General features: G+C 43.8%; 1 protein-coding gene, 1 long non-coding RNA gene and 1 gene segment (V, D, J or C); 2 read left to right on the top strand and 1 right to left on the bottom strand.

Annotated features, from left to right (window-relative positions):
- The first annotated feature begins 2,782 nt into the window (after nt 1-2,782).
- LOC137315169 (histone H1-like) lies at nt 2,783-5,550 on the top strand. Its single transcript, XM_067980050.1, has 3 exons — nt 2,783-2,965; nt 3,113-3,402; nt 5,397-5,550. Exons 1-3 carry the CDS (start codon nt 2,783-2,785, stop codon nt 5,548-5,550), a joined length of 627 nt encoding a protein of 208 aa, XP_067836151.1.
- A 22,823-nt stretch (nt 5,551-28,373) lies between these two features.
- Nucleotides 28,374-126,577, bottom strand: LOC137315219 (uncharacterized). 7 transcript variants are annotated; one of them, XR_010961357.1, is made up of 5 exons: nt 113,747-113,833; nt 113,302-113,432; nt 111,529-111,667; nt 37,788-37,950; nt 29,357-30,779 (listed from the first exon to the last, which is right to left on the bottom strand). It is a non-coding gene; the product is annotated as an uncharacterized lncRNA (long non-coding RNA). The 7 variants fall into 7 exon arrangements; XR_010961356.1 differs by lacking the exons at nt 29,357-30,779; nt 37,788-37,950 and adding an exon at nt 28,374-28,537; XR_010961361.1 differs by lacking the exons at nt 29,357-30,779; nt 37,788-37,950 and adding an exon at nt 28,374-28,537 and having other exon boundaries at nt 111,534-111,667.
- LOC137315166 (Ig heavy chain C region-like) lies at nt 76,665-97,035 on the top strand. The segment is given in 8 exon segments: nt 76,665-76,788; nt 76,930-77,228; nt 78,525-78,572; nt 87,959-88,268; nt 89,821-90,123; nt 90,200-90,517; nt 94,901-95,221; nt 96,349-97,035. Coding segments are annotated over 8 exon segments (2,025 nt in total).
- Nucleotides 126,578-144,179: the final 17,602 nt, after the last annotated feature.

The following is a 144,179-nucleotide window of genomic DNA, read 5'->3' as shown; positions in this document are numbered from 1 at the left end:
TGTCTCCTTCACACTTCTCGCCTGATGCCTGCAATAGATGCTCTTTGTATAACTCCCCACATCCTTACTGTCCGGCTCTGTTTCCACTCTTCACTGTCCAATAACAATAAACAGGGGGAGACTGGAACTAAACCAGGACCATTCACTCCTGGTTTGGGGAGAGAAAGCAGCAATGATTTTAATAGCAGCTTCTTCCCATTCTCTCTCCCTTCCCCTGGACACACCCTGTCCACACACAGCCCGAGAATGACCTCTCCCTCCCCCCCCCTCTCACTCCATGTTCCGGGACCAGTTCCTGATCCACTCCGCCTCTTACAAACATCCCCCGGACTCCCCCTGCCCTTCCCCCGGACTCAATGCCGATCTCTGAGCCCATCTGCGGACACGGTCCCGGAGCGATGATCTGCTGTAACGAGGCTGCTCTTTGCTCCCTTCCCCCGGGGGCCGTGATCTCTCCATTCCCGCCTGTTTTAAACCATCTTCTTCCGCTCACTGAGGGAATGGCGCCCACAGGCCGGGCTGGGGGAGGGCAGCGCGCATGCGCTCTTCTGCTCACCACCAACCAGCGCTGGGGGCGGGGCTGAGTCACGCATGCGCAGATATCTGGTTTAATTCCCAATCCAGAAATCGATGGAAACTTTCCCCAATTGGAATTTTTCCGAGTCTGAGCAAAGGAAGTTGGTCTGGGGGAAAGGTCAGAGGGAATGGGGTCCACAGGCAGTGCAGGAACAGGCACCAGAATGGGGAACAGATGGGAGTCCACCAGTGCCTAACGCTGGAATCCAGACTGACTTTCCAATCTCCAACTATGAAACTAGATGTTTCCATCCCTGCTGTTTCTCTCGGGATCTTTTGATGGGAAAGAGTCTTTCAGAGATAAAGTGGGAGGCTGTGGAATGAGCCAATGGGTTATGTTCATTCTTGGCCCCTTCACTGATAAAGTAACGCCTGATCCCGAAACTGGAGGGAGGATTTCTCAAACCAATCCTGGAGAAACATGGGAGGAAAGTGGGAGTCGGTGTATTTGCTGAGACTGTGCAGGATGAACATCTGACAGCAACAGTCCCAGTTTATTTCAATTGGAGTGAAACTCTCGGTCACTGAGATTAATACTGAACGGCCCTCTGCTGCAAGATTACAGAGGGTACAACGTGCAAGAGAGCGTTAAATGTGTGACACAGTCCCTGAGAGTGGGATTAATAATGTGTCGCTCTCTGGAATAAGATCAGTTAGAGATGAGACTGTATCTTCGATCACTCCACCTTGGAATAGCAATTGGAATGGAATAGTTCCCTATTTATTACTGCATGAAAACCGCTCATAACAGCTCAGTTTTTCTGTCCCTCATCTACTGTATATGGAGTTGGGATACTGTTATTGAGCATGATACAGACACACTGATGGGAAGTGTGAGACTGATACTGTGTCTGTCTGTATCTCTGTCTCTCAAGCGCTGTACATGAAGGTGGGGTAATGTTTACTGAGCGTGAAACGGACACACTGATGGGGAGTGTGAGACTGATACTGTGTCTGTCTGACTGTTTCTCTGTCTTTCCTTTTTTGTTCCGGTCCGTCTCTCTCTCTCTCCAGTTCTGCACATGAATGGGGGATACTGTTACTGAGCGTAATATAGACACACTGATAGAAAGTGAAAGAGTGATTCTGTGTCTGTGTGCTGTTGGTGAGACGATTACTGTCCCTTCTACTATATATGAGCCGGTCTGATGGTGCATTTATCACTCTGCAGTCCTGTAAGGATAGGTGGAGGGTAACAGCCTGTAACTGTCTGACTCCGGACTGTCTGTGAGTGTTGAATTTATTCAGTAACTAGCCGTCTCTGGGTGTGCAGAATGGGATGGATAGGACACCAGTTACTATTGTCTGTCAGTCAGTTTTGCAGGAGAAGGAAACACAGAGAGACTGGAGGAGCCCAGAGCGGATAATTTGAATTTTCAACTTAACCAAACATATTTCTGTGTGCGAACAATATAATTTTGTAAAACCAGACATGGATTATCACAGTCACAGCTGTGATTGGCTCCTGCTCCTGAATCTGGGGACCAGAGACTGTGAGGAGCGCCGGCCTCATAGTGTTTCACAGTTACTGAGCTGGGAAATTACAACTAACCCCCGAAAATCCGCAGCACAGGCCGAGCGGGGAAGAAAGCCTGTCCCGGGAATTGTCAATCTTGCGAACAGTTTGTCCTGTGAATGTACAGATATGAACATTGTGTCAGAGAGAGTTTGTTAAAGGGGCGGGCGGGTTAGATTAATGTCACTGTGTTTGTGTGTCCGGCCTCATCGCCGGATGTCCGAGTCCCTTTTGAGTAAAATTTTTAAAAATCCCTGTCAAAGGATCGCCCTCCTCCCCTGCCGAGACCCGAAGTGAAAATTTAAGGTACGGTTTTAGTTCAATTCAAGATTTCAGACGAAAAACAGAGATCATGTCAGCGATCAGGTGAGAGAGCGCGATCAGTGCAGCAATGAAACGGGTTTAAATCGAAACTGGTGCTTTTAATTCCGGTGAAAGTTTTTGGACAGCAAACATTCCGGTGTTAGAGATGGGAAGGGGCTCGTCTGGGACTCTGGAGTGCCCGATTTTAATTAGAATCGGGGAGTTTAAGAGGAGAGAGAAACACAGAGAGGCTGGAGGGGCCGGGAGCTGACAGCAGGGTGTCTCCGCCCCGTCCGCTCTGTGCCTTTAAGTTGCTCTGTGCCGCCGCCTCTCGTTTCATTTCTGACCCAGCTCTGACTGTCAGAGATTTTCTCCAGCGTCCAGGACATGACAGAAACTGCAGCCGCCGAAACGGCAGCTCCCGCCGCCGCCGCTCAAACCAATGCTCCGAAGAAGAAGAAGGCGGTTCTCCGACCCAAGACAGCCGGTCCCAGTTTGGGAGAACAGATCCTCAAGATTGTGGCGGATTGCAAGGATCGCAAGGGGATATCCCTGGCCGCGATAAAGAAGGTTCTGGCTACCAAAGGCCTGGATGTGGAGAAGCACCGGTCCCAGATCAAATTAAGTATCAAGAGAAATGTGGAAAAAGGCTCCCTGGTGCAGATCAAGGGCACGGGCGCCTCGGGCTCCTTCAGAGTCGCTAAGAAGGAAACCCAGGCAAAAGTGGGAAAGAAGGTGAAGAAACAAGGAACCAAGAAATCTCCCGGAAAGAAACCAGCGGTCAAAAAAACAGGCGTCAAGAAATTAGCGGCCAAGAAACCAGCGGTCAAGAAACCAGCGGTCAAGAAATCGACCACAAAGAAGGCGGCGAAATCCCCAATTAAGAAGAAAGCGGCGGCTAAGAAGCCCAAGACCCCCAAGACAGTAAAGGCGAAGAAGGTGCAAAAACCGAGGGCCAAGCCCAAGCAGAAGTCAGCAAAGCCTCAGAAAGCAGCGGGCAAAAAGAAGTAAAAAATCAAGTTCAACTTGTGACCATCTGAACCCAACGGCTCTTCTCAGAGCCACCCACGTCTCTCAGAAAAGAGCTGATCCCGGAATCAGATGATTCCTGTCCCGGGGCCGGGCTCAGGTTTCAGATAGAAATCATTTACAATAATCCCAGGGTCCTGGTGACTCGCTGACATTCGCTACACCCGCCCCACTCCCACTGTCTGATATAAAATAATTGTAAACAATTTTACAACACCAAGTTATAGTCCAGCAATTTTATTTTAAATTCACAAGCTTTCGGAGATTTTCTCCTTCCTCAGGCAAATGTTTGGTGATACCCTGGATGTTATCACGAAGCACTTTGCGGTGCCGCTTGGCGCCACCTTTGCCCAGTCCTTTGCCTCCTTTACCTCTGCCAGACATGATAATTCTTCACTGAAATCGCTGTGAATGAAAAGCGAACTTGTGCTGGTTCCGTTTTTATGCAGGCTGCCCCGACCTGACTGAAACATGTACAGAGTGAAAGAGGGAGGGGAGGAGACAGAGTGGGATATTAAACAGAGAGGGGAGGAGACAGAATGGGATATTAAACAGAGAGGGGAGGAGACAGAGTGAGATATTAAACAGAGAGGGGAGGAGAGAGAGTGAGATATTAAACAGAGAGGGGAGGAGACAGAGTGAGACATTAAACAGGGAGGGGAGAAACATTTGCCTGAGGAAGGAGAAAATCTCCGAAAGCTTGTGAATTTAAAATAAAATTGCTGGACTATAACTTGGTGTTGTAAAATTGTTTACAATTGTCAACCCCAGTCCATCACCGGCATCTCCACATCATGATATAAAATAGGGAGAATGGGATATCCGGGCCGGGCCTCACTGGAACTGGGGCGTGTTCACCTTCTCTCCCAGTTCATTTTTTTCTCACAGATTCAGGGCAAGAATCCGTGACAGAGTAAAACTGGCGGAGATCCGTCGCAATCACAATTCAAACCGCAACACATGAGATTCTCCAAATCAGCTGGAATAAAATGTTTATGAACTGCTGAACCCGTCTGGGAGGGGATGTGTGGGGAGATAGAATCGGGTCTGGGACTGAAATGGAAGGAGGCGGGTTGACTCGTTATAGAAGGGACTGTATTCAGGCAGGAATATTACTGACTGTTAATTGTAACGGGGCTTATTTAAAAGCTCCGGGTTTCTGGGAATTCTTAAATATGAAGGCGGAGTCTGTAAGGGTTTGTGCGGAGCGCTGTGTTTCGGTTCAGTTATCGATAAACGGTTTGAAATTGGCCGTTGGAGAAAGCTGGAGGTGGAGCTGGAAGATCAGAGACCGCACTGTCCGTCACTCTGACTCTCTCCTCCCCTCCGTTTAATATCTCACTCTGTCTCCTCCCCTCTCTGTTTAATGTCTCACTCTGTCTCCTCCCCTCTCTGTTTAATATCTCACTCTATCTCCTCCCCTCTCTGTTTAATGTCTCACTCTCTCTCCTCCCCTCTCTGTTTAATATCTCACTCTGTCTCCTCCCCTCTCTGTTTAATATCCCATTCTGTCTCCTCCCCTCTCTGTTTAATATCTCACTCTGTCTCCTCCCCTCTCTGTTTAATATCTCACTCTGTCTCCTCCCCTCCCTGTTTAATGTCTCACTCTGTCTCCTCCCCTCTCTGTTTAATATCTCACTCTGTCTCCTCCCCTCTCTGTTTAATATCTCACTCTGTCTCCTCCCCTCCCTGTTTAATGTCTCACTCTGTCTCCTCCCCTCTCTGTTTAATATCTCACTCTCTCTCCTCCCCTCTCTGTTTAATATCTCACTCTGTCTCCTCCCCTCTCTGTTTAATATCCCATTCTGTCTCCTCCCCTCTCTGTTTAATATCCCACTCTGTCTCCTCCCCTCTCTGTTTAATATCCCATTCTGTCTCCTCCCCTCCCTCTTTCACTCTGTACATGTTTCAGTCAGGTCGGGGCAGGCTGCATAAAAACGGAACCAGCACAAGTTCGCTTTTCATTCAACAGCGATTTCAGTGAAGAATTATCATGTCTGGCAGAGGTAAAGGAGGCAAAGGACTGGGCAAAGGTGGCGCCAAGCGGCACCGCAAAGTTCTTCGTGATAACATCCAGGGTATCACCAAACCAGCCATCCGCCGCCTGGCTCGCCGTGGCGGTGTGAAGCGGATCTCGGGTCTGATCTACGAGGAAACCCGCGGTGTACTGAAGGTTTTCCTGGAGAATGTGATCAGGGACGCGGTCACCTACACTGAACACGCCAAGCGCAAGACGGTCACTGCCATGGATGTGGTGTACGCTCTGAAACGGCAGGGCCGCACCCTCTATGGATTCGGCGGCTGAACGACTCGACACTTTCCAACCAAACACAGAACAAAGGCTCTTCTCAGAGCCGCCCACCGCCTCACAGAGAGAGCAGTGACCTGGGAAGGGGGGAGAAGGAAGATCTCGGGCCGGGAAGGAGTTTCCGATAATCTATTAATGTGGGGATATTTCTCCAGCACTCGTTACAGGGAGATCTGAAAAACGACCGCGGTTCTCGGCCATCCCGAGAGAAGGAGCGGAGTTCCGGGTTTCACGGTATAAATGAACAGGCGGGGATGCAGAGTCTTTCCCCAGACATTACATTCTCCGCTCAGAGTAAAATCCCGCCTCACTCCCTCTCCCGCTGTGTCCTCTCTGCTCGGTGTTCATTCCCTGCCCTCATTCAATTATCAGTTCAATGTGAAGTTTCTGTGTGAGGAGCGGTTCACCGGGTCGGAACTGGCGGGATTTTTGAATTTGAAGCTGGACTTTGTCCCGTTCCGGAAAGCAATGAGCGGGGCTTTATTCCCGCCCGTTTACAGACAGTTGTAAACAATTTTACAACACCAAGTTATAGTCCAGCAATTTTATTTTAAATTCACAAGCTTTCGGAGGCTTCCTCCTTCGTTCCACATCGTTCACCTGAGGAAGGAGGTAGCCTCCGAAAGCTTGTGAATTTAAAATAAAATTGCTGGACTATAACTTGGTGTTGTAAAATTGTTTACAATTGTCAACCCCAGTCCATCACCGGCATCTCCACATCATGTTTACAGACAGGTCAGAGAATGAACCGGAATGTGAACCAGCCTGAGATTTGAGCTGAGGAGTGGGAAATAATGGAGATTATAAAGAGAGAGATTCTTACATTGCTGGAGGGAAATGAGATTTTCTTCAAACTGTTATTTGATGCTCTGAAATTGGCGGGCTTTTTGAAATTGATGATTAATTTCACCTCAGCCAATTGGGTCACAAGAACTCCCGCCCTTTCGTTCTGACTGTCAGAGCTCGGTTCAAACCTGCCAATCACAGTCCCGGGGCGGTCCCTCCCTGTCTGGGTGGTGGGTCTGCAGCCAATCACAGACCATGGACAGTCCCTCCCTGTCTGGGTGGTGGGTCTGCAGCCAATCACAGACCATGGACAGTCCCTCACTGTCTGGGTGGTGGGTCTGCAGCCAATCACAGTCCCGGGGCGGTCCCTCACAGACACTTTAAAATGTGGCCCCAGAGCGGACTCGCTATTAACAGTTTCTGTGTCTCAGGTTGTGTTGAGATCTGTTCAGAAAATGGCCAGGACCAAACAGACAGCGCGTAAATCGACCGGCGGGAAAGCTCCTCGCAAACAGCTGGCTACCAAAGCGGCCCGTAAGAGCGCTCCAGCCACGGGCGGAGTGAAGAAGCCTCATCGCTACAGACCCGGCACTGTGGCCCTGAGGGAGATCCGCCGCTACCAGAAATCCACCGAGCTGCTGATCCGCAAACTGCCCTTCCAGCGCCTGGTGCGAGAGATCGCTCAGGACTTCAAGACAGACCTGCGCTTCCAGAGCTCGGCCGTCATGGCCCTGCAGGAGGCCAGCGAGGCTTACCTGGTGGGGCTGTTTGAGGACACCAACCTGTGCGCCATCCACGCCAAGCGAGTCACCATCATGCCCAAAGACATCCAGCTGGCCCGCCGCATCCGCGGGGAGCGCGCTTAAACCCGACCCGGCTTCAGCACCAAGTGCAACAAAGGCTCTTTTCAGAGCCACCAAATCAACAAAGGAAAGAGCGGTGATCTCCTGGGTTGAAATCGCAGGGCCGTGCAGTTCACAGAAACACTCGAATATCGGAGTCAGGGGTTTAAAAGTTCGAGCCTCACTCCAACACTTTACTGGACATTTGAGTCCAGCACTGAAGGACAGGTGCAATCGGACGGGATGTGAAACCCATGATGGACGTTTCAGTCTATTGTCTCCCTGCAGCGATAGAGGAAGAGGCTGTTTCAATGTAACTCGCAGTAATCGATCCAAAGGCAAAGTGTGTCTTGCTCTCTCTGCGCTAGAATCAGGAACAGTGTAAAACATTAGTGTTACATTCACTGACACTCGTAACTGATACAGGAAAAGTCTGACAGGGACAGAATCAATCCCTCAATCACATCCAATAACACGGGCAAATTTCACTCACATTCTTGATTCAGTAATCGCTGACACATTATAATCAACACATCAGTCAGCTTCTGTTGTACAAATCTGGGTAAAATAATACAGACCGAGCAAGTGTTGTCGGAGGATGAGACTGTAAATAATATAGGGTGGAACACAACAGAATGTATCTTGATACATCCCTGATATTTCTGCATCCCTCCCGCCCAGTTTAATGACAATTCTGATATTTTGTCTCATTCACCACACAAACTGCAAATTTCAATCTATTGGAGATTAGCGACATCTGCTGTCCGGAAGCGAAAACTTCAACAGACCGATATGGATCATTTGTATTTAACAAGTTATTGTTAGTTCTCCAATCGGAATCAAGTCCTTATTAAATTGATTCCTGACTCTCTTCAGAAAGTAACCAGCCCTTTCATAGAGACAGTGGGTGGCTCTGAAAAGAGCCTTTGGGTTATCAGTTTAAGTCTTGGCCGCTTTACTTGCTCTTGGTGCTCACATGGCTGGTTTTCTTCGGTAGCAGCACGGCCTGGATATTAGGCAGCACCCCGCCCTGAGCGATGGTCACCCGTCCCAGGAGCTTGTTGAGCTCCTCGTCGTTGCGGATGGCCAGCTGCAGGTGTCTGGGGATGATGCGGGTCTTCTTGTTGTCCCGGGCCGCGTTGCCGGCCAGCTCGAGGATTTCAGCCGTCAGATACTCGAGCACAGCAGCCAGATAGACCGGGGCTCCGGCACCCACACGTTCAGCGTAGTTGCCCTTTCGCAGGTGCCTGTGAACACGGCCCACGGGGAACTGCAGTCCGGCCCGGGATGAGCGAGACTTGGCCTTGGCCCGAGCTTTACCGCCGGTTTTTCCTCTTCCAGACATTTCCACAATCTCACAAACACTTTCACAAAGAATGAAGAAATCCTCCCGAACTCGCCCTTCTTCTACCTTCTGGAGGAGTACAGTGGGGGCACTTGTGATTGGTCCACCTGCTCTCAATCTCATTGGCCTGTTTATTGAACCAATCAGAGAGCTGCTTTATTCACCAATCAATAGCCGGCAATGAGAAAAGGGCGGAAAATCCCGAACTGAACCGTTTTTGAAATTTGAAAAGCCCGCCAATATATTTCCAACACAAGAAGCGGATTTAGTAAATAATGTCGCGTACAGACAAAGATTGAAAAATCTCGCTCCTTTTACTCTGTTATTCCACATTTCCCGTCGCAACTTCCAGAATGTTTTCCAATCCGATTAAAATCCGGCTTCATTCACCGTTCGCTTTCAATCGGGCGGGAATAAAGTCCCATTTTGTAACGGGACAGATTCCAGCTCAATCTTTGTAAAAGTAACAAACCCCAGATTGTGGATTGATCCCTGTTCACAGGAGCTGCTGCGGGATCGAAACCGGAGCCGAGACTCCTGGTGTAAGAAGTGGAACAGTGAGAGAGCCTTTAGACTATTCTGTACTCGGTGTGAGCACCCTTTCGGGATTGCTGCATTACAAAGGATTGCGGTTCTGAAAGTGTGATTACCGAATAATGAACAAACAAAAGTGAAATGGAGAAAGAAATGACTGAATCTGATCCCCCGCCTTAAAACGGCTCTGACTGGGCAGATGCGGGGGAAGGGGCGGAATATGAGCGGGAATGAGAGGATCAGGGACACGTTTTTGGTTATTGGGACGAAATAAAAAAGCGACACATTATAGCGGGCAGTGAATACGAGAATCTTCCAGATTTCAAGAGAAATTACAAAAGCACAAGAACATAGGATCAGGAGTAGGCCATTCAGCCCCTCTTTCCTGCTCCGCCATTTGATAAGATCACGGCTGATCTGTGATCTAACTCCATATAACCGCCAATGGCCAGTGTCCCTTAATACTCTTGGTGCCAAAAACCTATCTATCTCAGATATAAATTGAGCAATTGAGCTAGTAACAATTGCCGTTATAGAGACAGCTAGTACCAAACTATCTACAGTAAAATGATTCCATACAGAGGTGTCGGTACAGCGTCTTCAGAGAGACTGTGGGTGGCTCGTAAAAGAGCCTTTGTGTTTAATTTTTTTCAGTTGTTTGTGGAGCTTTACTTGGAGCTGGTGTATTTGGTCACCGCCTTTGTCCCTTCTGACACGGCGTGCTTGGCCAGTTCCCCGGGCAGCAGCAGGCGCACGGCGGTCTGGATCTCCCGGGAGTTGATGGTCGCCCGCTTGTTGTAATGGGCCAGGCGGGAAGCCTCACCCGCGACGCGCTCGAAAATATCGCTCACAAAGGAGTTCATGATGCCCATGGCCTTGGAGGAGATGCCGGTGTCCGGGTGAACCTGCTTCATCACTTTGTAGATGTAGATGGAGTAACTCTCCTTCCTCGACTTTCTCCGCTTCTTGCCGCCTTTGCCTGGTGCTTTACTCAAGGTTTTCTTGGCGCCCTTCTTGGGAGCTGCTTTCTTGTCCTCCGGCATTTCCAAACTCAATTTCAGACCCAGAAATGACCCAATCCGCTCCGAGCTCGGATTAAATAGACAGTCCCACAGACCTATGGTAATGAGGGATGGGGGAGGGCAATGATTGTGATTGGGTCATTGGGAGTGAGGTCACAATAATTATTAACTGTAACTCACTGATTGGTTTCTTCAAATATCCAATGAGATTCAGTATCTGCCACCAATCACAAACACGCTCACACCGCACACTGTCCGCTTTCAGCAATTTGTTCCGAACTGTTGCAGTTCGGCTTCCGGCCTGTAGATGTCCCCAAACCCCGGGACATTGAAGTTTGAAGATGAGAGAGGGACAGAACAGAAACTCATTCTTCACATTATATTGCACGGGTGGGATTGAGAAAAACTGGGAATGGAGACGAGCTGCAAGTACATTTTGTTAGACCAAACATTAGTTGTAATGCTGTGTTAAATTCTTGTAATTGATTTTGGGGTATATTCAATACTGAGGAAGACTGCGGCAAAATAAACTTGCAGAAGGCTGTGCAAATGGCCATTGAATCTCAATATAGAAAGGTTTGCGATGCTGCATTTCGTTAGGGGGAATAAGGAGGCCACATACTGCTTGGAAAATAACAGTCTAAATGGGCAGAAGAACAATGTAACTCGTGTCCTGAGAAATCAGAGAGAAATACTGTGCAATGTACAGTGAAATATGATCGAGCAAATTGACAACTATTGAATGAGTGAAGCAAAAACTTTATTATTAATCAATTATCTTCATTTTTCACTATTAAAAAGTGCAAAAATACGAGAGTGAAAATTACAGACAGAAACCTTTCTCACGTTGCACATTTTCCTGTTTCTGTCACCATGACAGATAATGTGAATTTGTTCCACTCTTTTACAGTTCTCGCTTACGTCCAGTAGAGGTCAGTCTCTGGTACTGTATATGAGAGTGGGGTTTATTCTGTATCTGTCTATCTCTGGCACTGTTTATGAGAGTGGGGTTTATTCTGTATCTGTCTATCTCTGGCACTGTATATGAGAGTGGGGTTTATTCTGTATCTGTCTATCTCTGGTACTCTATATGAGAGTGGGGTTTATTCTGTATCTGTCTATCTCTGGTACTGTATATGAGAGTGGGTTTATTCTGTATCTGTCTATCTCTGGTACTGTATATGAGAGTGGGGTTTATTCTGTATCTGTCAGTCTCTGTCACTGTATATGAGAGTGGGGTTTATTCTGTATCTGTCTATCTCTGTCACTGTATATGAGAGTGGGGTTTATTCTGTATCTGTCTATCTCTGGCACTGTAGATGAGAGTGGGGTTTATTCTGTATCTGTCTATCTCTGGCACTGTATATGAGAGTGGGGTTTATTCTGTATCTGTCTATCTCTGGCACTGTAAATGAGAGTGGGGTTTATTCTGTATCTGTCTATCTCTGGCACTGTATATGAGAGGGACTGTGTATGTGGGGGATACATTCTGTATCTGCCATTCTCTGCTACTTTATCTCAGTGTGGGATTCATTCTGTAATTCAGTCTCTGAGACAATGTGCAAGTCTGGATTCATTCTATATTCTTATTTCAGTTCACAGTATCGTATTTGAAACTGTATCTTTACCACTTCAAAATATATACAGTTCTTCCTGGAGTATTTAATTTATTTATATGGATGCACTTTTCGATTTTCTTTAATCCATGTGTGTGATAATGTAACTTTCAATCTGTTGATGGTGAAATTACTGGACTGGTATGTAATGTGTCGTTCAGTCTGCAATAATGGGATTAATTCTGTATCTGAGTCTAATACTGTATGAGATTTTTGGACTGGTGAGTAACATATAGCTCAGTCTGTGCTACTGGAATTGGTACTGTATCTTTCAGTCTAATATTGTGTGAGATTGTTGGAGTGTTATATACTGTTTAGCTCAGGCGGTGCTATTAGAATTTAAACTCTATCTTCCAGTCTGATCATTTATTTGATTTTGGACTCGTATGTAATGTGTAGCTCCGTCTGTACCAATGGTATTGATAATGTTTATCTCAGTATAACAAAAGTATTTATATATATAGAATATGTCGCTCAGTCTGCACCAATGGAATTGGTGCTGTATCTTTCAATGTGACCCTATGAGATTTTTGGACTGGTATTTAATGTGTAGCTCAGTCTGCAGTAATGTAACTGTAAGATTCATTCTGTATCTGTCAGTCTCTGGTGCTATATGTGAGTGTGGGATTAATTCTGTATCTGTCAGTCTCTGGTAATGTCTGTGAACATGGGGTATATTCTGCATCTGTCAGTCTCAGGGGTACTATATGTAAGTGATGGATTCAATGTGTATCTCTCAGTCTCTGGTACTGTTTGTGAGTGCGAGATTCATTCTGTATCTGTCAGTCTCTGGTACTTAATGTGAGTGTGGGATTCATTCTATATCTGCCATTATCTGCTACTTTATCTCAGTGAGGGATTCATTGTGTAATTCAGTCTCTGAGACAATGTGCAAGTCTGAATTCATTTCATATTCTTATTTCAGTTGAAAGTATCTTATTTGAAACTGTATCTTTAATACTTTTAAATATATACAGTTCTTTGTCGATTATTAAAATTGTTAATATGGATAAACTTTTCGATTTTCTTTCATCAAACAATGTGTGTTACATCTTAATCCCTGAACTCTATTGTGAATGATAATGTACCTTTCAATCTGTTCACGGTGAAATTACTGGACTGGTATGTAATGTATCGTTCAGTCTGCAATAATGGGATGAATTCTCGATCTGAGTCTAACACTGTATGAGATGTTTGGACTGGTATGTAATATGTAGCCTGTCCTGCACTAAAGGAATTGATACTGTATCTATCAGTCTGATACTGTAAGAGATTTTTGGACTGGAATGTAATGTGTAGCTCAGTCTTCAATAGTGGAAGTGATACTGAATCTTTCAATCTGATACTGTATGAGATTTTCGGACTGTTGAGCAACATATAGGTCAGTCTGTGCTAATGGATTTGATTTTGTATCTTTGAATCTGATACGGTATGAGATTGTTGGACTGCCCGATATTATGTGTGGCTAAGTCTGCACTCATGGAATCGATCCTGTACCTTTCAGTCTAACATTTGATCGTATTTTCAGTCTGGTATGTAATGTACAGCTCAGGCGGTGCAAATAGAATTGAAATTGTATCTTCCAGTCTGATAATTTATGAGGTTTTTGGAACAGTGTGTAATGTGTAGCTCAGTCTGTACCATTGGTATTGATAATGTTTATTTCAGTATCATACTCTGAGTATTTACCAATATATCTAATATGTAGCTCAGTCTGCTCGAATGGACTATATCGTGTATTTTTCAATCTGACACAATGAGATCTTTGGACTGGTATGTAAAGTGTAACTCAGTCTGCAGTAATGGGACTGTGAGATTCATTCTGTATCTGTCAGTTTCCGGTACTGTATGTGAGTGTGGGATTCATTCTGTATCTTTCAGTCTCTGGTACTGTGTGTGAGTTTGGGATTCATTCTGTATCTGTCAGTCTCTGGTACTGTTTTTGAGTGTGGGATTCATTCTGTATCTGTCAGTCTCTGGTACTGTGTGTGAGTGTGGGATTCATTCTGTATCGTTCAGTCTCTGGTACTGTCTGTGAGTGTGGGATTCATTCTGTATCTGTCTGTCTCTGGAAATGTGTGTGAGTGTGGGATTCATTCTGTATCTGTCAGTTTCTGGTACTGCGTGTATGTGGTATTCATACGTTATCTGTCAGTCTGTCGTACTGTGTGTGAGCGTGAGATTCATTCTGTATCTGTCAGTCCCTGATATTGTGTGTGGGTGTGGGCTTCATTCTGTATCTGTCAGTCTCAGGTATTGTGTGTTGGTGAGACGTTCATTCTGTATCTATCAATTTCTGATGCTGTATGTGAGTGATATAAATTCTGTATCTGACAGTCTGTGCTACAGTGTGTGAGTGTGGGATTCATTTTGAATCTGTCAGTCACTGGTACATTGTATGTGTTTTGGATTCATTCTGTATGTCAGTCTCTGGCAGTCCATCGAAGTGTGAGATTCATTCTTTATCTTTATCTAATTTTTATCTCGGTTTACAGCAGGGCATTCAAAACTGTATCTTTAATGCCTTAATGTATGAATATTTTTTCCCGGTCATTAATTGGTAGATAATGATACATTTTAAAATGTAAAGCCATTGGATATAATCAGATAATGTGGGCATCTATTTTTGGACTTCCATTAAATCCATATCGATGGGAACTCAATTGTGAATTTGTGCATCTTCCAAACTGATATGGTGACATTTTTGAACTTGTATATAATGTGGAGCTCAGTCTGCATGAATAAAACACTGTATATTTCAGTCTGAATCTGTATCAGTTTTTTTGTAGTTGTTCATAATGTGTCGCTCAGCCTGCACTAATGGAATTGATACTGTATCGTTCATTCTGACACTGAGATTTTTGGCCTGGTACCTAATGTGTAACTAAGCCTGCATTAATGGAATTGAAACGGTATCTTTCAATCTGCAACTGTGAGATTTTTGCTCTGGTACGTAAGTTGTAACTCAGCCTGCACTAATGTAGGTGACTGTGAGATTCACTTTGTATCTCTCAGTCTCTGGTACTGTGTGTGAGTGTGGGATACATTCTGTATCTGTCAGTCTCTGGTACTGTGTGTGAGTGTGGGATTCATTCTGTATCTGTCAGCCTCTGGTATTGTGTGTGAGTGTGGGATTCATTCTGTATCTGTCAGTCTCTTGTACTGTGTGTGAGTGTGGGATTCATTCTGTATCTGTCAGTCCCTGGTACTGTGTGCGAGTGTGGGATTCATTCTGTATCTGTCAGTGTCTGGTACTGTATGTGAGTGTGGGATTCATTCTGTATCTGTCAATCTCTGGTACTGTGTGTGAGTGTGGGATTCATTCTGTATCTGTCAGTCTCTGGTACTGTGTGTGAGTGTGGGATTCATTCTGTATCTGTCAGTCTCTGGTACTGTATGTGAGTTTGGGATTCCTTCTGCTTCTGTCAGTCTTTGGTACGTTATGTGAGTGTAAGATTCATTGTGTATCTGTAGATATTTATTCTCTCAGATTACACTATTGTGTTCAATACTTTAGCTTTAATACCTTAATGTTTAAATAGTTTTTCTCATTATTTAATTGGTGAATATGGATACACTTAAGTATTTGATGCTTTGATGATTTGTGTGATTTTGGACAACCAGACTATATGTCTGTGAGTAATATTGTGAATGATAATGTATCTTTCACACTGATATGGTGATATTTTTGAATTGGTACAGAATGTGAAGATCAGTCTGCACAAAAGGAATTGATGCTAAAACTTTAAATTTTATTTTATTAGATTTTTGGACTCCTGTGGAATGTGTATCTCAGTCTGTGCTAATAGAATTGATACTGTATCTTTAAATCTCACACTATGAGTATAAACTGGTATCTAATTTGTTTCTCAGGTTACACTGTCACAGCATTTCTCAATCTGATACTGTCCATGAGTTTTGGACTTGCAATTTGTATCTCATGATCCACTATTCGAATGGATACTGCATGTATTAAACTCACGTGTGTGTGAGAGTTCTGGGCCAGTATTCAATTGTAATCTCGGGGTATCTGGTATTTAATTCACGGATAATGTTGCCCTTTTGTGAAATTGACAATCTGAAAGTGTGACTTTGGACTGGGATTTTTGGATCTTCCTGTCAGCGGGACTGATTTCGGGGGAAATGGAAAAAGCGTCTGCCTCACCTGCTCTGTTTGACTGTTGGATTGAAAATGTGTCTCTGGAACCTGGGATCAGTGTGGGACTGACTACCTCTTCTGTCTGAGACTGTGGACCTGATGACCTGTCTGTGTCTCTGTGCTCTGTGAGTGATAATATACCTACTGTGTGTGAGGAGCTGGCTGCACTCTTCCTTTGCCTCGGGTGGAGGAAACTTCACATTCATTCTGGATCCTTCAAGGGTTTGCCTGTAGAAAGAAACGTATCTCTTGTAACTCAAGAACAGGTGAGGTAGAAAATACAAAAGTGATCAGTTTAATATCTCTGTCAATAATTATCTTGAATACCTACAAATGAAAACCAGTGATACAAACAGAATCAGTGTCTGACTCCACTGCAGTACTGTAGCACTCAGCTTCTGAATACCAGGTGTTTTGCGCGATTTTAAAACAATTTAGTGATATCCAGACACAACCCAACCCCTGCACTGATCCATGAATGGGACTACCCGATGGGGCAGGGACCTTTGTACAGGTCAGGTTTCTAATCCCCTCTCCCATGGGACTAACCGTTCAACTGAAAGCAAACAGCCGCTGTTTAAAATGTCTCCTTCACACTTCTCGCCTGATGCCTGCAATAGATGCTCTTTGTATAACTCCCCACATCCTTACTGTCCGGTTCTGTTTCCACTCTTCACTGTCCAATAACAATAAACAGGGGGAGACTGGAATTAAACCAGGACCATTCACTCCTGGTTTGGGGAGAGAAAGCAGCAATGAATTTAATAGCAGCTTCTTCCCATTCTCTCTCCCTTCTCCTGGACACACCCTGTCCACACACAGCCCGAGAATGACCTCTCCCTTCCGCCCCCCCTCTCACTCCATGTTCCGGGACCAGTTCCTGATCCACTCCGCCTCTTACAAACATCCCCCGGACTCCCCCTGCCCTTCCCCCGGACTCAATGCCGATCTCTGAGCCCATCTGCGGACACGGTCCCGGAGCGATGAGCTGCTGTAACGAGGCTGCTCTTTGCTCCCTTCCCCCGGGGGCCGTGATCTCTCCATTCCCGCCTGTTTTAAACCATCTTCTTCCGCTCACTGAGGGAATGGCGCCCACAGGCCGGCCTGGGGGAGGGCAGCGCGCATGCGCTCTTTTGCTCACCACCAACCAGCGCTGGGGGCGGGGCTGAGTCACGCATGCGCAGATATCTGGTTTAATTCCCAATCCAGAAATCGATGGAAACTTTTCCCCAATTAGAATTTTTCTGAGTCTGAGCAAAGGAAGTGGGTCTGGGGGAAAGGTCAGAGGGAATGGGGTCCACAGGCAGTGCAGGAACAGGCACCAGAATGGGGAACAGATGGGAGTCCACCAGTGCCTAACGCTGGAATCCAGACTGACTTTCCAATCTCCAACTATGAAACTAGATGTTTCCATCCCTGCTGTTTCTCTCGGGATCTTTTGATGGGAAAGATTCTTTCAGAGATAAAGTGCGAGGCTGTAGAATGAGCCAATGGGTTCTGTTCATTCTTGGCCCCTTCACTGATAAAGTAACGCCTGACCCCGAAACTGGAGGGAGGATTTCTCAAACCAATCCTGGGGAAACATGGGAGGAAAGTGGGAGTCGGTGTATTTGCTGGGACTGTGCTTGTCTGTATCTCTCTCTAGAGCTGTACATGAAGATGGGTTAATGTTTACTGAGCATGATACAGACACACTGATGGGAAGTGTGAGACTGATACTATGTCTGTCTGACTGTGTCTCTGTCTGTCCGTTTATCTGCCTTTTGTATCTCTCTCTCACTCTCTAGTTCTGCACATGAATGCGGGATACTGTTACTGAGCATAATATAGACACACTGATAGAAAGTGAAAGAGTGATTCTGGGTCTGTGTACTGTTGGTGAGACGATTACTGTCCCTTCTACTATATATGAGCCGATCTGACGGTGCATTTATCCGTCTCCAGTCCTGTAAGGATAGGTGGAGGGTAAAAGCATGTAACTGTCTGACTCCGGACTGTCTGTGAGTGTTGAATTTATTGAGTAACTCGCCGTCTCTTGGTGTGGAGAATGGGATGGATAGGACACCAGTTACTATTGTCTGTCAGTCAGTTTAGCAGGAGAAGGAAACACAGAGAGACTGTAGGAGCCCAGAGCGGATAATTTGAATTTTCAACTTCACCAAACAAATTTCTGTGTGCGAACAATATAATAATGTCAACCCAGACATGGATTATCACAGTCACAGCTGTGATTGGCTCCTGCTCCTGAATCTGGAGACCAGACACTGTGAGGAGCGCCGGCCAGTTACTGAGATGGTGAACGACAACGAACCCCCGAGAATCCGCAGCACAGGCCGAGCGGGGAGGAAAGCCCATCCCGGGAATTGTCAATCTGGCGAACAGTTTGTCCTGTGAATGGACAGATGTGAACATTGTGTCAGAGAGAGTGTGTTAAAGGGGCGGGCGGGTTAGAGTAATGTCACTGGTTTGTGTGTCCGGCGTCATCGCCGGATGTCCGAGTCCCTTTTGAGTAAAATTTATAAGAATCCCTGTCCCCCAAGTCAAAATTTAAAAGAATCCATGACCCCCAAGCCAGTAAACGCGAAGGCGATGAAGGTGCAAAAACCGAGGGCTGTTCGTTGAGCCAACCAGAGAGCTGCTTTATTCACCAATCAACAGCCAGCAATGAGAAAAGGGCGGAAAATCCCGAACTGAACCGTTTTTGAAATTTGAAAAGCCCGCCAATATATTTCCAACACAAGAAGCGGATTTAGTAAGTAATGTCGCGTACAGACAAAGATTGAAAATCTCTCTCCTTTTACTCTGTTATTCCACATTTCCCGTCACAACTTCCAGAATCTTTTCCAATCCGGTTAAAATCCGCCTTCATTCACCGTTCGCTTTCAATCGGGCGGGAATAAAGTCCCATTTTGTAACGGGACAGATTCCAGCTCAATCTTTGTAAAAGTAACAAACCCCAGATTGTGGATTGATCCCTGTTCACAGGAGCTGCTGCGGGATCGAAACCGGAGCCGAGACTCCTGGTGTAAGAAGTGGAACAGTGAGAGAGCCTTTAGACTATTCTGTACTCGGTGTGAACACCCTTTCGGGATTGCTGCTTTACAAAGGATTGCGGTTCTGAAAGTGAGATTCCCGAATAATGAACAAACAAAGGTGGAAAGGAGAAAGAAATGACTGAAGTCTAATCCCCCGCCTTAAAACGGCTCTGACGGGGCAGATGCGGGGGAAGGGGTGGAATATGAGCGGGAATGAGAGGACCAGGGACCCCTTGTTGCTTATTGGGACTAAATAAAAAAGCGACACACAGATTATAGCGGACAGTGAATACGAGAATCTTCCAGATTTCAAGAGAAATTACAAAAGCGCAAGATCACAGGAACAGGAGTAGGCCATTCAGCCCCTCATTCCTGCTCCGCCATTTGATAAGATAATGGCTGATCTGTGATCTAACTCCATATACCTGCCTTTGTCCCATATCCCTTAATATCTTTGGTATCTATCTCAGATTTAAATTGAGCAATTGAGCTAGTATCAATTGCCGTTATAGAGACAGTTAGTATCAAACTATCTCCAGTAAAATGATTCCATACAGAGGTGTCGGTACAGCGTCTTCAGAGAGACTGTGGGTGGCTCTTAAAAGAGCCTTTGTGTTTAATTTTTTTCAGTTGTTTGTGGAGTTTTACTTGGAGCTGGTGTATTTTGTCACCGCCTTTGTCCCTTCCGACACGGCGTGCTTGGCCAGTTCCCCGGGCAGCAGCAGGCGCACGGCGGTTTGGATCTCCCGGGAGCTGATGGTCGCCCGCTTGTTGTAATGGGCCAGGCGGGAAGCCTCACCCGCGACGCGCTCGAAAATATCGCTCACAAAGGAGTTCATGATGCCCATTGCCTTGGAGGAGATGCCGGTGTCCGGGTGAACCTGCTTCATCACTTTGTAGATGTAGATGGAGTAACTCTCCTTCCTCGACTTTCTCCGCTTCTTGCCGCCTTTGCCTGGTGCTTTACTCAAGGTTTTCTTGGCGCCCTTCTTGGGAGCTGCTTTCTTGTCCTCCGGCATTTCCAAACTCAATTTCAGACCCAGAAATGACCCAATCCGCTCCGAGCTCGGATTAAATAGACAGTCCCACAGACCTATGGTAATGAGGGATGGGGGAGGGCAATGATTGTGATTGGGTCATTGGGAGTGAGGTCACAATAATTATTAACTGTAACTCTCTGATTGGTTTCCTCCAACATCCAATCAGATTCAGTATCTGCCACCAATCACAAACACGCTCACACCGCACACTGTCCGCTTTCAGCAATTTGTTCCGAACTGTTGCAGTTCTGCTTCCGGCCAGTAGATCTCCCCAAACCCCGGGACAGTGAAGTTTGAAGATGAGAGAGGGACAGAACAGAAACTAATTCTTCACATTATATTGCACGGGTGGGATTGAGAAAAACTGGGAATGGAGACGAGCTGCAAGTACATTTTGTTGGACCAAACATGAGTTGTAATGCTGTGTTAAGTTCTTGCAATTAATTTTGGAGTATTTTCTATACTGAGGAAGACTTCGACAAAATACAAGAAGACTTTAATAAGGTGTTGAAAGGCGGTGTAAATGGCCATTGAATTTCCATGTAGAAAGGTGTGAGGTGGTGCAATTTGCTAGGGGGAGTAAGGAGGCGACATACTGCTCGGAAAATAATAGTCTAAATGGAGTAAAAGAGCAAAGGGATTTTAGGGGTACAGATTGACAAATTAAAAGTAGCAGCACAGGATGATAAGGCCATAAAAAGCAAACAAAGCACTGGGGTTTATTTCCAGAGGAATAGAATTGAAAAGCAAATAAGTTATTTTGAACTGAAATTTAAACTGTCGAACCTTCTGTCAAACTGTTTATATTATATTTTCGGTTTCGAGATGTTTTTCTATTGCATCATTGAGTAAAAGATTCCATGATTATTCCTCCCACCGACCTTCAGTTAACTGGTTTATAGTTCCCTGGACTTGTTCGATCTCCTGTTTTAAAATATAAGAATCACATTAACTCTCATCCAGTCCTCTGGCACTATTCCTTTTTGTGATGATGTTTTTCTATATATGTAACAGTGCCTCTGCTATCTCTTCCTTTGCTTCATTTAATATGCACGGGTGCAATCTATCTGGACCAGTTTAACCACCTTTTCTAACTTAAATGTCTTGATATCCTTCTTGACCTCTTCCTCGAAAATCATGTTCACCCTGTTAATCTCCCGGGTAAATACTGAGGCAAAGTAATAATTCAATGTTTCTGCCATTTCGCTGACGTTTTTCATGTGCATCCCTTAGTGGCCCTCATGATATTCTGATTTTCCTTTTTTTATTTTTGTGTCTGTGGAATAATTTACTATTTCTTTTTATATTCTATGATAATTTGATTTCGTGGTTCCTGTTTGATTCCCTAATTGTTTTTGTGATTTCTTCCTAACCTCTTCCGATGCTCTTTTGCCATCCTCTTATTTAATATCAATGAATGAGAAATCCCACCAGCTTGTTGTGTCTGTTCAGGGGCTGATGTTTGGGAACTATTTATTGTCTATGATTAAAGTGCCAGAAACCCAAAGGGAGCAATTCAATCCGAAACTCCAAAGAAACACTGTATTTCTCCCTCCTGGTGAAATAAGGCGCTATAATGGTGAGTATAGCTGCCTTCCAAGAAATTAATTCCAAACAGGTTTCAATCCCAGCACGCTGAATTCAGAAACACCAAGACTGGAACCGAATTTGATGATGTTCAGAGGGATAGTGTTTCCAAAACACAAACGGGTCTAATTAATATAAAAATACATTTAAAATTCATTTATTTCGCCCATAATGTTGAATTTAACTCTGTTCCTTTGTATTATTATTTGTACGGTAGATACGGGACACAATTGCCCGGATTCAGTGAAATTAATTGATTTTCTGAAGTTTTTCCCTCTCCTGATTCCCGTTCCTTATTTAAATTATGTCGGATTAACCTTTCTGATCTGTAGAAGGGTCACAGTCCTGAACCGTTAACCCGAGCCTCCCTTCTCCACAGATGCTGCCGGACCTGCTGAGTCTTTCCAGCATTTTCGGTTTTATTTTTTTAATATTTTATCACTTTCACTTTTGACGGTCGCCGTTGAAACTTTGCGCTCAGTTTTTATTTGTGTTTCAGTTCGGTTTATTTGAATTAATATAAATCGTGTCCTGAGAAATCAGACAGAAATATTGTGCAATGTAGAATGAAATATAATGGGGCAACTTTCGAATGAGCAAAACAGAAACTTTATTGAGAATCAATTGTCTAATTTTTCACTGACAAAATATGAAAAAATGAAAGTAGAAATTACACAGAGAAACTATTTCCTCACATTGCACATTGTCCTGAATCGAGAACAACGACAGATAATGTGAATTTATTCCACTTCTTTACAGTTCTCACTTATGGCCAGTAGATGTCAGACTGTATGTGAGTGCGGCATTAATTCCCTGTCTGTCAGTCTTTGGCACTGTGTGTGAGTGTGATATTCATTCTGTATCCACCAGTCTCCAGTACAGTCTGTGAGTGTGGGATTCATTTTTTTAATTCGTTCACGGGATGTGGCGTCGCTGGCGAGGACAGCATTTATTGCCCATCCCTAATTGCCCTCGAGAAGGTGGTGGTGAGCCGCCTTCTTGAACCGCTGCAGTCCGTGTGGTGACGGTTCTCCCACAGTGCTGTTCGGAAGGGAGTTCCAGGATTTTGACCCAGCGACGATGAAGGGACGGCGATATATTTCCAAGTCGGGATGGTGTGTGACTTGGAGGGGAACGTGCAGGTGGTGTTGTTCCCATGTGCCTGGTGCTCTTGTCCTTCCAGGTGGTAGAGGTTGCGGGTTTCGGAGGTGCTGTCGAAGAAGCCTTGGCGAGTTGCTGCAGTGCATCCTGTGGATGGTCCACACTGCAGCCACAGTGCGCCGGTGGTGAAGGGAGTGAATGTTTAGGGTGGTGGATGGGGTGCCAATCAAGCGGGCTGCTTTATCTTGGATGTTGTCGAGCTTATTGAGTGTTGTTGGAGCTGCACTCATCCAGGCAAGTGGAGAGTATTCCATCACAATCCTGACTTGTGCCTTGTAGATGGTGGAAAGGCTTTGGGGAGTCAGGAGGTGAGTCACTCGCCGCAGAATACCGAGCCTCTGACCTGCTCTCGGAGCCACAGTATTTATATGGCTGGTCCAGTTAAGTTTCTGGTCAATGGTGACCCCCAGGATGTTGATGGTGGGGGATTAGGCGATGGTAATGCCGTTGAATGTCAAGGGGAGGTGGTTAGACTCTCTCTTGTTGGAGATGGTCATTGCCTGGCACTTATCTGGCGCGAATGTTAGTTGCCACTTATGAGCCCAAGCCTGGATGTTGTCCAGGTCTTGCTGCATGCGGGCTCGGACTGCTTCATTATTTGAGGGGTTGCGAATGGAACTGAACACTGTGCAATCATCAGCGAACATCCCCATTTCTGAACTTATGATGGAGGGAAGGTCATTGATGAAGCAGCTGAAGATGGTTGGGCCTAGGACACTGCCCTGAGGAACTCCTGCAGCAATGTCCTGGGGCTGAGATGGTTGGCCTCCAACAACCACTACCATCTTCCTTTGTGCTAGGTATGACTCCAGCCACTGGAGAGTTTTCCCCCTGATTTCCATTGACTTCAATTTTACTCGGGCTCCTTGGTGCCACACTCGGTCAAATGCTGCCTTGATGTCAAGGGCAGTGACTCTCACCTCACCTCTGGAATTCAGCTCTTTTGTCCATGTTTGGACCAAGGCTGTAATGAGGTCTGGAGCCGAGTGGTGCTGGCAGAACCCAAACTGAGCATCGGTGAGAAGGTTATTGGTGAGTAAGTGCCGCTTGATGGCACTGTCGATGACACCTTCCATCACTTTGCTGATGATTGAGAGTAGACTGATGGGGCGGTAATTGGCCGGATTCGATTTGTCCTGCTTTTTGTGGACAGGACATACCTGGGCAATTTTCCACTTTGTCGGGTAGATGCCAGTGTTGTAGCTGTATTGGAACAGCTTGGCTAGAGGCGCAGCTAGTTCTGGAGCATAAGTCTTCAGCACTACAGCTGGGATGTTGTCAGGGCCCATAGCCTTTGCTCTATCCAGTGCACTCAGCCGTTTCTTGATATCACGTGGAGTGAATCGAATTGGCCGAAGACTGGCTTCCGTGATGGTGGGGATATCGGGAGGAGGCCGAGATGGATCATCCACTCGGCACTTCTGGCTAAATATGGTTGCAAACGCTTCAGCCTTGTCTTTTGCACTCACGTGCTGGACTTCGCCATCATTGAGGATGGGGATGTTTGCAGAGCCTCCTCCTCCCGTTAGTTGTTTAATTGTCCACCACCATTCACGACTGGATGTGGCAGGACTGCAGAGCTTTGATCTGATCCGTTGGTTGTGGAATCGCTTAGCTCTGTCTATAGCATGTTGCTTCCGCTGTTTAGCATGCATGTCGTCATGTGTTGTAGCTTCACCAGGTTGGCACCTCGTTTTTAGGTGCGCCTGGTGCTGCTCCTGGCAGGGTCTTCTACACTCCTCATTGAACCAGGGTTGAAGCCCTGGCTTGTTGGTAATGGTTGAATGAGGCATATGCAGGGCCATGAGGTTGCAGGTTGTGATAGAATACAGTTCTGCTGCTGCTGATGGCCCACCGGGCCTCATGGATGCCTAGTTTTGAGCTGCTGGATCTGTTCTGAATCTATCCCATTTAGCACGGTGGTAGTGCCACACAACACGTTGGATGGTGTCCTCAGTGCGAAGACAGGAATTCGTCTCCGACTGTGCGATGGTCACGCCTACCAATACCGTCATAGACAGATGCATCTACGACCGGTAGATTGGTGAGGACGAGGTCAAGTCGGTTTTAGCCTCGTGTTGGTTCACTCACCACCTGCCGCAGGTCCAGTCTGGCAGCTAAGTCCTTCAGGGCTTGGCCAGCTCGGTCAGTCGTGGACATTCAAGGCGATTGGGTTTGGTTTGCCTTTTCCATGCCCTGTGCTTAGTGGCTCCTTGCCGGGTGGTACGTCCGGATTTTTGCTTATTGTGACTTTGTGTAGCGAGATTGTACAACTGAGTGTCTTGCTAGGCCACTTCAGAGGATGATTAAGAGTAGTTTCATGGTAGTTTCAGAGCCATCATTACTGATACTCGATGTATTTTAATTCTAGATTTAATTTAACTAATTAAATTTAAATTCCCCAGCTGTTACGATGAGATTTGAACTCATGATTCCGGATTATTAATCCATTAATATAACCACCCTGCTACCGTATTCTTAATTTGAATGAAGAGGTCACGGGTCGGTTTGCTGTAGATGTGGAGATGGGGCAATGTGGGCAATGGAGGGATGTAAGCGAATTTTAAATTTGAGTGTTAATGAACTTGGAAACAGTGAAGGTTAGTGAGATCAAGCAGGACTTGGTGGTGGTTAGATGGTGGAGGTTGTGTGGCCGGCCAGGAGTGCATTGGATGAATGGAGCCTGGAGGGAGAGAGACATTGATGAGGGATCGGTGGCAATGGGACGAGGGAGGAATGGAGGCGGCTGAGGGAATCACAGGGTCTTTGTGATGGAGGTTAAATCAGGTCCTGAGCTCAGCTCCGTGTTCCTTGGCGACAATTTTACTGGAGCCGTAAACCAATGTAAAATAAAAATTTAAACATTTGCAGTAAAATAGCGAAGAGAGGAATGTCAATGGGGAACGTTCAGTGTCCGTCCCCAAATATCACCCACATTAATTTCTAGCGTGCAATCCGCAACCTGCCCTTTAACACGTTCAGTGTCCGTCCCCTGATATCACCCACAGTCATTTCTAGGGTGCAATCCGCAACCTGCCCTTTAACACGTTCAGTGTCCGTCCCCTAATATCACCACAGTCATTTCTAGGGTGCAATCCTCAACCTGCCCTTCAACACGTTCCGTGTCCGTCCCCTAATATCACCCACAGTCATTTCGAGGCAGCAATCCTCAACCTGCCCTTCAACACGTTCCGTGTCCGTCCCATAATATCACCTACAGTCATTTCTACGCAGCAATCCTCAACTTGCCCTTTAACACGTTCAGTGTCTGTCCCCTGATATCACCCACACTCATTTCTAGACTGCAATCCTCAATCTGCCCTTTAACACGTTCAGTGTCCGTCCCCTGATATCACCCACACTCATTTCTAGACTGCAATCCTCAATCTGCCCTTTAACACGTTCAGTGTCCGTCCCCAAATATCACCCACAGTCATTTCAAGGCTGCAATCCTCAACCTGCCCTTTAACACGTTCAGTGTCCGTCCCCTGATATCACCCACAGTCATTTCTAGGGTGCAATCCTCAAACTGCCCTTTTACACGTTCAGTGTCTGTCCCCTGATATCACCAACAGTCATTTCCAGACTGCAATCCTCAAACTGCCCTTTAACACGTTCAGTGTCTGTCCCCTGATATCACCCACAGTCATTTCGAGGCTGCATTCCTCAATCTGCCCTTTAACACGTTCAGTGTCTGTCCCCTGATATCACCGACAGTCATTTCTAGGCTGCAATCCTCAACCTGCCCTTTAACACGTTCAGTGTCCGTCCCCTGATATCACCCACAGATATTTCTAGGCTGCAATCCTCAACCTGCCCTTTAACACGTTCAGTTTCCTTCCCCTAATATCACCCACAGTCATTACTTGGGTGCAATCCTCAACCTGCCCTTTAACACGTTCAGTGTCTGTCCCCTGATATCACCCACAGTCATTTCGAGGCTGCATTCCTCAATCTGCCCTTTAACACGTTCAGTGTCTGTCCCCTGATATCACCGACAGTCATTTCTAGGCTGCAATCCTCAACCTGCCCTTTAACACGTTCAGTGTCCGTGCCCTGATATCACCCACAGATATTTCTAGGCTGCAATCCTCAACCTGCCCTTTAACACGTTCAGTTTCCTTCCCCTAATATCACCCACAGTCATTACTTGGGTGCAATCCTCAACCTGCCCTTTAACACGTTCAGTGTCTGTCCCCTGATATCACCCACAGTCATTTCTAGGCTGCAATCCTCAACCTGCCCTTTAACACGTTCGGTGTCCTTCCCCTAATATCACCCACAGTCATTACTTGGTTGCAATCCTCAAACTGCCCTTTAACACGTTCAGTGCCTGTCCCCTGATATCACCCACGGTAATTTCTACGCTGCAATCCTCAACCTGCCCTTTAACTGTCCTCGTATCAGAGACTCAAATTCATATTTTGACTGGGAATCTTCAGGTACAGACTGAAACGGGTCTGTTTATGTCCCTGGATTCAGTGCGCACTGCAGAAAAATCTCTATAAATTATAAATGAATCGCCAGGAGTGAACATAGTCAATACAATTAGAGGAAAACTGTAATTGAAGCCGCTCATTATTGTTGGATCAGTCCTGTGTGATTACAGCTGTTAACTTTATTCCTGAGAGAGGTCTGATTAATTTAATGTCCTGAACTTTGAGATGTTTGTGTTATATCCACCACATTATTACATCGGAGTCAAAGCTGCTTCTGCAATGTGTTTGTTCAATAGACTGTAAATGATGGCAGTCATCAGAGTATAACCTTGTCATTGGAGAATTAATCCCTGTTTATATCAGGGCTTGTTGGAATGGATCAGCTCAGATTGCCCGCCCGAGTTGTGGTGTCCAGACCAACAGAAGTCAGTGCTTCTCACAGAAATGGGATATCCAGTAATCCAACAGATAGAACGCATTTATTATCCTCTTCTTGCAGCCTTCGGAGTTCCGGGTAAGCCGTTTACCTCAGCTGTTAATGGTGTAAATTGATGACTCTGCTGCTGTACTTAGCAATTTATTTTCTCCCTGCATGTTTTACACAGTCGCCTGTACTGTTCTATCTACTGAATGAAGGAATGTGTTAATTCTCTGCACTTTCAGTAGTGTAGGAGTGTCATTATATCTGTATTGACCTTTGTATGTCCAGCCGTGGCGAAGTTACTGGATAATTGTCTGTACTGAATGTTGTGTAATGGTATGTCCATAGATTCTAAACGTTCGGTCTTGTAATAGTTACATTATATCCTTAGTGACCTTTGTGTATCCAACCCTACCATTGTGACTGGGTTATTCTCCACTGAATGTATTGGAATCAGGTGTCTGGGCAAAGAGCTGGTATCAGACCATCAGAAGTTGTTAACAGTTTAATGCTGTGGAACTAACCTGTCCTGGAATATTTTTTCATTACTATATTTTCAGTGATTGATTATGAGACAGCTCAGCGTCTCAGTGTTACATGGAGGCAGTGCAATATCCTCCCTCCCCAATAATATGCTTCAGTTAAACTGGGATTACATTGTATTTATTGGTTATCACTGTTATGAAGTATTATTTCATTATGTGTGCATCTGACGCCGCTTCAGATGTCTGGTTACTGAACTGAGTTTTCTGCTGACACTTTCACATCTCCTCCTCCGCTTCACTGTGGATAAATTCACGGACTGTCACTGGACTTCACTGTAAAATGAAAAGTTTTGAGGTTATGTTGTATCAGTTTGCACTGTATCACTTGGAATCAAGAGCCCTTCTTTTTATCTGTAGATTATAAGTATGATGTTGGCATTTTGTTAATTGAACAATCCCACCATCTAACACTTTACTTTATAATTACAGGAGAAGGAATCTCAATTATTGTGAAATCTGTCTGGAAGAGGCATTTGAATCTGTCTTTTCCATGATTTGTAGATGAAGCGAACAGTGTAGGTGAACAGGTGGAGACTTGAATGATCTGTCGGAACATTAAACTGTTCAACAGAGGCATCACTATTTAACAAACTGACACTGAGAATAGGATCGGTGCAACAAGTGGACGGTGAGCAGAATGCAAGGGCAGGATGATAGGATTTAATCGGATATGAAAATGAAGTTGAGAAGGAGAGTAGAGTGAGTGATAGAGAGGGCGACTGAGAGGGAAAGCGAGTGGCTGTGGTGTGAATAATTTATCAGAATGAACTGTTGAAACTTCTAGTACATTTAAACATAGAGAGTGTAACTTGAAGGTGTTATTATGATGTTGTCAGTTTGGGCGAGTTTTGATTCTCGGACTCGCTCCTCATGTTTATATCACTGTCAGGTCCTCACTCCGTTTTCGTGAATGTTCCTTGTTTCCCAACAAATCTGTGAACATAATTAAAATTTACTTAAAGAATAGAATCTGTAATTTCGTCATCGCATTGGATTATTCGGATACTGCAGTTTTGAAGCTCGGAAGGATTCAATAAAAAACAAGGTCGATTTAATTAATACTTTTAAATTTAATTTTAATTGAATGTACAAAGTAATGTTAATTTACACATTTTTTTACCCAACACATGTTCCCTGACACCAATAACCACAGAAATGAACTGTTAACTCTCCGAGTTGGATTGTGTTATTGGGACTTAAAGATTAGATTTCCTCCAACGCTCTGCTGCAGTCTCTCCATGTGAATCCCAGCCTCTCCTCTCACTGCAATTGAATCATCTGTCTCCTCATCAGTTGCTTCAGTTGATCAACATTCCCAAACCATCTGCTCCTGACTCCCCTCCAGCTCCGACATGTTATTTTCCTTATCTGCTTCCCAATCTCACTCACTGGCTCGGTCTCCAGCTGCCTTTCCCGTTTACTGCCAGTCCCTATCGGCTGTCTTAACGCAGAGCAACAAACCAGCCGCATATCTTCCTGTCCCCTCATCTTCCCGACATTCGCTCCATTTCCCGTCCGTCTAGAGGCCAAATCCGGCTTTAATGCGCTCTATTCCTACTCGGTAAAACCCCTTCTTCCTTCACCACCGACACTGCGCCCTCACTCGGCCCTTCCAGTGGACACGGTGCTCACTTTGTTCACTTTCTGTATCGATTTCCCAATTCATTTCTCTGCCCGGAAACGCTGCCCAATTCAATGAACCAGTTTCCACCGTTCGATGCAGCAAGAAAGCGGGAAATTTCACCCCAGATCCTCCCAAACTGCTGCTTTGGCTCCAAGTCTGATCAGTAATTTCCCCGCTTTCTTTTCTCTCTCTCTTACAGTTAACTTGGTGGCGATTGCGATTCTGTCCCGAGGAAAGTGCGGTCTCTCCAAATGTATCAGTCGCTATCTGTTGGCAATGGCAGTGGCCGATCTCCTGGTCGTTACAGCTGGTGTGATATTGAGGTGGATTGGTCCGATTTATTTCCGAGGTTCATTCCTGTTCATTACTCCCGTGTGTAGTTTTATTATTTTCTTGAGTTATGCAACCGGGGTTGTTTCTGTTTGGTTAACAGTCGCTTTCACCTTTGATCGATTTGTGGCCATTTGTTATGAGAAGCTGAAAATTAAATATTGCACTGAGAAAACGGCGGCTGTGGTTCTGGGAACAGTGAGTGTGCTGGGCTGTTTAGAGAGTCTCCCCTGGTACTTTACATATGAACCTGGAATTATAATGCATAATGTTCCCCGGGGTTGCATGCTTAAACTGAGCTACCTTACTTCCCCTGCATGGGCCGCATTTGACATGTTTCACCTCACTTTAACTCCTTTCCTTCCGTTCTGTCTGATTTTGCTGCTCAATGCTCTGACGGTCAGACGTATTTTAATCTCCAGTCGAGTCCGCAGCCGGAGCAATGGAGAGAATCACAAGGATCCAGAGATGGAGAACCGAAAGAAATCGATCATTTTGCTCTTCAGTATATCGGGCAGTTTTATTGTGTTATGGTTGCCACGGGTTGCATTTTACATTCATCTGCGAGTAACAGACATTCGGTATTATTACTCCTACACTGACCCTGTTTATATCACAGAACACACATCAGTTATGCTGCAGCTTCTCAGTTCCTGCACAAACACGTGTATTTATGTCCTGACCCAGACTAAATTCAGAGAGGAGCTGAAGAACGCGGTAAAATACCCACTCAATCTAATTGTTAAATTAGTGAGATCACAGAAAGAGCTGAAGGGTTTCAAGCAGGAGAACTGAATCCCATTTCATACTCCATCCTCAACACTTCCCAGGGGACGGAAAGTACATTTTAAATTAGCAGCACAGAGCCATGAAATGATCTTAAATCGGATTCTGATGTTATATTTTATTGATTATCTGATACATTGAGGCAGGATTTGCTTTGCAGACAACATTTGAATTGTTGATCAAAATGGCGGCATTAAACAGCTCAAATGTACTTATCCTAAATGACCGCCCTGCAAAATGGGCAAATCTGGCAATCAAAGTAGCTGCGGTGGGCCTGATCGGAATCGGTGCACTCCACGTAAGTGGTGATATAGAGAGACAGAGAGAGGGAGAGGGAGAAAGTGAGAGAGGCAGATATACAGAGGGAAAGAGAGAAACAGAGAGAGAGAGAGACGGATCGAGACACAGAGAGACAGGGGGAGAGAGAGACAGGGAGTGACAGGGAGAAAGCGAGAGAGACTCGAGAGACTGAGGGATCGCGAGACAGAAAGAGAGACAGTTGCAGAGGCATAGAGAGAAAGAGAGTGATAGATAGAGAGAGAGACGGGGGTAGAGGGAGAGACGGAGATAGAGAGGGAGAGGCAGAGAGACAGAGGGACAGAGAGTGAAAAAAGAGAGAGACACACATACAGAGAGAAAGAAAGACAGAGTGAAACAAGAAGAGAAAACAGGACCGATATTATAAAATTATAATTTGACGCTTTTTTTTTGGTTTACTGCACATGAACACACCATAACCAAAAAAAAAGAGAAAACAGGGAAAACGAAAGCCAGACTGAGAGGGAGAGAGAGAAAGACCAAGAAACAGAGAGATAGTGGGAGCGGTGGCAGAGAAAGAGCTAAGCCGAGAGAGTAAAACAGAGCATGAGAAGGAGAGAGAGAGAACCAGAGCGTTGGGTATGGAGACCACTAGTGAAATGGTCAGTTGCAGGTGCCGTATAATGCTTCAAAATATAATCATTTTATAATCCCCCTATATATAATTCCCTCTCTATAATTATGGGTTTAAATTTATCCCGACCAACATTTCTCACCTGACTTATGGGAATGAACTTTCTTGATCTCCGGCCGTCGAACATTCCTCCCGTAGTGATCACATAAATGGAATCATGGAATCTTACAGCGCAGAAGGAGGCCATTTGGCCCATCGTGCCGTTGCCGGCTCTTTGAAAGACATATCCAATTAGTCCCACACCCCTACTCTATTCCCATATCCCTGCAATTTTCTCCCATTCGAGTATGTATCCAATTCCCTTTTTAAATTTACTATTGAACCTGCTTCCACCACCCTTTCAAGCAGTTCTTTCCAGATCCTAACAACTCGCTGCGTAGAATAAAGCCTCCTCATCTCCCCTTGGTTTTTTTGCCTATTATCTTAAATCTGTGAAAATTGATAACCGCCTCTCGGACCAATGGAAACAGTTTCTCCCTATTTATTCCATCAAAATCCCTCAGAATATTGAACAGCTCCATTAAATCTCTCCCTAACGTTCCCTGCTCTGCGGAGAACAATCCCAGCGTCTCCACTTTCTCCACATAAAAGCAGTTCCTCATGCCTAGTACCATTCTTGTATGTATCTCCTGCAGCCCCTTGAAGAACCTGACGTCTTTCCTAAAGTGTGGTGCCCAGAATGAGGCATATCGGGTGATTGATGAAGATTTAGCATAAATTCCTTGTTTTTATACTCTATGTCTCTATTTAGAAAGCCAATGCTTTTTAATGAGACTTATCAATCTGTCCTGCCGCCTTCAAAGTTGTGTGTACCTAAACCTTTAGTATTCTGTACCTACAAAACTTTTAAAATTGTACCATTTGTTTTATATTGCCTCTCCCCATTCTTCCTACCAAAATGCGTCACTTCACACTTCTCTGCATTAAATTTAATCGGCCAAATGTCTGCCCATTTCACCAGTCTGTCCATGTTCTCCTGAATTCTGTTTCAATTATCATGTAATTGAATTGTATAGAACTACCCCTGTAGGATATTCACTGCTGCTTCTGGAGTGTGTGTGTGTGTGTGTGTGTGTGTGTGTGTGTGCCTGTGTGTGTGTGTGTGTGTGTGTGTGTGTGTGTGTGTGTGTGTATGAGAGAGAGAGAGCGGAAGAGAAAGAAAGGAAGAGAGGGAGGCATGGAAAGGAGGAGAAACAGTTACACAAGGGGACATAATAAAACAGGCAGGCAGAAAGTGAATGTGAGAGAATGGGAGAGTCAAAGTCAGAAACAGATATAGAGATGGAGGGAGAGAGAATAGGGAAGAGAGAGACAGAAAGGAAGAGAATGAAAATGCATAATAATAATCAGTGACTAAGGAGGAGAAAGGTAAAGACAGAAAAAAAAACATGAGAGACCACTAGAAAGACATAAAGACAGAGAGAGATATTGCCGGAGAAACAAACAACGATAGTCAGAAATAAACACAGAAAGGAAAAAGCATGAAGTGAAGAAACAGAGGGAAGGCAGCACGTGGGCCAGAGAAAAGAAGTGATATGGAGAGAGACAAAAATTAAAATAGAAAGACACGGAGAGAGAACACAACGACAAAAGAAATATAATGATCAAAATACAAAGAAAATTAAGACAGATTCACATAAAAGGCGGGGGCGGGGGGCAGTCTGTGTGAGTGAGATCGAATCAAAGAGGGGCAGAGATGGAGAAAAATAAGGAGATTTATTAAGACAAGAGAGAAAAATAAAGGAAGAAAAAAAGCGGAGATATATAATATATATATATATATGTGTGTCAGAGAGAGAGAGAACGCACTCATGAATGGAACCAGGGAAAGATACACTGACGAGGAATTACAACGTGCTAGAATCGGAGAGATAAATAGACAGAAGAAATCAATTCAAAATAACCAGAGACTGATAGAGAGGCAGAGGAGGAGAGGGTCAGACATGAAGTAAGACAATAAGAGAGAGAAAGAAAGAGGACTAGAAAGCAAGGAGAAAATAGAAAACAGAAGAGAGGAGGAGAAATACGACAATTCAAACCGAGATTGAAAGAAATGGAATGAAATACAGAACCAGATGAAAAGAAGAGATCGGGAAGTCAACTCGCAACAGAAAGAAATAAGTAGACAGAAACAGAGCTGGAGAGAGTGGGACATAAACAGAATGAAATAAAGACGGATGAGAAAAGGGAGAAGGAAGAACGAGGTAGAGAAAAGAAAAACGGAAAAGTAGATACACAGAGAGAAACAAAGAGCGAGATAGACAGAGGGAATAAAAAGAGAGAGAAGGATACGGAGAGAGAGGTGGAAAGATAAAAAGACGGATGAAGTCAGAGAGAGGGAGAGACAACGAGGGAAAGGGGCAGGGAATCTGATGTGAAAAAGAGACAGAGAAGGCAAAGAGAGAAGATAGGCAGCGTCATGCAGACAGAGAGAGAGGCGCATAGAAAGAAGCCAAGAATAACAGGAAGAAAAAGATAGAGATAGAAACAGCACCAGAGAGACAGAAATTAAAGTAGAAATGTAAAAAACAAGATTGAAAAACACACAGGAGATAAACAGGGATAAACGATATACACAAAAGACAGACACGTAGAAACATGAACAAAGATATAACGTGACAGCAAGGTAGAGGCAGAAACCATTAAATCGCCAAATAAACTGTATGATCAGCCTGGAGTGTGAGGGTGCTGACTAGCAGAACAGCAACAGGTGAAGGAGGCCAGACAGTTCATGTCTGTTCTGGGGTTACATTTTTGTGGATTTAATTTTGACAGTTCGAAAGGTGATACCTGGAGGCTGCACAATAAAATCACTCAGTCTTATTTCCCTGACCCTGACCATTATTTTCTGTGGGAGATTCGCAGCTGCTGTGTGAGGCAAACATTCTTCCGATAAACGAAAGCCTGATATTAAATCGGCTTCAGCACGTCTGAAGGTAAAGGACTTTTAAAAGGTGGAAGGACTGTTAATCGGATTGTTAATGACACATTGTAAAAGAAGATCACACAGCGGAGGATAGATCACCATGTCAACAAGAACGATTCCAGGGGGGGGGGGGGGGGGGCTAGAGGTCGTTAGAACACCTGCGGACTTAATTTCGTTAAGTTGTGGACATTGAGAGAAAACAAATTTGGTGTCAATCAATCGTGGGTTGCATTTGTAAGAACGTATTGTTGTCAAGTCATCGTCCCAGAGGCGTGGTTCTGTATTCAAACGGATTTTATAAGCTGCACAGAAGTTGAGTGGGGAGAGACACAGATCCACCACGACTGTCCCATCCTCACATTTCGCTTCCTGGCAGCACCACCTCAGCTGAACTGTTCATTATACTCACTAACACACAGCTTGGTGCCTCCATGCAGGTTTACAGATTGCCTGTGAAGCAGGTGACCTGACTACATGAGAAATGCACGCTACACAACTACCGTTTCAATCAAAAAATATCTGCAACCTTCCCAGCAAGCTTGAGCCAACCATGAGCATATCACTTTCGTTATGGGGTTAGTTTAAGGCGCACATTTGATTTCCAAACGGTTATGGATTTGGGGGTTTCAGGATGTGTTTTTTTATTGTTGCTAAAGCAATTCTAAATCGGTCTTAAACCCAAGATGTTGATAAATTCTAATGTCATGTTTACTAGTGTATTACTAACAATAATAAATGATTGTTTTCTTCATAAAGCCAAGGTTTATGCCTGAAGTTTCTTTCGGCAACATAGCTCATTAAGTTAAATGTAAAATTGAACCTTTTGCAAATTGAAGTCTAAAATCATTTTGCACCTTTTTTTATACCTACATTTGTACCATGTGAAACTCCCCCAATAAGTTATTGGATTCTGTAATAAATCACAATGTACTCTTAACCCTTCTACAGATTTGCTAAACTAGACAGGACCCCGCAGCACTCTCCTGCTCTGTTACTTTACAAATATTGTTATTGTTTCAGCTTAAAGAAAAATATGAACTTTGGAGAAATAAACTAAATCCCAGATCAGAGCTATATTTAGATTGAGTCCAACTTTAATCTGATTTATTCAATAAAAGCTACAACGACATTCTTTACATAAAATGAGTAATTTGACCTTTCCTCTGAATGACTGGTCTCTCCTTCTCCGTAAGCATTATGTTCAAATAACCAAATGTTAATTGTACATTTTCTTTGCAGAAATTCACCCTTTCTTGTTTAATTCCCTCACTGCACGACTGCACTTATGTTTAACAGCAACTAGTTCCAGTCTCACTCAGTTTGTATCTTTAACTATAGTGGAACTGTGATTTAACAGGAGCAGCAAATGAACCTTCTCCGTGTCTCTCAACACAACAAGCATCCGCCTTGTCCCTCAGTTAGGTGGCCGCTTTACCCATCAGTAAGACGGCTGCCTCACTGGCGGCCATTTTGTTTCATATCCAGTGCGGCTATTTTGTTTAAACTTCATGATAACACTTTTTTTAACATGGCCACTTGTCCCTCAATAAATTGCTTCCGTGCAGCCGGCCATGTTGTTTCCAGTTCAGGGCAGTGAAGCTGTTGTTCACAATATCATCGTCGGTACGGCACAGGAGGAGGTCATTCGGTCCATTATGCCTGTGCTGGCTCCTTTAATGGACAATCCAATTAGTCCAGTTTCGTCCTCCTCCTCTGCTCTTTCCCCACAGTCCGAATGGGGGCTTGTTGTAGTACTGGTTTTAATGTTTAAATACAGGTTATTTTTGTCTATCAAGATCATTTCCCAATCTTTCACACTTTAGAACCATCTGCCTTATAAACTGGGATTTGTTTCTGTGTAACTGAATGTTAGTGAGAGACTGAGCCTGAAACTAAGTGAGGGATCTTGCTGTGGATTTGATTTAAAAAAAAATATTCATTGTTTTGGCACCTCTGAATGTCTAGAATTTGTTTTAACACGTTGGCTAATTGGAAAAAGCCACAAATTGGAAGTTGACCACAAACTACAGGCGTTTTATTCCCTGCTCCACGAACAGAAGGGAAAACGAACACAGGGACCGTTTGGATTCTGCAGCAAACGCTAACAAGGACAGACAGACAGACCGGCACGTTTAAGGGGGAGTTTGTGAGTGCGTGGCAAAGCAGGAGAAAAAAACCTGCAAACTTCAATTGCAGAGAGAAGCAACATGTGCTCTTCAGTCTGTACTGAGTGTCTTTCTCTTTCTCCCCAGTCCCAACTTTTCTCTCTCCTCTTTAGATTCTCTGCTTTCTAAATGGGGATTTCGTTTGTCAATGGTGTTTGCTGAGAGATTGCCTGTGTAACGGAATGAGTGCGTGAGTGAGTGAGTGTGAGTTCGATCTGGGCTCTTGCTGTGCCTTTTTAATCCCTTGCTTTGATTTTAATCAATTCCTTTCTCTCATTCTAACTCTCTTCAGAGGAATTTTTTGTGTAAATGCTGTAACATGAAGACGTGGAAAGAGAAAATTTGGGAGGACGAATCTTTAGACAAGAGGCTTTCTCTCCACCGGAGGTTGCTCTCAATGGGGCTCACGTGCGCTTTATCTGGTTAACTGTGCGATCACTGGGAGCACTTTGGGATCACTGGGTCACTGTGGGATCATTTTTTGTTCATCGTGGGATCACTGTGGGCATCGTCGCACCACAGGGACACTGTGGGATCACTGGGACAATATGGGGTCGGTGGGACACTGTGGGATCACTGGGAGCTTCCAATGTTTCCGATGTTACTATTTTTTTTCAACTGAGGATTCCCCTCCACTGTTGTTGACAGGTCCCTCGACCGTGTCTGTCCCATTTCCTGCATTCTGCCCTCACCTCTTCCCCTCCCTCCCAGAAGCACTATAGGGTCCCCCTTGTCCTCACCTTTCACCTCACCAGCCACCACATTCAAGGTATCATCGTCTGCCATTTCCACAATCCCCAGCGTGATGTCACCACCAAATTCATCTTCCCCTCCACCCCCTGCAATAAATGCTGGCCGTGCCAGCGACGCCCACGTCCAATCAATGAATTAAAAAGGGGGTTCCTGAAACACAAGGGATTGTGGTTATTTTAGCGGCCATTCGAGACGGATTCTCGGTGAGCCTTTGTATAACTTCGCATTTCCGAATGAACGTCAGTACAGATACAATTAGTGGGACAGGACGCTGGCGAAGGGCTATTTAGTGAAACCATGAGGAGTTTGGGTCAACGTCAGTACAGATACAGTCAGTGTCGATTGGGTAATCCAGCCTGAGACGGGCTTTGTAAAGGGCAGAGAGGTTGGGTGGGCTTTGTAATGGAGAGAGAGAGATCAGGAGGACTCTTTAATGGACAGGGAGTATCAAATAGGATCTGTTGTGGGTCGGGGGGTGGATAGTTGTGTCTGGTGCGCTGAAATGTGCAGAGAGGATGTGCTGTCGTCTGCAATGGGGGAGGGGGAGGATCAGATGGGCTCTGTAATGGACAGGGAGGTTCAGGTCGGCTCTGTAAATGACAAGGGGGATTAGGCGGGCACTGTAATGGGTAGGGAGGATCAGATGGGCTCTGTAATAGGCGGGGAGGATCAGATGGTCTCTGTAATGGGCGGGGAGGGTCTGGTGGGCTCTGTGATGGGCGGAGAGGATCAGGTGGGATCTGTATTGGGAGGGGAGGATCTGGTGGGTTCTGTAATAGGCGGGGAGGATCAGGTGGGCTCTCTGATGGGCGGGGGTGATCAGGTGGGCTCTGTAATAGGCGGGGAGGATCAAGTGGGCTCCGTAATAGGCGGGGAGGATTATGTGGGCTCTGTAATAGGCGGGGAGGATCAGGTGGGCTCTCTGATGGGCGGGGGAGATCAGGTCGCTTCTGTAATAGGCGGGGAGGATCAGATGGGCTCTGTAATAGGTCGGGAGGATTAGGTGGGCTCTGTAATATGCGGGGTGGATCAGGTGGGCTCTCTGATGGGCGGGGAGGGTCAAGTGGGCTCTGTAATGGGCGGGGAGGATCAGGTGGGCTCTCTGATGGGCGGGGAGGGTCAAGTGGGCTCTGTAATGGGCGGGGAGGATCAGGTGGGCTCTGTATTAGGCGGGGAGGATCAGGTGGGCTCCGTGATGTGCGGGGTGGATCAGGTGGGCTCTGTGATGGGCGGGGAGGATCAGGTGGGCTCCGTGATGGGCGGGGAGGATCAGGTGGGCTCTGTGATGGGCAGGGAGGATCAGGTGGGCTCTGTAATAGGCGGAGAGGATCAGGTGGGCTCTGTGATGGGCGGGGAGGATCAGGTGGGCTCTGTAATAGGCGGGGAGGATCAGGTGGGCTCTGTAATAGGCGCGGAGGATCAGGTGGGCTCTGTAATAGGAGGGGAGGATCAGGTGGGCTCCGTGATGTGCGGGGTGGATCAGGTGGGCTCTGTGATGGGCAGGGAGGATCGGTTTGCTCTGTTGTGAGTGGGATTATTGCCGAGCTTTATTGTGAGGTGGGAGGAAGGGCGGGCTCTGTGTGTGTGGGGAGCATTTGCGGGCTCATTTCTGAAGGGGAATATAGCCGAGCTCTGTTATGGGGGGAAGGGCAGCCTCTGTAGTGGGGACGGGGTGTGGGCTCTGTTGTGGAGTAGGGGATATTGATGGGCGGGTTCTGTTGTCGGGGGGGGGGGAGTGGGCTATGTTGTAGTGGGGGTTTGTTGATAGGCGGACTCTGTTCTGGTGGTAAGTGGTATTGCTGGGCGGGCTCTGTTGTGGGGGGTCGTTGAGGGGCTCTGTTATGGGCGGGGGCGGTTGATGGGCGTGCTCTGTTACCGACCGGCCTGTGATGTGTGGTAACATGTTTCGTGTCAGCAGTCGGCGCCTTCTGTATTCGGTGAAATGGCTTCAAACTTCTTCATTTTGGGATATGGGAAGCGAATGGGATGGGGTTTGATGGATGCAGGTTTATGGGGAGAGAGCTAGAATTTTGAGATCTCAGTGCCTCCAAAAACTCTGATTTTTCTTAAAGATCCGTTTAACTCCCTTCTTTCATTTGGAAACATTTCAGAATTTTTGCAGTGACAGAAGACAGATTTGTTTAAAGGTTTTCACAAGTCTCATGTACAGACCAGGAATGACCCGGGTTTAATCCATATTCTGTGCTGAGTTATTTGATACCAGTTGGAACAATACAACTAGACTGAGTGCCGCTGGGGTATGTCAGGTGTAAAATCCACCAGGGCTCCTGCTCTCGATGGCGATCCAGTGACCCCGGTACCGGGTGAGAACACCATCAGTGAACTCCACAAACTCAAACTCAAAGCTCAGACACCTGGGCAGCAAACTGGTGGCAACCAGTGACTGTGGAACTGAACCATAGTCTGAGTTTGCACTTTAAGGGGAGGACGAAAAAATATTTGGAGAGGTGGAAAGAAAAAATAAGTGACCAAGTGATGAACTCGCCAAGGCTTCTTCGACAGCACCTCCAAAACCCGCGACCTCTACCAGCTAGAAGGACAAGAGCAGCAGGCACATGGGGACAACACCACCTGCACGTTCCCCTCCAAGTCACACACCATCCTGACTTGGAAATATATCGCCGTTCCTTCATTGTCGCTGGGTCAAAATCCTGGAACTCCCTTCCGAGCAGCACTGTGGGAGAACCGTCACCACACGGACTGCAGCGGTTCAAGAAGGCGGCTCACCACCACCTTCTCGAGGGCAATTAGGGATGGGCAATAAATGCTGGCCTCGCCAGCGACGCCCACATCCCGTGAACGAGTAAAAAAAAAATTCAAACAATGAGCACAGAGAGGGGGAGGAGTGTGTGAGACGGGGATTTACAGCTTTGGGGGAAAAGGAGAGGAAAGAATGTTCCATAGATACTAGAATTTTCTGTTCTGAATTTTTATCCTCTATTTACAGTGATGACGTTTGTAAACTCCATTTGCAGGGTATTAGAAGGGGAGGATTTGAAGACGGGAAACTCAAACGAAACATCACCTCAAGCTCTGACAGAGTCTCTCCATTCATCAGGACCTGAATATTAGCGGCCTTTGAATGTGGAAGGAGAATTGTTTGTCTGGTCTGTCTGTGGGAAGAGATTTCAAACATCAGTGTGACTGGAAAAGCACCGAGACACACACACCCGAGTGAGAGTGTTCCAGTGCACTGACTGGGGGAAGAGATTGAACCAGTCACAGAGCCTGAAAAAACATCGCACCATTCACAGCGGGGTGAAACCGTGCACGTGTTCTGTGCGTGGGCGAGACTTCAGCTGATCGTCCAACCTGGAGAGACACATGGACACCCGCACCATGGAGAAACCGTGGAACTGTGGGCCTGTGGGAAGGGATTTAATGACCAGTCCCAGCTGGAAACTCATCGACGCAGTCACACTGGGGGAGATCGTTCACATGTTCCATGTGTTGAAAAGGATTCACTCTGTCATCCCATCTGCTTACTCACCAGCGAGTTCAAACTGAGGATAGCCCGTTAGTCCGCTCCATGTGTGGGAAGGAATTCACCAATTCATCCAAACTGCTGAAACACCAGCCAGTTCGCACTGAGGATAGACCGTTCGTCTGCTCCATGTGTGGGAAGGAATCACTAATTCATCCAAACTTCTGAAGCACCAGCGAGTTCACTTATGACTGCAGGGGTTGGATTCTGCTGTTATTGCTGAAATCACCTCGAGGGCTGAACCATGTTCATTCTGATAGATGAAGCTTGTTTCTGGTTATGTTACTAACCCATGTAACTGGGCTGGGGTTTAATATTCTGGATAAATGTAAAGTAAATCATCATTGTTTTAAAAACGTTGTTGTAGATTTTGGTATTTCCCACCTGAGTGTTCAGCATCACCTAACTGGAGCTCAGAAAGGACGATCCGGGGGCAGGATTTTACGGTGGGAACAGAACTTTACCCTGGACACAGTCCTTTAGGGCCACACTGAGAGGGGCAAACGGGATTTTCGTCTTTCTTGTCTCTCTTTACTGACAGCAAAGTCGCCGTGGGGGTTAATCTTGATGCGTCTAAGAAATGTGTCCGAGCTGCTCTCTTCCGTGGTTCAGAGCTCATGGACACGGAAAAGAAGACTCCTTTACACCTGTGTTCAAAGCCGGGAAGAACAACGGTGAATGCTGCGAACGTGTTCTCAAATCAGAGATTGGAGCAAAACCGTGATCTGTTTCACTGAAACGGCAGGATTAAGATTCGAGTTTAAAGATGACTGGTAATTGTTCTTTAATTGTAACAATTATTTCCGCTTTAAATAGAATTACTGCACCGTGCAGTGTCCACCAGCGGACGGCGACATTTCCACCTTACTGGAACCACTGCACCGTGCAGTGTCCACCAGGGGAGGGCGACATTTCCACCTTACTGGAACCACTGCACCGTGCAGTGTCCACCAGCGGAGGGCGACATTTGTCTCCAATTGTAATCCTCGCAGCAATGAGTAACTTCGAACTTTAAAGGTAAAAGAACCAATTGAAGAGCAACCTGTGGAATTATTGTCACTGGGCTATATGCTATCAGTTTTTTTTTAACTATCATTTCTTGTTTCTTGTAAAAGATTGACTACAACCTGTAGTTTTTGGTCATTTTACCAACTGTGCTTGGATGAAGTTTACAATTAGCGAATATCGTCAACACAGTTTAATAAAGCCCTGATTTATCAAGCGTATCAGAGAACACAGAATGCATTCTCGGGAGATTGGACAGAATATGGGAAGAATTGAGTTATGACGATGGGTCATGAGGGATACAAGGAAGTAGTGGAGATGGCTTATCTGTGATCGAGACAATGGGAATAGAGATGCCACATAAGATGACAAGGTCAAGCATGTTGCCGTGAATATGGATTTTATATGGAGCGAGAGGTTCATGGAGGACAGGAGGCCAGTGATTTCCGAGGAGAGAGGGCAAGTTCATTGATTTCAATTTCCAACCGAACTTATAGCCTGGTCGGAAATTTAAGAAAAGGAAGGAGACAGCCTGAGAGAGTCCAAGGTGGATGTCTGAGTCCTGTGGTGGGAAGAAATTGAGTTGCAGACCAGGTGGAGACAGCTTGAAGCATCGACATTCAATGTCCGCCTTCGGGACAGTATGTGATAGGAAGTGATCCCAGGAGGTGTTCGACGTGCAGAGTATCAGTGGGCGTACAGCTGGAGGTGAGCGGGAAAGGTAACAGTGTCTGTTCCTTTAACTGGCGACCGCACAGTAACAGAGGGCGCACTATCCCTTTAAGTGCCGACCCTTCCTCGCTGCAACATTTTCTTTTGTCTAAAATTAATAATAAAACTCCAGAAAATCCAACACATTTATTTATAAAAACTATAATATTCTGGCTCACCACACTGTTGCCTTTTTCATTTGTTTTTAAAAACGTCATTCTTTTTCAATAATTAATATTTTGAAAAATAATCCTTTATTTAAAAGATAAATGAATAAACATCCCCGGCCCGTCTCCTTGAGTGTTTGAGACAAAGAGACACTGGGTTTGGATCCAACGCACTGGTCAGCAGAATCCCGCCCCCTCCCTACTGTGAGTGGACCATGAACAGACGATCGGACTCCAGTCCATCTCCGCGCTTACTATTGGTAATGAACTAATGTCAATCATCTACACCCGCCAAGTTTGATTTGGGGGGGAGGGGCGTCGGTGGGTGGAACTGAGGCGACAGAACAGAACTCCGGCCAAGCAACAGAATCGGTAACAATCGAATTTTCAATTTGCCAATTGAAATAAAGGGCTCAGGCGGCGGGTCACTCCGGGTCTCAGGTTTTCTGATCGGAGACAGGGCGGCGGGTCCCTCCGGGTCTCAGGTTTTCTGATAGGCGAAAGAGCGGCGGGTCGCTCCGGGTCTCAGGTTTCTGACAGGGGACAGGGCGGCGGGTCGCTCCGGGTCTCAGGTTTTCTGATAGGGGAAAGAGCGGCGGGTCGCTCCGGGTCTCAGGTTTCCGATAGGAGACAGGGCGGCGGATCGCTCTGGGTGTCAGGTTTCTGACAGGGGACAGGGCGGCGTGTCGCTCCGGGTCTCAGGTTTCCGATAGGGGACAGGGCGGCGGGTCGCTCCGGGTCTCAGGTTTCTGATAGGGGACAGGGCGGCGGGTCGGCTCCGGGCCTTCGTTTACTGTTTAGTGTTAAATGAAAAGAGAAAACTCTGCAAACACTCAGCAGGAATGTTTAGTGTCGCCTCTTCATTCGGCGCTGAAAACCCGCTTCTCGCCACGGTAAATTTCAATCAGGAATTCGGGATCTCAATGGCAGGTGCTAGTACCCAGAATACCCGGGAGCTGGAAAACGGCCTATTCATACCAGTGTAACCCAGCGCGCAGGCTCAGTATATGTTTGTTGCCAGTTGCAATGTTGGAAGGGGGTGCAGACAGAGATCGAGGACCGGGGATCGATACAAACCACGGCGGGGTGGGGCGGGGTGGGGAGATAGAGAGCGAGGGCCGGGGATTGATACAAACCACGGGGGTGGAGACAGCGAGCGAGGGCCGGGGATCATTTCACACCCCGAGAGGTGGAGATAGTGAGCGAGGGTCGGGGATCATTTTAAACCCCGAGAGGTGGAGATAATGAGCGAGGGTCGGGGATCAATGCAAACCCCGAGAGGTGGAGATAGTGAGCGAGGGTCGGGGATCATTTTAAACCCCGAGAGGTGGAAATAATGAGCGAGGTTCGGGGATGAATGCAAACCCCGAGAGGTGGAGATAGTGAGCGAGGGTCGGGGATCAATGCAAACCCCGAGAGGTGGAGATAGTGAGCGAGGGTCGGGGATCAATGCAAACCCCGAGAGGTGGAGATAGTGAGCGAGGGTCGGGGATCAATGCAAACCCCGAGAGATGGAGATAGTGAGCAAGGGCCGCCGATCAGTGCAAACCCCGAGGGGTGGAGACACACTCTTCGGAAACACGACTGTGGGTCTGAGGACCCTGAGCACACGGAACCCGTGCGTGTCCAGAGGGCGGCATCTGCGATGATCTCTCCCCAGTGATGGCACCGGTATACCAGATAACCAGCCGCCATCTTGGAAGAGGAAGTTGGGAACGGTTCAGTGATCAGCACGGCGCATGTGCGGCCCACTTGCTACAGGAACAAGGAGTGGGCGCGGATTCAGGGTCTCAGTGACCAGGAGTAAAGTTTGGGCGAGGCTTTCGGATTTCAGTGATCAGAAGCAAAGCGTGGTCGGGGCTTAAGGGTCCGAGAAAACAGGAACGAAACCTTGGGAGGTTTCAGTGTCCCACTAACCAGGAACAAGTTATGGGAGGCGGGGGGGCGGGGGGGGGGGCGGTGGGGGCCGGGTCACTGTGAGCAGGAACAAAGCCGGGTCGTGGCTTTAGGGTCCCAGTGGCCAGGAACAAATTATGGGCTAGGGTTCCGGGTCCCAGTGAGCAGCAACAAAGCCTGGTCGGGGCTTCATGGTTCCAGTGACCGGGAAGGTGAAGTGAGAGTGACTGCCCTTGACATCAAGGCAGCATTTGACTGAATGTGGCACAAAGCAACCCAGTAAAATTGAAATCAATAGGAATCGGGGGAGAACTCTCCAGTGGCCGGAGTCATACCAAGCACAAATGGAGATGGTAGTGGTTGTTGGAGGCCAATCATCTCAGCCCCAGGACATGGCTGCAGGAGTTCCTCAAAGCAATATCCTAGGCCCAACCATCTTTAGCATTTTTTTATTCGTTCATGAGATGTGGGCGTCACTGGCAAGGCCAGCATTTATTGCCCATCCCCAATTGCCTTGAGAAGGGGGTGGTGATCTGCCTTCGTCAACTGCTGCAGTCCATGTGCTGAAGGTTCTCCCACAGTTGCTTTATCAATGACCTTCACTGCATCATAAGGTCAGAAATGGGGATGTTCGCTGATGATTGCACAATATTCAGTTCCTTTTGCAGCCCCTGACATAATGAAGCATACCGTGTCCGCATGCAGCAAGAACTGGACAACATCCAGGCTTGGGCTCATAAGTGGCAAGAAACATTCGCGCCAGACAAGTGCCAGGCAATGACCATCTCCAACAAGAGAGAGTCTAACCACCTCCCCTTCACATTCAAGAGCACTACCATCACCGAATCCCCTACCATCAGCATACTAGGGTCATCATTGACCAGAAACTTAACTGGACCAGCCATATAAATACTGTGGCTACAAGAGCAGGTTAGAGTCCGGCTATTCTGCGGCAAGTGTCTCACCTCCTGAGTCTCCAAAGCCTTTCCACCATCTACAAGGTCAAGTCAGGAGTGTGATGGAATACTCTCCACTTGACTGGATGAGTGCAGCTCCAACAACACTCAAGAAGCTCGACACCATCCAGGACAAAGCAGCCCGCTTGAATGGCACCCATCCACCACCCTAAACATTCACTCCCTCCACCATCAGCGCACCGTGGCTGCAGTGTGTGCCATCCACAGGATGCACTGCAGCAATTCGCCAAGGCTTCTTCGACAGCACCTCCCAAACCCACGACCTCTCCCACCTAGAAGGACGAGGGCATACGGCACATGGGAACAACACCACCTGCACGTTCCTCTCCAAGTCACACACCCTCCCGACTTGGAAATATATCGCCGTTCCTTCAACGTCGCGGGGTCAAAATCCTGGAACTCCATTCCTAACAGCACAGTGGGAGAACCGTCACCACACGGACTGCAGCAGTTCAACAAGGCGGCTCACCACCACCTTCTCAAGGGCAATTAGGGATGGGAAATAAATGCTGGTCTTGCCAATGACGCCCACATCCCATGAACGAATAAAAATAAAACAAAGAGTATGCGAGGCTTCAGCGCCCCAGTGACCAGGAACAAATAGTGGGCGGGGATTTCGGCTCCCAGTGAACCGCAACAAATAGTGGGCGAGGCTTCAGGGCCCCAGCGACCAGAAACAAAGTACGGGCGGTGTTTCAGGGCCCCAGTGACCATGAACAAAGAGTAGTGGGGCCTTCAGTGTCCCAGTGACCATGAACAAAGTACGGGCGGTGTTTCAGGGCCCCAGTGACCAGGAACAAAGAGTAGTATGGCCTTCAGTGTCCCAGTGACCAGGAACAAAGTATGGGCGGGGTTTCAGTGTCCCAGTGACCTGGAACAAAGAGTGGGCGGGGCATCAGGGCCCCAGTAACCAGGAACACAGAAAGGGCGGGGCTTCAGGGTCCCAGTGAGTGGAAACAAATGGTGTGCGGGGCTTCAGGGTTCCAGTGGCTAGGAACAAATAGTGGGCGGTTTTTCAGTGTCCCAGTGACCAGCAGCAAATAGTGGGCAGGGTTTCAGTGTCCCAGTGACCAGGAACAAATAGTGGGCAGGGTTTCAGGGTCCCAGTGACCAGTATCAAATAGTGGGCAGCGTTTCAGAGTCCCAGTGACCAGGAACACATATTGGGCAGGGCTTCAGGGTCCCAGTGACCGCGAACAAATTGTGGGCACAGTTTCAGTGTCCCAGTGAGCAGGAACAAAGAGAAAGGCAGGGCTTCACGGTCCCAATGACCTGGCGCAAATAGTGGGCAGGATTTCAGGGTCCCAGTGACGAGGAACAAATAGTGGGCAGGGTTTCAGGGTCCCAGTGACGAGGAACAAATAGTGGCAGGGTTTCAGGGTCCCAGTGACCAGGAACACATAGTAGGCAGGGTTTCAATGTCCCAGTGACCAGGAACAAATAGTGGCAGGGTTTCAGGGTTCCAGTGACTGGGAACAAATAGTGGGCAGTGTTTCAATGCCCCAGTGACCAGGAACAAATAGTGGCAGGGTTTCAGGGTCCCAGTGACCAGGAACACATATTAGGCAGGGTTTCAATGTCCCAGTGACCAGGAACAAATAGTGGCAGGGTTTCAGGGTTCCAGTGACTAGGAACAAATAGTGGGCAGGGTTTCACTGTCCCAGTGACCAGGAACAAATAGTGGCAGGGTTTCAGGGTTCCAGTGACTAGGAACAAATAGTGGGCAGGGTTTCAGAGTCCCAGTGACCAGGAACAAATATTAGGCAGGGTTTCAGGGTCCCAGTGACCAGGAACAAATAGTAAGCAGGGTTTCAGAGTTCCAGTGACCAGGAACAAATATTAGGCAGGGCATAAGGGTCCCAGTAACCAGGAACAAAGAGTGGGCGGAGCTTCTGCTTCCCAGTAACCTGGAGAGAAAATCAGTCACACATTTATTGTATTCTCACTCTGCACACAGTGGGTGTAGAACTGAACCCAACCAGAGTAGAGCGAGGGACAGAACTGGGAGTGGAGGAGAGGAATGTTGGAGATGGTGCGATAGGTTTGGATTTCAGCACAGTGAGGAGGGAGAGTGTGTGGGACGGGGATTTACAGCTTTGGGGGAACAAGAGAGGAAACATGTTCCATAGAAACTAGAATTCTGTGTTCTGAATTCCTATCCTGTATTTACAGTGATGACAGGGTATTAGAAGGGGAGGATTTGCAGACGGGAAACTTAAACCAAACATCACATCAAGCTCTGACAGAGTCACTCGATTCATCAGGACCTGAATATCATCGGCCTTTGAATGTGGAAGAACAAATGTTTCTCTGTTCTGTCTGTGGGAAAATGTTTCAAACATCAGTGTGACTAGAAAAGCACGGAGACAAAAACCCGAGTGAGAGTGTTCCAGTGCACTGACTGTGGGAAGAGCTTCAACCAGTTACAGAGCCGGAAAAATCATCACACCATTCACAGCGGGGAGAAGCCGTACACGTGTTCTGTGTGTGGACGAGGCTTCAACCGATTGTCCGACCTGTAGAATTACAGGGACAGCCGGACCACGGAGAAGCCGTGGAAATGTGGGGTCTGCGGGAATGGATTCAATTAACCATGTGAGCTGGAAACTCATCATCAACGCAGTCACACTGGGGAGAGGCTGTTTACCTGCTCCGTGTATGAGAAGAGATTCACTCAGTCATCCCACCTAGTGAAACACTAGAGAGCTAAAACTGGGGAGAGGCCGTTCACCTGCTCCGTGTGTGGGAAGAAATTCATTCATTCATCCCACGTCTCTGCACAGCCAGTTGACATGTGACTGCAGGGGTTGGATTCTGCTTTTATTGTTGCTGTCAATCACATTCAAGATTGAATCATGTGCATTCTGGCAGTTGGGCTATGGATCTGCTGATGTTAAGAACCCCAATAACTGGGCTAGAGTTTAATATTATGATATCGGTCAAATAAATCAGCTTTGCGTCAAACACACAGTGTGTGGAGTCCTTCATCTCTCCGGGATAAGAGGAGAATATTTGATGACCTGTTACTCATTTCCTGATATTGAGAAGTGCAATGGTTCCAACACCACTCTCTGTTTTCTGGCCTTTACCCAACTTCCTATCCATGTTGTTATGATCTGGAATTCATTGCCTGAAAGGTGGTGGAAGCAGATTCAATAGTTACTTTCAATATGGAATTGGATAAGATGAATTTGCAGGGTTATGGGCTAAGTGGAGGAGAATGGGGCTAATTGGATCGCTTTTTCAATGAGCCAGCACAGACACGATGGGTTGAATGTCCTCCTTCGATGCTGTAACATTTCTTTGATTCTTTCTATGATTCTATGATTCTACCTGCGTCTTTTCTCCTCATGCCTCTGCGAAATATCATGGCACTTTTCTCTCGAGTGCTCAAGTTCGAGCTTTGTGTTGCTGGTGTCACTGCGGGGCATACGGGAGGCTTAAAATTTACTGGATCGCACGTTTCCCGAGGTGGTCACCCCACAGCTACAGAGAGTATAGGAGGATAGTCAGTGGGTGGTCATCCGACAGGGTAGGAAGAGGCAGGCAGTTCAGGAATCCTCCTGGAGTGTGGCGCTCACGGACCGGTTTCAGTGCTGAATACCAGTGATGGTGACGCGAACTAGGGGAATCCAATCGAGAGCACATCCACGGCACCGTGGGGCAAAGGACTACACAGTGGTGTGGGGGGGGGGGGGGCGGGGCACAGCCATGTATCGAAATGCACACAAATGATAGGTGATTGATAGTCAGTGGGATAGTCAGGCGTTTCTGCAACCGCCGACATGAGTCCTGCAGAGTGCTGTCTCCCCGGTCCCAGGGTAATGGACGTCAGGGAGAGGTTGCAGAAGATTATGCGTCTGGGAAGGGGAACAGCCAGAAGTCGTGGTCCATGTTGCAATCAATGATATGGGAAGGAAAGGGTTTGAGTTCCTGCACACAAAGTTTCAGGAGCGAGGGAGGAAGTTAAAGAGCGGGACCTCAAATGTGATAATCCCTGGATTACTCCCAATGCCACGTGCTGATGGGTATCGGACCAATGTCCTCGCGAAGTGTTTAACTGGTGCTCTGGGTGAGAATTTAAACTAAATTGGCAGGAGGAGGGGCACAAGGATAAAGAATTAGAGAGGAGAAACAAGGTGCAGAGAGGACTGGGAAAGTCAAACAGCATTAGCATAAAGAGTAGTTCAGAAATAGGAGGGAGCATACAGGGGGCAACGTGAGGCAGACTAAGATGAGTTTTGAGTGCATGTGCGTAAATGCACGGAGAGTGGTAAATTCAGTTCGTAAGCTGCAGACGCAAATTACCACGTGGGATTATGAAATAGTTGCAATTTGGAGGCCTGGCTCATACATATCAACTTAATATTTCTGGCTCCAAGGTATTCAGGACAGGTAGGGAAGGAAGACGAGGAGAGAGGGTGAGGGGGCAGGGTTGATCAGTGATATTGTTACAGAACTGGAAAGGGGTGATATAGCAGAGGGTTCAAAGACAGAAACTATTTGGTTAGTATTGAGGAAAAAAGAGAAGATATTACGATCCTGGGTGTATACTGTCGGCCAAAAAATAGTGGAAAGGAGATAGAGGACCAAATCTGCAGGCAAGTTGCAGAAAGGTGCAAGAAATATAGAGTAGTGATAATGGGGGACTTCAATTATCCCAGTTTCGTCTGCGAAAGTAACAGTGTAAAGGGAAAAGAGGGGGATGAATTTCTGAAATGTGTACAAGAGAACTTTTTGACCAGTATGTTTCCAATCCAATGATGAAGGAAGCAGTGCTGGATCTAGTACGGGGGAAGGAATTGGCGCAAATGGACCATGTTTCAGTGGGGGAGGATTTGGGAAACAGTGTTCATAATATCAAGAGGTAGTTATGAAAAATGACAACGAACATCAAATGTGAAAATACTCAACCGGAGGAGGGCTCATTTCAGCGAGTTGAAAGGGGACTCGACACGTTCCCACGAGGGGGAATGGGGAAGCATCAAAAGCTAGAAACAGATGATTAAGGATATAGCGACTAAAAAGAAACATAAATAGGAGGCTGATGATAAATGTTAGGCTCATAATACAGTGGAGAATCAAGCTGAATACAGGAAGTACAGAGAAGAACTGGAAAAGGAAATAAGACGGGCAAAGAATATGTATGAGAATAGATTACCGGTTAACATAAAGTGGAACCCAAAAGTCTATTCTAAACATGTAAATAGTCAAAGGATAGTCAAAGGAAGGGTGGGGCCGATTTGGGAAAACGAGATCTTCTTGTGGAGTCCGAAGGCATGGCTGAAGTACTAAATGAGGAATTTGCATCTGTCCTCACCAAAGAAGAGGATGCTGCCAATGTCACAGTACAGGCGGAGGTAGTCGAGCAATTTGAAAGGATAAAAATAGATAATGAGGAGGTACTTAAGAGGTTGGCAGCGCTCAAAGTAGAAAAGTTGCCCGGTCCAGAGGGGATGCATCCTAATTGGTTGAGGGAAGTAAGGGTTGAAATTGCGGAGGCTCCGGACACAATCTTCCAATCTTCCTTAGATATGGAGGCGGTGCGGGAGGACTGGGGGATTACAAATGTTACACCCCTGTTCAAAAAATGGTAGAGGGATACACCTGACAACTACAGACCAGTCAGTATAACTTCGGTAGTGGGGAAAGATTCAGAGAGAATAATTGGAGACAAATTTAATTTTCATTTGGAAAAAGCATGGGCGAATAAATGACAGCCAGCATGGATTAGTTAATAGAAAATTGTGTTTTATTAAATTGATGAAGTTCTTTGATGAAGTAATGGAGAGGGTTGAGGAAGGTCGTACAGTTAATGTTGTGTATATGAACGTTCAAAAGGCATTTGATAAAGTGCCACGTCATAGACCTTTTGCAAAATTAAATCCATTGGATTAAACGGGCAGTGGCAGCTTGAATAAGAAATTGGCTAAGGGACAGAAAGCAAAGAGTAGTGGTGAAATATTGTTTTTCAGACTGCAGCGAAATATATCGTGGTGTTCCCCATGGGTCGGTAATATGACCACTGCAGTTTTTGATATATATTGATGACCTGCACTTGGGTATAGAGGGTATAATTTCAAAGTTTGCAGATGACACAAAACTCGGAAATGTAATAAACAGTGAGGAGGATAGTAACAGACTTCAGCAGGACATAGATAAACGGGTCAAATGGGCAGACACATGGCAGATGAAATCTAACGCGGAGAAATGTGAGGGGGTGTAGTTTGGTAGGAAGAATGAGAATAGGTTATATATATATATATATATATATATATATTCGTTCATGGGATGTGGGCATCGCTGACAAGGCCAGCATTATTGCCCATCCCTAATTGCCCTTGAGAAGGTGTTTGTGAGCCGCCTTCTTGAACCGCTGCAGTCCGTGTGGTGAAGGTTCTCCCACAGTGCTGTTAGGAAGGGAGTTCAAGGATTTTGACCCAGCGGCGATAAAGGAACTGCGATATATTTCCAAGTCCGGATGGTGTATGACTTGATACAAATGGTTCACTTTTAAAGGTGGTGCAGGAACAGAGAGACCTGGGATGCACGTACACAAATCCTTGAAGGTGACAGGGCAAGTTGAGAAGGATGCGCAGTCAAAGGGTCTCCACACCTGCCATATTCCTATTCCTGCTCCCTAATGTAAAGTATGTGGCCCTAGATTCTTCGAAACATTCTAAACTCATATTATTAGAGACATAAACGTCCTCCAGTTGCGTTAGTATGTTTAGTTCTTCAATGAATCGTGTGTCGAAGTGCACACTCCTGGCGAGACACCTGAGAGCTGCGTTTTGATAACCCGACGCCGACCCGGAAGCAGGTTCCGATCTCTGAAGGGAAATGATGAACCAATTGGATCTTTGTGACAATCCGGCAATTTTTTTTTGCATATTCTTTTCCAAGATTATTATCTTTAGCTTTCCAACTCGCAATGATATAATTGGACCTCACTGCCTCTGATTTCTAGTTCCCGATATTAATAAAGTACACAACACGGATTTACTTACAATACAGTAGTAGGACAGGCCTGAATATCCTCAATTTAAAACATGAATTAACTTATTTCAAAGCTAGTCTGACTTCGTAATAGGAGTTTTTTTTTCGAGGATTTCATTTCGTTCACCTGAGGAAGGAGGAAGCCTCCGAAAGCTTGTGAATTTAAAATAAAATTGCTCGACTATAACTTGGTGTTGTAAAATTGTTTACAATTCTTAATAGGAGGTCGTGATATCACTGTAATACTATATTGTTAACGTGGGCATTTTTAACTTTCAGTTAACACACTGCTGATATTTAGGCAGTACAGGCAAAAAGGAAAAGGAGGTGGGGTGGCGTTGTTAGTAAAGGATGAAATCAGAACAATAGTGAGAAAGGATATTGGCTCAGAAAATCAAGATGTAGAATCAGTTTGGGTGAAGTTAAGAAGCACCAAGAGGCAGAAAACACTGGTCTGGTTGTCTATAGGCCTTCAAACAATAGTGGCAATATAAAGGATGGGAACAAACAGGAAATTAGAGATGCGTGTAACAAAGCTACTACAGTAATCATGGATGACATTAATCTGCATACAGGCTGGCCAAACCAAATCAGCAATAATATTGTGGAGGATGAATTCCTGAAGTATTTACGAGATTTTTTTTTTAGACAAGGACACTAAGGAGCCAACAAGGGAACATGCCATCCTAGATTGGGCATTGTGCAATGAGAAGGGGTTAATTAATAATTTTGTTGTGCAGGGTCCTTTAGGCAAGAGTGACCATAACTTGATAGGATTCTTCATTAAGACGGAAAGTGAAGTAGTCCAATCCGAAATTAGGGTCCTAAATCTAAACAAAGGAAACAACGAAGGTATGAGGAGTGAGTTGGCTATGATAGATTGGGAAGCTTCATTAAAAGGCATGACAGTGGATAGACAATGGCTAACATTTAAGGAACAAATGCATGCATTGCAATAATTATACATTCCGTTCTGGCACAAAAACACAAAAGGAAATGCGGCCCAATCATGGATAACAAAATAAATGAAGGATAGTATTGTAGCCAAAGAGGATATAAAGTTGCCAGAAAAAGTAGTAAGACTGAGGATTGGGAGCAGTTTAGCATTCAGCAAAAAAGGACTAAAAGATTGATTGAGTGGAGAAATAGAGTATGAAAGTAAACTTGCAAGGAACATAAAAGTGGACTGTAAAAGCTTCGACAAGTATGTAAAAAGGAAAAGATTAGTGAAGACAAATGTAGGTCCCTTACAGTCAGAAACGGGAGAATTTATGATTGGGAACAAGGGAATGGGAGAGCAATTAAACAAATACTTTAGTTCTGTCTTGACGGAAGAGGACACACATAACTTCCCAGAAATGCTAGTGAACCAAGAGACGAGTGAGAAGGAGGAATTAAAGTAAATTAGTATTAGTAAAAAAAATAGTGCTGGAGAAATTAATAGTACTTAAAGCCGATAATTCCCCAGGTCCTGATAATCTACATCCCAGAGTACTAAAAGAAGTAGCCATGGTAAGAGTGGATGCATTAGTTGTCACCTTCCAACACTCTATACAGTATGGAACAGCTTCTGCAGAATGGAGGGTGGCAAATCTAATCCCATTATTTAAAAAAAGGAGGGAGAGAGAAAATAGGGAACTACAGACCGGTTAGCCTAGCATCAATAGTAGGGAAAATGCGAGAGTCTGATATAAAGGTTGCGATAACAGGACACTTCGATACTATCAACGGAATTCGGCAAAGTCAACATGGATTAATGAAAGGGAAATCATGTTTGACAAAGCTGCTTGAGTTTTTTGAGAATGTAACTGGTAGAATAGATAAGGGAGAACCAGTGGACGTGGGTGATTTGGATTTTCAGAAGGCCTTTGACAAAGTCCCACATAAGAGGTTAATGTGGAAAATTCAAAGCACATGGGATTGGTGGTAATATACTGGCATGGATTGAAAATTGTTCGACATTCAGGGAACAGAGAGTAGGAAAAAATGGGTCTATTTCTTGGTGACAGGCAGTGACTAGTGGGGCACAGCAGGGATCAGTGCTTGGGCCTCAGCTATTCACAATATATATATCAATGATCTGCATGAGGGAACCAAATGTAATATTTCCAAGTTTGTGACGACACGAAACTATGTGGGATCGTGAGTTGTGATGAGGATGCAAAGAGGTTTCAAGGTGATTTAGACAAGTTGAGTGAGTGGCCAAATACACGGCAGATGCAGAATAATATGGATAAATGTAAAGTTATCCACTTCAGAAGGAAAAACACAAAGGCAGAGTAGTATTTAAATGGTGATAGATTGAGAAATGTTAATGTACAAAGGGACCTGGTTGTCCTTGTACACCAGTCTCTGAAAGCAAACATGCAGATGCGGCAAGCAGTTAGGAAGGCAAATGGTATGTTGGCCTTAATTGCAAGAGGATTTGAGTACAGGAGTAAGGATGCCTTACTGTAGTTATACAGGATGTGGAGATGCCAGTGATGGACTGGGGTGGACAAATTTCAGCAATCTTACAACACCAGGTTATAGTCCAACAGTTTTATTTAATTAATCACAAGCTTTCGGAGCTTACCTCCTTCGTCAGGTGAGTGAGGTTCTAAAATCGCATAGCATATATTAGGCTGGGAGACGGTCACTGAAATCAAATGTGTCGTTGGTGTTCAGAAAGGTTCGCCACGGAAAACATTACATCCCAGTATACTGAATACAAAATAGGTCAGATTACACAGACAAAGAGAGAAAGAGACCCGAAAGGCAGAGAGAGAGAAAGATAGAATTTACAGTTGTATTAAAAACAGATAACTTTTTTTCCCCGCTGGTGGGGTTACGTGTAGCGTGACATGAACCCAAGATCCCGGTTGAGGCCGTCCTCATGGGTGCGGAACTTGGCTATTAATTTCTGCTCGACGATTTTGCGTTGTCGTGCGTCTCGAAGGCCGCCTTGGAGAATGTTTACCCGAAGATCGGTGGCTGAATGTCCTTGACTGCTGAAGTGTTCCCCGACTGGGAGGGAACCCTCCTGTCTGGTGTCGTGGTCGCTGTTCTCCTGAAAGCTGGGTAATTTGCTGCGAACGATTTTCAGGAGAACAGCGTCCACGACACCACACAACCCTGTCACGGTAACCTCTGCAAGACATGTCAGATCATCGACACAGATACCACCATCACACGAGAGGACACTACCCACCAGATGCACGGTTCATACTCCTGTGACTCGGCCAACTTTGTCTACCTCATACGTTGCAGGAAAGGATGCCCCAGAGCATGGTACATTGGCGAGACCATGCAGACACTGCGACAACGGATGAACGGACACCGCGCAATAATCGCCAGACAGGAGGGTTCCCTCCCAGTCGGGGAACACTTCAGCAGTCAAGGACATTCAGCCACCGATCTTCGGGTAAGCGTTCTCCAAGGCGGCCTTCGAGACACACGACAACGCAAAATCGTCGAGCAGAAATTGATAGCCAAGTTCTGCACCCATGAGGACGGCCTCAACCTGGATCTTGGGTTCATATCACGCGACACATACCCCCACCAGTGGGAAAAAAAGTTATCTGTTTTTAATACAACTGGACATTCTCTCTCTCTCTGCCTTTCGGGTCTCTTTCTCTCTTTGTCTGTGTAAACTGACCCATTGTGTATTCAGTATACTGGGATGTAATGTATTCCGTGGCTAACCTGTCTGAACACCAACGACACCTTTGATTGCTGTGACCGTCTCCCAGCCTAATATATGATATGCGATTTTAGAACCTCACTCACCTGACGAAGGAGGTAAGCTCCGAAAGCTTGTGATTAATGAAATAAAACTGTTGGACTATAACCTGGTGTTGTAAGATTGCTGAAATTTGTAGTTATACAGGACCTTGGTGAAACCACACCTGGAGTATTGTGTGCAGTTTTGGCCTCCTGACCTAAGAAATGATACACTTGACATAGAGCGAGTGCAGCGAAGGTTCACCAGACTGATTCCTGGGATGGCAGGACTGTCGTATGAGGAGAGATTGAGTCGACTCGGCTTGTATTCACTCAAGTTTAGAAAAATGAGAGGGGATCTCATTGAAACAAATAAAATTCTGAGAGGGCTCGAGAGACTGGATGCAGGGATGATGTTTCCCTGTCTGTGCGGTTTAGAATGAAGGGGTCACAATCTCAGGATATGAGGTAGGACATTTAGGACTGAGATGAGGAGAAATTTATTCACTCAGAGGGTGGTGAACCTGTGAATTCTCCACCACAGAAGGCTGTGGAGGCCAAGTCAATATTTCAGAAGGAGCTCGATAGATTTCTTGACACAAAAGTCATCAAAGGGTATGTGGAGAGAGCGGCAATATGGTATTGAGATCGACGATCAGCCATGATCATATTAAGCAAGCTAGAAGGGCCGATTGACCTAATCCTGCTGCTATTTTCTATGTTTCTATGTTTCTTTTTTTCCCACATACGAAATTCTGTGTTTTTTCCGAACGTTGGCTCCACCAGTTCTGAAAGCGCGCCTGGTCCGCACGGTTCCTATGGCTACATGTATTCTGTCCATTCTCGGTGTAATTGAGTTATGCATTGGGACTCAGGAGTCCAAATTCATTGGTTTACATCTCCCTCCTTTGCCAATTGCATTGAGTCACATGTCAGGAACCCTCGCATGTATGACGCATGACACTAATTATATTCTCAGGCCTTGCAACGGCACCAACGCCACCTCATTAATCCAGTCCGGTATGGTATTGTTCCGTTACATTTTATGAGCAGTTGGGAAATGTCCCCTTTCATGAGAAGGTCTTAGTGTTTCCGAAAAGTACTTTTATCTTACAATGAAGACTGGTTGTGACCAGTCAGTCGAACTCCAGCGTTAAAGTGAGAAACTACGGAGGCTCACGGCCCTTTCTGAAATTGGGCACTCAATCTAACTGGACACACTGGCGCAGTACTGAGAGAGTGCTGCATTGCCACAGGACTTTATGATCAGACGTTAAACCGAGGCCCAGTAAAAGGTGGACAGACAAGTTCCTATTGGGGTAGATCAGAGATTCCCTCCCCACCTCGCAAATACCGAAACAGGATAGCTGGTCATTCATCTTAAAGTCTACATCATTAAAGCAATAGATAATATAGAAATGTATAAAGTGGTCACATGGAAGTGTCCGTGTGTCGCCCTCAGTGATACGGGCGCCAGCTCCCCAAGGGAACAAATTACTGACATGATTCTCTGAGGAGCTTATAACATCTGCAACAATTCTATCCTAATCCTACACTTATTACATTCTCACTGGCAGTATCACTGTCCGTGCTGATCTATAGCCTGGTGATTACAGTTAGCTATATATTTATATATAATATATCATTCAAAAGTTTTCAATTAAAGGACATCGTTTCATACAGAGAATATGCAATCCTATATGGCTCATAATACTTGCAGGTAGATGCAGCGGGATTGAGCTGGTATATAGTTATAGAGTTCCAAATATTCGAGTGGGAGGCGCTCGGTGATGGGCCGGGAGTGCACTGATGTGTAAATTGATGCTCTGAAGTGGGATGTGAGTGATTGAGACAGATTGGGTCAGCGGCAGGAACTGATCAATGTCTCGCAGGGCGCAGAGGAATTACAATGATATCGCTGCCAAAAATACCACCAACACACCGAATGACATTTCCTTCATTCTCAACTCCACTGACATGCTGTGAAAAATAAGCAGCCGATTTATTGAATCAGGTGTCTCTTCCCCGGTGACTCTCACCTGTTTATTACCAGGTGGTCATTTCAGTTCTCCTGACCCTGTACCAGTGGACATTTTGTCCTTTTCAAACAACACTGTACGCTGCCACCTGCAATGATTTGGTTGTCGAAAACAAATATCTCAGTTCATTAATAATGTTTCCACACTTGAAACGGGCAATGACCCTTTAAAGCATTGATCATTTGTGAAAGTCCTGCATAGTACAGCTCGGGACACAAAGGAAGCAAGCCAATTTCTTCAAACAGCGACTCCATGGTGGATATTACTGACTGTTAACACTCGACACCAAGTACTGGCAGCAAAGTGTCAGCCGTGACTCTCTCACCCCTGGGGCAGAAGGTCATGGGTTTACTTCCTACTCCAGAGACTTGAGCTAAATCCCCAGGCTCACCCTACCATGCAGTACTGAGGGAGTGCTGCACTGCCAGAGGTGCCGTCTTTCGAATATGATGTTAAATCGAGGCCACATCTGCCCTCTAAGTTGGACGTCAAAGATCCCAAAGCATTATTTCGAAGAAGAGCAGTGGAATTCCCTCCGGTGTCCTGACAAATATATTTCCCTCAACCAGCATCACTAAAACAGATGACCTGGTCATTATCACGTTGCTGTTTGTGGGATCTTGCTGTGCGCAATTAGCTGCCGCATTTCCTACATTACAACAGTGGCTACACTTGAAAAAAAGTATTTAATTGGCTGGAAAGCGCTTTGGGTCGCCCTGAAGTCGTGAACAGCGCTACATAAATGCAAATCTTTCCTTAGACGCTTTGCAATAACCTTTAGCACATGCCTGACAGCATTGATATTATAACCAGTAGCATTTGCATTATTCTCAAAACCAATCACCACTGAAATAAGCATTGTTTTTCATACCCTTTAGAATTTAACCCTATCAAAGAGCATTAATCTATCCCTGAGATCAATGCAATAAAAGCAAGGACTTTAATCCATATGAATCAGGATTAATCCCATTCATACTTTTCCTGGCGCATCCCATTCATCCCTGCTCCTAGCATTGCCGATATTCATACCAACATTCGCTAAACTATCTCCTCAGTCTCTCACAATATTGTTTGGTCCATTTGTCGATTTTTCCATTATTAGCCATATGGACCTTCCTGCAGATTTCAGACTTGATATCATTATATTGCACCTTTCGCTGTTTCCTGATCATCTCAATCCACCCCCTCCAAGTTTACATGGTTTAGAAGAAATATGACTAAAACTATCAATTTTGGTTGCAGCTGTTTGAACCGCTCAACACGGGCGGGTTCGCCCCGAATTTACATAATGACTTATGTTTTCATGTCTGCAGGAAATCAGAACTAAGAAGTCTGTCACAATTGTTGCCTCACCTAAAAACGCCATTTATTAATTCAATTTGTAAACTAATCGATTAAGCTGAAGTGAGGTCAGTTAATGGACAGACAGCAAGAGTTGTGGCCTTATGTGGCCTTACCTCTGTGTCGTTAAGTACAAAGCCTTATTTAGGATCTCAGCTTTAGGCCGAAATCCTTGTTATTTTGCCGCAAAACAGCACGCAGCTCGCAGAATGCAGGTCAATGGCCCATAACTGAGCACAGGTCCCATACCATTCATCTGTAGCGTCTCGGTATCTTGTGATCTACAGCCGAATAAAACAAGAACTGGTGCCCAGAAACATTTCAAATGTTGGGTCGTGGCTCTGCTGCGCGATTTGTTTGCAATGCTTTGACCTATTTTCCAAGGTGATAAATATTTTAATAATGATCAGTCTGTGCTTCCCATCAATAAAACTGACCGATCCACTTATAGACACTTGCTGAATAACATCAAATCGATTTAGCTCCGAAACAGATGATGCAGTTTTATCAATCATTTTGCACGAAGCAATTGCAGAACCGAGCTGTTGAACAGACGGCTATTCGAACTTATCGCTGAAATTATTTGATCTTAAGCATCTACTCGCTTTAAGAACAAATTCTGGTTGAAAAGTTGTAAGAGGAACTGAAACAGTAGGATTTGGGCCCGGATCTCGCCGTCTCAGCCATAACTTGGAATGTATATCTTCCAAACAGCTTAAAGCCCACTTACTTTAAACCTCGTGATAAGGAGAGAGACAAGAATCGCTTTCGATAAATGACATAATCTTATTCCGTGTGTATCGCAAGCCGATTGTATTTTAATAAGTTGAGGAGGTTGTTCTGGACGGTGATTGATGCGCGGAACAGATTATTATTATTGATGATGTGGAAGTGGGGAGGTAATGGCGATAACACACAGCAAACGAGTCAGTTCCTTGTTTTAGTTCCCTTACGATACGAAAACTTCAGGCTATAAGTGGCATCGGGGCGAACCCCGCCTGTGTGTTGCGGTGAAAGCCGTCAAAATTAATTGGCTGAACTGTCCAGTATTTACTTATTAAAACCATTAGGATTGAACGTACATCGATACTATTAATGGATTGATGTGTTTTATTGTGTTATATTATAAAAATATAAATGTATTAGCACATGTGTGAATGGAGAAATAAACCTCACTGTCCGGAGAAGAAGGAATGGTTTGACTTATAGGGAGAGGTTAGATAGACTGGGACTTTTGTCCCTGGAGAGTAGGAGGTGATCTTATAGAAGTCTATAAAATAATGAGGGGCATAGATAAGGTAGATAGTCAAAATCTTTTCCCAATGGTAGGGGAGTCTATAACGAGGGGACATAGATTTAAGGTGAGAGGGGGGAGATATAAAAGGGTCCAGAGGGGCAATTTTTTCACTCAAAGGGTGGCGAGTGTCTGAAACGAGCTGCCAGAGGCAGTAGTAGAGGCAGGTAATATTTTGTCTTTTAAAAAGCATTTGGACAGTTACATGGGTAAGATGGGTATAGAGGGATATGGTCCAAGTGCAGGCAATTCGGACTAGCTTAGTGGTATAAACTGGACGACAAGGACATGTTGGGCCGAAGGGCCTGTTTCCATGTTGTAAACTTCTATTGTTCTAAGGAACATGCATTTCTGTAGCGCCTTTCACGGCCTCATGATGTCCCAAAGTGCTTCACAGCCAATGAAGTACTTCCTGAAATGTCGTCATTGTTGCATAAGAAACATGTGGATGTTTATATTTCTCAAATCTCAACATTCCGGTTACGAGACTACGTGGTAATTCAGTTGGAATTGCATTCCTTAATTTAAATTGAAGGAGGAACATTCAGATATCAAAAGTGCTCAGTGCAACTTAGATTCATAAAATCATAGAAAGGTTCGAGCACAGAAGGTGGCCGTTCGGCTCGTCGTGCACGCGCCTGTTCTCTGCAAGAGCAATCCAGCGAGCTCCAATCCCCCGCCCTTTCCCCGTAGTCCTGCAAATGTTTTCCCTTCAAGTACTTATCAAATTCCCTTTTGAAAACCACGATTGAATCTGCCTCCACCACCCACTCAGGCAGTGCATTCCAGATCACAACCACTCGCTGTGTAAAGAAGTTTTTCCTCCTGTCGCCTTTGTTTCTTTTGTAAATCACCTTAATTCTGTGTCCGCTGGTTTTCCAACCTTCCACCAATGGGATCAGTTTCTCTTTATCGACTCTGTCGAGACCTCACATGATTTTGAACACCGCAATGAAATATCCAATCAACCTTCTCTGCTCTGAGGTGAACAACCCAGCTTCTCCAGTGTGTACAAGTAACTGAAGTCCCTCATCCATGGAATCATTCTTGTAATTCTTTTCTGCACCTCCTCCGAGGCCTTGACATCCTTCCTAAAGTGTGGTCCCCAGAATTGGACACAATACTCCTGTTGTGGCCGAACTAGTGTTTATTAAAGGTTCATCATAACTTCCTTGAAGTTTAGAGATTCCCGTAGCTGTGGATAGGATAACACCGGGGTAAACAGAGACAGAGCTAGATACCCAAAATATTACGCATATTGTGGAAACAAGGAAGCCATGTGACCAGGAAACAGAAACTGAGCGGGAACATTGATAATGGCGGATGGAGATTATCATGGACAGGCCAGACTGACCTGCTGGCAGGTTGCCAAATTGGCTGCTGAGGCAGAAAAAATAAGCAAACTAGCAGAGGCAAATACAGTCTATGTAAACCAAATTATACAGCAAATCTCACCAAAATATTAACGTCTACAGTTGGGCAAAGAAAGAAGAAGACTGCATAGACAACTAAATCATAGAATCGTTACAGCACAGAAGGAGGCCATTCGGCCCTTCGAGCGTGTGCTGACTCCTTGTAAGAGCAATCCAGTTAGTATCCCCAGCTCTTTTCCTGTTGCCATGCAATTTTTTTCTCTTCAAATATTTATCCAGTTCCTTTTTGAAAGTCGCGATTGAATCTGCCTCGACCATTCTTTCAGGCAGTTCATTCCATATCATAACCACTCGCTGTGTAAAGAAGTTTTTCCTCACTTCATCTTTGGTTCTTTTGCCAATCACCTTAAATCTCTTTCCTCTGTTTCCCGACCCTTCTGCCAATGGGAACAGTTTCTCTGTATTTACTTTATCTAAACCGGTCTTAAATTTAAACACTTCTATCAAATCTCGTGTCAACCTTCTCTTGTCTAATGAAAACAACCCCAGCTTCTCCAGTCTATCCACGTAACTGAAATCCCTCCTCCCTGGGAACATTCTAGTAAATCTTTTCTGAACGCTTTCTGAGGCCGTCACATCCATCCTAAAGTGCGATGCCCAGAATTGGGCACAATAATCCAGTTTGTAAAGGCTCATCATAACCTGTTTGATTTTGTACTCTATGCGTGTATTTTTATTAAAAACAGGATTCCCTATGCTTTTTAACTGCTTTCTCAACCTGTCCTGCCACCTTCAAAGATTTGAGAACTCATAACTCCAGGTCTTTCTGTTCCTGCACCACCTTTAGAATTGTACCACTGGGCAGTGAATCATTATTCCTAATTATCTTTAGCCATTGGGACCGAATTTCCTTGCACGTGCTTCTCTGCTTGCTTCACACAGTAGAAATTATTATTTGGATTCGGCATCCAAGAACTAGGAATTCCACAGAGCGGGCAGCCAGAGTTAGCAAAATCTTTAAATCATGCAAGAGGCAGTTGGGATTTCTAAGGAAAGGTGAGTTAGGAAAGCAGAAAAGAGGGGAACATTCTGCATAAATATTGCTTTGGATTGATATGGTTATTAACACTGTTTTTTTAGGGGTAATCGTTGCACGGGTTGTCCTAATTATAGTGGTAAACATCGGTAAGTTTAACATTAGTGCCAATATGAACAGAATACTGAGCAGGCACCTGCGGAGTGTGTCAGTGTTGCTGCCATTGGGGCTGGTGATGACATTGCTGATGTCAGTGAGAGAGAGTTCAGATATAAGTGAGACAGGAATTTGACTCTCCGAACCCACCCTTCCTTAGAAATACAAACTGCCGGTTTTATGATTTCAAGATTTTTCTTCCACTGCCCCACCGGAAGACCATTCCCGTGAGTGGTCATTCTTTGTGGATAGAAGTGCTTTCTTACATCAGTCCTGAACTTGCCTTTTACCCGTTTCCGCCTGTTTCTCATTGACCTGCAGCCGTGGTTAAACTTGAAGTAGAGCTCCAGTTTAATCTTTCCGCGTCCACTAATGCACCTGCCTCCTTTAAAGACGAAATAGTCCAACCTTTACTGGACTTTGCTCATAATCCGGCCCTTGACAGTAGAGATGACCTCAGTGGCCCTTCTTTGCACCGTTCCCAGGGCTTGGACCATTCTGCTGCGCCCCAATAACCCGAACTGAAAGCTGTATCCAAGGCGTGACTTGACCGGGTCACTATATAGAGTCAACGTGACAGTCTTTGAACTGTGCCTTCCAGAGATGGTAATGTAGCCCAGCATTCGGTTTCCTTCATAAATATGGTTCTGTTCTCTACTATATTTCAATGGGCCATTGTTCAGCTTTAGCACATGGCTGGAAACAATCGGCTGGGTACAGAGCAGAAAGGAAAATCAGGTAGGGAGAATCACACACTGTTATTCTAGTCGGAGGAAAGTCGGACGGGTTCCTTTACCAAGGGACGATTCTTTCCGCCTGATTTTCCTCATTCCACTCGTGATACCGTAGGCCCAGACGCTGAAGACACAAACCTGCCCCCGACCACCCCCATCTCTCTCAGCTTCTCCCTCACTGAGTTGTGCACCATCAAGTAAGCATGTTCTGCATTTTCCTTCCAATGTTAATTAGCTGAATTATATTTCATCTGTCGTAGTCCCGCCCACATTAAAATATTATTGAGGTTTTCCTGTAACTCACCGTATTTTTCTATTAGTCTCTACACCCCTTCTTTTTTCTGTGATTTGGACCAATTTACATTACTTTTTGAATTGGTGCCAATTATAAAGCTCAGGAAATGTAGAAATCTTGACGACCATCCCTGGGGCACTGCGCTAATCTTCTAACCCCGAAATCAGTCCCCAAACTACGACCTGCTGCTTACCCTCATCAAGACAATGGCTGACCCATCTCAAGGTTTTATCGATGATAAAAATGGAGAAGAAAACCGAGCCATGTGTAAAACAGGTTGTCGATTCGTTATAACCCGTCTTTCGCCCGGCAGTGAGTAAATATTGCTCGCCCCCAGTGAAGTTACTACAAATTGTCATCAGGGATAGGGTGACTGAGCACGTGAACAAATATCACCTGCGGCTCTGTTAATGTAAGTCATGTCGGCCTAATCAAGTTGAATTTTATGAGGAGGTCACTAATAAGGTAGACGTGGGAATTTCTATCGATATTTTCTGTTTGGACTTCCAGAAGGCGTTCGATAAGGTTCCACATAGGGGATTATTAGAAAAAATGGGAGCGTACGGAATTGAAGGGAGCTCTTTGACACAGGTTGGAAATTGGATGGGAGATCGGAGACAGAGAGTGGGGCTAAAGGGTACGTAATTGAATTGACAGGATCTGAGATGTGGTCTTCTCCAATGATCTATCTGTTTCTGGCTTCAACTTTTCACCATTGTTATTAATGCCTTGGGTGACGGAATAGAAAGGTGTTAACCCATGTTTGCAGATGACACTAATTAGGAGGAACAGTAAGTAGTGCAGATGGGAGCAGGGCGTTGAAAAGCGACATAGGTAGAATAAGTGAGTGGGAAAAACTGTGACAGATGGAGTTCAATGTGAGCAAGTGGACACAAGAAAGATAAATCGGAGAATTGTCTAAATCGTGGGAAACTGGGAACTGTAGAAGCGCATAGAGATTTGGGAGTTCAAGTACACCAATCATTAAATGCTGGGGGAGAGTTACAAGAAATAATCGAAACGGTTGATGAGTTTTGGCTATTTCTCAAGGAGGCTGGAATACAGAGGGGAGCAAGTTACGCCTCAGTTGTACAGACCCGTGATGTAAGTATAGGTGTACCAGGTAGAATAACCATAGTAAGATTTTATAATATATGCCCACATATTAGTACACATTCTGCAATGGCTATATAAGGTCAGGACTGGAGTATTCCAGACAATGCCTCATGAACCGTCCATGAGAAAAGGTAAGAAATATACTGCAGAAAGTATATAGTAGATAAAACAAATTGGAGCTCATGGGGTCCTTCAACCCTGAAGGAGTCCTTGGTCTGTGAGTATTGGCACCGGTATCTCACATGCACTGCGTTTAAGGGCTAGTGATTTATTATCTGATTGAGTTGATTTAATAACAGTTATTAACCAGACGTTTCAGTGTTTCTTAGTCCTCTAAAACATCTCGACTTGTGGTGGAGTCTAAAACTAGGGGTCGTAAATATAATAGTAAATCCAACAAGGAATTCGGGAGAAAGTTCTTACTCAAGCAGTGGTGAGAATGTGGAACTCGCTACCACCGGGAATGGTTGAGGTGAACAGCATAGATGCATTTAAGGGGAACCTCGATAAGGATATGAGGGAGTCAGGAATATATTGATTGGGTGAGATCAAGAGAGGTGCAAGGAAGCTCTTGTGGAGCATAAATACCGGCCGAGACCAATTGGGTCGAATGGCTTGTTTCTGAACTGAACATTCTATATAATTCTATGTAATAAAGTTCAATATTCCATTCGCCTTTTGCTTGATTTTTGTACCCGTTTACTAGGTTTAAATGATTGGTATACTTGGATTCCCAAATCTCTTTGATCCTCTACAGTTCCTAATCTCTCAATATTTAGAAAATGTTCCGATTTATCTTTCTTGGTAAACTCCCACTCGCCAACATTGAAATCCAGCTGCCATAGTTTTGCCCACTTATTAATCTGTCGTCGTCGCCATGTAACTTTCTGTTCTCACCCACACAACTTACTGTCCCTCATCATTAATGTCATCTGCAGATTTGGATATACAACTCCTATTCCTTCATCCAAGTCATTAATAAAGGTGGTGAAACGTTGAGGACCCAGAAAAGATCCCTGAGCCACATCACTTATCAGATCCTGTCAATCTGATTACATGCCTTGGTGAGGTACCGCATTGTAAACTCATGGCTAAGGTCAGAGCATGTGGAGTCAGGGGGCAGGTAGCAGAACGGATTGCAAGTTGGCTACAAAACGGGAAACATAGAAGAGGGGTTTAATGTTTACCCCTCAGGCTGGCAAACGGTGGGAAGTGGTGTTCCACAGGTATCAGTACTGGGGCAACTGTTGTTCACAATTTGAATTCATGCTTCGAATTCAGGAATCGGGAGCATAATTTCAAAATTTACGGACGACATCAAATTGGGGGGTTGTGGATAACACAACTGAAGAATGCGTCAAAATGCAAAAGGTCATCAATGAACTCGCGAAAGGGTGTGTAATTGGCAAATCAATTTCAATATAGATAAGTGTGAGGTGATGCATATTGGCAGGAAGAATCAGGAGGCCACATACGGCTTGGACAGTAAGGGTTTAAATGGGGTAGAGGAGCAAAGGGTTCTAGGGGTACAGATAAACAAATTACTAAAAGTAGCGACACAACTTAATAAGGCCATAAAAAGTCAAATAAAGCACGAGGGTTTATTCGAGAGGGATAGAATTGTAAAGCAGAGACGTTATGTTAAACTTGTATCGCACCTTGATTAGAACTTGGAGCATTGTGCACATTTCTGGTCTCCATATTATAAAAAGGATATAGAGGCATTGGAGAAGGTGCAAAAAAGATTCGCAAGAACTATACAAGAACTGAACAGATATCCTTATCAGGAAAGGCTGAACAGAATCTCGACAGAAAAAAGGCTGAGGGGTGAACTGATACAAGTCTTTAAGATAATGATGGGGTTTGAAAGAATTGAACAGTAGAAAATGTTTACTCTTGTCGGGGAGTCCAAAACGAGAAGACATAAATGTAAAATTGTCGTTAATAAATCCAATAGGGAATTCAGGAGAAACTTATTCACCTAAAGAGTGGTAAGGATGTGGAACGCGCTACCACAAGGAGGAGTTGAGGCATCGATGCATATAAGGTTAAGCTAGATGAGCACATGAGCGGTAATGGAATAGAAGGTTATCCAGAAAAGCTTAGATTAATTCGGGAGGGAGGAGCCTCATGTGGAGAATAAGCACCAGCACAGACCAGTTGGGCCGAATGGCCTGTTTCTTTGCTGTAATGTCCATTTAACTCAACTGTACTTGATTAGCGACCGCATGAAAAAAATTATGCAGATTATCCAAATGGGAATTACCCTCAACAAAGCCACGCTTGTTCGCCCTGAACGGCTGATATTTGTTCACGTGCTCATTCATTCTATCCCTAATAAGAGACTCTGGTAACTTCTTCACAACTGATGTTAAACTGCAAGCTTTGCAGTTTCCTGGTTTCTCTCTCTCAGCCTTCTGAAATAATGAAGTGACATCAGCAATTTCCAATCTATGTGCACAATTACCGAACCAAGAGAGCTTTGAAAGATTATGACTAACGCTTCTGCATTTTCCTCACCTACTTATTATAATTCCCTGGGCTGGAACTATCGGGTCCAGGTGATTTATCTGTCCTAAATCCAATTATTTCCTGCATACCTTTTTTTTTACCAATATTGAATATAATAAGATGCACCTCTTGATTTTTTTTAGTTTTCCTTCTACCACTGATATTTTATTCTCTTCCTGTACTGTGAACACGGACACAAAGTGCTCGTTTAATAAATCTGCCATTAACTTGTTACCTATTACACTATTAGTTCCATCTGTCTTTAATGGCTTACATCTCCCTTAGTCACATTTTTACTCTGAATATGTTCATAAAATCATTTACTATTAGCCTTTATATTACTTGCAAGTTTTTCCATGTACCTTTTAACCAGATCTTAATATTTTCTTTGTGTCCTTTTGTTTTTTTTTCTGTATTGCTCCCAGTCTGCTGGATTACAACCTTTCTGGGCATTGATGTAAGGTTAATATCCTACAACCGTGTTAGCAGTGAAACGTGCTTCATTAATTGTACAGACCAGCTCAGTCAAGACAATAAGGAAACATTGAGTTGAAAAAGGGGGGAGGGGTCAGGTGAGAGGGAATTTAGAAATCTAGATAGATAAGTCAAGGCAACAGAGCAGTGGGGTGATTTGGGTAAAGATAAGCAGAGTGTGACATGAAGGGATAGAGAGTTTAACGGTAATAGCGGGAAAGCGAATAATGTCAAAGCAGGGAAAATGGTAAAATCTCAAAATTAAAGGCGCTTTATCAGAATACATGAAACATTCGTAACAACACAGACGAATTAGTGCCGCAAAAAGGGATAAATGGATTTGATCTAATAGCTATTATAGAGACGTGGTTGCAAGGTGTCCAGGGTTGGGAACAAAATTTTCCAGTGTACTTGACGTTTCGAAAAGACAGGCAGAATGGAAACGGAGGGGTGGGTGTAGCCCTGATATAAAGGATGACATAAGTCGAGTGGTGAGAAAGGATCTTGACTCAGGAGATCGGGAATGTGAATCAGTATGGGTGGGAATATGAAATAACAAGGGGCAGAAAACATTGCTGGGAATAGTTTATAGGCCCACTAATAGTAGCTATACGCTTGACAGAGGATTAATCAAGAAATAAGAGGAACTTGAAACAAAGGGAATGCAATAATCGTGGGGGACTTTAATCTTCACATAGACTGGACAAATCAAATTGGCAAAGGTAGTCTGGAGGATGAGTTCATGGAATTTATTCGAGACAGTTTGTTCGAACAATACATCATGGAACCAACCAGGGAACAGACTATTTTATTACATTCAGATGCGCAGTGGTGTGAAGTGTTTCGGGCTTTGCATTAGTTGTGAAAGTGCCAGTGCAATGTTGGGGGTTAATATGAAGAGTGCCCTCTGAGAGGGAGCATGATTGCAGCGGGTGAGATTGCCAATACATTAAATGAGAGTGGCAAAACCAGCTCCAAATGGCAGCACCAGTCACAGCATAACTGCAGCTCAATGAGGAGCACGGTTTAAAGATGCCCAATTGTAGAACTCCTGCCCGCTTTATTCTAAAATTACAAAGTATCTACCAGAGGACAGGAGCTCACGCAGTATCCTTTTGTCCCTGATTATTGAGCAAGATCCAAGCGGCTGTGTCTCTCACTCAGCGAGCTGTAAATCACCCCACACATGGTGATCTGACACTGCTGCCTGTCGTATCATTGTACTCAGTGACTCCTCCTAGTTTTACTTCTTAAAAGTTATATGAAAACCTCAGTCTATATGTAGCACGGGGCAGACCCGATCTTTGATGTTGCGGCTCCCTCAAGCACAACAGGTGGTTAATGATTGAGACTAGAACTGAAGAAAATGAGCGGAGCAAACGCCTCCCTGTAACATTCCTCTTTCCACTTCTTAACTGGGGAGTCACACGTTTAAAATAAACTAATCAAAATTTGTGCTAAAATAGCGAACAGAAGAAACGCTTCCCAGTGCTCAAAATGCTGATTCCCCAACGACATCAATACTAAAATCAAGGCTCTGATGTCAGGAGGAATTAATGCTCATGATATCAGCAATCATATATCCGACTGAGTTGATCTCAGTAATAATCAGAGAGCCAGCATGGAGTTGTAAAGGGTAGTTCACGCCTGAGGAATCTGATTGAATTTTTTGAAGAGCTGTCTAAAATAGTGGACAGGGGAATATCTCTATGACAGTTATTGATATGGACTTCCGGTAGGCATTCGATAAAATCCCTCATATGAGACTCTTAGCTGAAGTTGAAGCTCATGGAATTGAGGGAAAATTGTTGACCTGGTTAGGAAATTTTCTGAGGGGCAGGAGACAGACAGTAGGGATAATGGGCAGCTAATCAAATTGGCAGGATGTGACTCGTGGTGTCCCACAAGGATTTGTGTTGGGGCCTCAACAATTCACTTTAATTATTAACGGCTCAGATGTCGGGATAGAGAGCCACATATCCAAATTTGTCGACGAAAGAAAAGATAGGCTAGATAGCAGTATAGATGGAAGCACAAAATTACAGAGAGATATTAATATGTTAAGTGAATGGGCAAAACTGTGGCAAATGGATTTCATTGTAAACAATTGTGAGGTCATCCACGTTGGAACGAAAAAGGATGGATCTGAGTACTTTCTAAATAGTTAAAAGCTCGAAATAGTGGAGCTCCAAAGAGACTTAGGGGTCCATGTGCAGAGATCATTAAAATACAGGAAATAATCAAAAGGTTTAATGGAATTCTGGCCCTCATATCTAGAGGATTGAATACAAGGCGGTAGAAGTTATGATGCAGCTGTACATAGTTCTGGTGAGACCACGCCTGAAGTACTGTGTTCGGTTCTGGGCAGCGCACCTTAGGCAGGATATATTGGCCTCGGGGGGAGTGCAGCGTAGAATTACTAGAATGATACCTGGACTCCAAGGGTTAAATTTCGATGAGCGATTACACAAACTAGGGTTGTATTACCTGAAATTTAGAATATTAAGGGGTGATTTGATCGAAGATTTCAAGAGATACAAAAGGGTCCAGAGGGGCAATTTTTTCACTCAAAGGGTGGTGAGTGTCTGGAACGAGCTGCCAGAGGCAGTAGTAGAGGCGGGTACAATTTTGACTTTTAAAAAGCATTTGGAAAGTTACATGGGTAAGATGGGTATAGAGGGATATGGGCCAAGTGCAGGCAATTGGGACTAGCTTAGTGGTATAAACTGGGCGACATGGACATGTTGGGCCGAAGGGCCTGTTTCCATGTTGTAACTTCTATGATTCTATGATTCTATGATATTAAGGGGATTTGATAGGATAGATAAAGAGGAATTATGTCCGCTCGTTGGGGAGCCGAGGATTTGGGGACATAACATAAAAAACTAGACTTTCAGGAATGAAGATAGGAAATGCTTCTCCATGCAAAGGGTGGTGGGAGTTTGGAACTCTCTTCCACAAACGGCAGTTGATGATTGCCCAATTGTTAATTTTGAATCTAAGATTGATAGATTTTTGTTAACCAAAGTGATTAAGTGATTGGGGACTAAGGCGAGTGTATGGGGTTCGGTCACAGATCAGCCATGATTTCATTGAATGACTGAACAGGCTGGAGGGCCTAAATGGCCTACTCCTGTTCCTCGGTTCCTATTTTCCAAATTAGATCCTAAATAAATGTCATGCTGTGAACTCTGCTTTGGTCCATTAATACCTTCATGTTGCCAGGCCAATGAAATTCCAACACAGTAGGTGGGGGGAGAGGGGGGGGGGGTGAAAAAAAATATCTTTAAAACAAATCAAGACGTTCTGAGTGACAACCTCCAGTCGATGACCCATATTTTGATGACCAACGTTATGAGTGACAACCTCCAGTCGATGACCCATATTTTGATGACCAAGGTTATGAGTGACAACCTCCAGTCGATGACCCATATTTTGATGACCAAGGTTATGAGTGACAACCTCCAGTCGATGACCCATATTTTGATGACCAAGGTTATGAGTGACAACCTCCAGTCGATGACCCATATTTTGATGACCAAGGTTATGAGTGACAACCTCCAGTCGATGACCCATATTTTGATGACCAAGGTTATGAGTGACAACCTCCAGTCGATGATCCATATTTTGATGACATGGTTCATGACTGTCGAGTGAATCGAATAACTGGACCCTCGTTCCAGCGAATATCGATCACAAACAATTTGGATGGTGAAGTTTGGGGAGATCATCGGGGAATTTTTCCGCTCCGGGAGCGCGTATCGAAACATTGCCAGCCAGTGATTTACCGCCCATAGAAATTAATGGTCGCAAAACAGGAATATGTGCGCCGGGCACCAGCGGAAAAAGCATCCTTTGACTCTTGTAAAGAGACCAGTATCTGTCGAATAACTCCCCAAGTAGGCCCCGTGAGTGCCGGTAGACTCGACTATCATTGAGGGTTGAGAGAGAACCCGTCTGTGGTCTCATGGGAAAATTACACAATTCCAACGGAATTTTGTTTGGTGCTTTTCAGGATGTAGTGCATGTTGTTTCAGTCAGAGTTATTGCAGCTGGGAGCAAGTGTTCTGTCCATGGATAGAGACCAGCGGTGTCAACTCTAACAGACCATTGGACAGCTCTAGACCAGATAAGGGTTCAACCAGATTGGAGCTGCTGTTGGAACTTCCAAACACCAATCGTACCCGCAACATTTCTTGAAAGGCACTCCGTCAGATTGAACAATCCCATTTCAACCAGCAGGAGTCCATGTTCGGATCGGTCGTGTCGCTGGTCCACAAAGGTTGTATTGATTTAATATTAGGCCGCTAAAGTCTCAATGCGAAGTAATTAGATACACAGATGACATCAATGCTCGGAGAGTTATGGAATTCGCTTATGCAGCCAGAATATTACATAGAATACACTCCGCGGTATGCACGCAATACATGGAACCAAATGAAAGTTACAACATGGAAACAGATCATTGGACCCAAACAGTCTGTGTCGCCGTTTGCTGTCCAAGCAAGCAACTAGTTCTTATCACATTTACCCACCCGGTTTCCACATCCGTACAGCCACTTTCCCGCCTCCACCTGTCCAATTTAATCGTGATACCAAAATAGGAATATAGTTAATTATTTAGAGGACCAAAGGAATGTTGACATAGTTTCTGCCTCAACCACTAACCTTGGAAGTGAATTCCACAGCCTCACAGCCCGCTGTGTGAAGAAGTTTCTCCTTCACTCTGTTCTAAATCTCTTACATTTAATAGTTTATCTGTGGGTTCTTGTCTTGATCCCTCAAACACTGGAAACAATATGTTTCTATCTACCCTGTCCCATTCTTCCATCATTTTAAACACTTCTATTATATCGACCCATAATCAAAGATGTTCGAGCGAAAAAACACCTAATTTTCCAATCATTCTTCATATTTATGTTTCTCATACGAAGCAGCATCCCAGTCAGTCTGTGTTGTAATATTCTTCCTATAGTGTGGAGCCCAATACTGCGCACAGTATTGAAGCAGCATCCTAGTCAGTCTGTGTTGTAATATTCTTCCTATCGTGTGGAGCCCAATACTGCGCACAGTATTGAAGCAGCATCCCAGTCAGTCTGTGTTGTAATATTCTTCCTATCGTGTGGAGCCCAATACTGCGCACAGGATTGAAGCAGCATCCTAGTCAGTCTGTGTTGTAATATTATTCCTATCGTGTGGAGCCCAATACTGCGCACAGTACTCTAACTGAGGTCTTATTAAGGTTTGATATCGGCTCATCATCACCTATTGGCATTTATATTCTGTACCTCTTATAATAAACCTGGAAATCCATGAGCTTTTCTATAGCCTGATCAACCTGAGGTGCTGCCTTTAATGACCTGTGAACCCCGTATCCGAAATCCCTCTGCTCTTACACAGCACTGAGTCTACTTCCATTCAGAGTATAATTGCTACTCTTTTCTTTCTAAAAATGCATCACCTCACACTTCCTGATATTGAATTCTATCTGCCACTTTTCAGCCCATTCTCCCATTTTATTTTTTATTTATTTTTTTATTCGTTCACGGGATGTGGGCGTCGCTGGCGAGGCCAGCATTCATTGCCCATCCCTAATTGTCTTCGAGAAGGTTCCTTTGGTCCTCTAAATAATTAACTATATTCCTATTTTGGTATCACGTTCAAATTTCGATACCACTTTCCCCAGGCCTAGATCCCGATCATCGGTGTACGTGATGAATGGAAGTGTCTCCAGAACCGAATTCTGTGCGATATCACTACCCACTTCCTACCACTCTAAATATAGCGAGCTCTCTGTGCGATATCACTACCCACTTCCTACCACTCTGAATATAGCGAGCTCTCTGTGCGATATCACTACCCACTTCCTACCACTCTGAATATAGCTAGCTCTCTGAACCGAATCCTTTGGGATATCACTACCCACTTCCACCCACTCTGCATATAGTCAACTCTCTGTGGGATATTACTACCCACTTCCAACCACTCTGAATAGTATAAGAACATAAGGACATAAGAAATAAGAGCAGGAGTAGGCCAATCGGCCCCTCGAGCCTGCTCCGCCATTCAATAATATCATGGCTGATCTGATCCTAAACTCAAATCTAAATTCATGTCCAATTTCCTGCCCGCTCCCCGTAACCCCTAATTCCCTTTACTTCTAGAAAAACTGTCTATTTCTGTTTTAAATTTATTTAATGATGTAGCTAATGATATAGTGAGCTCTCTGTGGGATATCACTACCCACTTCATACCACTCTGAATATCGTGAGCTTTCTGAACCGAATTTTGTGGGATATCACCAACCACTTCCAACCACTCTGAATATCGTGAGATTTCTGAACCGAATTATGCGGGATATCACTACCCTCTTCCAACCACTCTGAATATAGCGAGCTCTCTGAACCGAATCCTGTGGGATATCACAACCCACTTGCAACCACTATGAATATAGTGAGCTCTCTTAACTGAATCCTGTAGGATATTACTACCCACTTTCACCCAATCTGAATATAGTATGCTCTCTGAACCGAATCCTGTGGGATATCACTACCCACTTCCATCCACTCTGAATAGAGTGAGCTCTCTGTGGGATATCACTACCCACTTCCAACCACTCTGAATATAGTGAGCTCTCTGAACCGAATCCTGTGGAATATCACCAACCACTTCCAAGCACTCTGAATATAGTGAGCTCTCTGTGGGATATCACTACCAACTTCCACCCACTCTGAATATAGTGAGCTCTCTGTGGGATATCACTACCCACTTCCAACCACTCTGAATATAGTGAGCTCTCTGTGGGATATCACTACCCACTTCCAACCACTCTGAATATAGTGAGCTCTCTGAACCGAATCCTGTGGAATATCACCAACCACTTCTAACCACTCTGAATATCGCGAGCTCTCTTTTTCCTCTCTTCTAATCTCTTTTAATCCAGTTTGCTCTGCTCTACTTATTTCTATCCTTAATCTTTACATATTTTCCACTGTATTAACTTGTTAAAGGCTTTCATAAAGTTCGTGTACATTGCAAACTGGATTATTAAAGGTCAAGAGACCACATCACAAACCAAACTGCAGGTCCGGTTCTATTAATGTGGACGCTGCGAAGTTTGGGGTTCGTGGTTACCGCATGGCGGCCGCTCCTTTTGTCACCGTAAAAAAATATAGTAGTAATTATTTGAGTGAGCGCATTTTGCTTCTTTTCCTGTGTTAAACTGACATATAAGCGCGGATATCATTATTAATATATCATTAAAGTGTCACCAAATTATTACACTGCGAGAAGTATGGAAGCAAGATCCATATGGATGCAAACATCCCAAAATATTTCCCATAAAGCCTGTGCTCCATATCTCCACTGATCTGCTCATGTTAATTGGATGAAGATTTCACTCGTTTGTCTATGGATATAGGGGAGATGATGCAACCCATCACAAACCGCGAGCTATACTCACTGCAAATGGTCTCTCACTCTGCCCTATGCAAATAAGCTCACGCTCTCGCGATTTATAAGGACGGTGCTCAGATCCACACGGTTACACAGCACAGTCGGTGTTGAGGTCTGGAGTTGGCCCTGTTTAAAGTGTTCACTGCTGGTGAAGAAACAATGAATATTTTCTGGGTTTCGGTCCTTTTAGCCTGGTTACCGAGTAAGTGCAGTTTTTTAAAAGAGATTAAATGTTCATTGGATAAAACTGAGCGGCTGCGTCTAAATTGTGGAAATTGCCTTGATTTTAACTCTTGTATTGTTTCAGAGACGCGATGTATTAAATATATTTTTCTCCATTCAGATGCCTTCGGTGCAAGAGTCGACCAAACACCAAGAACGGCCACAAAAGAGGCAGGCGAATCCCTGACAATCAACTGCGTCTTTACCGATACTAACTGTGGGTTGCACACCACAGGATGGTTCCGGCAATATCCGGGTACAAAAGATTGGGTTCGCATATCCATTAGCGGACGATTTGTCGAATCAGTCAACAAGGGAGCAAAGTCTTTTTCTCTGAGAATCAACGACCTGACAGCTGAAGACAGCGCGACTTATTACTGCAAAGCTCAGAGCCACAGCAATGAGTCTGAGCTTTCACCAATACAAAAACACCTTCTAACCTCCCGTAGAAGAAAATACGGGTCGTTTCGCTTTTTTCACCGAATCTTTCACTGTGCAGCCGCTGATTCCTGTCTGAGACTGGGGGAGGTTTGTAAATAACTGGTGACAATGTCCGCAGCAAAGACCCCGGCACGGGACAGTTGGATATGCAGCGCGGCTGTTCTCCTTACAGTTACGCAGGTGAACCTTTTTTTTGCACTGGGCTGTACCACTGTGTACTATGGGAGCCACAGCAATCGAGGAGACGGTTCCTGTAATGCACAAACTATCAGCATACTTTGTTATGGGAAAAGGAGCAGTATTTATCTGTTGCTTAATTAGGAAGTGTCGATACTCAGTATTTTGGATGGATAATACTCCTGGATGTAAAAATCGCTGATCAGAGGTATTATGGCAGGAATGTGGTTTACAGTATGGGTCTCGACCTGAGGCTCTTGTATTAATTCATATGGCACCTTTTTTGCACTGGTCTCTGTGACTGTGTGGCTGGGTATACCACAGTAATGAATCTTGGATTCCCGTAACACATAAACTGTACCCAAACCTCTTAATACAAAGTTAATACAGGTTATTCTCCAGATGGCTAAAAACTTCACCGTCAAATACTCACTGTCTCTGTCAGACACTGGCCGATATGTTAAGACCTTTTGTCTATTAATTTAGTTGATTGTTGTGGAAATGTTATAATCATATCCATAATGGAACATTGATATTTCTCCAGGATTGGCATAAGCGACTGAGAATTCTAAACGTCTACTGGGATCCCAAAATAAAGGCAATGATTTGAATTACTTTCAATCAATATCTCGGACTATCTGAAGGGATTTCTGTGATGTTTGTACCAATGGATTTCTTGTGCTGATCTGAAGCGATGTGTTGCTGGTGTGACACAGTGACTCGGGTCACGGCACAAACCTCTCCAACAGTTATTTGTTTTACTACTCGTGAAGGTGTCTGCATAATGTGCTTTCTACCTTATGGTTGTTACTGCATTGAGTTTGAAATCAATTCCAATCCGACCTTTGGTTATAATCGAGCTGAATTCCCTGATCTTAAATCAATGCCTTGTCTTTTTCAGTGCGACAGGAGTTCGCATTGCACATAGTAAATATCTGGATGGACAGAAACTGACGGAAAATGAAGCTGGATTAATGACTCCAGTGTATTGGAAAGGTCCTTGGAGCCGTGTGTTTTGGTGTATTTATTAACGGACCTTAGATTCAATGACCCTTTTTGAACGAGGCTTACTGGGATCTGAATGACTGTGGTTATTACCAATACTATGATGGAGCTGGCACCGTGCTGACTGTGAACTCTGGTAAGTGACCTCTCTTGCTACATTATCACTAAGATTTTTTTCATAGAACATATGAAGAATTAGTGTTCTCGTTAAAATGGCCTTAAACGAACAGGGCAATAGCTGAAGCTGTTTTTGGAGGTTCTGTTAGGTTCGCTGTCAGTTTATTTGTTTTAAACATAATAATCTTTTCCAAAAGAGATTTTGCTCGAGAATAAAACGAGCCTATGCTTAAATGTATGACGAACCTACGCTTATATACATAACGAATGTCAAAATGAACATATATTTTAATATATAACGAACATATATTTAAATATATAACGAACCTCTAAACAAGCCTGTTTTAAAATATATAACTTAGCACCTATGGATCATTTAAGATGCTGATTTGAATAGTTATGAATCTCACGGGTGTGATAGTTTAAACAGTTCGAACACAACCAGCCCAGTGCCGTTATTCTCCTCACTGAGGCGGCCCAGTATATTCCTGTTACACAGTATTTCTGATTCAAAGAATTTATACAATTCTGGGGCGAGGAAAGTTTGCTGCAAACAAGGGATTAATTCAACGCGTAATTTAAGAAAATATTGAGTACGAATTCTTTCCCCCCTCTAAAATCATCCCTTATTAAATAAAAAAATGATAAATTAATACCGGTACCGAACCGTTTAATATATTGTCTGTTCGAATCTTGAAATTTGTGACTCTGGATTAACGGCGCATGCGTCACAGTGACCCAGAAAGAAAAGAAAATGATTGGGGGTGAAATTGATCTGATCGAGGAGCGCGGAACGGGCGATCGCGAATCGGCCGCCTTGAAACATGGCATCAGATTGTCCTTCACACGGACTTGGAAAATATTGCGAATGTTCTAAAGATCGAACCAAGTAAAACGGACAGTGAAACTACCCGAATCTCCAAAAAGAGCTCGAACTATCGTTCTGTGAAATTCAGTGGAGAGAAGGTCTAGCGCGGTGTAAAACAGGCCGGCGATTCGCTCGCAGCCCGTGTCGCGTTACTGGCGCAGACCAATTTCACCCCCTATACTATAGGTCTGTGCGAGGCCTGTTTCCATGGAAGCCAGTCTCCTGGACACTCGTATTTCAGACAACAGAAACGCTCTGTGTTTTAGATTGTGCCGAGTAGCAGAGAACATTGAAACTGCGGTAGGTTTGAGTGTGATAATTGAAATTCTCTTTTAATATTCATGTATAGAAATAAAGTAAACGGTAACTTCCTTATTTTATGCCTCGGGGAGAATCGTGAAGTCTTTGACTCACTGTTTATACATTTTACTGTCAGTTTACTTATTTTAATTCAAGAAACAATGTGTTTGTTTGGAACCTGAGTGTTGGTCTGATAGACTGGATATTCAGTCAGCATTTCGAAGAGAGGAGAATCCCTGAGCTGATGTGCAGAGTAAGGGGGATGTTTTTGCCATCCCATGGTCTGGATATCGCTTGCCTGGAGATTGGACAGGTTAAGCCTCGGTGCAGATGATGGGAGGGGCGGGTCCGCATACATGGATACCAAGCGACACTGAATCCGAGAAAATATTTACCTTAAAAATCCTAAAACGTTAAACTCGATCGACACAATCCCACCAAATATTCCCTGGTCAGGTAGAATATAGGTAGAAAAGAGGAATGAACTTGCGTTTATAAACGCATCTTTATTGCAAAGCGCTTTATTGCCGATGAATTTATCGAGTAAATCCCCCTCTCCACTGTGTCATGTAAAACTCCCAGTTCAGGAGCAGTAGGGGTCAGATAGAGGGTACAGCTCATTCGATACTGTCCCACCAAACACTCCCAGTGCAAGTACAGCACAGGATAGATAAACAGTAAAGCTCCCTCTACGCTGTTAAAACAAATGTTCCGAGGGCAGGTACCACACAGGTTTAGATACAGCGTAAACCTCCCTCTCCATTGTCCCATCAAACACTCCCACCGCTGGTACAGAGTTAGATACAGAGCAAGGCTCCCGCTACACTGTCATATCAAACACTTCCATGGCAGTTACAGCACGGGTTAGATACGGAGTTGCACTCCCTCTGCACTCTCCCACTAAATACTCCCAGGGCAGGTACAGATTCGGTTAGATAGAGGGTAAAGCTGATCTACACTCTATCCGTAGGAGAAGGTAGATTACCATCCTTACCGGATACCAGAGCAGTTTACCATAATGGCCCCTGCATTGAATCTGAGAAAATATCCAGCATAAAGCTCCCAAAATGTGGAAGTCAGTAACATTAGAGAATACTCTTTATGAACGGGAGCAATGAGATGCAGATTGTACTAGAAACAGTGGTGAATGGAAGGGTTTCATCGCAGACATAGAACACCGCACTTATCGAAAGGAAAAACCTTCTAAGAACAGAAGAATGTGCGCGGGCAGAAACTCCGATTGGTTCCTTTACACAAATCCATGCAAATTGTTCTCCCATGAATTCGCTCCCAAAACAACTGCTACTCCCCAGTTTAAATAATCCTAAATCTTATACCTTTCTCTTCCGAAATCATAGGACCATCCACTTAATCTGTCCGTTGCACTAAACCAGATGTTAACTGGTTTATTAAAAAACGGGCCCTGCAGTAGAAGAGTGAACTGAGGAAACTCGAGCGTTAATCGTGGTGCCCTGAGACGGCCCACAGTGATGTTTAAGGTTAATATCCTTCCTTGCCTCCTCTGAGTGAAAAAAAAGGAATAAAGCAATGGTATTAATATCTATGTCAATGGTATTCACTTTCCCACTATCATAGGGAGATCTTTATATATAATCTCCCAATTTGCACAAGGATGGCGAATTTCGTACTTGCATTCTGTCGTCGTTGTCCCGATAAATAACTTGTTCACTTCCACCTCGTAGTTTCGTTAATTCATCTTTCCTTTTTTCAAAGATTTGCATCATTTTTTTCACTTTTGTAAAGCATCTGAAGTTGTCCTTTGAGATTTATCTCTTTCTCTCTGACTAATTCATTGTTTCAGCAGCATTATTTTGAAGGCTTTTGTCCGAATCCAGCCCAACCCTGCCTATCATAGAATCATAGAATGATACAGCACAAAAGGAGGCCATTCGGCCCATCGGGCCTGTGCCGGATCTTTAAAGCTAGACAATTAGTCCCACTCCCCTACTCTTTCCCCATAGTGCGGCAAATGCTTTCACTGCAATTAATGATCGAATTCCCTTTTGAAATTTATTATTGAATCTGCTTCTACCACCCGTTCAAGCAGTGAATTCCAGTTCATTACAATTCGCTGCTTAAAAAAATCTCCTCATCTCGCCTCCGGCTGTTTTGCCAATGACCTTAAATCTGTGTCCTCTGGTTTCCGATCCGCCTGCCACTGGAAACGGTGTTTCCTTATTTACCCTTTCGAAACCTTTCATGATTTTCAACACCTCGGTGAAATCTCCCCTTAACCTTCTCTGCTCTCAGGAGAACAACTCGAGCTTCTCTAGTTTCTCCACGTAACAGAAATCCCGCATCCCTGGTTTCTGGTAAATCTCCTCTGCACCCTCTCGAAGGCCTTGATACCCATCTTAAAGTGTGGTGCCCAGAAATCGACACAATGCTCCAACTGGGGTCTAACCAGTGATATCTGAAGGTTTAGCATAACTTCTTGCTTTTATACTCTATGCTTCTATTAATAAAGCCCGGGATCCCATCTACTTGTTTAACAACCTTCTTAACTTGGCGTGCTAACTTCGAAGATTTGTGTACATCTCCCCCGAGGTCTCTCTGGTCCTGCACCCCCGTTAACATCGTACCATTTTATGTATGTTGTTTCTCCTCATTCTTCCGACCAAAATGCATCACTTCCAACACACTGCGCTAAATTTCATTTGCCACGTGTTTGACCATTTCATCAGTCTGTCTATGTCCTCCTAAAGTCTGTTAATATCCTCCACATTGATTACTACATTTCCGAGCTTCGTGCCATCTGCAAATTTTGAAATTATGCCTTGTATCCCCAAGTCCAGGTCATTAATAAATATCAAAAAGAGCAGTGCTCCTAATACCGACCCCTGTATACTTCCCTCCAGTCTGAAAGACAACCGTTTACCGCTACTCTCTGCTTTCTGTCCCTCAGCCAATTTCGTACCTAGGCAGCCACTGCCCCTTTAATGCGATAGGCTTCAATTGTGTTATACTATGTTCCTTGCATACTTAAAGTATATCTATTTGATTGGATATCTCACTTTCAGACATTCAGAGCGCGAAACATCTCTGGCCCACAGCACATATTGTGAATTTGGCTGGACGCTTCGGAATGATTCATCATCTGTTCATTTCAGTCATTGGCAAATTTTGAGGAGCACATTCCCGAATGGCTGGAGCCTGATTTTAATAAATTTTCCCCAGTCTTCTGATCTACCCTGAAAACAATGTGCTCTTTATCTCGCTGTGCTTCTTTCTAACCAACGTGAAACGGCGCTCTCGCAGCGACTGGTTTATAGTCCATTGAAATTTGGATTCAGGGATTTTGGAAATGTTATTTAGGAAGTTGTGAAGAAGATTTTTCGGAAGTTCCTTGGGCAAATCGAAATACTAAGAGTAGAATTAAAAAGTGGAATCAACTAACCTCAAGATGGGATTAGATTAGAGATGTAAAAGGAAATATTCTGCAGGAAGATGAATTAATCGCAGAGATATTAAACAAGGACTTAGTCTCGGCTTTTACAGAATAATGTTTTGATGGGAATGGAAGGTTTGAGCTGGAGGGTGAGGTTCAATTAGATTGAATAACTAGAGATAAATAAGGAGTGCTGAGAAAATTGGTGGAACTCATTCTATTCTAGAATGTTGAGAATAGACAAGAAGCAAAAAGCAGATGCTCGGCCCTCAAACATTCAAACATCCTAGGATGTGGAACTTTTGCCAGAGGACCGAGGTAATGTCTTTATCAAAGAAGGGAGAAAGGTTTACACAGGATAACCGTGGGGCCGTCGGCTTACTGTCAGTGGTGGATCATCTTCTCGAGTCATGTTACTGGAGAAAATTAACATTCACTTGCAGAGACATCGTTTCATTAAAGACAGCTAGCATGGATATGTAAACGGCAAGTTCTCTCAGCCAAATTTAGTTCGACAGTTCTTCGAAGAACTCTACAGATTTCCAGGCTCAATTTTGGACACTGTACACCAGGACGGATAGATTGGCCTTGGAGGGAGTGTAACGCAGATTCACCAGAATAATACCGAGGCTAAAAGGGTTAAAATATGAGGCAAGACTGCATGGACTAGGCGTGCATTCCCTTGATTAAAGAAGATTAGTGGGTGATCAAATTAATGTGTTACGATTATTAAAAGATTTAATATGGTGGATAGAGATAAACTGTTGCCTTTGTTTGAGGAATGTAGAACAAGGAGGCATAACCTTAAAATTAGTCCTAGGCCGTATCAGGCGGTTGATACGATACCAAATAATGGGTTTGTTAATCAAATAAATTCGTTCCTTTTCAACATTCGCAAAGACTTTGCAGGGGAAGCACAAAATTAAATTATCAAGGAATATAAAAAAGGAACAGTAAAGTATTCTACAGACAGATAAATAACGAAAGGACAGGGTTAGGGCCACAAAGGGAAACATAAGATAAACTCGCAGGTAATGAGCAGTGAAATGGCACAAATATTGAACAGTTACTTTGCCTCAGTATTTACCAGGGAGAATAAAAATGTGGGCAGGACATTAGAAGAAAAGATAAAACAAACTAAGACATTTAAAATAGAAAGGGGGGAGATAATTGATCAACTAATCAAGCATAGAGAGGATCAAACCTCCGGACCGTATGGATTTCATCAGCTCATAATAAAAGAAGTTAGGGAGGAGATAGCAGACGCACTATTACATGTACATAAAATTCATTAGCAAAGGGAATAGTGCCAGAAGACTGGTGGACAGCTAATGTGACAATTATATATTAAAAAGGAGATTCGAACAAGTCCAGGGAATTATAGACCAGTTAGCCTAACGTCGGTGTTAGGAAAGATAATGGAATCTTTGCTCAAAGATGTAACAGAAAAACATCTAGAAAACGAAAATATAATAAAGAATAGTCAGAAAGCAAAGACATGCTTGACCAACCTTACTGAATTGTTTGAAGAAGTAAAAGGAAGGTTAGACAAGGGGTAATTTAGTAGATGGAATATGTTTGTATTTTCAAAAGGCATTCGATATTGTAGTGCATTGTAGATTCATCTGATGTCATAACATGTGGAGTCAGGGAACAGGTAGCAGAATGGAAAGCAAGCTGGCTACAAATTAGAAAACAGAGAGATTGGTTTAAGGGTAGCTACTAAGAATGGGAGAAGTTGGGAAGTGGTTTTTCACAGGGATCAGTGCTCGGGCCACAGTTGCTGACAAATTTATATGAACAATTTGGACCGGGAATCGGGGGGTGTTGTTCATACAAAGGTAGAATACGTCAGGTTGCAAGAAGACATTATTGAACTTGCAGAACGGGCGTGTAATTGGCAAATTAATTTCAATATATTTAATTGTGAAGTGGTGCATTTTGTTTGGGAGAATAAGGAGGACATATACTGCATGGATAAAAGGTAGAGGAGCAAAGGGATCTCGGGGTACAGGTATACAAATCAGTAAAAGAGGCGACGCATGTTTTAAGGCCATAAAAAGGCAAACCAAGCACTGGGTTCATTTCTAGAGGAATAGAATTGAAAAGGAGAGACGTTTTGTTAAACTTGTATAGAAATTTGCTTTTACCACACTTGGAGTACTGTGCACAGTTATGATTTCCATATTATAAAAAATATATTGAGCTCATATATGCATTGAAGAAGGTGTAAAAAAAGATTCACAAGGATGATACCAGAACTGAGAGAATATACCTGTCAGGAAAGATTGAACAGGCTGGGGTTGTTTTTTTCTGGAAATTGAAAGGTTCAGGGTGACCTGCTTGAGATCTTTAAGATAATGAAAGGGTTTGATAGATTAGTCGTAGAGAAAATGTTTCCACTTGTGGGGGAGTCCAAAGTCAGACATCGTAAATATTAGATAGTCACTAATAAATCCTGGTCAAAGAGAAAGGTTTTAATGAGCGTTTTAAAAAGGAGAGAGGGAGTGAGGCGGAGAGGTTTAGCGAGACAATTCCAGAAATTAAGGCCTGGGCTGCTGAATGCACGGCCACCAATTGTGGGGCGATGGAAAGCGGGAATGTGCAAGAGGCCAGAATTCGAGGATCGCAAAGATTTCGAAGGGTTGTAGGGCTGGAGACGGTTACAGAGATAGAGAGAGGCGAGGCTATGGAGTGATTTGTGAACAAGGTTCAGAATTGTAGGGCTGGAGAACGTTAGAGATAGGGAGGGGCGAGGCTATGGAGTGATTTGTGAACAAGGTTCAGAATTGTAGGGCTGGAGAACGTTAGAGATAGGGAGGGGCGAGGCTATGGAGTGATTTGTGAACAAGGTTCAGAATTGTAGGGCTGGAGAACGTGACAGAGATCGGGAGGGGCGAGGCGATGGAGTGATTTGTGAACAAGGTTCAGAATTGTAGGGCTGGAGAACGTTACAGAGATAGGGAGGGGCGAGGCCATGGAGGGATTTGACCACAAGGATGAGCATTTTAAGTTCGAGGTGTTGCTGGACTGGGGGACGATGTAGGTCAGTGAGCACAGGGGTGATGGGTGAACGGGAGTTGGAGAGAGTTTGGATACCATCAGCAGAGTTCTGTATGAGCTTAGGTTTACGGAGAGTGGAAGGTGGGAGGCCGGCCAGGAGAGCATTGGAACAGTCGAGTCCAGAGGTAACAAAAACATGGATGAAGGTTTCAGCAGCAGATGGGCCGAGGCAGGGGCGGAGATTGGCGACGTGATGGAGGTCGAAGTAGGCGGTCTGGTGATGGAGTGGATACGGGGTCGGAAGCTCAGCTCAGTGTGAAATGGGACGTGGAGGTTTAGAGCGGTCTGGTTCAGTCCCTGATCGTGGCCAGGGAGGGTGATAGATTCGGTGGGAAGGTAATGGAGAGAAAGGTGGGCTATTTTCTTGAGAACCAGAAAGTGAAGCGGCAGTAAAATTGTAACTGTATTTGATAAGCCAAATGGAGAAAAAACTATTTGCCGTTGTCGATAACTAGCGGGTATCAATTTAAATGGAAAGAAACTATTTGCCGTGGGCGGTAACTGGGGGGTATAAGTTTAAATGGAGGGAAACTATTTGCCATGGTCGATAACTAGTGGGTATAATTTTAAATGGAGAGAAACTATTTACCGTGGGCTATAACTAGTGGCTATAAGTGTAAATGGAGGGAAACTATTTGCCGTGGTTGAGAACTCGTGGTTATAAGTTTAAATGGAGGGAAACTGTTTACCGTGGGCTATAACTCGTGGGTATAAGTTTCAGATCATCAGCAAAAGATGAATGGAGATATTTGGAGATTTATTTTTATTATGGAGATGGTTGTCAGGACACGGAACCTCCAACCATAAACAATGCTGTTTGCAGAATCATGGTATCATAGTAGGTACAGCACAGGGGAGGACATTCGGCCGATTGTGCCTTTGCTGGGTCTTTGAAAGAGCTATCCAATTAGACCCATTCCTCTGCTCATCCCCGTAGCCCTGGAAATTAGGTTAAAAGGAAGAAGGCAAATATTGAGAAAGAATGTACCGGGAAAGAAGAGGAGAATCGGACTGCGCACATCCAGCCCTGATTATCGCTCCCTTAAGGTGAATAGATATAATATCACGGGCCGGGAATCTACAATTTCCCCATGTACTCTCCCGCTGTGAGCCATGGGGCGGGTCCAGCGGAGTTTCCACTGGGAAGCGGATAGCTCTTCCACAGAGCCCGTAGTGGCGCGATGGGCCGAATGAAACCTTCTGTAATGTAAAATATTTTAACTCTATCACTCCTTCGCCTAACATTACCAAAACCATTGCTGTCTCTGACCTCTGATTTACAAACTCGCTGCTGCAATCGTCCAGAAATCCAAACAACTCCTTCCTTAAGAAACGCCGGTTGCAAAATATTTCCCGGTAAAGTGACGGCATGAAACTGCTCCATCCCCAGGAAAATTAAAGCATGTTACTGGTAACAATAATCGATGTACATTTAAAATCTGACTGCAACTACACACCACTGGACAGTATAGATATTTTTCTTAAAATAAATTGATCATTATTCACTCCGAAATTAACAAGTGATAAGAACATTATTTGAATGTTCGTTCATGACCGGAACTCATTTATCCCAACACGCCCACTGTAATATCAGCACATTTAAACCCAGCTTCAATGCATCCATGTGTGTTTAATTTGAAGGTGTCCGTGGCTGCGAGCAACGTGATACTGACCAGATAATCTGTTTTTAGGTGTTGGTTGAGGAATAAATATTGGCCAGGACTCGATATAAACGGTTTAATTGTCATTGTAATTTTCTCAGTGCAACTTACTCCACCGATCATCAGTCTCCTCTACTCTGCAAGTGACGAACTGACAGCAAAGGGTTTTGTGCAACTGGTTTGCCTCATCAGCGAATATCAGCCAGAAAGCATTGCAGTGAGCTGGCAGAAGAACGGAAACGCTGTACAATCGGGCTTTACAACCACATCCCCAGTTAAAAATTCGAATGGTGATTTTAGCTCCACGAGTCTCTTTAAAGTCACCCTGCAGGAATGGAACAGCGGGTCTCTTTACAGCTGCCAAGTGTCCCATTCTGCAACCAACAGTAACAAGCGGAAAGACATTAGAAAAACATCAGGTGAGAAAATGCAACCAATTCACAAGCTTGCACAGGTGAAACATGTTGACTTTCTTTCTCAGTATTGGATTAGTTGGGATGTTATTGTGATAATTTATCTGTGCCAGTTTATGGTGCAGTGAGACAGTAAAGATAGTTGGGGATGTTTCAGCAGCAATGGCTGAGGTTCCTGAAGGTGCTCGCTGCCAGGCGGATGTTGCAAAAGGCATGACTATGAGATCTTGACAAATACATGAATATTATTCTATGGTCAGGGTAACACATTGATCAAACACTTTTATGATATTGCAAGCAATTTACAAATAATTGTGATACATCCTATTTAATTAATTCACCAGATCAATCCACGTGAAACAGGAAGGAAACAGAGCAGAAATGTATGTTTTACACACTAGGGATCAAACTTTAACAATGCGGTTCTGTTACTTTTTACATTTGTGAGGATTTATTGTGTGTGATACTGGATATCAGTACAAAAATGTGTTTTAAAAAATGAAACGGGTGAGAGACGGACGGAGATAGAAACGAGAAAAGCAGAAAGAAAGAGGGAGAGATAGACAGAGAGGAGGTGCTGTATAAAGATTGAACCTACAGATACGGTCACAAAACCCGCAACAATAAGCTGTTCTTCCTTTTAAAAAAATTGTTTAAAGGACACGGGTAAGGGCCGGGGAATACGACTAAGTGGATAGCACATTCAGAGAGCCAGCAGACACGATGAACCGAATGGCCATCTGAGCTGTAGAATTCAGTCAATCTTTCTCTCTTTCTTTCTCTCCCTCTCTCTCTCTCTCTCTGTCATGATGTGGAGATGCCGGTGATGGACACGGCTGGACAAATGTAAGGACTTGCACAACATCAGGTTATAGTCCACCAGTTTTATTTTAAATCACAAGCTTTCGGAGCTTACCTCCTTCGTCAGGTGACGAAAATAAAACTGTTGGACTTTCACCTGGTGTTGTGCAAGTCCTTACATCTCTCTCTGCTGTCTCTCTCTGTGCCTCTCTATCTCTGTCCCTCTCTCTCTCTCTGTCTGTATCTCTCTCTCGCTCTGCTGTCTCTCAATATCTGTCTCTCTCAATTTGTCTCTCTCTGTTCCTTTCTCTCTGTGTGTCCCTTTCTCTCTCTCTGTGTCCCCCTTTCTCCATCTCTCTCTGTCTTGCTCTCTCACCCTGTTTCTCTCTAACTGTTCGCCTGTCTCTTCCTTTTTCTTTCTCTCTGTCCTTCTCTCTCTGATTCTCTCCATCAGTATATTTCCCTGCCTCTCTCCCTATCTGTCTGTCACGCTCTATCTCTCTATGTCCCTCTCTCTCTGTCTCTTGTTTCTCTCTCTCTCTCTTAGTTTCGTTGAGTTGTACATAGTTTTGATTCGACTCAACATACGCGCAAACACCAAAATTATTTTTAAAAATTCAATAATAATCAGTAAGATACATGGTCACACCTTGCCGTGTTATGGATTATCAATCAAATTAAAATCCTTGTTAAATTTCCGAAATCATCAACACTAAATCATCGCCCCGATTCTGAATCTCTCGTTTCTCACTGACAGAGCTCGCGGTATTTCTCAGAGACCCTTCCGTTGTCGAAGTTTGGCTCAATAAAACTGCCACCCTGGTGTGTGAAGTGGTCTCTACGGTTCCCACTGAGGTTACCATCTCTTGGACAGTGGGTGGAAAGATAAAGAATGAAGGAGTTCAAATTGAACCGGCTAAAAAGGATGGAAACCAATACCTGACCATCAGCCACTTGACCAGCAGCGTGGAAGAGTGGGATAGCGGGGTTGAATACTCGTGTTCGGCACAACAGGATCAATCATCTCCTCCGGTATTAAAACGAATCGGAAAGACAAGAGGTGAGTTAAATATCTTTTGACATGATTTCGAATGGCAATGGATGGAAGACTAACACTTGTTGAACTTCCGTTACAGTCGAGCCAATGAAGCCAAAGCTCCGCCTCCTTCCTCCATCACCAGAGGAGAGTCAAAGTAGGAGCGCCCCGACTCTCACATGTCTGATAACAGGATTCTACCCTGACAATATAATCGTTTCCTGGGAGAAGGACGGAGCTGCTTTAAGCGCGAACGTTACCAGTTTCCCCAGTGCTCTTGAACAGGACCTAACCTTCAGCACAAGGAGCAATCTCATTTTGCCTTCAGAGGAATGGAAGAAAGGATCAAGATACACCTGTACCGCCTCACATCCCCCTTCACAATCCGGCGTGAAGGCGACCATCCGCAATCTGGAAGGTACGGACAGATTTTCAAAATACTTTCACACAATAATGATTTTTACTTAAATCTAAGGCCAAACCCGAACCACACAGGCACTAGCGCTCACATCCCTCTAGGTTACAGATATAACAACATTTATGGCTATCAATTAATGCGGCTTTATTTCACAGGCAGCAATTAGACGATAAAATGATCAGCACTCTGAATGTGTTCGCCGCCACAAGCTATGTGAGGACCCAATAGTAAGAAGGGGCAGGATAAGGATCTATTTAACCTCACTGCGCGGTACCCTGGTGATTGTGGGCTTTCTTTAAACAACAATATGCAGTATCTGAAGACACGAAATCCACTTTTCACCAGGCAGAGTGTTCCATACTATGTGGGGAGAAGACTTTGAGTGGCGTTTACTTCACTCTGCACTTCCTGCTTTAGGTTTAGCTGGACACTGAGTGGTTGCCAGCAGCGAAATTCAAGACAAAAAAAAAAACAGCCATTTCACAGGGCACCGAACCAATTGATGTGAGGAACGTTGTACATTTCAAGTGTTCAAATCTTCCGAACCGCCAGCGCTATACGTTAGAGGAGGAGACAAATAACGTGTTAATTGACTGAACCCAATGATGTGACCTTTTGTTTTGATGAGTGTAAACTCCGCTCGTGTGATTAGTTTGTTTCAATTCGAATTGTTTTTGTTCAATCAAATTGACTCATTTGCTCAATAACTGGCCCAGCACCACCGTGCTAGGGTTGGGGAAACTTTTAATCTTCTCTAGATCTTTGGTTGGATCCCCGATTACTGCTGAGTTCGTTGATCTCACCTGGTGGCGTTCGGGACCTTATAATCAGACTTAGTGTCCATAGATTTGTGAAGTGGCAATAGCGCATTGTTCTGCTCCTGGTCTATGATAAGTGCGTGTATGGTCACTCTGGGAACAACAAGATAGGAGTTGCCTGCGATGCCCTCACTGTACAATGGCCTGCTGATACTGCATAGGAGGACTCAGAAAGTATAGACTATTGGATGAGGTCACGGAGGGCAACCTATAGTTCTCATACACCAGTGAGGAAAAGAGGGGATATAATAGCAAACACTGTTATTCGACTCAAACTCGGGCTCCTCCTCCTGTGTTTCACCTCCCGATCTTCACTGAGTTAACTGATCTCAACTGGTAGATTTTTGGAAGTTACGGTGGACTACGCACATCCGGGTAACTGTGCAGACACCCGTTCTTGTTTCTTCCTCCAATTGGGAGAGACCTAGTTGAAGTCGGGGTGTTTGCACCTCTGCTGACGGCAGGATTGGACGGGGCTCTGCTGCTTCCACCGTAGAGTAGGCTGTTGAAACGCACTCATTCTGCTGATTCACGAAGAATGGCCACTTGAGAGATACCCAAGGCGACCTTCCTCAGTGAAGCCTGTACCGGATTAGCAATAAAACACAGACATTTATTTCCCACCTTTAAGCGCCTCATACTGTTGCACAGAGTTTTAAGGAAAACATAACCAAGTTAAATAAGGGGAGATTATGAGGTGTGACCAAAAGCTTGTTGGGTTTGGAGGATGGTCTGAAAGTGGGAGCAGGAGGGGGAGAGGCGGAGAGGATTAGGGAGGAAAGTTCAGCGCGGGACCTGGGACCTAATCAAGGTTTTACCACCTTCCGTATGTATGAAAATAGTCTTGTTCGTTTTGTTATTTCTAGTCCTATTCCCGGATCATTAGATTTCCACAGAATGTTCAGCGGACTGAAGTTCACCCAACACCGACACGGTTTATTTCAGCAACTCAGGTGAATGAGAGTCAGAGTAAAAGAACATCGTTACAACTACAATCGCCACACTTGTTGCTGCTATAAGAACTTCTGTACGTTTTCACTCAATCTTTGGCTCCCTCAGATATCAAGGTTAAGCCCCTGAATTATGCCTTTTGGTTGTCGCTCAATTCTGACCACTCCAAAAACAGTCTTTGACAAATGTGAAAATGTCAGTTGACTTTTCCTTGATTTATTAGATGAAGCAGCAGCGGATCGACGCTACAGTGTTGTGGAGAAGTACAACTAATTACCCTCCAGGAAAGCCAGCACCATTAACCTATGGTACCAAGGCCATTTTCCAGCGGTTGCCCAATTTATTATTAGGTCGTTGATAATTCGTGCTCTGCACAGACCGAGAAAGTTGATTTTTAATGATGTTTCTTCTGAAAATCGAAGTGCATTTAGGTGTCTACTCAAATAGCCCAGTGGCGGCATAAAACCTAACGTGGACTTCCCAGAACAATAGTTTGTACCAATTTCACTCCACTGTGACTGGGATTTGTTAGACGATCATTAATAATATCCTGTAAAACGTACATCAGACTTTTCCTCCAGATCTGCTGCTCCATAAACTGTTACATGATTCTCCCTGTTTGGGTTTGGTTCCAATTTTCCAATGTGGCATCGTAGTGCCCTCAGGTGCGAGCCATGCATTAACAGACTTTTAAACTACCAGGAGGAGTCTGGCAAGCTTCCTTACTTCGTTCGTTGGGAATCCAGGAATACATCCCAATTAGTACAGTTAAAATTCAAACTAAACTTAGCATGCTGTAAATCAGAAATTAGAATAGTAATTGCGAGAAAAACAGTGCAGGCCCGTCAGAATCTGTAAAGATAGATAGTGTTGTAAGATCCTTACTGAGAACTCAAACCCAGTCTCTGGAACTGTCTGACCTCCTCAGCCCCACGCTATCCTTTCTGTGTAGAGATGCCGCAGAGCTACTGATTTTTGCAGCATTTTCTGTTGTTATTAACGATATTATCCCGTCGGGTCTGCTCATCCAATGTGAATCAAAGGCTTCGACTTCCTTTGCAGCACACACTTTTTTCTCCCCTTAGTATATTACAGATCCCAGGTCAATCTTCCCCGAAACTAAAGTCGCCCATTGTCTTCATTTTAGAAGACTGAGGTAAAGATCTCATTGCTGCAATCACAGCATTTCCTTCAGGTGAAATTTCTGCTGCTCGTTCCTTCCAAATACTTTTGTGTTGTAACTCAGTTTCCTGCTTGAACTTGTGGAGATGATTCATCTTGATATAACCAATCATCTGTTTTCTTCTTGCCCTCCTATCATGTCGTTTTACTGCTAAAGGATGGTCATTTTTGGAAATGAAGATATGGCCAAACCCCTTCAGATAAGAGTGACCTTGGAACACACACTGTGAAATAAACCCCACTCATTTTATGGAAGGATGATAATCTAATGTGTTTAAATCAGAGATCACTGTAGACAAGTATATGGTCATATCTGAGAAGCTGGAAGGAGAGAGAATGGAAGTGATTACAATCAGTCTGGAAACAGGTTTTATAACACTCCCCTCTGGAGCATTGGCATCATTGAAAGAAACGGAGCAATTTTAGTGCAAGATTACAAAACAAAGTTTTAATATTGGACACCCCCACAGTGGACCAAAGTGACGTGCCCATTGCCAATGGGCCCGTCACTTTGGTCCACTGTGGGGGTGTTGGATAGTTCAGAGTTGACATCCCAGTTGAATATAATGAAGGCGGCGTTTATAATTTTCAGAGTAATACATTAAGCTTTCAACGAGAACGCGGTGTGAGGATTCTTTGAGATTGTATCTCATGTATAAAGTAACGATCTCGACGGTCAGAGTGACTCTTTCACTTTAAAACTGGAGGAGTGTTTTCCCACTTTCTGGTAGTATTTCCGTTCCTGCTCTCAAGGTGTAGATATCGAGCAAGTGTGGACAAGGTATATCATCGTCAAATCATGGACTTCCTCACTTTACACTCTTCAAACAATGCGTCTTAAAGCTCAACCTTCCAAAAGCGCTCTTTCCTCGGCCTGAGTGGCAGTTTGTATTTCTCGACACTGTCTACCTTCTCTAAGTGAAAGAGCAAAATCGGTGCCAAATGGTGCAGAACATCTGCAGATTGGTGCTGAGGGCACGTTTGCTTTCGCCGTTGATTTGATTGGTCGGACCGAGGCAATGTCATTTCAGACCCAAGCTTTAGGACTGCAAAATATAGGACCTTTACATGAGGTTTATTGGAACCCACCACATACAGGCCACAGGGCAGCGTTTGACATCCAGCATCAGTCAGTCTGATTGGTGAAGGTTTGTATCACCAGAGCGGGCAAAATGAGGTCCCCATTTAAAACCAGTCAGTTCTCGAATAGTGGAATGGTCGGATATATTGTGGAGGACATCATCCAAATAAGCCAGAGGGAAGAAAGCAACGAGCCCAGATGGGCTCTGTCCTAATAGCTCAGCAGAAATAAGCTGAGAAAACTCATAACAGCCGACAGTAAGTATAATTTAATTTTTTGAGTATGTTGCAGTCGTTATTACCCGTGGTTTCAACATGACACTTTGAAATGACCATTCCCTCTTCTTTCCAGGTGTATGTCATGAGACAGACATTTCTGTCATCATACTGAACCCTTCTTTTGAAGAGATTTGGACCAAACGAACAGCGACCATTGTTTGTGAAGTCGTTTATAGCGATTTAGAAAACGTCAGCGTGTCCTGGCAAGTGGATGGGAGTCGGAGAACGGAAGGAGTGGAGACTCAGGCTCCTGAGTGGAATGGAAGTAAATCCACAATCGTTAGTAAATTGAAAGTCACCACGACAGAATGGGGCAGTGGGGTTGAATATTTGTGCTTCGTGGAAGACATTGAATTGCCAACACCAGTGAAAATCTCCACCAGAAAAGTAAAGGGTAAGCACAGATAATATTCGTTCTGAGACTGACCCTACTCCATCAATGGTCGTCAAAGATCATTCATTTTCTACATTAAGGATAGTGATAGACTTCAAGATGATATCGACAGGCTGGTAGAATGGACGGACACATGGCAGATGAAATTCAACGCAGAAAAGTGTGAATTGATACCTTTAGGAAGGAAGAACGAGAAGAGGCAATATAAACTAAAGGGTACATTTCTGAAAGGGGAGCAGGAACAGAAAGACCTGGGGGTATATGTGCCTAAACCGTTGAAGGTGGCAGGGCAGGTTGAGAAAGCGATTAAGAAAGCTTAGGGGAACCTGGGATTTATAAATAGAGGCAGAGAGTGCAAAAGCAAGGTGGTTATGATGAATCTTCATAAAACAGTGGTTCGATTACAACTGGAGTATTGTGACCAGTTCTGGGCACCGCGCTTTAGGGAGGATGTGTATGCCTTGGGGAGAGTGCAGAAGAGATTTAATGGAATGGTTCCAGGGATGAAGGACTTCGGTACGTGGTTAGACTGGAGAAGATGGGGCTGTTTTCCTTAGAACAGAGAAGTTTACAAGAACATTTGATCGAGGTATTCAAAATCATGAAGGGTCGAAACTGTGTCGATGGAGAGAGACTGCTCCCATTGGATGAAGGGTCAAGAACCAGAGGACATAATTTTGCAGGGATACGGGAATCGGGCAGGGGAGTGGGGCGAGCTGGATTGCTCTTGCAGAGAAACGGCACGTACTCGACGGGCCGTAACAATTCTATGATATCATGAAATGCTCTTATAATCAGTGAAACATAGTCCGGGATCCTGCCATTCACCCCACGGGTAAAGAATAGCGAGAAAAATGTAAGCGGTTTGAAACTGTTGCGTCACAACAGTATCATCGTTATCCAAATATGAGATTGTCCCCAACTCTTAGCAAAATAACATCAGGTCACAATGAAAACTCCCAAAAGAAAGAACATTAAAGAAATCCATGGCCCCGCAGAGAAATGTGTAAACTCTCTCAGATAACAATTCCAATTGTCCAAAGACGCAAATTACCAGCAGACGGGAATGCGAAGTGAAGGACGGACAAGAGACAGACTCAGTTTAACAAATATTGTTCTCTTTCCAGTTGACGGAATGTATCCTCCTAAAGTCTACGTCCTGCCTCCATCAGCGGTCGAGATTGACACTGAGAAGACGGCAACCCTGGTGTGTTTAGCAACCGGTTTTTACCCTGCCGAGATTTACGTCGCGTGGATGGCCAATGACACCCTTTTGGATTCAGGTTACACCACCCAACCGGACACGGAGAAGGAAAGTGGTTCCAGCTCCATTGTCAGCAGACTGAGAGTCACCGCAGCGGAGTGGAACGGCGGGACCACTTACTCCTGTTTAGTGGGACACCCGTCTCTCACAATGAATTTACACAGAAGTATAAATAAATCTTACGGTAAACCTACTTTAGTTAATGTTTCACTAGTTCTAACCGACAGTTTTCAATCGTGTACATAACCCCCCGTGGTTCAATAGCTGTTTTCTATAGAAGTGTTAGACCTGTTATGTTCGGGCATCTGAGTCAGCCTCCAGATCAGCCAACGATTGTTTAGATATTTCGCAAATCTATGAGAATATATCAGTGAATGAAGGATAATTACGGGTATAATCCGATAATGGTGAATAACCTTAATACCGCTTGATACAAGTTGCAATATTTTTGAAGATTCTTTGAAGGGTTCAGTGACGTTATTGGATAAACAGGAAATGATGCTTTAGACTGTATGTGGCTCCGCAAATCGCAATAAATGCAGAATGAAAACCTCCTGACTTCCCGATTCGTTGTTTGTGTACGTGTTATCTTGGTGATGATGGTTTAAACCTTGATCCAGAAATCTATGGTGTCCATTGTCTAATATTCCACCTGAGCAACACGTTTCAATTCCCCAATTTTTTACAAACACTCGTGATGATTTTAATCAGGTTACATTCATTCTCTGGTTTAAATTGACCCATGAGTTATCGACCTGTGAACGGAATTAATAAAGGTCGACTAACATCCGGTCACCCTTTCGAATGACAATTATTGACCAAGGCTGTTGATTGCCTGGTTCGATTCTTATCCATCCAGTCGTTGCTTGGGCATCTCCCGCAATGACTTCTTTTCCCGCTCCCACACCGTTACCTCTGGAGTCCCCCCACCGATCTATATTTGGATCCTCCTATTTCTCATCTTCGTGCTGCCCGTTGGCTACGTCATCTGAAAACAAAATGTCAGATTCTGCATGTATGCTGCCGACACCCAATTGTAACCCACTAGCACCACTCTCGATCCCTCCACTCTCTCTGATTTGTCACACTGCTTATCCGACATCCAGTATTAGATGAGCAGACATTTCCTCAAATTAAATATTGCGAAGTCCAAAGCCATTATCTTTGGTCCCCACCACCAACTCTGTTCCCCAGTCACCGACTCCATCTCTCCACCTGCCCACTGTCTGAGGCTGAATCCCACTGTTCGCAGCCTCGAGTTCCTTATTGACCCTGAGCTGAGTTTCCGACTCCAGATACTCTCCATCACCATGACCGTCTACTTCCACCTCCATAACGTCGCCCGTCTCTGCGGCTGCCTCAACCCATCTGCTGCTGAAACTCTCATCCATGCATTTGTTACCTCCAGACTCGACTATTCCAATGGTATCCTGGACAGCCTCCCAGCTTCTATCCTCAGTAAACATGACTCTGCTGTCCGTATTCTAACTCACAACAATTTCAGTCCATCCATCACCCCTGTGTTCGGTGAGCTAAATTGGCTCCCGGTCTGGCAATTCCTCATTTTTAAAATTCTCATCCTCTTGTCCAAATCCCTCCATAGCCCTCGTCCCTTCCCTATCTCTGTCACCTCCTCCAGCCCTACAACGCTCCGAGATCTCTGCGTTCCTCCAGTTCTGGCCTCTTGTCCATCCCTGGTTTTCATCTCTCCACTTCTGGCGGCCGTGCCTTCAACTGCCTTGGCTCTAACCTCTGAGATTCTCTCCCTAAACCTCTGCGACTCTCCAACTCTCTCTGTTTTAACACCCTGTATAAACCTACCTCTTTACCCAACCATTTGGTCATCTGTCCTAATATCTCCTTATATGGCTCGGTATCAAATTTTGTCTGATTGCGCTCCTGTGAAGCGCGTTGAGTCGTTTTCCTGCGTTAAAGGCGCTGTATAAATGAAAGTATTATTGTTCTTATATTGAACTATCAATCCATGCCATTGTAAAAGGTTTCATTGAGTTTGGAACTATCCTCTTATCAGTTTCGTGTCATCTTGGCTCATTGACAGCTCTCTCGGTTCTGAATTCGAAGATTCTGGGTTCAAGCTCCTCTCCAGGACTTCGGCCCATAATCTAGGCTAACACTCCAGCACAATAATCATGGGGGTGCTGCTTTGTCGAAGGTGTGGCGTTTAAGATGAGACGCTTCTCCTGGGCCCCGTCGGAATTTTCACCTGGGTGTTAAAGATCCCATGGGAGATTAAAGGAGCAGCGAACTCTCCCGCAATCTGGGACCTATATTCCGTCCTGAACCTACACTATTTAAAAAAACAGACTAAGCGTCCCATTAACGAAAGTGATGCTCTTAGACCTTTGTTATGGGTTTATTGGCTGCGGGGTTGTTTATAAAAGTAACAGCGATTACACTTTAAAAAGTAATTATTTGGTTGTGAATCTTTTGGGACCTCCTGTAGGGGTGAAAGGCGATCTATGAAGTGGAACCATTGTTTCTTATCATCGTCGTCATTCTGGCTGATATCACTTCAGTTAAAACACAGGTCAGGGAGAAACATAGATTCGGCTAATGGAAAGCTGAGCGACAGAGATGAAGAATATTCTTTGAGAATCCCAGCCGACAGCGAGTCCTTGCCGCCAACGGTGGCGCTGCATTTTCTTCCCAAGAGAAAAACAGGACGTTATTTCGAGTGTCCCGTTGAAACTTGATAAGCGCAGACGCTCCGCCTGAACAAATTGTCCAGGTTGGAGAATTGGTGGGCAGGGCGACATCCAGGCCCATCTGTAAAGACTCACCACCTTCTGAAAGGCGGGAAAAAACTAGTCTTGCAAAAAACAGAACAGCACGAAGCCATTACACCAATCACCTCAAACACAGTTCATTCTGTTAAGTTTCTGTTACAATTGGTATCCTGTGGGAGTCACAAGGCAGGAGACTAAACAATTGTTTTGAGATCGGCCAGGTCAGGGAAGGCTGCACCTGGTGGTCAGGTATGGGAAAATACGCTCACGTATCCAACATTGGGCAACTATCATGACTGGCTGGCGGAGAGCCAAGCAGATGTTGCTGAATCTTGGTACCTCCATCTGGAGGAGCTGCCGTTCCATCACATATGGTATCTGTCCATGCTGGAGGATATCTCGGTGACTGGGTGGAGCTGCCATTCTAAGGGGTATGTTATTGATCCATTCCGGTGGATATCTCGATGAACTAGTGGAGCCTCCTTTCTATTGGATAAGGTAAGTATCCATTCCGGTGGATATCTCAGTGAGTTGGTGGAGCCGCAGTTATATGGGGTGTGGTATGCCTCCATGCTGGAGGATATCTCGCTGTGCTGCTTATCTCACACTGCAAATAACACATCCTTCAGTTCGTGGCTCGACGTATGCCCAGCTGCACCGAGTAAGTGAGCAAATTGATGTGCTGTCCTTCTCACGGTGCCAATCTGTGAATCCCACAATATGTAATCAGATGATGCTAAAGAAGTGCATTCGAACTCGGATAGCTCACCGTAGATTCAGCTTCGGTGTAGTTGGACAGGACTTGCTTTGGGGTCGGTTTTGCGGCCCAGCTTGGTGCTATTTCGATCACGCAGCATGTCAGTTCAATGTAGAATAACACTCGTAGAGTGAAGCTTATGATTTTAAATGACCATACGTATTTGTAACAATAAGACAAAGTTTACTCTGCGCCAGGTCAGTCACGACTGCGATTATGATGCTTTGAGTTTCAGAATCCAATCGCCCACACTCAATGCAAATACAAAGCCCTACCCTCACCCCACCTCCCGAAATATCGGCCAGGATTATCATAACCTGAGAGTCTACATGATCCGAGATTTGTCAGTGGTGACACATTCCGAAGTTTAAATGAATTATTAACTTCATTTTCAATTCTGACTCTCATGGCCAAAACGTACGGGGTAAACGTACATATCGTGTTTATATCACGGAATATTAGTGGCACCATCCAGGAATATACGCTGCGGTGTGTTATAGATTGCACGAGATAATAATAATAGAAAAAACAAAAAATTACTGAAGAAATATATCACGTCAGGAATACGAAACCCAACAGTATGTCAGCGTCATCACCGTAAGTTACAACTAAATCTAATGACAATGATGCAGCTCTAACGCCACTGTATAGATGACAATGTAAAATAGTTATATATAGTCCTATTTCAGAATGTGTCTGTATCTGCAAGCAACATTTGATATAAAATGTCAAAAGGTTTCGACAGTCGAACATAAAGTGCGCTGATCAGTCAAAGTTGAATCTTTAGCCCGCAGTGTTTCCCTGCCCCCGCTTTACTGCCGATCTCTTATGTCATTCTCTGTGAGCCGCAAGAGATTTGGTCCGATAATCAGATCACCTTCTGTTCAGAATGGCATCGAGTTTCATTCTTTTAGATATAATTTCGTTCATTTTGTTGTTATCAGCTTTCAAATGCGAAATTAATTTTAATGGAAAGCACTTATCAGCATCGTAAAGCTTTTTATTCGCTGAAACGTAAAATGGACGGATATATTTGCCGAGTAAAATCAATCCTCCGTTTATATACAATATCTGAACTCTACTATCACTATAAGCGATCCCCCAATATTCTGAAAATCACCGTAATCGATATCGGGCTGGTTAATGTGTTAACTATATTCTTATGTTCCGTTAGTTCAAATTCGAATACGCCGTATCCCTCACGATTGCCGGTTTCATTCTATTGCAGCGCCTTTGTATCTAATCTGTTCTCAACATGACCACCTTTCTAACAATATCAATCTATTGGTTCTAGAAACCCCTCAATTAAAGGACGATCCAGAAGACCCCGAGGTAGAGGAAGAAGGATTAGAAAACTTATATGAGGATGGCAGCACGGCATCAACAGTGATCGCTTTCGTGATTCTGTTTATTCTCAGTATGCTGTACAGTACATTTGTAACCGTACTTAAGGTAATATCATCTTTCAATAGCACAGTGACATTGTGTAAATTCAGTAGAAAGCTGAGTTCATACCTTAGACATAACCTGGGTACAAATGATGAACAAAATAATCTAATGCAAGCACAATGAACATAACAGTATTAGATTGGACTTCATTACTCGTTCCCAAGTGATTAACTAGCACATTTATAAATCCTCCTGAATATGATAACAACAGAGGAACGCAAGTGTACGACAATTATTGAGACATTTCAGCAGAAGAAAATACCAATAATGGGAAGTATTACTTTATATCTAGATTGGGGAAGGTTAGAAGCACACTAAAAAGGAAAGAGATTTATCGAATGTTTCTGAGTGATAATCCAAAAATAGTTAGCAATATCTTGATAAGGAAGCATCCTGGGACGACTGAGCGTGACGTGCTTGAAGTCACCATCAAATTTGCGAGGGAGAAAGGAGATCAGCAAACAGTGATTTAGCACTTAAACCTGCCTCACTATGAAGATATAAGGAAAGTATTGACGGCGGAAGGATGGGATAACATTTCAGTCGGTAAATCGATGGACAAATAGTGCAATTGATTCAAGAAGGTGATCAGCGAGCAAAAGAAAATACAATCCCAGAAATGGAAATTGTAAATGGAGGATGTAATTATGGTGAAATTGAATAGTTAGAGCCAGAATTAAACAAAAGGGGAAAGGTTATGTCAAGGCGAAGACAATGGAAAGTTTGACAGCCAGAACTATTATCAAAAATAAAAGGATATCATGAAATTATGAAATGCACCATCAGATAGACAACAATTCCAAGGGATATGAAGGAGAATATCAAATATTGTATCGTTGCATCAAAAGAAATAGAATGAAAGAAGTGCAGATGGGGTTCTTACATAGGAACAGAGGAACAGGAGTAGGCAATTCAGCCCCTCCAGCCAGTTCCACCATTCACTGAGATCATGGACGAACTGTATCTCAACTCTATTTACCCGCCTTGGTTCCATATCCCTTAATACCCTTACCTAACAACAATCTATCAATCTCAGTTTTGATATTTTCAATTTTGTTAGCCTCAGTACCTTTTTGGGGGAGAGTGTTCCAGATTTCCACTGCCCTTTGTGTGAAGAAGTGCTTCCTGACATCACCTATATACGGATTAGCTCAAATTTGAAGACCATGCCCCCTTGTTCTGGACTCCCCCATCAGAGGAAGTAGTTTCTCTCTATCTACGCTTTCCAATCCTTTAATCATCTTAAACACTAAAACGCTAGAGGTACGAAAGGAATACTTCGCATCCGTCTTCATTAGAGAAGAGGATGCTGCCATTGCAGCGTTAAAGGAGGAGGTAGTAGCGATATTGGATAGGATAAAAATAGATAAAGAGGAGGTACTTAAAAGATTGGCAGTCCTCAAAGTAGAACAGTCACCCGAACAAGATGGGATCCATCCAAGATTAGTGAGGGAAGTAATAGTGGAAATTGCGGAGGTTCTGACCACAATCATCCAATCCTCCCAAGATATGGAGACGGTGCCAGAGGGCTCAAGGACTACAAATGTTAACCCCTGTACAAAAAAATGGAAAAAGAAAAACCCGGCGATTACACGCTGGTCAGACAAACGTCGGTAGTGCGGATAATTTCAGAGACAATAACCATGGCATTTGGAAAAGTTTGGGCTAATAAATGAAAGTCAGCAGGCGTTTATTAAAGTCAAATCGTGTTTGACTAATTTGATTGAGTTCTTTCCTGAAGTAGCGGAGAGGGTTGATGAGGTTAGTGCGGTTGACGTTGTGTATATGGACTTTCAAATGCCATTTGATAAAGTACCGCACAATAGACGTGTTGGCAAAATTAAATCCCATGGGTTTGAAGGGGCAGTGGCAGCGTGGACGTAAAAATTGGCACAGGGACAGAAAACAGAGAGTAGTGGTAAATGGTCGTTTTTCAGACAGAGTGGTGTTCCCCAGGGGTCAGTATTAGGACCACTGCTCTTTTCGATATATATTAATGACCTGGAACTGGGTATATAGGGTACAATTTCAAAGATTGCAGATGACACGAAACTCGGAAATGTAGTGCGAAAGTAAAGACATTATGCTAAACGTTCATAAAACGCATGTTAGGCTTCAGCTGGAGTATTGTGTGGAATTCTGGACATCACACCTTAGGATCACGTCGAGGCCTTAGAGGCGGTGCAGAAGAGATTTACTAGAATGGTACCAGGGATGATGGACTTCAGTTTTGTGGAGCAAATGGAAAAGATGGGGTTGTTCCCTTTAGAACAAAGAAGGTTTAGGGGAGATTTGATAGAGGTGTTCAAAATCATGATCGGTTTTGGTAGAGTAAATAAAGGTAACTGTTTCCAGAATTGTTGGTAACCAGAGGACACAGATTTACGATGATCAGCAAAGGAGCCACACGTGACATGAAGAAACACTTTTTTATGCAGCGAGTTTTAATGATCTGGAATGCACTGATGGAAGGGTGGTGGAAACAGGTTCAGTGGTAACTTTCAAAGGGAATTGGATAAATACTTGAAGGAAAAAAATGTACCGGGCTGTGGGCAAAGAGCAGGTAGGTGGGACTATTTGTATAGCGCCTGGTGAACGACGGGCCGAAAGGCCTCCTCCCGTGCTGTACTGTGATATGATACTTCGATACCATGAATTCGATGCCCCCTTAATCTTCTATACAAGTCTAGTAAATGCAAGCTGTCCTAATGAACTGCCCCCTTTAGCCCCCGATATCATTTTGGTGAATCTGCGTTGCACCGTTTCCAGGGCCAAAATATCCTTCCTGAGATGCGGTGCCCAGAACTGAATGCCATTGAATTAGATCATGGACGATGTGTATCTAAACTCCATTGGATAAATACTTGAATGGAACAATTATACAGGACTATGAGGAAAGAGCAGGGAAATGGGACCTATTGGATCGGTCTTTAAAAGAGCCGGCATAGTCACGATGGGCCTAATGCCCTACTTCCGTGCTGTACTATACTACGATGCTATCATACCATGAATTAAATGTCCCTTGAATCTTCTGTACAAGCTTTGTCCATGCACCCTGCCATCATGAATTGTCCATTTTAGCCCCGGATTCATTCTGGTGAATCTGCGATGCACCACCTCCAAGGCCAATATATCCATCCTGAATTGCGGTGCCTTGAACTGAACACGATACTCCAGGTGCTGTATAACCAGAGCTTTATATTACTGTAGCATAACTTTCATCCCATTGTATTCCAGCTCCTTTGAGATAAAATCTAACAGTCCAAAAGCCTTTTTAATAATACTGTGTACCAATCCACCAGCTTGTAGTGATTTCTGTACTTGGATCTCTAAATCTCCCTGCTCCTCCTCGGCTCCTAGCTTCTTACCATTTAGAAATTATTCTGATCTATCTTCCTTTGGTCCAAAGTGGATAACCTCTCACTTCCCCATGTTGAACTCCATCGGCCACAGTTTAGCACATGAAGGTCACTTTGCAACGTTCTGCTCCTTAATTCATTATTTACTCTGCCACTTAACGGGGTCGTCAACAAACTTGGACATGCGCCTCTTTATTCCTTCATCTAAGTCATTTATAAAAGGAGTGAAAAGCTGAGAACCTAGAACACATCTCCGGGGGACTCGACGAGTCATATCCTGTGATGTGTCTCCTGCCTCCTAACCAGTTCCCTATCCGTGTCAATAGGTTCTCTCCAATTCCACGAGCTCTCATTTCCTTTCAAAAGAGATTGAGGGGTGATAACAGTGGAGGATAAGGAAAACGAAAAATCAACAAATAAATTAATATTTTTAAGCAATCTTCGCAATTTAAATGGACCAAACGATATCTAAAGCTACCTGGAACACTATAGGTTGGAAAGGATGGTATTCAAAGAAATTGTTTTTCAATGTCAAAAAAACATAACAAAGGACAAACTACTGGAATTGAAACTATTCAAAATTTCCAGACAAGTCGGATTTCATCTGAATGAATTTATAAAATAGATAAGTCAACCAGCTATACATTAATTACAACCTGCAAAGGCTCGCTGGATTCAGATGTCATGACATGGAAGAGAGAGACAGTAAACTTTACACAATGAGTAAAAGGGGTAATGGAAAGTAACGAAGGGCCTGTTAGCTTAACTGCAGCAGTGCAAAATTTCATATCATAGTATTATAATAGGTACAGCATAGCAGCAGGCCATTTGGCCCATCGTGACTAAAGGATCTATCCAATAAGTCCCATTCTCCTGTTCTTTCCCCATAGCCCTGCATTTTTCCCTTCAAGTATTTAACTAATTCCCTTCATAAAGTTACCATTGAATCTGCTTCCATCACCCTTTCAGGCAGTGCATTTTAGATCATATCAACTCGCTGAGTAAAAAAATGTTCCCTCATTTTGCCTCTGGCATTTTTGCCAATCACCTTAAATCTGTGTCCTCTGGTTTCCGACCCTCCTCCCACTGGAAACAGTTTCTCCTTATTTACTCTATCAAAACCGTTCATGATTTTGAACACCTCCATCAAATCTCCACTTAACTGTCTCTGTTCTAACGAGAAATACCGCGGTTCCTCCAATTTCCCCACATAACTGAAGTCCCTCATCCCTGGAACAATTCTCGTAAATCTCTCCTGCACCCTCTCTAAGGCCTTGACATCCTTCCTAAAGTGTGGCGCCCAGAATTGAACACACTATCCAGCTGAGGCCCAACCAGTGTTTTATAAAGGTTTAGTATAACTTCCTTGTTTTTGCACTCTCTGCCTCGATTAATAAAGCCAAGGATCCCACATGTTTTTTTTAATAGCCTTCTCAACTTGTACTGCCACCTTCAAAGATTTGTGTCTGTGCACATTTAGTTTATTTTGCCTCTCCTCATTTTTCCTACCAAAATGTATCCATTCACACTTTTCTCCGTTAAATTTCATCTGTTTTGTGTCTACCCATTTCACCAGTCTGTCCATATCCTTCTGAAGTCTGTTACTATCCTCCACATTGTTTACTACATTTTTTTCAGTTTCGTTTCTGCTGCAAATTTAGTAATTATACCCTCTATACCCAAGTCCAGGTCATTAATATATATCAAAAAAAGCCGTGGCTCTAATACTGACCCCTGGGGAACACCAGTGTATACTTCCCTCCTTTCTGAAAAACAACCGTTCACCGCTACTCTCTACCATTTGTTACTTTGCAAATATCATATCCACACTACCACTGTCCCTTTAATCACATGGGCTTGAATTTTACTAACAAGCCTATTATGTGGTACTTTATCAAATGCCTTTTGAAAGTCCATAAAGACAACGTCAAACGCACTTCCCTCATCAACATTTCACGTTTCTTCATCAATTAACTCAGTCAAGTTAGTCAAACACGATTTTCCTTTAACAGATCCGAGTTGACTTTCATTTATTAGCCTTTACTTTTCCAAGTCCAACTTAATTTTATCCCGGATTATTGTCTCTAAAAGTTTCCCCATCACCGACGTTAGGCTGACTGGCCGACAGTTGCCGGGATTATCCCTCTTCCATTAGATTTTTTTTTATTAAGGGATTTGAACACTTGGAAAGAATAAACTGATTAAGGAATCACTAATGTTTGATATAACCAACCTTACAGAGTTTGATTTTGTGGCCACTCCTGTCGCCGATAGAGTCAGCTTGGTAAATGTCCTAAATATGGATTTTCACTGGAAAATAATTGATATTTCATACAGTGATTACTGAAAAGATTAAGGCAAGTGAAAACGAAAAGAACCTCATGTGATGGATAGGAAAATGGTTTTATTTGTTGGAGTTCGTAATCTGGGATAAATAAGAACATTTCTTACTCCTACAAATCAAACCAATTTCCAGATTGGTGGAATGTGACGAGTGCCATCTCCGGGGAATCTGCTGGAATCCGACCACCAGCACTCCAGTGTGGGCAGACGGTTTTTACTGTTTAATATTTAATATATTGAAACCTTTTGATTGTAAGCAGTTCCTGTGTGAACTATTTTAAAAATATAAATATCTATGCCCACATGAATAATGGCAACAGCATATGTAAACTTGATACGCTATAATGACATCCTCCAGTTATCGTTGGATCGAAAGCAGCTCAGCATTGCCTCTCCCGGATACTCAGCCTGTACTGCAGATAAACTCCAACCAACGCTCGGTCTCTGCTTCCTAAATTGTTTAGTTTATTTTCGATTGAACTATTAACAGTAATATAAAATCAAAGTATTATATAAATACAAGGGCCGACTACATGACTTTAAAATGGAAAATAAAATATATTTGTGCGCTTTTCCCCATTATCCCCGTCCTCATGAATAAAGGCTTAACCCGTAGATTACATTTGGTTTTAGCTTCCTTTATGCAATGTCATCGCAGAGCGATTACTGTATACCGAGAGATAGAGGCATCGAATGTGTCTGAAATTAAAACCTGCTCGCCATCAAATTCTAAACAATTACGCCTTGAAAGTGAATGAATCCTTGCAGTTTCTCTCGCTCTCCATTCCTGTCTGTCTGTCTTTCTGTCTGTCTGTCGGCCTATCAAGAAATCTATCCATCTCGCTATCTATCTAAGTCTACTGCTCTCATGCACACACATGGAATTCCCTTGGCATTGCACTGGGACGGTCGAGAGCAAGTTCTGCCTCAGTGATAGAGAGCTGAGGATAATTGAACAGGTGTGCAGGTTTAATTCACTTCACATTCCAAAGTCATACATTCTACCTTATTTTTCCAATTACATTATAAATTCCGATCACCACATTTGCAAGTATTTGTCAACCGACACTTATCACACTTCAATTACACATCCCAACCAGTAATAGCGCTGAAGTGCTATCTCGCGTCTCCCATCTATTCTGATTGAATTACTGCGAAAGTTCTATACTCCAACCTACTGCACTTTTCTGCTTCTGACAGTGATGTAAATTTTGCTATTTAGCTTTAAGAGAAACAACGTAAAATCAGCGTATTATCTGGAACATGGGACACGTTGCATTACATTAAAATGGGGAATGAATACAGTTCCTAACCATGTCAGATTTATAACTCAAACACTTCACCAATGGCTCAGGAGCAGAGGGGAGTATATACAAGATTACTGCTAATACTAATCAACGAAGTACAATGAACTGTGAACGGACCAGAAAATTACAAAAGAAGATAGCTGCATTAAGCGTGTGGGCAGATGGTTGACAGGTCCAGTTCACTGAAACAACAAATGACGTTGTCCATTTCACGTATAAGAATGGTAGATGGGAATAATATGGAAATGGCGAAGTTCTGAGGAGATGTACACGAACACGAAATGCCGTTGTTCATATCCGTATCTCACTGAAATCTAGCGGGCGTTCAAAAGTACTAATGGGATGCTGGGTTTCAGCTCAAGCAGTCTAGAATATAACAGCAAGCTAGAGAAACCGCCAATCATTTGGAATATCATGTTCAGTTCATTGGAAACTTACAAGAGGCTATCCTAGGTTTGCTGGAGCCTAGCGACAATTCACATGGATCGTCACATTTTTCCAGAAATGATGTAATTATTGCCGTATTAATAACATTGGATAACAAATGATTCTCTTATCATTTATAGACTCACGGAGACACGCGACTAGCGAGGCTCTCTAGAGTTAGGGTTATGGACATTCATTTGTGGACAATGACACTCGAATCCCAGAAACCCCCTCGCATTCCATAACAATTCGTCAATAATTCTGCTTTTTGTCCTACGCTTTTGACTATTCAGTGTGGTCACACGTCACTTCCTCACTCTGTTATTCACTGGGTTTCATACTATTTCTTTTCACTGCAGGTGAACTAACGGCCAGTTGGCCAGAAGGTACTTCCGATTTATATTCCAGGCTTGTTTGGGAACGTCCATCGGTTGCCGACCACAGACGGGACTGGATTGCCTCACTCCCTCACCGTTATCGACTGGTGCCCTGCACCACTTCATCTCGTATTCAGAGATAAACTCACCCAAACCATAATAACTATTTGCCTGATTTTCTTTCGTGAGCTCATTTTTTATTCTTGTTTTATTAAAGTGCCAGCGTTCAATAGAATTCCGCATAACTGTAGTAAGCCAGTGAACTGGGAAAATTGCACAGAATCAATTACAATAAGCTGAGGAGAAATAATTGAATATCCAGGAGGGACAGGTTGGAATTTACTGCAACTGAATGAATATTGCATCAATCAATGTAATATTGCATTCAAATGCTGCACCTTGAATAAAGGCTCAATTTTTATGGCATTAATGAGTGGCGCCCTCGCCTAATTTTCAATAGCACAGAACCAGGTGACCTTCAGACTTATTAAGCATTACCTATAACGCCCAGAGGAGCACATAGGTGTATCTTTCTTTACCAATATACTGCGGTTAAGGCACGAATTGATATATGACCCAGTCTGAGGGCTTGACACCTTGCAGAAATCCATTGGAAATTAATGAATGCTGATTATCGACACTTATATCCAGAAAACTGTTGGAAGTCAGACGCCTTGTTTCAACCCACGGGTAAGAATTCCCCTAGAAATTCGTTGCAGTGAGATCATGGGTGGTTTCAAATCAATTTCTCTGAGGCCCTATTTCTGGCAAATTCGTTAACATATTTTCAAAGTGCCCGTTAACCATTTGCCAAGAAATACTGAGGAGAAATAACTTACATCAGAGCCTGTACAGCGTCACTTCCTATAGCTAGACGATGGATTCCCCCCTTGTATCTAATTGCAGCAACAAACCCTGGATATAGACGTTATCATCAATTAAATTCTAAAATGAGTGACACTGTGATATTAGGATGGATTTTGTTTTTGATATGATACATGGATATTATGATCAGGAACAGGCCATCCAACCCCTCGCGCCTGCTCCGAAAATCATTGTTGACCTGTACCTCAACTGCATATTCCCTTCTTTGCTCCATATCCCTAATACCCTTTACCTGACATGACTGTGCTTGCAGTGATTTGCCTAAATAAAGTCTCAGAAAAAAACAGGGAATTCTGTCCAACTCCTAATCGGCTGGAAACGAAATGTTCTCATCAAAAGATTTTGTGCTCAGCTTTGTTTGAAATGTGATTGCTGTTTAATTACTTTCAGGATGTTACTTTTAGATTCTGTCAAAACAAAGGTTTGGAATAAAATAAATACCATCTGCTCCATGTTGTTATTGAAGGTATTGTTTTAATGAAAGTTGTGGGTTTAAATCTAACACTTATTTCTTGTATACATTTATACACATTTTTATTCACCTTTCAGCTTGTTCCAATGAGTGAGTTAGTAAAACTCATCCATAAGCATCATAAAAGATATATCTTGAACAACTAAAATAATCTAGGGATTAAATTCAGTCGAGCGACGTGTGTTTCCGATTCCATTAATTTACGACAGATATTTAATGGATCGGAGCAACTGGAGGGTGTGTTCCTGAAACATGGGAAATAACCCGGACAGTCAGTCCAATCCAATTATTAAGCGGTATAATAATTGTTACAATAAGATTCATATATTCTAAGGAAAGAGTTTTCAGTCTCAGCACCAAGTTCTAGTAATTATGTTTATAAATTGATTCATTCTTTCATAGCACAGAAATCCAACAATGAATTAACTGAAATGACGCTTTCAATCCATGCAGCTAAATTGAATGAATCGGTTCTGTGGCAAACTGTGGGGAACTGAAGGCTGGAAATTGCTGTTCGCGATATTCCACGAGCCATATTCCGCCTTTCTGTTGCTCTCCTCTTTTATTAATTGAAACTCTAAACTGTGCAATTTACACCAGTTATGCCTCCATTGAAACAATATTCAAAGGATGTCTCACCAAAGTAAAACTGCACTAATATCACAATCGGCAATTTCCACTTACACTTCGTTAAAATAAAAAGAAGGACTAAACATCTAAAACATTACTCGGTATTCATGGACTGATGCTTCTTACCTTCCCATTATGCTCCTTTTCCCCTCTTTGAAGGCAGGCGTTAACACATTTATACAAACATATTATCCATTTTTAGCATATACTATACAGTAGATTTATTTAAACATATTATGCATTTTTAGGATATACTGTACAGTAGATTGTGGCTAAAATTTCAATCATTACCTCACCGAAATTGGAATTTCCTCAGAGTTTCTCCCGCTTCATCAGCGTAACTTTGGCGGAACCTCGGAAATTTCCTGCGCAGTGTCTTCACCATTTTGGATGAGACATGCGTGGGCGCTATGTTGACGGAGGCACTGCCCTGTTAAAAATAAATAAGTTAACATGTGATCTAAAATTGGAATTTCAAACCCACTGAGAAATCACCGGGAAGTTATTGTCCTGCAGAATAAATCAAGGTCCAGGAAACTGAACAAACGTGTAAAATTAAGTCTGATAGCGTGAAGGGAATGTAATTCAATTCAAGGAACAGGAAAACAGAATCCACTGAAACATGCTGCCGATTGATGTTATCATCGGAACAAATTGACCTGTGCCCGGTTTCACCAACCTGGGCCTTCGCTAATCTGAAATAACGCACTGGCAATTCACACTGAGTAGTTCCTGCGCCATTTTGAATGGGTTTAAAGTACCTGTATCGAATGAAAGGATTGACACAACAATAAATTAATGCGGAAAGGGAATTGAGGCGAACATCTTAAGCTGTTATACGACAACACAATTTTAACACAAGCATTTTTAAAAAAAGTTACGAACTTAATGGAAACGAACTGAATTCCCAGTGGAAATGGTGGTGTTGTTCTGTCACCTGAACTCAATTTGTGCATCCTTGGTTATTGATGTGTTCGTGTCAAGAAACTTCATTTTGTGTGAAGGAATTACACACCACCTAGTGACTAATTTCTGCTATTACAGCATTATCGGAACATAACAGGAGTGGGCCATTCAGCCCCAAGAGCCTGTTTCGATATTCAATCAGTACATGGCTGATCTGTACCCCAACTCCATTTACCCGCTTTAGCTTCACATATCCTTACACCCTTACCGAAAAAAGATCCATCAATCACAGTCTTGAAAATTTCAATTGAACCACAGCATCCACAGCCTTTTGGGGGAGAGAGTTTCAGATTTCCACGACCCTTCGTGTGGGAAAGTGCTTCCTGATTTCACCCCTTAATGACCGAATTCTAATGTTATGATTGTACCGTCTTGTTCTGGAATCCACCAGAGCAAACAATTTCTCTGTATCTACCCTATCGAATGCCTTCATCATTTTAAGCACCTCGATCAGATCACACCTCAAGTGTCTAAACTCAAGGGAATACAACTGAGCAAACTGTCCTTGTAATTTCGCCATTTAAGCTCTGGTATAATTGTGGTAAATCTGCACGGTATATATCCTTCCTGAGGTGCGGTGCCCAAAACTGAATGCAGTCCTCCAGATGGGGTCTGACCAGAGCTCTGTATAACGGAAGCATTTCATCCTCCCCTTTCTATTTCAGCCCCATTGGGATAAAGGGCATCATTCATATAGCCTTTTCTATTACTTTTTTTAAACTGTCCTATAGCTATTATTGATTTGTCTACATGGACACCAAATCTTTTTGATGTTCTACAGTTCCTGACGTTCGGTTTTGGGAAAGTTAACGGATTTTCCATTCTCCAATCCACAATTGATGACCTCACGCTTGCTCACATTGCACTACATGTGCCATCGTTTTTTTCCGACTCACTTAATCAGTTATTGTCACTTTGTAAGTTCCTGCTCCCGTCTACAATACTTACTGTGCCTCCTAACTCGGGCATGAATTAGTTAATAAAATAATGAAGCCGCAACATATATTGTTATCCCAGGCCTGGCCACGCGATGGCGCGCCAGCGCTTACCCCTGCCGCGTGTATTCCTTGCTCTTTCAACAATTAAAATAGTTCTTACCTTGGTCTTTCAATGTTTTTCTACATTTGGGTGTTTTCGGGTCTTCTTACAAGTCCTGTCTCTGTCTCTCCCGCGCTCTATCGTTCCCTCTTTCACTTTGATTGCAGTTTTCCTTATTCGTCGTTCTTCACCTTCATCGGGATTTCGAAATTGATTGGTCAGTATCTTCAATAAATGCCGATTAAATTCCCAACATGCTCCCTGCTCCCCCGACTATGGCACAACTTCCCGTAAACTTAAATACCTGAACCTGATAACAGAACATGGCATTGGATACTTTACATAGTCCACGGAATGGCCCATGGATTCCACTGCGAAGGCAGCTTTAAGGACTGATATAAAGTGACATTGCTTCACTGCCAAGCAAAACAATAGTGCAATAAATGATAAGATTCTCCAGCTTCAAGCTTCCTACCTTATTTTTAAACTAAGAAATCTTACTCACCAGCTCGTAGAGCGAGCTTCCTGAGCACACTCGGTATGTGAATGTAGGGGCGTGCAAGTACTGTGTTCGAGCTTACGTTTGTATCCGTTTCCTGATTGCTTCTCTTGTTTAAAGAGACAGGTCACCACGGAGCTATTTCTGCAGCCATGGCTCTTTCCCGCGCGACCCCTGTTGCTTTATGGAAGAACAAGGACGTCAAGAGCAAGCAAAGGTCATTCGGCCCTTCACAGCTCCTGGCTGTTGTATATATGGCAATAAAGAGTGACAAATCCCCATCACAAGCTTTTAAAGGAAGTAAGTGCAAACATTGCAGAAGCCCTAACTATAATCTTCCAAAGTTCACTCGATTCTGAAACCGTCCCTTCAGATTGGAAATTGCACATGTCACTCCGCTGTTCAAGAAAGGTGAGAGACGAAACCAGGGCATTATCGACCAGTTAGCCAAACATCTGTTTTCGCGAAATTACTCGACCCTATAATTAAGGATAGGGTTATTGAACGCCTTGAAAATTTCCAGCTGATCAGAGAGTGGCAGCAAGGACATGCCTGACCAACCTGATTGAATTTTTGGAAGAGTTGACTAAAGTAGTAGAACAGGGAATGTCTTTGGCTGTTATTTCTATCGACTTCCAGAAGGTATTCGATATAGTCACTCATAAGAGACTGTTAGCTAAAATTGAAGCTCATGGAATTTAGGGGATATAATTGACCTGTTTAGGAAATTGGCTGAGGGGCATGGGGGAAATGTCCGAATATTGGGCAGATACTCAATTTTTCAGGTTGTATCTAGCGGCGTCGTACAAGGACCTGTGTTGGGGCGTCAACCATTCAAAGTATTTACAAACGTCTTAGGTGATGGAATAGGGAGCCACATATCCAAGTTTTCCGGAGATACGAAGATAGGCAGTATTGTAATCAGTATCGAAGCATTACATTCCAGAGCGATATTAATTAATTTAGGGAATGGGCAAAGCTGTGGCAAATGAATTTCGATGTTGGTAAGTGTGAGGTCATCAACTTTGGAACAAAAATGATCGATCAGAATACTTTCTAAATGGTGAAAAGCTAGAAACAGTGGCGGTTCAAAGAGACTTAAATGTCCATGTACATAGTTCATTAAGATGTCATGGACAGGTGCAGAGAATAATCAAAAACACGACTGGGACGTTAGCCTTTATATCTGGAGTACAAGAATACATTGGGGTGGAAGTTATGCTACAGCTCTACAAATCACTGGTTAGATCAAACCTGGAGTACTGTGTTCAGTTCTGGGCACCACACCTTAGGGCGGATATATTGGCCTTGGATGAAGTGCAACGTGTATTTACAGTGATGATACCGTACTCCAAGGGTTAAATTACGAGGAGTGATTACCCAAACTAGTGTTGTATTCCCTGGAATTTAGAAGACTAAGGGGTGATTTGATCGAAGTGTTCACGATATTAAGGGGAACTGATAGAGGGAAACTGTTTCCGCTGGTTGGAGAGTCTAGCACTTGGCGGACATAGCCTAAAAATTAGAGCCTGGACTTTCAGGAATGAAGTTAGGAAACACTTCTACACGCAAAGGGTGCTAAAAGTTTTGAACTCTCGTCTGCAATTGTCAGAGGATACGAGCTCAATTGTTAATATTAAATCTGAGATTGATAGATTTTTGTTAACCAAAGCTATTAAAGGATATGAGGCTCAGGCTGGCATATGGAGTTAGGTCACAGGTCAACCATGATCTCATTGAATGACAGAACAGGCCCGGCGGGGGGGGGGGCGAAATGGCCTATTCCTGTGCCTATGTTCCTTGGTTCCTTTATTCATGTCATCCAGCATAGCCTTTGGCTACACTTTAAATGTCTTCAGTGTCTTTCACTCTACTACCTTGCAGACAGATTATTACACATTTGAATCAATGAGTAGATTTCCGTCTGTACCTCCTGGGCACAAATCATCCCCTGGACATTGCGCCGAATGGAAAATTAGGCTTGGAAGATCGAACATCCATGACGGATCCCGTCCGATTTACCTTTCATTTGAATTAATGGAAGGAAAATCAGGCCGGTTTTGCTCCCGCCTGATTTTCCTCCCTGTGCAAACTCCCGCCTCCGCATTACAGAATAACATATAACCCAAGGTATTTTGATAGGCCTTGCAATTATAACGTGGGATAATTGCACATCAAGACTTAAAGTGCCCCCGTGAAATTCCTCCGCCTGCTAACGCAGAGGACATAATTTTCAAATTACTGAAATTATTGATGTGATAACAGCAGAGGAATAATAAGCGTGTTCCTGTGGTAGCCTGCCATCTTCATCTTTAACGGAGGCTATATTACATTTATTTTGATTTTTCCCTTCTTTGAAATATTGGAGAGAGGGACATCATTCAAGTGTGATCAGCATTCGTCCACCATGATTGTGATCAGTAATCGATTAATTCCTCTGAGACAGTATTGGAGGCAGCGATTTCAGACGAATTTTGCTAAACATCGATACGCAATTGTTCCACACCGTCATTTTAAGACCCGATTGCATGTTTTAGATTTACTTTACACGAAATATATTTATGATCTTTAATGTAGATCTTTACTTACCCTGAAGTCATTTGATGAGAGCTTGAGAACAGAGGTTGGGAAAGACAGGGAGTGAACGTCTAACGGAGTGAAGCGCAAACAGAGTGAGGACTTTCAACTGGGAATTTGGTGAGGGTGGGAATTAGGTGCAGAGGGGGAAGAAGGTGCGAAGTTATTTTAACCAAAACACTATAGACTAAAACTGACCGAAGCATAAAAGGGAGACACACAAGGAATCAAAACAAAGCAAGCAGGAGAGCAGAGGGTAAGCCTGTAAGTATTGAATTCATTGGTTTGTGTTTTTTAGTGGTTAGTGTTTCAGTGACAGATAAACAGTAAAGTGCCTTAAAGCGAAACAAACAGTTTAAGTTACTGTTAGCTAACTTGGCAGGACATCTGGGGCCTGTAACATGTACATCCTGTTCCATGTGGGAACTCCAGAAGACTTCGTGTGTCCCGGAAAACCACATGTGCAGGAAGTGCTGCCAACTGTTCGAGCTCGAGCTCAGAGTTTCTGAGCTTCAGGGGCATCAATACGTCCATGAAAGTAAATCTTTTGTGAAACGTAGTTACCAAAAATATGTGCAAAACTATATTGTTCTGAGAAACTCATTCTAAGCCTAAGCCAATCCTCTGTATACATCTACTGCTCTTGCGATGTGTCCCAACATACCCGATGTATATATCAGCTGCTCTTGCAATGTGTTTTTTTATTCGTTCATGGGATGTGGGCGTCGCTGGCAAGGCCAGCATTTATTGCACATCCCTAATATATGTCCTAACATACCCGCTGTATAGATACACTGCTCTTGCCTCGTGTCCTAACACACCCTCTGTATTCATCCACTGCTCTTACCACGTGTCCTAACACACCCTCTGTATTCATCCACTGCTCTTACCACGTGTCCTAACACACCCTCTGTATTCATCCACTGATCTTACCACGTGTCCAAACACACCCTCCGTATTCATCCACTGCTCTTACGACGTGTCCTAACACACCCTCTGTATTCATCCACTGCGCTTACCACGTGTCCTAACACACCCTCTGTATTCATCCACTGCTCTTACCACGTGTCCTAACACACCCTCTGTATTCATCCACTGCTCTTACCACGTGTCCTAACACACCCTCCGTATTCATCCACTGCTCTTACCACGTGTCCTAACACACCCTCTGTATTCATCCACTGCTCTTACCACGTGTCCTAACACACACTCTGTATTCATCCACTGCTCTTACCACGTGTCCTAACACACCCTCTGTATTCATCCACTGCTCTTACCACGTATATTCAGAACCTCTCTGGCCACAGGGGGTGTGCCAGAGGACTGGAGAACCGCTAATGTAATACCATTATTCAAGAAGGGGAGTAGGGAAAAACCGGGGAACTACAGGCCAGTGAGCCTAACATCAGTGGTAGGAAAATTATTGGAAAAAATTCTGAAGGACAAAATTATTCTCCACTTGGAGAAGCAAGGATTAATCAGGGATAGTCAACATGGCTTTGTCAAGGGAAGATCATGTCTGACTAATTTGATTGAATTTTTTGACGGGGGGTGACAAGGCGTGTGGATGAGGGTAACGCAGTGGATGTGGTATACATGGATTTCAGTAAGGCCTTCGATAAAGTCCCCCACAGGAGACTGGTCAAGAAGGTACGAGCCCATGGAATCCAGGGTGCCTTGGCACTTTGCATACAAAACTGGCTTAGTGGCAGAAGGCAGAGGGTGATGGTCGAAGGTTGTTTTTGTGACTGGAAGCCTGTGGCCAGTGGGGTACCACAGGGATCGGTGCTGGGTCCCTTGCTGTTTGTGGTCTACATTAATGACTTGGATATGAATGTAAAAGGTATGATCAGTAAGTTCGCTGATGATACAAAAATTGGTAGGGTGGTAAATAGCGAGGAGGATAGCCTCAGTCTGCAGGACGATATAGATGGGTTGGTCAGATGGGCGGAACAGTGGCAAATGGAATTTAACCCGGAAAAGTGCGAGGTGATGCACTTTGGAGGGGCTAACAAGGCAAGGGAATATACAATGAATGGGAGGACCCTAGGCAAGACAGAGGGTCAGAGGGATCTTGGTGTGCAAGTTCACAGATCCCTGAAGGCGGCGGAACAGGTCGATAAGGTGGTAAAGAAGGCATATGGGATACTTGCCTTTATTAGCCGAGGCATAGAATATAAGAGCAAGGAGGTTATGATGGAGCTGTATAAAACACTGGTTAGGCCACAGCTGGAGTACTGTGTGCAGTTCTGGTCGCCACACTACAGGAAGGATGTGATCGCTTTGGAGAGGGTGCAGAGCAGATTCACCAGGATGTTACCAGGGCTGGAGCGCTTCAGCTATGAAGAGAGACTGGGAAGATTGGGTTTGTTTTCCTTGGAGCAGAGGAGGCTGAGGGGGGACATGATTGAGGTGTACAAAATTATGAGGGGCACAGATAGGATGGATACTAAGGAGCTTTTTCCCTTCGTTGAGGGTTGTATAACAAGGGGACATAGATTCAAGGTAAAAGGCGGGAGGTTTAGAGGGGATTTGAGAAAGAACTTTTTCACCCAGAGGGTGGTTGGAGTCTGGAACTCACTGCCTGAAAGGGTTGTTGAGGCAGGAACCCTCACAACATTCAAGAAGCATTTGGATGAGCACTTGAAATGCCACAGCATACAAGGCTACGGACCAAATGCTGGAATATGGGATTAGAGTAGACAGGGCTGATGGCCCGCGCGGACACGATGGGCCGAAGGGCCACTATCCGTGCTGTATAACTCTATGACTCTATGACACGTGTCCTAACACACCCTCTGTATACATCCACTGCTCTTACCACGTGTGCTAACACACCCTCTGTATTCATCCACTGCTCTCACCATGTGTCCTAACACACCCCCTATATACATTCACTGCTCTTGCCATGTGTCCTTACATATCCTCTATATACATCCACTGCTCTTGCCATGTGTTCTAAGACACACTTTGTATTCATCCACTGCTCTTGCGATGAAATCAACAAAACCTTTGTTCACATCCACTGGTCTTGCGATGTGTCTGAACAAAGTATTTGTTTTTTAAATCTTTCCTCACACATTCTCAAAATTAATGGTGACGTTTCTATCCTCACTCCCGAGTCTTTGACCAAAAGTTGCCATTTTCAGTTTCTTCATTGTACACTTGTTTCCTTTGCTCTGTTAGCCCAATATGAAATAAAAATCACATTCGTTACTGTCATATATACCACGGTCTAAGAAGTAATGATGAATTTCACGAAGGCAATGGCTACTCAACGGTTTAACTGCCATGTGCAGTTTAAGGCGCTCCATTAAAGAAAGAATATAAATGTCACAGACCGCGTACGAAGTAGATTCACGAGGGGATGCCAGGAATGGAAGTTAGATCATTAAAATTGATGGGATTTTTCGAGTTGATCAGAAAAGCCGAATAAGAGATTCATTGAGCTTTTCAGAATTATGGAGGATTTTAATTGGATGGATAGGGAAATCTATTTCCTTTGATTGGTGAGTCAATGATGAAGAGTGATCAATTTAAAATAGTAATTAAGAGAGTCAGGAGACTTGCTTTGAGAAATCGTTATAATTGGAGGGTTGTTTGAGACGCAACACGGTCAATGGTTGTGGCAAAGAACAGGAGAGTGTTAGGGGAAAACTAAATAATTATAAGAAGGAGAGAAAATAACAGGGCTACAAAAGGAGAGAGCGAAAGTGGGATTCGTTTGGGATTGATACAGGGCTATGTGGAAAGAGAGGGGCATTGAGATTAGTTTTCGATTGATACAGGGCTTTGGGCAGATAGCGAGATAGAGGGATCAGTTTGGGATTAATGCAGGGCAATGGGGTGAGAGCAGGGCAGTGGGATTAATCTTGGATTGGTACAGTGCTACGGGGAGAGAGGGTGTCAGTGGGGTAGTATAGGCTTGAAATAGAGTTATGGGAAGATAATGTGGCTTAATTGGATAGCTCTTTCAAAGGAAGCAGCACAAGCACGATCGGCCGAATGGCCTCATTCTGTGCTGCGTCATTTTTTGCTTCTATGGTCCTGATACAGGGTTATGGGAAGAGTGTGGTAGGTTTTAGTTTGATACAGGGCCATGGATTGAAAGTGGGACAGTTGGATTGGTCTTGGATTGATACACATTTACGGGCAGAGAGAAGGGCAGTGGGATTATTTGAGTTTGATACGGGGCCATATGAAAGAATAGGGCATTGGGATTAGATTGGAATTGATAAAGGACAATGGGGAGAAAGCGGAGAGTGTGATTCGTCTGGGATTGAAGCAGGACTATGAGGAGAGAGGGGCCAGTGGGATTTGTCTAGGATTGATTAAGAACTATGAGGAGGGAGGGCGCCAGTGGGATTAGTCTATGATTGATTCAAGAATATGAGAGAGAGGGGGCTAGTGTGATTAATCTAGGATTGATTCATGACTATGAGGAGAGAGGGCGTCAGTGGGATTAGTCTAGGATTGATTCAGGACTATCAGGAGAAAGGGGGGTCATTGTGATTAATCTGGGATTGATTCAGGACAATGAGAGAGGGGGTCATTGGGATTAGTCTCGGATTGATTCAAGACTATGAGGAGAGAGGGGGTCAGTGTGATTAGTCTAGAATTGATTCAGGACAATGAGGAGAGAGGGGGTCAGTGGGACTAGTCTAGGATTGATTCAGGACAATGAGCACAAAGGGGTTCAGTGGGACTAGTCTAGGATTGATTCAGGACAATGAGGAGAGAGGGGGTCAGTGGGATTATTCTGCGATTGATTCAGAGCTACGAGGAGAGAGGGTGTCAGTGGGGTTAGTCTGGGATTGAAGCAGGATTATGAGGAGAGAGCGGGTCAGTGTGATTAGACTGGGATTGATTCAGGACTATGAGGAGAGAGGGGGTCAGTGGGATTAGTCTGGGATTGAAGCAGGATTATGAGGAGAGAGCGGGTCATTATGATTAGACTGGGATTGATTCAGGACTATGAGGAGAGAGGGGGTCAGTGGGATTAGTCTGGGATTGAAGCAGGATTATGAGGAGAGAGCGGGTCAGTTTGATTAGACTGGGATTGATTCAGGACTATGAGGAGAGAGGGGGTCAGTGGGATTAGTCTGGGATTGATTCACGACAATGATGAGACAGGGGGTAAGTGGGATTCGTCCAGGATTGATTCAGGACTATGAGGAGAGAGGGGGTCATTGTGATTTGTCTCGGATTGATTCAGGACTATGAGGAGAGAGGGGGTCAGTTGGATTAGTTTGGGAATGACTCAGGCCCATGTGGAGAGAGAGGGTCAGTGGGATTAGTCTGAGATTGATTCAGTACTATGGGGAGAGAGTAGTTCAATGGGAATAGTCGAGGATTGTTTCAGGACTATAAGGAGAGAGGGGGTCAGTGGGATTAGTCTGGGATGTAATTAGGATATGGGGAGAGAGCGGTTCAGTGCGTTCAGCCTCGGATTGATTCGGGACCAAGGGGCGAGAGGTGGACACCGGGATTAGTCTAGGATTGAAGCAGGACTATGTTGAATGAGGGGGTCAGTGGGATTAGTCTGGGATTGATTCAAGACTATGCGAAGAGAGGAGGTTAGTGGGATTAGTCTGGGATTGATGCGGGACTATGGGGAGAGAGCGGCTCACTGGGATTAGTCTGGGATTGACTCAGGACTATGAAGAGAGAGAATCAGTGCGATTAGTCTGGGATTGATTCAAGACTATGAGGAGAGAAGGGGTCAGTTGGATTATTCTGTGATTGATGCAGGAGTATTAGGAGAGAGGGGGTCAGTGGGATTAGTCTTGGATTGAATCAGGACTATAAAGAGAGAGGGGGTTCAGTGGGATTAGTCTGGGATTGATTTAGGATATGGGGAGAGAACGGGTCAGCGAGATCAGTCAAGGATTGATTCAGGACTATGAGGAGAGAGCGGTTCAGTGGGTTTAGTCTGGGACTGATTCAGGCCTATGAGGAGAGAGGGGGTCAGTGGGATTAATCTGGAATTGATGCAGGACATTGAGGCCAGAGGGCAGAGGGGCTCAGTGGGATAAGTCTGGGATTGGTGCAGGTCTATGAGGAGAGAGGTGGTCAGTGGCATTAGCCTGGGATCGATTCAGGACAATGAGGAGAGAGGGGGTCAATGGGATTAGTGCAGGATTGATTCAGGACTGGGAGGAGAGAGGGGGTCACTGGGATTTGTCCGGGATTGAATGAGGACTATGAGGAGAGAGGCTGACAGTGTGATAAATCTTGGATTGATTCAGGACAATGAGGAGAGAGGGGGTCAGTTGGATTTGTCTGGGATTGATTTAGGATATGGGGAGAGTGGGGGTCAGTGGGATTAGTCTCGGATTGATTAAGGACAATGGGGAGAGAGGGGGTCAGTGGGTTTATTCTGGGATTGAAGAGGAGTATGTGGAAATAGGGGGTCAGTGTGATTAGTCTGGGTTTGATTCAAGAATATGAGAAGAGAGGGGATCAGTGGGATTAGTCTGGGATTGATTCAGGACTATGAGGAGAGAGGTGATCAGTGCGATTTGTCTGTGATTGATTCAGGACTATGAGAAGAGAGGGGATCAGTGGGATTAGTCTGGGATTGATTCAGGACTATGAGGGGAGAGGGGGTCAGTTTGATTATACTGTGTTTGCAGCAGGACAAGTGGTGAGAGGTGGTCATTGCGATTAGTTTCGGATTGATTCAGGACTATGGGGAGATAAGTGTTCAGTGGGATTAGTCTGGGATTAATTCAGGAATATGAGGAGAGAGGGGGTCAGTGGGATTAGTCTAGGATTGATTCAGGACTATGAAGATATAGGGGGGTCAATAGGATTAGTTTAGGATTCATTCAGGATTAGAGGGAGAGAGGAGATCAGTGGGATTAGTCTGGGATTGATTCAGGACTATGAGGAGAGCGGGGGTCAGTGGAATTAATCTGGGATTGATTCAGAACTATGAGGAGAGCGGGGGTCAGTGGGAATAGTCTAGGATTGATTCAGGACTATGAGGACAGATGGAGTCAGTGGGATTATTCTGGGATTGATGCATGACTGTTGGGAGAGGGGGTGTCAATGGGATTAGTCTGGGATTGATGCAGGACTATGAGGAGAGAGGGGCTCACTGGGATAGTATGTGTTTGATTCAGGACTATAAGGAGAGAGAGGGTCAGTGCGATAAATCTTTGATTGTTTCAGGACTATGAGGAGAGAGGGGGTCAGTTGGATTAATCTGGGATTGATTCAGGAATATGGGGAGAGAAGGGACAGTGGGATTATTCTGGGATTGAAGAGGAGTATGTGGAAATAGGGGGTCAGTGTGATTAGTCTGGGTTTGATTCCAGTATATTAGAAGAGAGCGGGTCAGTGTGATTCTTCTGGGATTGATTCAGGTCTATGAGGAGAGATGTGGTCAGTGGGATTAGTCTGGGATTGATTCAGGACTACGAGGGGAGAGGGAATCAGTGGGATTAGTCTGGGATTGATTCAGGACTATGAGGAGAGAGGGGGTCAGTTTGATTATTCTGTATTTGAAGCAGGACTATGAGGTGAGAGGTGGTCATTGGGATTAGTTTCGATTGATTGAGGACTATGGGGAGAGAAGTGGTCAGTGGGATTAGTCTGGGATTGATGCAGGACTATGAGGAGAGAGGGGCTCACTGGGACAGTCTGTGATTGATTCAGGGCCATGGGGACAGAAAGTTTCAGTGGGTTTAGTCTCGGATTGAATCAGGACTATGAAGAGATAGGGGGTCAATGGGATTAGTCTCGGATTCATTCAGGATTAGGGGAAAGAGGAGATCAGTGGGATTAATGTAGGATTGATTCAGGACTATGAGGAGAGCGGGGTCAGTGGAATTAGTCTGAGATTGATTCAGGACGATGTGGAGAGAGGGGGTCAGTGGGATTAGTCTTGGATTGATTCAGGACTACGAAGAGATAGGGGGTCAATGGGATTAGTCTCGGATTCATTCAGGACTATGAGGAGAGAGTGGGTCAGTGTGGTTATCTAGGATTGATTCAGGACTATGAGGAGAGAGTGGGTCAGTGTGGTTATCTAGCATTGATTCAGGACGATGTGGAGAGAGGTGGTTCGTGGGATTAGTCTGGGATTGATTCAGGACTATGAGGATAGAGGGGGTCAGTGGGATTAATCTTGGATTGATGCAGGACATTTGGGAGAGAGGGTGTCAGTGGGATTAGTGTGGGATTGATGCAGGACTATGAGGAGAGAGGGGCTCACTGGGACAGTCTGTGATTGATGCAGGACTATGAGGAGAGAGAGGGGCAGTGGGATTAGTCTGGGATTGATTCAGGACGATGAGGAGAGTGGGGGTCATTCGGATTAGTCTGTGATTGATTTGCGACTATGAGTAGAGAGTGGGTGAGTGGGATTAGTCTGGGATTGTTGGAGGACTATCGGCAGACAGTGGGGCATTGGGATTAGTTTGGACTTGTTGCAGGACTATGGGGAGAGAGCGGGGCAGTTGGATTAATTTGGGTTTGATTCAGGACTATGGGGAGAGGGCGACGCAGTGGGATTAGTTTGGGATGGATGCAGGACTATGGGGTGACAGTGGGCGAATGGGATGAGTTATGGATTGATTCAGGACTGTGGGGAGACAGTGGGCCCGTGGGATTATTTTGGGATTGATGCAGGACTGTGTGGAGACAGCGGGCCAGTGGGGTTAGTTTGGGATTGATGCAGGACTATGGAGAGACAGAGGGCCCGTGGGGTTAGTTTTCGATTGATGCTGGACTATGGGGAGACAGCGGGCAAGTTGGGCTAGTTTGGGATTGATGCTGGAATATGGGGAGACAGAGGGCCAGTGGGATTAGTTTCAGATTGTTGCAGGAATATGGGGAGAGAGGGGGCCGACGCAGTTTCTTTGTGTATGTCGGTAATCGAAGCAAAATTTCTGTTTCCGGTCAATGATACCGATTAAGTGAAAAAGAATTGAAAGGCAAGTCGCTTTTTAAAAAATTGAATGTATAAATGCTTTTCACTGTGGAGAATAACAGAAATAACATCTCTGGGCAGCGCCGTGTGTCGGTACACGTCGACAATAATTAATGGTTTCTCAGTAAGTTTCCTGTTTTGTTGGACTCTGTGTCGCCATGGAAATCGTTCACCAACGTTATCATCAGCATTTCGTTTTCCTGAGCTGCTTCCGCTGCTTGATCAAGAAGTCTCAGTAACAAAAAAGGGAGCGATTAATCTTTCTCATCAAATCGCTGACATTTAACTGCCACAATGTGTACGATAACAGTGGGTCAGAAAAAAAATCATAAAATCGCTTCTCAGAATTGTGGACGATGTCAATTTAACTCCATATTTTTACAAAAAAGATTTGTACTATATCTATCCCGCTATCCCCAATAAATTACATTGCTGCAACCCGCACTGTCCGGATTTTCCTTTCTTGAAACATTACTCCCCTGTCGAGTTCACTGCTTTTACTCAGCCCGCGGTGTGCTCCACACTGAGGAGACCAAACGCACATCAGGTCACTGCATTGCCCAACACATTCGTTCTGTCCTCCATTGTCACAAGGACTGCTACGTTTTTCAACACATTCACCACCCTGTACCATATATTAGTGAATACACAAATACAGAACTGTCCAATATTATAGTTTAAACATAATATTCAATGTCAACCAGACGGCAGGAGATCGAAACACGGCCTGAACCTGGAAGTGTATTTAATCGTTTGTGTTTTAACAATCTGGGTAATTGCCTCCCATTCGGATCAATGAAACTTCTGTTATATCGATTATTAATTCTTATTATTGTTATTAATATTAATACTGTTATTGTTATTATTACTGTCCTGACTATTATTATCATTATTGTTATTACTATTATTATCATTACTGTTACTATTACTGTTATGACTATTATTATCATTATTTCTATTATTACTGTTAATACTATAATTAACATTAATGTTATTATTACTGTTATTACTATGACTTTGTTTACTATTATTGCTGCAAAACACCAGGCCACAAGACGGCAAAGCCTGCAGCCAAACGGGGACCGTCGCTCCACGGGCGATGTGATGAGATTTGAAACTTTACAGAATCACATTACACAATTCCGTGCGGTAACGTTGTGATCACTTATTCAGCGCACGAACATGTATGAAAGTTTCTTACCGTGTTCTATATTTTCCGGGACTGTACTCACTTATCATTCACGGCTGCCCGGCCTGTGCTGCCTTGGTTGGAGTTACAGTGGAACCGCTCCAATCGGCCTCTGAGCTTTTTGCCTGCGGAGCACAACCCGCTCTTTGCTTCCTGCTGTCTCCGCCACCCTGCGACTCCAGTTAATAAACAGATTGAAGCGCCCCTGGCGGATGAAAAGGTTATTCACCCTTATCGCTCCAATCAGGCATGAAGAAGAGGCACTTCGTTATGACCTGGAACCTATCAGTGTTTGAGGAAACGGAACCCAGCGAGGCCTGTTACCTTCAGCCGAAGGAGGATGAAAGTGAAGGCGGCGTTTGATAGGAGCAAGCGATATTACAGAGTATTACATAGGATTTACAGCACAGAAACCGGCCATTCGGCCCGATAGGCCTATGTCGTTGTTCCACACGGGCATCCTCCAAATTATTTCATCTCATCCTATCATCATATCCTTCTATTTCTTTCTCCCTCATGTACTTATCTAGCTTCCACTTAAATGCATCTGTGCTATTCGCCTCAACCATTCCATGTGGTAGCGAGTTCCATATTCTGACCATGATCTGGCTAAAGTAGATTCTCCTGAATTCCCTGTTGGATTTATTGGTGACTATCTTTTTTATATGGCCCATAATTTGAACAGTTTTGGACTCCACCACAAGTGGAAACCTATTTTCTACATCTGCCCTATAGAACCACTCACTAATTTTAAAGACCTCTATCAGGTCACCCTTCTCTTTTCGAGAGAAAATAGCCACAGCCTGTTTAATTTTGATGTAAGATGGCTGTCCACAAACATAACTGAGAGTTTCAACAGATGCCTTCAGTGACAGTAGATTATAAAAGGAGGATTAATAAAACAAATAATTCAATGATTTCCAGCTTATTCAATATTAACAAATTGAGGGCACAATTCAAAGGCGATTGTTATGGCCCAGAAACCCGACTTTAATGAAAGGAAAGAAGGATGTTTGTTTCTAAATAACAATTTGCTACGCCCTCTGCGCACTTCATAACCAATGTATATTTTTGCTTTAGATACAGAATGCTGTTTGATCACACCCATCAGTGAATGGTCTGTTAATATGATCGTGGTGGCGTTAGTCGAGGGAGAATGATAGCTGGCACAGAGCTCAATCACTTTCTCTCCTTTCAATAGATCAATAGGATCTCAATGGATTGATAGGATCTCAATAGAGCAATAAGATCTCAATAAAGTGATAGGATCTCAAAAGATTGATAGGATCTCAATAGTGATAGGATCTCAATTGATTCATAAGATCTCAATAGAGTGATAGGATCACAATAGAGCGAAAGGATCTCAATAGTGACAGAATCTCAAGTGGAGCGGTAGGACCTCAATAGGGTGATAGGGTTTCAATAGACTGAAAGGATCTAAATAGAATGATACGATCTCGACAGAGAGATAGGATCTCCATAGAGTGATAGGATCTCAATGGAGTGATACGATCTCAATAGAGAGATAGGATCTCGTTAGAGAGATAGGATCGCAATAGAGTTTTAGGATCTAAATAGAATGCTATGATCTCGACAGAGATAGGATCTCCATAGAGTGATGGGATCTCATTAGAGAGATCGGATCTCAATAGAGAGATAGGACCTACCCGATAACACTTTTGACCAGTTTGCTGTCGTCAGTCCCTGTCTCATTTAATTAAGATGTGGAGATGCCGGTGATGGACTGGGGTGGACAAATGTAAGGAATCTTACAACACCAGGTTATAGTCCAACAAATTTATTTTAAAATCACAAGCTTTCGGAGATTATCCCCTTCATCTGACGAAGGGGATAATCTCAGAAAGCTTGTGATTTTAAAATAAATGTGTTGGACTATAACCTTGTGTTGTAAGATTCCTTCATTTAATTAAATTTACCTTACCATAATTTAGAATCTTAGTTACTGTTACGTTTCTCCGTTTCAATCCTAATATTGAATTCGATCATATTATGACCATTGACAGAAAAATGTTCACTTACTGTTGGATTTTCAAGTATGTCTGGCTCTTTATTCATTATTAATCTAGTATGACCTGGACTATTGTTGGCGCGATAACATTTGGCTATAAAAAGCTATCTTGAATGCACTCAAGAAATTCACTTCCTGTCTGATTTGATCTACTCGGCTCTTCCCAATCTAAAAGAAAATGAAAGTCTCCCAGTAAAACATCTCTGCTTTTGTTACAAGCCTCTCTAGTCGCTGAATTACATGGAATTAGACAGGATTTACAGTGCAGAAACAGGACATTCGGCCCAACATGTCCAAACCTGTGTTTATGATCCACACGAGCTCTACCCTTCTTCATCTGACCCCATCAACATATCCTTATATTCCTTTCTCCATCGTGTGTTTATCCAGCTTCGCCTTAAATACGTATTTGCTACTCGACTCAATTGTTCCTCGTGGAAGCGAGTTCCACATTCTAACCACTCCCAGGGTCAAGATGTTTCTCCAGAATTCCCTACTGGGTTTATTGGTGACTATCTTATATTGATGGCCCCGATTTCAGGTCTCCCCCGCAAGGGGAAACATCTTCTGTTCGTCGACCCTACCAAGCACTTTCATGATCATAAAGACTACTTTCGGTCACATTCAGTCTTGTCCTTTGAAGATAAAAAGCCTCAGCCTGTTCAGTCTTTCTGAATAGGTATAAACTCTCAGTTCCGGTATCATCCAAGTAAATATTTTTTGCAACTTCACCATTGCCTCGATATCCATTTTATAATATGGATACAAGAACTGTTCACAGTACTACAAGCGTGGTCTAACAAAGGTTTTATTCAAGTTGAAAACAACTTCCTTGATTTACAATTCTATCATTTTAGAAATGAACACAGGAACATAGGAAGAAAGTAATAGGATTCGGCCATTTAACCACTCGGGCCTGTTCCGCCATTCAATGAGATCATGGCTGTTCTGTGACCCATCTCGATATGCCCGCCTTAATCCCATATCCGTTATAACCTTTGGTTAAAAAAAATTCTCTCACTCTCAGATTTAAAATGAACAATCGAACAAGCATCAACTGCCGTTTGTGAAAGTTCCAAAATTTAACAACCCTTTGCGTGAGGAAGTGTTTCCGAACTTGAATCCTGAAATCCAGGCTCTAATTTTTAGGAACATAGGAACACAGGAACAGAAGTAGATCATTCAGCACCACGCGCCTGCTCCGCCATTTGATAAGATCATGGCTGATCTGTGATCGAGCTCCATGTACCTGCCTTTGGCCCATATCCCTTAATACCGTTGGTTGCCAAAAAGCTATCTATCTCACTTTTAAATTTAGCAATTGAGTTGGTACCAATTGCCGTTTTGCAGAAGAGAGTTCCAAAGTTCTATCATCCTTTGTTTGTAGAAATGTTTTGTAATCTCACTCCGAAAAGGTCTGGCTCTAATTTTTAGACTGTGACCCCCTCCTCCGAGAATCCCCAACCAGCGGAAATAGTTTCTCCACATCCACCCTATCCGTTCCCCTTAACATCCAATAAAAGTCGATCAGATCACCCCTTTACCTTCTAAACTGTCGGGAATACAACCCCAATTTGTGTAATCTCTCCTCGTAACTGAACCCTTGAAGTCCGGGTATCATTCCCGTAATCCGACGCTGCAATCCCTCCAAGGCCAATATGTCCTTCCGAAGGTGCGGTGCCCAGAACTGCTCACAGTACTCCAGGTGCGGTCTAACCAGGGTTTTGTATCGCTGCAGCATAACTTCTGCCCCCTTGTACTCCAGTCCTCCAGATAGAAAGGCCAGCATTCCATTAGCCTTCTTGATTACTTTCTGCACCTGTTCATGACACTTCAATGATCTATGCACCTGAACCCCGAAGTCCCTTTGGACATCCACGGTTTTTAATTTTTTTACCATTTAGAAAGTATCATGTTCTATCCTTTTTTTGATCCAAAGTGGATGACCTCACATTTGTCGACATTGAATTTCATTTGCCACAGTTTTGCACATTCAGCAAATCTATCAATATCGCTTTGTTATGTTATGTTTTCATATACACTGCTTGCAATGCCACCAATCTTTGTGTCTTCGGCAAACTTAGATATGAGACGTTCTAAACCTTCATCTCAGTCGTTAATAAATATTGTGAATAATTGAGGCCCCAAGACAGATCCCTGCGGGACTCCACTAGTCACATCCTGCCAATGTGATTACTTATCCATTATCCCTACTCTCTGTCGCCTTTCGCTCAGTCAATTTCTGAACCAAGCCCGTACTTTTCCCTCGATTCCATGGGCTTCTAACTTAGCTAACAGTCTCTTATGTGGGACCTTATTAAATGCCTTCTGGAAGTCCATACAAATAACATCCATTGACATTCCGCGTTCCACTACTTTAGTCACCTCTTCAAAAAATTCAATCAGGTTTGTCAGGCACGACACACCTTTCATAAATCCATGCTGGCTCTCCATGATTAACTGAAATTCTCGAGGTGTTCAGTCACGCTATCATTATTTATAGACTACAGCAATTTCCCCACAACAGATGCTAGGCTAACTGTTCAATAATTCCCCGGTTTCCCTCTCTCTCCTTTCTTAAAAAGCGGAGTGACATGTGCAATTTTCCAATCCAGAGGGACAGTTCCTGAATCTGGAGAACTTTGAAAGATTATAGTTAGAGCATCCGCAATGTGCTCACTTTCTTCCTTTAAAACCCTGGGATGGAAACCATCTGGTCCTGGGAATTTCTCACCCATTAGTGCTATTATTTTCTTCATTGCTGTTGTTTTACTTATGTTAATTTTAACGAGTCCCTGTCCCCGATTCAATATTAGTTTACTTGCGATTTCCGGCATGATATCCTCTTTTTCTATTTTAAATACTGACGCAAAGTCCGCCATTTCCACATTGTCATTGACAATATCCCCACTTTCAGTTTTTAAGGGGTCAACACTGCTCCTGTCCACCCTCTTTTTCCTAATATAACCATAAAAGTTCTTTGTATTGGTTTTGATATCCCTTGCAAGTTTATTTTCAACTCTCTTTTTGTAGCTCTTACTATCTGTTTTGTGACCCTTTGTTGATCTTTGTATCTTTCCCATTCTCCAGGAACTGTGCCATTTTTTGCCTATTGTATGCCCTTTCCTTACATCTTATACTGTCCCTTACTTCTTTAGTTGTCCATGACTGTTTTTTTTGGCAAGTAGAGTTCTTGCCCCTCAGGGGTATACACCCGTTCTGTGTCTCGTTAAATGTTTCTTTAAACATTTTTCACTGATCATCAGTCGTTTTACCCATTAACAGATTAGCCCAGTTTACTGTGGACAGTCTCTGTTTCATCCCATTGAAGTCAGCCTTACCTAAGTCTAGAATCTTAGCAGCTGACTCGGCTTTTTCCCTTTCAAACATTACATTGAACTCGATCATGTTATGGTCGCTGTTGGATGGATGTTCGCGTACAGTTAAGCCGTTATTAAATACACTTTATTATTCTTTACTAAATCTAGCATGGCTTGCCCCCTTGTTGCCTTTCGGACATACTGCTGTAGAAAACTATCCAGGACACACTCAAGAAATTCACTGCCTTTCCGACAGTTGCTAGTCTGTTTTCCCAATCTATGTGAAGGTTAAAGTCCCCCATTAAGTCCATTATGCCGTTATATCTGAGGAATGAGAAATGCTAAGACTGTATTTGAAGCGATCTATAGGCCTGCAGATAGCAGCAGTGAAGTGACACAGGGATATGGGGGTACAGATACACAAATCACTAAAAGTATCGATGCAGATTAACAACGCCATATCAAAGCATCAAAGCAATTAAATAGCGGGATGTGAGTAGGCACATGCAGAATTTATGGATGTAAAAATGCGGATATTGGACAAGCATGTTGTCAAGACAGATTGGTTTAATTGGGCGATTTTAACCTTCATATAGATTGGGATAAGCAGACGAGCTCGTGTCAGGAAGCAGCGAATGTCTTCAGTGTGTTCAAAACAGCTTTCTTTACTAATATTTCCTGGAACCAACAAGGGGACAGGACATATCAGCTGTAATAATTATTAAAGTGCCAGACTTAGTTAACAGCCGAAACGTACGTGAATATTTATCTAATGCCAATCATAATATGATCGAGTTCAACGTTGCGTTTGAAAGGGAGAAACCCGTAACAGCTACTAAGATTCTAAGTTTAGGTAAGGCCGATCTCAACGAGATGAGACAGAAAATGTCCAAATCTGTTAATGGGTAAAGAGAAAGATGATCAGTGGGAGGTGTAAAAAAAAGAATTTAACGTGATACTGAACCAATTTATACTCCGAAGGGGCGAGAGGTCTACTTGCCAAAAAAAGCATGGGCGACAAAAGAGGTGAGAGACAACATGAAACTAAATCAAAAAGTAGACAAAAAAGCAAAGAATAGCACGGATCCTGGCGAAAGATACAAAGAAGAGCAAAGGATGATAAAACAGATAGTAAGAGCCACAAGAAGGCTAAATGAAAAGAATCTTGCAAGGGATATCTAAATCAACAGCAAAAATGTTTACAATTATATTAGGAAAACGAGGGCGAACAAGAGCAATGTGGGCCTCTTAAAAACTGATATTGGTGATATTGTAAATGAAAATAAAGAAATTACTTAATGTTGCGTCACCATTTACAATGGAGGAAGAAGATAGCACCCCAAGGAAATTAATTTTGCATCAGGGACGGGGACGAGCAAATTAACAGCAATGAAGAAAATAATGACACAAAGGAGTGAAAAATCCGCAGGACCAAAAGGTTTCCATCTGAGGGTTTAAAGGAAGTAGGTGAGAATATTGTACATGCCCTAACTATAATCTTCCAAAGTTCTTGATTGGAAAATCGCACATGTTATTCCGCTATTTATGGAAGGTGAGAGAGGGAAACCGGTGAATTATAAACCAGTTAGCGCAATGTTTCTTGTCGTGAAATTACAAGAATCTGTATTTAAGGATAGAGCAACTGAACACGTTAAAACATTTCAGCTAATCAGAGAGAGCCAGTATCGATTAGTAACGGGTAAGCCACGCCTGACAACTCTGATTTTTTTCAAGAGGTGACGAAAGTGATGGACAGGGAATTGTCTATGGATGTTGTTTATATGAACTTCCAGAAGGCATTGGATAAAGTCCATTATAAGAGACTGTTCGCTAAAGTTGGAGCTCATGAAATTGAGTGCAAATTATTGATCTGATAACAAAATTGGGTGAGCGGCAGCAGACAGAGAGTAAGGATAATGTGCAGGTGCTCAAATTGGCACGATACGGTTAGTGGTATCCCACAGGGATCATTTGTTAAGGATTTAAATGACGGGATAGAAAGCCACATTTCCTAATTTGCCGATGGCGAAAAGATCGGCAGCATTCTAAGCAGTGTAAATAATAGAATCATAGAATGGTTACAGCACAGAAGGAGGCCATTCGGCCCATCGATCCTCTGCTGGTTCTTTGCAATAGCAATTCAATTACACCCTATCCCACACTCTTTCCCCGCAGCCCGGCATGTTTTCCCCATCAAGTGTTAATCCAATCCTTTTTTGAAAGCCACGATGGAATCTACTTCCGCCATCCTTTCAGGCACCGCATTCCAGATCATGACTACGCGCTGCATAATAAACTTTATCCTCATGTCACATTTGTTTCTTTTGCCAATCTCTTTAAATCCGTGTCCTCTTGTACTCGATATTTTTGCCAGTGAGAACAGTTTCTCTTGAAGAAACTATCTAATCTCTTCAGGATTTTGAACACTTCTATCAAATCTCCTTCTCTGTTCCATGGAAAACAACCCCAGCTTCTCCAGTCTATTCATATAGATGGAAGCATGGCATTATAGAGCGATATTAAAAGATTAAGTGAATGGGCAAAACTGTGGCAAATGGATTTCAATGAAGGCAATTGTGAGGTTATCCACTTTGGACCTAAGAGGATAGATCGGAGTACGTTGCAAATGGTGGAAAGCTCGAAACAGTGGAGTTCCAAAGAGACTTAGGGGTCCTTGTACATAGATCATCAAAATAACATGGACGGGTACAGAAAATAATCAAAAATGCAAATGGAATGCTGGTGTTTATAACTAGAAGACTAGAATATAAGTGGTTAGAAGTTATGATACAGCTGTTCAATGCCCTGGTTAGACCAAACCTGGAGGTCTATCTTCAGTGCTGGGCACCGCACCTTAGGAAGAATATATTGGCCTTGGAGGCAGTGCAGTGTAGATTGACGAGAATGATACCTGGATTCTGAAGGTTAAATTACGAGCGGAGATTCCGCAAATTAAGGGTATAGTACCTAGAATTTAGGGTGGATAGAGAGAAGCTATTTCCGCTGGTTGGGGATTCTAAGAGTAGGGAGCACATTCTAAATTTGGAGCCAGACCTTTCCGGAGCGAGATTAGAAAACATTTCTACACACAAAGGGTGGTAGAAGTTTGGAACTCTCTTCTGCAAACGGCAATTGATACTAGCTCAATTGCTAAATTTAAATCTGTGATAGATAGCTTTTTGGCAATCAAAGTTATTAAGGGATAGGGGCCAAAGGCGGGTACATGGAGAGATGTCACAGATCTGCCATGATCTTATCAAATGGCGGAGCAGGCACGAAGGGTTTTATGGCCTACTCCTGTTCCTATGTACCTATGTTCCTAAAACCAGGGAAGTTGTGTTAAACTTGTACAAAACCTTGATTAGACCACACTTGAAGTAGTGTGAACAGCTCAAGTCTCCATGTTATTAAAAGGATATAGAGGCACTGGTGAAGGTGCAAAAAATATTCATAAGGTTGATACCGGAACTGAGGCCTTGTACCTATCAGGAAAGATTAAACAGTCTCATGTATTTTCTTTACGAAACAGAAGACTGTAGGGAACCTTTACTGGTCTGTAAGATTATGAAAAGGTTTGATAGGGTAGACGTAGATAAGATGATTCCACTTGCGGAGGAGAACAGAAATCGTGGCCTTCAATATAAGATAGTCACCAACAAATCGAATCGGGCATTCTCCATAGAGTGGTTAGAATGTGGAACTCGCTTCCACAAGGAATATTTGAGGTGAGTCGCAAAGATGCATTTAATGAGAAGCTGGATAAACACATGAGTGAGAAAGGAATAGAAGAATATGTTGATAGGTTGAAATGAAGAAGGGTGAGATAAGGCTCGTGTGGATCATCAACACTAGCATGGACATTTTGGGCCGAATGGCCTGTGTCTGTGCTGGTCATTCTGTCTAATTCTATGTAATTCAGCGATTAGAGGGGCTTGCACCCAAAGCAGCGATGCTATACTGCGAGACGTCAATTTTCATATAGATTGGGGAGAGCAGAGTCGGTCAAGTCAGAATTTTAGGGAATTTCTTGAGTTTATTCAAGATAGTTTTCCAGAGCAATATGTTCCAGTCCCAACAAGAGGACAGGCCATGCTAACTGAAAAATTAATAAAGAGCCAGACTAAGGTAATCACCTAACAGCAATGGAGCATTCATCTAATAGTTCGAATTCAACATTAGCATTGAAAAGGAGAAACGTAACTCTAACTATGATTCTAGATTATGGTGAGGTAACTATAACTGAACGAAACAGGAGGTGACGACAGCAAACTGGTCAAAACTGTTTTCGGGTAAAACTACAGGTGAACAGAGGAGGTGTTAAATAATTTAGCTCATTAAATGACCAGTGTATAACCCTCAGGGGCAATCGCGGTAATATCAAATAAAACATGCATGGTCGACCAAAGAGATGAGAGATAACATAGAACTACGGGAAAGAGCAAGAAAACAGTATTGGACAAAATGATGGTACTAAAGGCTTACAAATCCCCAGGAACTGATGGATTCCACCCCAAGATTTTAAAGGAATTGGTGAGGAAATTGCAGGTGATGTAGCCATCATCTTCCAAAGCTCACTCCATTCAGGAATTGTCTCTTTAAATTGGAAAATTGCAAATTGAACTATTTTTTAAAGACTGTTTTGAGAATGAAACCAAGAAGCTGTAGACCTGTTGGTCCAACATCTATTATGAGGAAGGTATTGGAATATATAATTAAGGACAGCGTGACTGAGCACTTGGAGACATTTAATTTGATTAGAGAGAGCCAACATGGATTTGTAAACGTTAGGTCATGTCTAACGAAACGAATTGAATTTTTTGAGGAAGCACCTGAAGTAGTTGACAGAGGAATGAGTATTGATGTAGCTTTGCTGGACGACCAGAAGGCATTCGATAAAGTTCCACATAAGAGACTGTTAGCTGAAATTAAAGCTGATGGAATTGAAGCTAATTATTAACCTGGTTAGCCGATTGGTTAAGCGGTAGAAGACCGAGCGTAGGGATAATGGGTATGTACACCAATTGGAACGAAGTGACTCGTGTTGTCCCACAGGTTTTTGTGCTGGGGACTCAATATTCGCTATGTTTATTAATTGCTTAGATAACATAATAAAGAACCATATATCCAAGTTTTCCAATGAAACAAAGAGAGTACTGTGGATGGGAGCATAACATTGCAAAGACACATTGATACATTAAGTGAGTGGACAAAACTGGGTCAGGTGGAATTCAACACAGGAAAGTGCGAGGTCATCCATTTTGGACCAAACAAAATGGATGAAAACATTTCTTTTAATCATGAAAAGTTCGGAACAGTGGAGTTCCAAAGTGATGTAGGGGTGAATGTTCAAAGATCATTAAAATGTAGTAGTCAGGTACAATCAAGTAGTCAAAAAGTCTAATGGAATGTGATCCTTTATGTCGAGCCAGCTGGAAAATAAAGGGGAGGAAGTTTTGCTACATCTGTAAAAAAAAACCTGGTTAGATCACATCTGGAGTACTGTGCACAGTTGTGGGCTCCTCACCATGGGAAGATTATATTGGCCTTAGAAGGAGTGCAGTATAGATTCACTGAAATGTTGCCATTGATTCAAGGGTTAAATTATGAGGCAAGACATGCCGTGTATGCATGGGTTCGAACCATATCCGCATTGTTATTGTGTAAACGTTTGGTGCAGCTTTGGAATGATTCTTACATGAAAAAAAGCCTTCAGTCCTACTCTTTTCAATGCCACAATTGTTTTCTGACCTGTATCCCGCATCGTTTATATTTTATTGAAATTAAGACGTAATTGGAATTGTTCCCGCAATTGTAGTGGACTGAAGATGAAATGGAGATCACGATTGGGATAGAGATTTCTCCTTCCCTTCAAACTTCCTTTCTTTCCTTCCTGTGGGATTTACTCCGAATGAAAGAGGAGCGGGAAACTAAAAGACGAGGGAGCAGACACACAGCTTTGTCCTTAGAGAAGAAATTTAATTTCAAATCTTCTAGCGAAGGAACATTGATCTCTTAAGTCAATGAGCAAAACAGCCACAGATAGAGTTCAATGTGTGAGGCAATCCACTTTGGCCCTAAGAAAGATAGGTCAGAGAATTTTCTAAATGGTGACAAATTGGAACGGTGGAGCAACAGAGATTTAGGGGCCTAGCTGCAGAATTCACGAAGACCTAGTGGACAGGTACAAAAAATAATTTAAAAGGCCAATGGAAAATCGGGCTTTTTCTCAAGGGGTTTGGATTTCAAAGGGTTGGAAGTCATGTTACGGTTCTATAAAGTTCTGCTGAAACACCATTTAGAATATTTTATTCAGTTCCGGGCACCGCATCTCAGGAAGGATATATTAGCCGTGGAGTGGGTGCAGCTCAGATTCACCAGAATGATACCTGGGATAAAAGGCTTCAATTATGAGGACAGTTTGCATAGGCCAGGCTTGTATTCCCATGAGTATGGAAGATTAAGGCTGATCTAATTGAAGTGTTTAAGATGATTGAAGGAGTTGAGAGGGTCGAAAGAGAGAAACTATTTCCTCTGTTGGGGAAGTCAGGAACAAGATGGAAGAACTGAAATTTAAAGCCGGGCCTTTCAGGGGTGATGTCAGAAAGCACTGCTTCATGAAAAGGGTAGCGTAAATCTGGAACTCTCGCCCCCAAAAAGCTGTGAGGAGAGGTCAATTGAAAATGGCGAAACTCAATATGTTAGATTTTAGTTAGGCATGGGTATTAAAGGTTACGGAACCAAGTCGGGCAGATGGAGATAAGATACAGATCAGCCATGATCAAATTGAATGGCGGAAAAGGCTGGAGAGGTTGAACGGGCCACTCTTGATCCAATGTTCCTATCGATTTAGTGAAGTGAACGGACGACCATGTAATGCATGAGGGAACAGCCAATTCTCGACCTTTTTCACACGAGAAGGAATTCGCTCCTGGAGATTCATCTAAAACATGTTCTAAAATTTATTTCCGCTGGGGATTGAACGGGTAACTCCCGTGTGTCAGGAGAACGTGATAACCGCCACACCGCTGAAACCGGAAAGACGATCTGAGTCAGTGAACAGAAGGACGTGTTCTGGAAGAAACTTTGTGCTGAGCTTTTGCTCTGATTGAGATTGTCTCGCTGCTCCATTCAACAACATCACTTCTGTTCCACACAATCCGGATCCTCCGTTTGGCTTTCAACAATAAAAAGTAGTCTCGTCACGCGAGTCAGTCTTTGTTTCAAAGTGACTAATCTCATGGAGGAGTTTCCTCATTTCCCTCTTTGAATCTTCCCAAACAGATTACTTCGAAATTACGAAAATAGTTGTTTTTCTACCCTTCTCGCTGGTGCAAAACAGGCATCTGGTAATTTCCCATGGTTCATTACAGCATCTTATGTTTACAACAGCTTGTCACAGATTTCCAGATCCTCGTAGCTGTCTTATCTTTAACCTGCCAGACTGTCTGCTGAATAAGACTTCTCGAATGCGGCCAACCTTCCCAGCAAAATCTTTCACAGACTTGACCCTGGAGCGTGACACTTCCGACAATGCAGCACACCCTCAGCACTGCACTGAAGTGTCAGCCTCGATTATCTGCTCGAATCTCTGGATTGCGGTTTGACAAAATAACCGTCTGGCTCAGAATCGAGAATTCAACCGCTTAGCCAAGGCTGACACGTTAAAGGGATAAATGTTAAAAGGAGCGAACGGGAGAACAGGACGACAATAGATAGCGGATTGGGAGAAACACACCGGCGGAGATTCGCTGGTTAAAGTATCCTGTAATACCCAATGATCCCACCTTTATTTATAAAGAAAGGGGGTTTTGAAGATGATAATACTGAACAGGAAATGACCCGCCTGAAAGTGGAACTGGCCCAATTTAATCGGCTGGAATGAAAGCAAATTGAACAGGTCCAGCTGTGGGGCCGGCTAAATACCAGATTGATAAAGAACAGGTTAATGGCTGAATGGGTCACATCACTGACAGAGGTTCCAGTTATTAACATGGAGGTTGTAAAAAAACAAGATTAAAGAAACGGTTATAAACTCTGGGGTGGCATTTTCAGTAGATATGTGTACACGCAGATTGGTAAAAGTTAAATAAGACATGAGAAAGGTGCAACTTAAACATTCTCCCAATAGGAAATAATTGGGTATTGCAAACCAAGAGACACGTGAATAAACTGAGGTCTGAGCTAATAACATGTTGAAAAGGGACACGTGATCAATGTTACTAGGAGACAAAATGGAACAAAATGCGAGTTATGAAAAGAACAGAATGCAAAGGATTTGGATAGAGACAAAAAGAAGATAAGTGATCATCGTAAAGGATCGCAGCAAGTGTTATTCGGAGTATTGAATAAATGGAGGTTGTGCATGCAGAGTAAAGCAACATCAGAGCTTTTTTAGGGAGGGGGAACTGGGACTCTCGCACAGGCGAGAAGTTGGCAGATCCTCTTTGAGCTCTCTCGCAGGCGCAGATGGTTAAGTGGTGATTTGATTGAGTTTTTTTTCGGATTTTGAAAGGAATAGTTGTAATAGATCGAGAGAAACATGTTTCGCTGGTGGAGGAGTCTATGACAATGGGGCATAACCTGAGAATCAGAGTCAGGTCATTCAGTAGAGCAGTTAGGAAAGGGGTGGTCCAAGTGTGGAAATATCTCGCAATAAAAGCAATAGTTACTCGCTTAATTAATAACTTTAAACCTGAGATCGATAGATTTTGGCAGCAAAGGATATTAAGGGAGATGGAGCCAAGGCGGGTAAATGGAGTTAGGATACAGATCAGCCCTGATCTCATTGAATGGCGGAACAGGCTCGAAGGACTGAATGACCTCCTCCTGTTCCTATGTTCTTATATATAGATCATGCTGTCTTTGTCACATATTTCCCAGTGTTGTGTTTGGGAAACGTCGAGAAGCAGATCCCGCCTGTTGGGACCCGCTAACCCAATCGGGGAGCACAGGATGGGATATGAGACGGAATACAGTTCTAATGCTGGGAATTCTGCCGCTTTGGCCTCGTTTAACTAATTTAAATATTAATTTGAGAGGATATTTCACCCCATTCTTCAGCTCCTCTCTGAATTTAGTCTGGGTCACTGCATAAATACACGTGTTTGTGCAGCAGCTCAAAAGCAGGAGCATGTAGCTGGTTTGATCTGCGATAAACATCGGGTCATTGAAACCTGTGGAATAATAACGGTTTGTAATTTGCACTGATAGGAAATATAAAACATACGTCATCCATAGCATTATGAAATTGCCGGATATCGCAAACAGTAAGATGATGGATTTTCTTCGGTTCTCCATCTCCGGATCATTGTGATTCGCATCACTCTTGCTGCCCCTTAGTCTCCTGCGGACTCTACTGACCGCCACAATGTTTCCTACAGTCAGAGAATTGAGCAGCAATATAAGGAATACTGGGAGCAGTGGAGTGAAACAGCGGTGAATCCAATTAAATGCTACCCATGCATCTGAAGTATAAACGTCCGGTTTAGCACCACAGCCCCAGGGTATGTTCTCCAATATAATGTAGGGTTCAAATACAAAGTACCAGGGAATGTTTTTTAAACAGAACAGCGGACACAAGGTTCCTATAATCACGGCTGCAGTTTTCTCGGTGCAATATTTAGTCCTCAGCTTCTGACAACAAATGGTTATAAAACGATCAAAAGTGAAAGCGACTGTTAACCAGACAGAAATGTCTGAGACAGCATGGTTAAGGGTAATTTGGAAAGAGCACACAGGGGTGAGGAACAGGAAGTTAGTCGGGAAATATAAATCCTTTATCCGAAACAGTATTACGTCATTGATAATGACCAATAGATCCGCCGCTGCCATGGCCAACAGGTAGCGAGTCACACATTTCGAGAGACCGCACTTTCCTCGGGACAGGATTACAATCGTCATCACGTTAGCTGTAAAAGGGAAAGAAACAAAAACAGGGAATCACGCAACAGGTTACAGCAAAGGAGTGAGTTCCACAGCATTTTGATTGAAACATACAGCTTATGAGATTATATGAGACTGCTGAGTAAATAATGACAAATACACATTCCCGGTAAAGAGAAAGAAATGAATCAAATACATTCTTTCTGAATTTACTCGGAACTGCTCCCGCTCTGACGCGGTAACTTCGCCAGAGGAGCCGTGTAAACACGGTGTAGCACCGAGGAAATTTATGGCCATTGATTAAAATCAGCAAAAACAAAGCGATGTAATATGTTATAAATAATTACAATGAGCAGTAATTCGGAAGATCAAATCACATAATGGAAAGAAAACGTAATAATATAGATTTCTGTAAGTAATAAATAGTCAAATATAAATTGGGAGATGATCGATCAGTGCGGTGCAGTGAAAATGAAGCCAGCCCGAAATGCGGTCAATACAAAATGGGGGCCATTAAAGGTTATCTCAACGGGCTGGGTTTGGACCCGTGAGCAGGAGGTGTGAGTGGACCAGGTGGTGATCGGAAATGGTCGGAGTTGTCAGATTTTATTCTCAAAGGTTGTGACAAAAGATTGCAGCAAAACTCTGCTGTCAAACACCATCATACAAGGGGAATTGTTAGGTTTGAAGTCGACCAAGTTGCGGCACCTTCGTTTTACAAACCTCCAGGTGAACTGTTCACATGGTCAACAGACTTTCCCTCGCTGCAAAACACATGTCTTGTCATGGACAATTTCAACAGTCCAACACCATCTGGGGAAACTCCAACAATGACCACAAGGGCCAAAAGGTGAGAAATGAGCAGCAACAGACAACTTTATCTTGTTCTATTGTCCCAAAAAACAAATGTACCTTCCAAAGTACAGGATGCAACAAAGGGTACAATACCGCCCTCAGAGGGAGGTGATGGCAGCGATCCCGAGATCGCAGAATAGACCAGAGCAAGTGACAATAGAGGCTGCAGTTCAACCCGCTGGTCCCCGAATCACAGTATAGACCAGTGCAAGTGAATATGGAGACTGCAGTTCACTGGGATCCTCAGATCGCAGCATAGACCAGTGCAAGCGATAATAGAGGCTGCAGTTCAACCCAATTCCCAGATCGCAGCATAGACCAGTTCAAGTGACAATAGAGGCTGCAGTTCCACCAAGAGAAACAAAGTACATGCCGAGATTCAGCTTCAGAAAGCCTCGCTGGGAAGGTCATACTTCTGATTTGAATTCATCTGGAACATCACTCCGACAATGACCGTTATGAAGAATTTTTCTCCATGGCCTGGATTGAAGTAGTTGAGGAAATTGCAGCTGCGTTAGTAAATAGTCTTCCAAAATCTCATGATTCGGGAACTGTGCCGTTGGATTGCAAAATTACGATAAACTCTCCATTATTTAATAAGGGCAGGAGAGAGAAATCATGTAGCGAAATGCTTGTCGGTCTAAAGTCCGTTGTGGGAAAATTACTGGAATCTGTGCACTTGGGCAAATATGAGCCACTTGCTAGTGAAGAGAGACTGAGGGTAATTAGGCACCAACGCGTGGCGAGGGCTCTGATGCAGCGACTCAGGATTTCGGTTCCTCAATAAGTTGCACTCCTTTTGCAACAGCGGGAGCCTTTACAAATCGGATGGCCTCCACCTGTTCAACGGGGTTGGAGGTGGGCGGGCGGTGGGGGGGGGGGGGAGTGCTGGAGGTAAGATAGCTGGAATGATGGGGTAAGGTTCAAACTAGATGCGGGAGTGTTTGCATTAAGTGAAAGAAAACACCCCTCCCGATTGGAGCAAACGTTTAGGTTTACCAGTGAAAACACAAACCAAAGTTTAATGACCAATTCCATGAGTAGGAGGTAAACAAAGTAAAACTGTTGATAACGTAAATGGGAAAGCTAAAAATATAAAAAGCTATAAAAAGCTGAGCTTGTATTAATGGAAGAAGTCTGATAAATAAGATGTGTGACCTGAAAGGTATTGCTGCGGTTGGTAGATTGGACATGAATAGCATTGCAGAGACATGGAATCAATGGAATACATAACTGGTAGGGTACAAACTGTTTAGAGCAGACCGTGTCAGGAGACAGGGAGAAGGTGTTGAAATATATATAAATTCCAGTATTGAAGCACAAGTCAGAGAGGATATATAAAAGGGAAGGGCGGACACAGACTCACTTTGGGTAGATTTAATAGATGGTCACAGAGAAAAACTATTACTGGGGTAATACCACAGAGCACCATATCGGGGTGAAAGTCATAATCCGGAACTATGGGATGAGATAAGGATGGCAACTGGTGAGGGACCAACTATAGTAGGTGGAGATTTAAACTTACCTCAAATTGACTGAGACCATAATGTATCGTCTTGATTCCTCCAACAGAGGAAATAATATTTCTGTTTCTACCCTGTCGAATTATTTTAACATGCTAAATGCCTCAAGCGGATCACACCCAATCT

Source organism: Heptranchias perlo, unplaced genomic scaffold (assembly GCF_035084215.1).
Source record: "Heptranchias perlo isolate sHepPer1 unplaced genomic scaffold, sHepPer1.hap1 HAP1_SCAFFOLD_54, whole genome shotgun sequence".
Taxonomy (NCBI): domain Eukaryota; kingdom Metazoa; phylum Chordata; class Chondrichthyes; order Hexanchiformes; family Hexanchidae; genus Heptranchias; species Heptranchias perlo.
This window is presented reverse-complemented; position numbering and strand designations above follow the sequence as displayed.

Coding starts and splice junctions, on each gene's coding strand:
- LOC137315169 (XM_067980050.1), top strand. CDS start 2,783: ATGACAGAAACTGCAGCCGCCGAAACGGCAGCTCCCGCCGCCGCCGCT. Junction 2,966..3,112: donor CCCTGGCCGCGATAAAGAAG/GTTCTGGCTACC, acceptor AAGGAAACCCAG/GCAAAAGTGGGAAAGAAGGT. Junction 3,403..5,396: donor AAAGCAGCGGGCAAAAAGAA/GTAAAAAATCAA, acceptor TTCATTCAACAG/CGATTTCAGTGAAGAATTAT.